The sequence below is a fragment of the Bacillus rossius genome, chromosome 6, assembly GCF_032445375.1.
Source record: "Bacillus rossius redtenbacheri isolate Brsri chromosome 6, Brsri_v3, whole genome shotgun sequence".
NCBI lineage: Eukaryota > Metazoa > Arthropoda > Insecta > Phasmatodea > Bacillidae > Bacillus > Bacillus rossius.
The window spans coordinates 47,181,066-47,303,091 of NC_086334.1; the positions used below are offsets into that span (position 1 = coordinate 47,181,066).

Consider the following 122,026-nt stretch of genomic DNA (forward strand, 5'->3'; position numbering starts at 1 on the left):
TCAATTATTTCCTGCTATGTTGAAGTTAGTGCATTCCTCAGTTCGTCTGTGCTCATACAAAATAGCAAGACTGAACCGTAGAAAGAAAGAGGAACTTTGTCTGTGTAATGTATTCTGCAGCAGAAAATGTGAAGTGTCATTGTGATGTTACTTTCCATTCTATCGGTTGATTTAATAAAGCAAAAAGTGATTTGTAAATTTTAGGAATAATTACGAGTTCACTAGCTGTTATGTTAGTTTACGAGCTCATTAATTAATTAAAGCTGGGAAGAGAAGCATACTTTAAAGAAGTGTTTGGTCTTTAAAACTCCAGACCTTGTTAAAATGAAGTTGGTAGTCTTGCGAGGAAATGGTTATAGAAAGAAACTGATAAGAAATAAATGCATTTTAATCCTCACAACGTTGGTACAGGTTTTACATATAAAGTGATAGACAATAGAAATACCTACAGCTCAAACTAAGCACACTTACATACTGACGTCACTGTCAGCCTCACAGGATTGCAACGATGAATACGAACACGTAACTAATCAGTGTTAAAAATCAGTTGCCTGTTTACACAAACACACCCACACATATCTTAACAAAATATATCATATGAGCTTTTAATTCTAATCATTGACACCATTCATTTTATCGTGTATTTTCTACCATTCACTTGGAAAACAATTACATACACATTTTAAACAGAGATATGTTTATTTCAAGCAACCAAAATGCAACAATTACAACAATTATCTTAGCTTTGTTTACTTTACCGGAAAAAAATTATCATGTGGAACTTTAGGTTAATATTTTCAACTTCATGCTTGTCTCAAATGACTCGTAAAAATTTATTTAAAAATTGTTCGTGATATGAATATAAAGTTAACCTTTTATTTTTCAGTATGCTTTCACCTTCTACAATTTATGTGGAGCACAAAACTATTTACAACTCTGTTCATGATTACTTACGTTTCCGTAACCGAAGCACTGGGTAATTATATAGAACTTTTTCATAACCGAAACAGTAGGTAGTTTCTTACAAGAAGGAGAGCACAGCTTTAATGTGTCATTTACAGGCATTTTGTAAAACCATTTGTGATGATGGTTGAAAATTTAACCATTTAACCTCTGCTACATTAAAATAATATTGATTTATTATAAACCAAAGACTTAATAACCCGACAGCTAAAATAGGCTGCTGGAGAAACATACTAAATCCAAATAAGAACAAACTTCTTTCTCTTGCTCATCTACTTTTTTTTTTGTGACAGAACCGTAACCGAAAAGTTTCGTGGTAATTTTCACTATATAAACAAAAAAAAAGTATTTTGAACTAATGGATTAATGAAAGAATGCATAAAATTGTTGTTATTAATTTTATTTTTACGTAAAAGTTTATTAAAAATATTTATATATTTTCAAGGACGTACGCCAGCAGTGCCGTATGTCCATCATAAATATTTAAAATCAAGCTTCACCATTGCAGGAATCATTAAAAAAAAAACGCACCTGATAAGTTGATTAACTGTTGATGTTACGCGGAACAGAGATAAAAGAAAGTAAAAACCATCATCATAACAAATTCTGTATTAAAGATTGTCATAAAACCGGTAAATATAGGGTTTTTATTTGACTGCCTTATATAAAGTGTGATATATAGCTCACGGTGAAGGAGACGTGCAAGATAGAGTGGGTGGAGGAGGAAATAAATAAATTTTTTGGATAGTTTATAAAGCGGTAAATATATCGAAGAAACTTCAATGTAGTCAAATTAAATTTTTTAAAATTATATTATGTATTATGCTGCCCTAGGTATAATTTAAATGGGCATTTTGGGGAAAACTGCACTCAACACACGAAAAACATCAAATAATTTTGTGTGCTTTGTTATGAGTTACATCTCATTAAACTGCCTGTCACTATGTTTCAGTTCCTCGACAGCGAGCGGTTGAACTTGCCTCTGCGCACGCGTATGGCGCAGTGCCGAGTTCATCGACTCTATTGGGCCAATGTCACGCGTAAGAAGAAAATCCACTGATTTAAAACGTATATCGTAATTCAGTACGACAAAAAAAATTTAAATCTCTCATATTTTATAACACTCCCTCCACACACATTGTCTTTCGGGCTCGTGTGACATTGGCTTCAGTGCATGGCAGGTCCGAGTTTCCATACTGCAAGCGCCTGATGCTTCGAGACAATGTTCAATAATATAGGTAACTAACAGCGAAAAAACATCGAAAACTCATAAACATTTTTGGGAACTAAATTTCTGCACCCGAAACCAATAAATACCACTAAGTTATCAGGTTTTCAGCTCTGTATATTAGTTCTTCTCCTCCATGAAAATCTTATAAACTGTGGTTTGAAATTTTCTGTACAACTATACAGATACTGTTGCTGGTACAGGAGTTCGGTAAATGCTACCTTGTTTTTCTCAGCGCTCTTATCCGACGACGGGCCTCACTGTGCAGAAGTCGAGGACCAGTCCACGTCGCCGTAGCCCGTAGGCCTATGACTGTGACAGGAACGTCTACGGCTATGATAGATAAGTTTATATTCATGAAGGGTAGATCTGCTGCTACGACAGGTAGGACTATGGTTATGATATGCAGGTCTGGGGTTATGATACGTATGTCCACTGTTACGAGAGGTAGGGCCACGATTAACAGTTAGGTCTACGATCAATAGGGAGGTCCCCAGATGACAGGTAGGTCCGCGATTGACAGATAGGTATACAGTTGACAGATTAGTCTCCAGTTGACAGGAAGGTCCACGGCTACAACAGGTAGTTCTGCGGTTATAAAGGTGATAGGACCATGGTTGTGAAATGTGGGTCTGGGGATATGACAGGCAGGTCCACGGTTACGGCAGGCGGTTCCGCAGCTACGCCAGGCGGGTCTACGGTTGGCATGGTGCAGACATGACCGCGGCTATGACAGGTAGAAAGACCAGTAGATGACGTTGAACACGATGAACGTGAGCGGGAAGAAGAGGCGCGACAGCTCGTCGATGCGTCTCGCCATCACCTTGTTGCTCGCCGCTGCCGGGTCGGCCTCCTCGCGCTGGCCGCAGCTCGCGCAGGGCGACTCCTCCGAGGGGCACTTCCTCTGCACAGACCGCACCCGGTCACACAGACTGGTGTTCCCTTACCACCTCCCGTGCGCGCCGTGCACACGGGGTCATCTTTGTCACTGTCGGCTTTGAATATATATACTGTATAGAAGTCACCAGCCCAGGTTAAAATTTCTAATACGGTTTGAGGTAGTTGGTTAATTCACCGCCGCAATCGCCACCATCTCTAGGGCATCGACTTGTGGTGGTCCCTAGCGGACAAGTGTCGAACTCTTCAAACACCCCTTCCCCCTCCCGTTGAACGAACTTGAGATGCAGTGAATGATAGGTTGGGGGTGCGCTCTAACGTGTAAATAACAACTAAGACGATACAGGGCGTTACGGCAGCGCACTGCAGCGGTGAAGTTCCCAAGCTACTCATCATACGCTTCTGAAAAACGTAGAGTAAATCCTATCCACTCGCGACTTCTATACAGTATATATATTCAAAGCTGTCGGTGGTTGCTTACAGGCTAAATGAAATACAATCTTACGATTCAAAAAGTCGTGCACAACCACGTATCAGCTGGGATTCTAACCTGGGAAACCCACGCACTGAATTCAGTCTTTTAGCGAAAGCTCCACGGAAAGTGGTTTATGACGTCCCAACAACGTCGACAAAAAGACACTCCCATCCCCCCCTTCATCCACACACACACACACACACACACACACACACACACACACACACACACAGTAAACACGAACCGAGAGTTGCGAGAAAGGATTATCGTCCAAAAATTTTCTCGGGGTGATTTTTCGTAAAGTACGGAAAAACCGAAAACTGTCGTACTTTTTAGAAACAAGAATTCAATGTCTTACCACTTGACTACATTACTAAATGTTTTTTTTTGATACGTTATACATAGAGACCCGGAAATTCCGTGGATTCGTCTGGACTCAGGGTAGAATTCAAAGTCATAGTTGTGCTTAACACACGTTTGCTTTCCAATTGGTTGATTTCTTAGCGAGAACAATTTTGTCCTTGTCGATTGGCACCGTCTGATCCGCTTACTTCTCTCCTGCTGCTGGGCATCGTCGGCTCACGTTGTTAGAGGGGCGTGTCCAAATAACTGCGGTCCAATCATGAACAAAGTGCGAGAGTGTGAAGGTTTGCATTATAGATTGCGACTAAACGAATGCGCGAAATTTCCGTACCTCTAGTTAGATACACGTAGAAATCTAGTAGGATCTGCTGGCTCAGCAGTTAAGAGATTCCGGCCAGCGAGATGTTGGTCCAGGGTTAAATTCCCGCAGGTGAAGTGTTTGGGCCGGGGAGACCCACCATGTTGAGGGAGATGGCGGCGTCCTGTTCGTCATCCGAGCTCCTTGCGGCAGTCCTGCCGTTTAGCGGCTTGGAGGCCTTCCTCCGGCGCCTCTTCCTGCCCATGTCCGCCGCCGGCGCCGGCTTCCTCCACATGTAGTTCACGAACGTGAACTCCAGCAGGGCGCAGAACACGAAGGCTGCGGGACAGTCATCCAGCGCAGTTTTGCAACCACCATTCAAACTTTCTGTCGAATATAATTACTATTATTTTTGACGTGAATACGTCTTTTAAAATTGCTGTGACGCATCGCGCGTGGTGGAGGGGGGGAAAGAGCCGCCATTTTGAGGTCATTTTTGCTGCGTTTCGAGATTTCCATTTAGTGTAACTTTTGACGTGGAGAAGCTACGACGTTCGAGTTTCAATCGTCAGCTCTGATCAAAATATATCGATTGCATATAAAACATTAGCGTAAAATAGTTACTGTGAATATATATATGGTGTTAAAATAAAATATTATATTTAGTATAGAAAATATTACCTGTTACGTACACGTATTCACGTACAACACACGGCCGTGTCCGCGACACGGCCACATCCCATTTTTTGTTTCACGTCTCGTTGACACGGCTACCAAAGACAGTTAAACTAGTCATAATTTTTTTTCTGTACTTTCAGAAAATATTACTTTTGAAACCAGTTGCCAAGATGTAGTTTGTAATGCTAAAACAAAGGTATTGTAAAATGTTTTACGTTTATTCGAGATAAAACTGAGCAATTATTACGAATATTTTGACTGATGTTTCATTCAAGCATAAACATTTTTTAAACCATGGAAAAGATGATAAAATATTCAAAAAAATTTATTATGCTTATTATGCGCGCAGTTAATAATGGAAAGCCATCCACGGAACTGTTTACGCGTAACTTTAACTTTTGGAGGCAACGGGACGACACAAAGTATAAATTCCCGGTTAAGAATCGGAACCCAGTATCATGCTAGTTGAGCTAGTTGTAAGGCCGGAAGAGGAGACGGCAGGGGAGAGGTAGGAAAGACGCAGCAGTGATGCTACGGAATTCCAGTAATGTTGCTTGTGTTTTTCTTATCCTCAGTTTTCGAAACGGCTAAGGATCGACGCTAACATATTTCTTTTACGTTATTTATTAAAGTATCCGCCATTTTTTATTCGTGTGGAAAACAGTTTTTGATCCGTGCAATTAATTTTACATGTACCATTATTTTTTTAATGTTGAATAGAGTGATTGAACTTGATGTAAGCTTTTGGACATACGCCATTGCTAAGCACATGTATGTCTGTAGAAGAAAACTACAAAAAACCAAAATACAAAAAAACACAAATTAAGCAAAAATTGCCGTTGTTATGGAATATTATGTGGTGTATATATCCTGTTGAAAACAGCAAATTTTTGCTTGATTTGTGTTTTTTTTGTCTTTTGGTTTTTTTTGTAGTTTTATTCTACTGACATACATGTGCTTAGCAATGGCGTATGTCCAAAAGCTTACATCAAGTTATGCACTCACATTGCACAAATCTTTCAAAGATAATAGAGTGATTGAAAACGCACGTTATTCATCTATATTTTTACCTAATGTGTGTGTGACTCCCCCTGTTCGCGACAGTGGCGTAGCCAGGATTTGTGTATGGAGGGTGTTAAGAAGGATGCGCCCCCCCCCCAAAGTATTACAGCGGGGGGTCCGGGGGTCCTCCCCCGGGAAAATTTGGATTTTAAGGTGTAAAATAGTGCTATTTTAGCAGTTTTCGGTACTTAAATTTAAATATTGTAATGGTAAAATTTTTATTAATTTTAATATGAAATTTGTTTGAGTGATGAATAAGAAATTAATTAAAGATTTGGTGCTAAAAAGGGGGGGGGGGAGGGTTTGAACCCCTAACCCCCCCCCCTGGCTACGCCTTTGGTTCGCGACAAGGAGGCTGCCACGGGCCGCTTACCTGAGCAAGTGCCCATCCACACGTCAATGGCCTTCACGTAGCTGACCTGGGGCAAGCCGCTCTGGATACCTGCGTAGGGCAGATACGGCATGACTTGAGCGCGGCCCACGTAGCGCGTGCTACGGGCTCATAGACACAACATCCAGCAGTGCTCTCTCGCTCGCCAGCGGTGCGACACCAAACCGTGCAGACACACTCGGAAAAATAAATAAATCCGCCCTGGTGAATCATAATTTCAAAGTTATTCATGCCACACAAGCAATACAGGTTCGGAATACGCCTGAAAATAAAAGTGTTTCGACTGAATATTGAAATTTAATAATGTTAAAATATTTATGTATGTAAATTTAAAGATAAATTAACCGCAATAATAAATTCCGTTGTTTATGTAGCTAACGAACTAATCAAAATTAAAATCCTTAATAGGAATGTTAATTAAAATGATTATTTATACGTCCTACATGGGTCTTTTATCATTAGGAAGATAAATAAAATATGCATTTTTTGTACATTATTGCTACAGAGATACAATTAAATGCAATTATCTTCTTGATAATACAGGAACTAGAGTACCTACATTGAACAGTCGTCAGAAACGTTTATATGCATACTAACCAAAACTAATGTCTTATTATACAGAATCATTTAACTTTTCAACAAGTATGGACGTGACTTTTCTTTATCAGATAATAAAATTAATCTAAAAAAATCTTACCTTCCCATATTTAATATTCAATAATTTCAGGTGTCAAATAAAAATGATATATTGTATTTTCTATGTTGTCTAGCGGCTTAGTGTCATAAAGTTTTCATGTAGTTATCTTTGTTTCAGTAGTTGTATGTTTTCCCGTTGTTTTTTAAAGTTTTTATTTTGTTTTGTCTTTGTCTTTATGAGTTAGTGTTATTTTTAATATTCTGTCAACAATCTAAGGCTATAAGCGGTAGGTAGGTATATAAAAATATCATACATTAATGAATAAAAAATAAAATAAAATTGAATACAAAAATAAAATCTCTTTTTGTTACGTTTTGCAGCTCAATGTTTTGAGTTTCTGTTAGCAACGACATTTTAGCACTTAAAATTTCAAGTTACAAAAGTTTAAGGTTATTATTTCACTTAGAATTGTCATGCACCAAAAATTTTAAATGAACTCTACTATTAACATACCAACTATTAAATTGACACTTTAAGAAACTATATGATTACATTCCTATTTTTTCCCTACCTGTTTTGTTTGTTGTGATTTTCCTGATGAATGATACATTTCCTTTGTATCTCGCGTTGTGGTCTTACTTATATTTCAGAAAAGTAATAATGATATTGTATTTTGTATCACCCATAAAGTATTTCCCAACACGGAGTTTACACCTAGCTGAGCAGTACCTTAAAATAACCTTATTTATACTTTCAGATAAATGATTTCAATATAAAATAAAACACATATTTGAAACATTTTTATTCTCTCACACAAATTAAAAAAATACTTTTTTTGAAAGTTCCGTCAGTCGTTAGAGTGAATTTTAAACGTTTTATATTTTTTTTATTTCGCCAGTTGCAGACATAAAAAAATTCTTTCTACTCCACCTCAAAAGCAACAGCTATGTCCTACACCTTATACGCTGGAGATATATTGGTTATAAAAATTGGCAAAAGAATAACGGTTGAAAAGCAGTAATTTTCAGTACAGTTTTACAGCTGATCAATTACGAAGTTGTTTGAAATGAAAGAAGATACCTCAGCCTGGAATAGGTGGGAAAGAATGTCATGGACTACTGGGAGAAGTCGCCTCTCCTTTCAGCACTTTCTTTGAATAATTTAGGGAAACTACGTAAAATGTAAATCAAGAAGGCTGACTGGGGTTCGAACCCGAGGACTCCGGAACGCGATGGGGGAGCAAGTCTGGAAGGGTAGAGAGGAATGCAAGAGGACGCACAAGACGCATCGAAGATGAACTAAGAAGAAGTGTAATGAAAAGATAAAGACCTACTGGATGACTCTCAATGGAAGGAGAAAAAGATGGAACAAGGTACAGAATTCTGAAAATCTGACTGGATGAGGAATTGAGAAGCATGAGTTAGTAATGCCGCATAAGCATCAACAAAATAAAAATAAATGTCACACACCCAAAAGATAAATAAAATGGAAGAGAGTAAAGATTTATGAAGGAGCGGACCGAAAGAGAGAAGTAAATGATTGGCCAGTCAAGCCACAGAAAACAAAATCAAGGGAAAAAGACGAGAATATACAGTGAGTTGGTAAAATAACATTGAAGAGGACGAAAAGTTTCAAAGAAGCCGTTAGGAAGAGGAATTGAGGAGAAAATGAACCAACCATGTCGTAGAAGATATCAAAGGAAAAGGAAAAAGTTCTGCTAGGAGATGAAAAACTGTAAGAGGGTGGGAGTTGTGAAGGAGTTGGCAGGAAGAGGAACGTAGCAGGATGGCCAAAGTGACGTCATAGAAGAAAATATCAAAGGGAACATTCTGCCAGGAGATAAGAAGATAGAAGAGGGCGGGAGTTCTGAAGAAGTTGGCAGGCGAACGAATATAACAGTTTGGTCTAGGCGATGCCATAGAAGATGATATGAAAGGGAAAAGGACGAAGTCCTTCTAGTAGATGAGAAGATGGAAGAGGGTGGGAGTTCTGAAGGAATGTAGCAGAATTCCGCAGAAGAAGATATCAAGTGGGAAAAGGACGGAGTCCTGCTAGGAGAAGAGAAGATGGAAGAGGGTGGGAGTTCTGATGGAATGTAACAGGAAGGGACAGTCTTGCCACAGAAGAACATATAAAGGAGAAAAGTACGAAGTTCTGCTAGAAGATGAGAAGATGGAAGAGGTTGGGAGTTCTGAAGGAATGTAACAGGAAGAACCAGTCTTGCCGCAGAAGATATCAAGGAGAAAAGTACGAAGTCCTGTCAGGAGAAAAGAAGATGGAAGAGGGTGAGAGTTCTGAAGGAATGTAGCAGGAAGGATCAGTCTTGCCGCAGAAGAAGGTATCAAGGGGGAAAGGACAGAGTCCCGCTAGGTGATGAGAAAAGGTAAAGGGAACTAGTTCTGAAGGAATGTAGCAGGAAGGGCCAGTCTTGCCGCAGAAGAAGGTATCAAGGGGGAAAGGACAGAGTCCTGCTAGGTGATGGGAAAAGGTAAAGGGAACTAGTTCTGAAGGAATGTAGCAGGATGGGCCAGTCTTGCCGCAGAAGAAGGTATCAAGGGGGAAAGGACAGAGTCCCGCTAGGTGATGGGAAAAGGTAAAGGGAACTAGTTCTGAAGGAATGTAGCAGGATGGGCCAGTCTTGCCGCAGAAGAAGGTATCAAGGGGGAAAGGACAGAGTCCCGCTAGGTGATGGGAAAAGGTAAAGGGAACTAGTTCTGAAGGAATGTAGCAGGAAGGGCCAGTCTTGCCGCAGAAGAAGGTATCAAGGGGGAAAGGACAGAGTCCCGCTAGGTGATGGGAAAAGGTAAAGGGAACTAGTTCTGAAGGAATGTAGCAGGAAGGCCCAGTCTTGCCGCAGAAGAAGGTATCAAGGGGGAAAGGACGGAGTCCCGCTAGGAGATGGGAATCGGGAAAGGGAACTAGTTATGAAGGAATGTAGCAGGATGGGCCAGTCCTCACCTGAGGACTGCGACGACACGGCGAGCAGGGTGGTGACGCCGAGCGTGGTGCGGCCCGGCACCGAGTCCACGTCCATCCAGAAGGACACCCACGAGATCACCACGATGAGGATGGTGGGCAGGTAGCTCTGCACCAGGTGGAACCCCACCGAGCGGCTCAGGTGGAACTCCGCCACGAGGCAGCTGTAGTTCCCTGCGCAGGCACCTCGCATCACACCGCGAAGCAGACTGGAGCAGTGCAATCACTTTGCGCTTTGTGGTAGCCATATACATGATGTACCACTAATAAATACCCCAACTCCGGTCATTAAAGTAGCAAAATATATCCCTGCAGAAATGTCTCGATAAAAACTTAGTTCAGGTGCGTTGCATTTAGTGGTAAAATGTGAAGATTATACCTGTCAGATAGTTCGGTTTAAGTTGGTGTTGAAATCTCCCGTTATGATTATGTCATCGTATTCGGTAACAAGAGGCGCTAATAGCCCTTCGATGTCTCTTAAGTGGCCCATATTAGGCGGCCTATATACAACGCCAAGTAGAAGTTTCTTATTATTAATATTAATATTCAAAAACTCAAATTCTGGATGAGCAGTGAACCCGCTAGCAGACGAAAATTCGATACATGCTTTTAAATAGTTTCTTTTGTTAGTACGATCTATTCTGAATAAAGTGTAGCCGGACGGCTGAATTAACGTGTCTGAGAGTGAAAGTACTAGCCATGATTCAGAAATAAGGTCAGCATGTACTTTCATATATTCTAAGATACACCGTAACTCATCTAAATGTCTTAATAGAGGTTGAACATTCGCATGCGCAATATATATATTTTTATATCGCCCTGGGATGGAAAAGACACTTGCTAAAGTGTGGAATTTCGTGGGGTGGTAGCACTGCTTGGTGTTTCCGTGTTTCCGGGGGTGAGGGTGGGTCCGGGCTTGAGGTATTAAGAGGGAATAGGCTAACACGACTAGACATCGCAAAAGTGGGTTGAGCGAAAAAAAAAAAACAAACTCGAACACTCGCCAACTCGGCTGTTGCTGAGGACACCAGCAGTCTACCAGGCTAGAGGGAAGAAAATGGAAGCATGCGTACTTCGGATGTAAACAAGGAATACACTCTTGCACACACATGAAAATGATTTGTATGTTACACTCGCACGCACAATAATTTATTGTAAACAACAAAACAAAAAAAAACTAGAACAACTTATGGGAAAGATTACATATAAATAATTAAAATTAAAGAAAGTATATGTACGTAATAAAGTGCATCGCAGTAAACAGTTACACACGTCGAGATTCTTGCAAGTCTTTCAAGCACGTGACAAAAATGCTTCTTGCCTCCAATGTGACAACGATCCTTCCATCCACGGTCCACACATTTCTGAGTTCATACTTCGAGATAGCAGTTTGAAGAAGTAGAATTCTTTATGCTGTTAGGTCTTAAAAAATCGTAATACCAGTCTATGCTAATGCACACTTGGTCCTGAAGACCGTTGTCAATACGACACAAATTTGACAATAATGGGTCGAGGCTTATCACCCTTTACCATTCCTACCCGGTGACAACGGCTGGTGTCCTTCACTGTGATGTAAGGAAGGATAAACACCCCACGAATTGACATTAATAACATGCAATACAGAAAACATCAGAATATCAGTTGTAAAATTTAATGCTTAAATACACAGAGAAAGTACTTCAGTCAATAATATGGAATGATTGACTTTGGCATTGAAATAATAAATGCTCTGATATTTTGTCAAACTTGCATGTCCAACGCTCATAATTATGTTTCAACACACACCCTTTTAATTTTATTCCAGATTGAACATTTAGTGACTGACGCCCTATCAGCATTAACCGTTAAAAATAATATAAATATTATTTCGCACAATTTCACCAGTACAAAGATCCCTCAAGTCCACAAGCACAAACAAACAACAGTTTATGGAAAGCACACACGAGTCACTCATGCAAGTTTTATGGTCACTTTTTTTTCTGCGACCTCAAAGAGTAAAAGGTTGTACATATTATGGTTCTGCGTTTGGTAGCGCTGCTACTAGGGATAAACTCAGACTGAATTTGTACTTCAATAACTGGAAATAAAACCTGAAAACATTTATATATTGTTTAATAACCACTTATTTATTTCCTGAATACATTAATTCTTCACCTTCTATTATGCTTATTTTGTCTTAACTTTAAATATAACCTTTTTAATCAGGATAAATATTTTACCCTTAACTCTATCCCGCAATTGTAGTGCTTTATACCGAATTAAATAGGAAGAATCAACGAACACTTAATTTACATTGAAAAAGATACAAATAAATAATAATAATACTACTCATAACGATTTCTTTTTTTGACATGTTTCACTGCAAAACAAATATTTTGCTGTAAAACTGAAGATGGTCAGTATTTAGCTAAACGTTTAATTTCTCCCATCCTTCGAAAATTACTTGAAACGAATGACGAAATAAATAACAACAGAACGAATTTTCAACTGCGTTAGCTTACAGAACATCAGATACAACCGACAAAAACGAAGGCAATACACACTTCTGTCGCATCGCACGGTAGATGAGCGAAAATACTTGGGCGATGTGACCTCCAAGATCATAGTGTACTTCGGAACAATTTACTGCTAACTCGGTAAAAGTACATTAATGAGCAAGGGCAGGCATAAACCACGAAAACAATCTGAACGCTCATTAGACAGCATTAAGGTTTGCCAGCGCCATTAGTTTCAACCTTGTAATTAGCGGTCGACTACCTTATTTGGTCGGGCCTTTCAGGATGCATTTGGTTCAGCTATCTATATATATATATATATATATACACACACACACACACATATACATATATATGTATATATATATGTGTATATATATATATATATACACATATATATGTATATCTGCCGTTCGTGTGCCGACATAAAACGTCTACCTGAAAAATAAACTCGACCAATCAGAAAACACGGACCAAGCAGCAGTGTTTTTAAAGCTACTTACGTAACGAGCATAAGACCACTTACTTTCAGACCACTGAGTGAGTAATAAAGGTCCTTATTGATGTTGTCTGGGACACCAAATTTATAACAAATTATATTTTTTATAAAATAATCATCACAATTTCAAATGAACACACACTTTTTATTTTCTTCTGTTTATCCTCCTCTCTATTTCATGTAATAACAACCGTTTTATTTTTTCTTACCCAAGATATATCATGTGCCATAGAGCAAAATTTTTTTCTACATATCACAGTACTAATTTTAAACAATAAACATAATTACAATTTTGATGCTCACTAACCAAAACAATTAACGTAAAATACTCTGAATGAGTGTAACAGTACAGTATTGTTTTGGTATACGAACTCCTCCTACCCTTTCATGCCTGCGAGAAGTATTATATAATATACTAAATAATAATAAACTTACTTGAAAAAAACCTAGACACATCCATTCGCCTGTGTTCTTTGTTGTGTCATCCTGAACTGTGTGTGTATAAATCAAATTTTCGCTACTGTGTTATTCTGTGCTGTGTTTGATTTGCAGTCTAGAATTGTAATGCTTTTAATTGAATTCTCGTTATTTCTTCGTTAAACCTTTCACTTTAGTGGAACTCTGTTTGCAATTTTTTTACAATAGCTAATCTCGGCTATTATTTGTTCTTTATTTACTTTTACGGGACTGTCACGAACAAATTTTACTCAATGACTTTTGTTCACAAATATTTCTAGAGCTGAGGAAAAAAATCAACAAAATTTCCAGACATGATAAAATTTCATTCTGAACAAATGTCGCCACTTATGCATGAACGTTTAATTGTCAACGATTATTTCAGCAACGTACCAATATCTGAATGAATACTCGTGCCTTTATTATCGTGTTGTGAAAAATGAATGCACTCGACCTTTAAGAACACACCTTTGCTCAAAACTCACCTATCTGGAATGTCTCCTGGCAGTCTGATGCGGCTATTTTGACTATTTCAAACTGTGGCATGCGCAGATCTTTCCCCATGATCACAGGGTTCATCGTCTTCCAATCCAAGCTTAGCTCTTCGATCGTCTTCGAAACTATGGGCAGAGAAAAACTGCATCTGTACACTAGCATAAGAAAAAAAATAATGCGTGTAGTCTACGCGCGATAGAAGTGTAACTTCTTGCTTATTATGTATAAATAGAGATAAATTATTAGAGAATTTTATGAACAATATATTATAATTGAGAGTAGTAAGGATTTGGGTATGATCTGAAAAGAAAAAGTCCCTTTCGGCATAGTCTATACGCAGAAGGTAGATTTCGAAGTACCTATTTCTTCTGGAAATGTTAGGAATCTTCTATAAACTCCTGGATAATTTTAAGAATTTAATGTAGCCTACATGACATCCTATATGTTCATCAACATTAAAAAAAAATCTATTAAACATTTTCTAATAGTCCAAGCAGTAAAAAATATTTTGAATGTTTTTAACACAATGCATCGAGCATTTAATGTCCTAACGAACTTCATATTATGCCTACTAAGGTAAGTTAATGAATTTTGTTCTTCAAACACTATTTTCCATCACTTGCACTAATAAGTACTAGATTAAAATTTTGCATTGGGTCAAGGTTTAAGATAATTTTAAGATGGTTTAAAGTAAATTAAAACGAATTTGATATTAAGGATGTTTTGATTTTTTTATTTCAACACTTTTTTGTTTCAGCCAAAGGTTTTTGATAATATTTAGATTTTTAATAATATGTTATAATTAATTTGATAGTATATCTATTAAATAAGTTACCTTCTTTGTCCTTCAACCCTTTTTATTTCCAACCCTTGCAGTAATGGTTGTATAAAAATTATTTCACACGAAAGTTGTAGATAACAAATTCTACCATTTTTTTTAAGGATTCGTCTTATCAAAAATTGTTTCAGACCAAAATTTTAGATAATTTTCAGAAGATTTACAATTAATTATTATCGATTTTACGGGTTACCTAATAAGGGAGTTAGGAATTATTTTGTCCTTTAACACCTGTTCATTTCTACCTATAGCAGAAATGGTTGGTTACAAAATTATTTCAGACAAACTTTTAGATAATATTTATATGGTTTACAAACAGTTTGAACGGATTTGATAGTGTATTTAATAAGATAATTATTAAGTTTTTCTTTAAACACCCATTATTTTCCACCCCTTGCAGTAATGGTTAGTGGTATACCAATTATTTCGGACGAGAGTTATAAAAATAATTGTAAAGTTTGAAAATGAATAAAACTGATTTAATAGCGTATATGGAACGGAAATTATGATTATTTTTTATTCATACCACTTTTTTCAACCCCTTGCAGAAATTGTTTGTCTTATCAAAAATAGTTTCAGACAAAAGTGTTAGATAAAAATTATAAGATTTTCAAACAATTTTAACGGATTCAATAGTTGCATATTATGTTTCGGACAAAAGTTTTAGATAATATTTATACGGTTTACAAACAATCCAAACGAATTTCATGGTGTTCATATTAAAGAAGTTATGAATTTTTTTGTACTTTGTCCCTGTATTTTCACACTCCTTGCAGTAATGGTTGGTTGTATAAAAATTATTTCACAATAAAGTTGTAGATAATATTTTAAAGTTTAACAATAAATAAGAATGGTTTTAATAGTGTAAATGGAACGAATATTATTAATATTTTTTTTAATTCTACCCCTGTATTTTCAACCCCTTGCAGCAATGGTTCATCTTATCAAACTTGTTTTAAATAAATGTTTTAGATAAAAAAATCATACGATTTACAAAATAATTTAATTTAATATATTGCGTGCCTACTAAGGGTGATATGAATTCTTTTGTCCTCCAACCCATGTTAATTTTCCTCCTTGAAGTTATAGTTGGTGGTATCAAAAATATTTTTAGACAAATGTGTTTGGTATTACTTCTACGAGTTAAAATACGTTCAAACGGATGTGTTAGTTTTCATATTATGGGAGTTAAAGTGAATTTTACGTTTTTCAAAAAAACTTCCCCATTTATGCCCCTTTGGTAGGATTTTGCTCATTAAAGAAATCGACCGAGATTTTCCATTACTATATTTTATATATTAGTTTGGAAATGATTTGTGCAAAATTACGGCAGTTATCGTGTCCATAAAAATGTGATAGATATGCATATAAAGATATACAAATATAATTATATGAACTTTTGATTTGACGATGGTTTTGTGGTCTATGGACCACGAAACGAATAATTATATAAACATTTTCCGGATGTCGCATCATGGTAACTGCTAAAAATAGGTAAAATTTCTTCGAAATCTACCTAATTACGGGAAGCTATTTTTTTTAAAAAAATTTCTGTTATGGATTGTTAATTCCAGCGGTTTAAAATTAACTATTTTTAGCCAATAAATTTTATATGGATTGATACGCATGTTGAAAAAGTTATTTGTCGTCTCAATTAAAGTGATATTCTTAACTCATATAAAAAAATAGTTGAAAACAAAATTTCCTTAACAAATTGCTTTGATTATTCCTTTTCAACATGTAACAAATATTTGAGCTAGTATTGCTTTTTATATTTTGTGAGGAAACAACGCACATTATATTCAATTGTCTCTGTTGTCAGCATGATAGTATAGGTACTGCACTATAAACTGTAAAACCAATTTATTTTTAACTTTTTAAACTATATGTAATTAATTTTACAATCCACGCCCAGTCATGGATTAAACATTCCCTATAGAAGGTAGGCATCATGACCAAGGTCCACAACCCCCATTTAAACATGCGACGTTATTAATCAAAGACTTAGCTTTTTTTAAACCAATTTTCCAGTGTTATTGCATTTTAAGACTCCTATTAAAAAAAAACTGTATTAAACCTAAATATACCGTCATTATTTATTTAACAAATTTCAAAGAAAACTTTTTGTTTATTAGTCACAAATGAGTTTGGATGTTGTGAACTTTGTCATTTATTTCCTCATAAACTATAGCATGGGTTGTACAGTTTCACATCATGCAAACAACACCCAGATGTCGTATCTTCAGGGATGAAATTATGATTGCACTATCGTAGTATTAATCAGCTTGTTGCTTACAGCTGGCCACCTCCATGGTGCACACTTGACTGTCCAGAGGGAACTTGGACAGGTCCATCATGCAGGAGAACGTCAGCTTCAGCCTGGAAGGCCAATGCAACGTGTGACGACCGACGAATTAACACCTCAGAAACATTATAAAAATTCACATGTCTTAACAAGGAAAAATTATAGTGCTTATAACACATTTATACACAGAAACTAAAGTTTAAATACAAATATTTCATAAATTTCAAGACTTGCATTGTTTAAAAAAAATTACACCTCTACTATTATTCAACGAATTTTGATGTATTAAAAATAGTCTTAAAGGATGATACTGAAAACAAAACATTTTTCAAACTGCTAAAAATGTTCACCTTACATATACGAAGAAAAATAGTTACAAATAATCCAGATACACAGAAACAATTTTATTCTGTTCTTTTACAAAATATTTATTTGGATAACACTGCAAGAAAAATATCGTAACTTTGTGCAACACATAAATACTGAGTAATTCTTACGAGAATCTGCCCATATTTTAATATTTTAATTGATGTTTCCTTCAAGCATAATATTTCTAAACCATGGAAGATATAATCGAATAGTCAAAATTTTAACTTTATTTGTGTTTATCCTGCATATTATGTGCGCAGTTAATACTGGATAGCTAATCAGGAAAAGGTTAACTATTAAAAGTACTGACAACACAAATCATATATGCCCGGGTAATAATCCAAACCCAGTATTACCGTAAACGCTATTTTGTAATAATACAGTTGTTTTCGTGTAAATATATAAATGTACACATGTCAGTAATTTTTAATGAATATTTCTGTTCCATTTACAAAAAAATACAGTGTATCATTGTAACTTCACGGGTATCATCCATAATTCATGAGTACGGATATAATTTAATTTCGAAATTGAACTACGGTCTATCTATGTAACTTTACAGGTATCTTAGATATTATTCTTGAGAAGCGAAATTATTAGTTACATAATTGAACTTACAATAAACTTCTTGGAGTTTTATGAAAAATGCAAAAACTTATAAAATCTACAGCAAAACACGTTAGAACTAAAAAATAAAAGTCGTAATTCAGTTAAAATGTCTGGAACTACAAATACTACTTTGTTCATATAAGGCGCAGTCTTTGTTTAAAATAATTTAATTTACTGTAGTTCCTAACAGTGAATTGCGTTTGCCACTTACTAGGATATGTGGGCTCCAACGTACCCACAAAGGAAAATGGAATGAAGCACTACTCCATTGAAAATTTTTTTCTCTACTTTAAAAAAAGATTCTTTTGGAAACTGAAGTTGCTTGGCTTCTGTGTTGTAGCCGCGTCCAGGCGAATATATTGGTTGTATATTTAAAAAATGGCTATGGTTATTTTGCACATGTGAAATACGTTATTTGAGATAATACTGAGGATTTCTTACGAAAATAAGCGCATAATTTTATATTTTAGTTGATGTTTCATTCAAGAATATATTTTTTTAAACCATAGAAAAGAAAAGAGAACTTTCAACCATTTTACTTTATTTTGTTGTATCATGCTTATTATATGCGCTATTAATACTGGAAAGCTATTCAGGGAATGGTTTACAAAAAAAACTTTAACTTGGTGGTACTGGGTGGGGCAACACAGAGCATAAATGTCTGGGTAAGAATTCGAACCGGTATTACTGCGAACACTATTTTGTAGCGATACAGTTGTTTTCGTGTAAATGAACAAAATTTCTAATATCTGTAATTTCACGTGAATATTTCTGTTCCATTTTCAAAACAAAAATAAATTACAGAGCGTGGCCCAATGATGCAATACATATCTGGGAGAAATGGAAGTACCCCGAGAAAACATACGGACCACGGACATGTCCGGCATGTTACTTCCTTGCAAAAAGCTTGAGAGAATTCACCTGGTATAGAGCCCGGAGCATAGTTGTTGGAGGTCTGCATATACTAGCCTCACGTACAGCGACGGTCACACTTTTAACATTCCAGGTACCACCCAACCAACCAACCACCCACCCAACCAACCACCCAACCAACCAACCAACCGACCTACCAACCAACCGACCGACCGACCGACCAATCAACCAACCGACCTACCGACCAATCAACTTAATAATAATCAAAATAATAACGACTAAATAACTGAATATGTTACAACATTTTAAAATTTTACATTAAAAAGAAGGGCTGCTAACTACTTCGTGACATAGTTATTTTTCTTTCAGATAAATTAGTTTTTATTTATTTACATGCTAAAAAAATAGAGTGGAAGCTTAGTGAAATAATCACAAAATATTTATTAAATAATTGCAGTAACATTTAAAACGGTTTTTTGTTTTTACTTTTCTAATATTTATAAGTGAAAGTGCGGTATTGTTTCAGTTATTTATTTAATACTTTGAAAAATCAAATATTAGCAAATACTAGTACGAATCTACTTATCTTAATACTCAATATGCAAAACAAATAATATATTTCTGAAATTTATTAATTAATAATAGCCGATGAGTATAAATTGCATACTTCCTGGAATTTCGGAGGGTCGTGACGTACAACTTTTAAAATTACTTCAAAATAATTAAGCATTAAAAATAATATCAATCTATTCTTAACTTACGAAAAATATAAAAGTGTATGAATTAGAAGAGAAAATGTTAGTAGACGGATTTTCTTTGGTGATTAAGAAATACTGTATTATTATTTAAGAAATATTATCCAGTGTAAATTAATACCACCAGAAAATTAAAATCAATACAAATTATTAAATGGCTTAAAACTTTCCAGTAAAATTTTAGATTGGACATTGATTTGCGTAGTTATACACAAAACCAACAAAATTAGACAGGTAGCCTACTACTATATTTTAGCAGTTTCCGAACAACTTTGGTACTGACTCATATCTTGGCCTATAATGATAACGCATAGCTGATTTTTTTCTTAATTAAAACCCCTTTTAGTTCTACGTGATATTGATGCTTTGAAAATCAGAGGAAAAAAGAAGACTCAATTTAAAAAAAATCTTTCGAGGCCAAAAAAAGACTAATGATTAGTGCCTGTCATCTTCTTACAGTCTAAAAGTGCCGGCAGAAAAAAGAGAAGCCACTGATTCAATAGCAATTTAAAAACAAAACAAAAAATAACGCGTATGACGTTAACAAATTAAAGAAAAGTCAAAAGGAATTAATGAGTCATGTAACTAAATATCGTCCACTATAAAGGCCTCTACAGAGACAGAATTAATTTGCTTCATGAAAGCTTTGAGAAAACTTAGCGTCTCTCGAAGGAAAAAAAAAAATTGAAATACTGGATCTAATCAAGGACATGAGAAACACCTTCTGAATGGATCCAGGGGAGGAAAATAAATTGTAAATGGCCACTTCTCGCAGAAGTTGGGGAAATTCTGAGCAATTTATGGCTCCCAGGCGCTTGGCATGTATGTGATACGTGCAACCAGATGTTAAGTGGCTTCCGAATGCTAACGAGGAAACTACCGTCTCCCCGGGAAATGGGGCGGGCGCTTGGCTGACGCGGAGTGCGAAGCAGCACAATAACCAGCTGACTGCGGAGTCGAGGAAGCCGTGTGAGTTCGCGCGAGGCGGCACCGTTGTCGCAAGAGCAATCTCTCACGTCTGGACGGCTTCTGCGACCAGCGATCTGACGTCGCGAATGGGGCAACAGACGAAAATTTCAATCACGGACGAGACGGGAACATGTGAACGCACCGCTGACAGAAATTCGAGCCAAACATACAACAATACTGGTTGGATACTGGGAAGTGAATTAAAGATAGATTGAATCCCAGTTTTCCCATTCATCTTCGTATGATTCAGTTATCAGCATACATTTTTCAAAAATAAATCAACGGGTACGAAACTCTTTCACGACGAATATTGTTAGAAATAAAACCATCAGTTCTGAGAACCCAATGACAGATATAAAAAATTCACAAAAAACGTCTTTGATTATGTAATAGAAATTCAAATATAATTTATTTTCGAATACAAGGAATACACAAAAGAAGGCGACTCGAGTGTATTAAAACACTTCAAATTCTGTTAAGACCCAGGTTAGATTTCCTGTTAATCCATCACGATGGAGGGGTTCTACAATTTTCCAAGATTATTGCAGACAAATTCATATATGCATTGGCCGATTAATTTTACAATTAAATTGACTTTTGCTGTGTTTTGGTCTCCAATGATTTCACCGCTTACTATATGTAAGGTAACAAAATAGTTTAACATTGAATAAAAAGTCTAGAAGGAAATTAAAAAAAAAAAGCTTACCTGACTTAGAACGTGATTCACAATAAATGCAGGAACAAATGGCGAAGCAAATATTTTAATGTGAGCCAGTGCGTTGGAATTTGTTTGGCTACAATTAATAGCGCAAAAATGTGAAGAATTTTCAATATCAAAGGTTGTAATGCAATAAAGTCATAACTAAAACTTACATCAATGTCAGTAATGAATGAAACATTAAATAAAATGTAAAAAATTATCTTTACAAACGAAGACAGACGCCGTAACAAACAACTCAACAAAAATGATTTGTATTCATAACTATGACCTTAAGAATGAGTTAGATTTCCACTGACGCTACCTTTTAACTTTTAAAAACGCTGTTCTGTGGTTTATACCATCTCATTCCACTCCTAGTTGAGTTTTCATCCCAACTATGATACTATGGAGCTCAGATTATTCTCCATATTTATAGTCTTTATCAAGTATAAATTAAAAGAAAGACGTGCAGGATATTAGTGAATAGAGAATGCATATTATCTCGGTATTAAAAGTATCAAAGATTTCAGCTATGAATGGGCCAATAAAATTCCTCAAATCCTCAACTTCCATAAAATGTTAAGCATTTTAAATATATAATATTTGAGGGAAAATATAAACATATAAATGTGGAAGGAGAATTTTAGAAATTCAAAAACTTACCCCCGTGCAGTTTACATGGACATGACATGATATTTATCACTACAGAATTTGTCTGTTTAATGTTTGTAACTGCTACCAGCTGGGGATTTTTTTGTAGAGATTCAAAAAACTTTTGACTTCAAAAAATGTATACCTATTCTTATACGTAAATACGATTTTATTTTTTAAAAAATAAACATTTAATAATTTGAATATTTCTTCAAAAGTTATAAATCGGTGTTTTGGCTTATATATTTATTTATTTCCTGGCATTTAAGATATAGATTCGGATTCTAGAAAATATTTCTAAAATCAAACATAGATTTGAATTTGAGAAAAAGAGGATTCGACCTATTACTTATTCCAGCAAATGACAAAGGTGAAGAAGGCCACAGCCAGCGAGAAGAATAAAATTGCAAAGAGTAAATTCTTCTTGGATTGGTTAAAGTAAATTTGAAGTGGTAGCGAATAAGGGTTTTTCCACCCTAATCATTAAAATAAAACATTTTTTTTTAAATAATCCAGTAGGGTTCTCATTTTGTGAGTTATCAAAATAGTATTAGTACCAAATATTTACAAAAAAAATGTCACACTACTATGTAGAATTTTAATTTTGTATAAGATGGAATGAATATAAAAATTTGAGTTTCAAGTTAATTAACTTTTGCCACTGGTTGACTCTAAGGGTTTTATTTTTATTGAGAATGAGCCCATCTGCTCACTTATATAAATACCAGTCAATTTACGGACTTTTAAATGAAAAATACTCCTCAAATATACGAATGGCATTTCGTAATCCAGTTATAGCGTCCTTTGTCAACACGGTCCTAATTAAGTGCTAATGTTTGACGAATAATTTTTACCAAACACGAAAGTAAAATCCAGAAGCTGAGAAGCGCAGGGATATGAAATTCTGTTGGAACAGGTTCAGCGGGAGGAACGTCAATAAGGTCTTCGGAAAGCTCTGTGCTGTGTTGAAAACTAGGTAAACAGGTCCGTGGAAGGAAGGATAGCTTGTTTCATTTAGACTTTACAAATTTTTGGAGGTCTTAAATTCTCCAAAATGATTCTTTTTGGTTCATGTTCGATAAAAGTAACCTCATTACTTGTCAACGTATATCCGTTAAATTTACAATTATTTGTTACCAATATTCTTCGTGGAATAAAAAAATTTAAAATTTTTAACAGCGCATGGAGAGAATGTAAGTGATCTTGAAGTTGATGGGGGAGTTAAGAACTAATGTAAAGCGCATAAAATTATTTTAATGAATTAATGAAATAATTTTCAAACATATTTTAAACCTTTGAAATACAGAGCACCAGCGTAATTTCTTTGCTAAGGAATAGATATTTTCTTGATTGTATTAATGTGGGAAGAATTGTTTTTCTCAATAACAAGAATATGTAATATTATTGTAAATACTTTTAATTATATTCAAGACAATAGTGTATTAAAAAAGTTATGCATGTTTGTTGTTGAGTATATTTGTTTTTATGTTATTCAAGAAAATAGATATAGTACATGTATCGATAGTTACTTACTGCAATAACATCCATAGTGGATAGTAAATAACACAACTACAATAAATAACACTGCATATACACTAAATAATAAATTCTTCTGACTATATAACTAGAAAGAATGGATGTGTGGTTGGCCGGAATGTCAGTACGTATACCGGCTGCACACGATTCTCTTAAATATAATTTTTTTCCGGTTCTGAATAAAAATAGTAAAACTAAAATGTATCGTAGCTTTTGAGTTTTTTTTATATTCTAAAATACCCATCTTGCGCCTAATTATTAGATACTGCGAATACAAATTTTTTTACAAATGATCATGCAAATACCCTACTATTGATAAGAATTCAAAATACAACCAAACACACTATAATTTCGGGTAAAAAAATTTTTGCACGACTTATGTGGCGAAAATTATTAGGTAACTGGTAGTGGAAGGCATATTTCGCGAATACATCTGAACGCACATTAGACTGCAATACGACCTGCTTGTGCCAGCGGTTTATTCCTTGTGATTGGTGGCCACCTGCAAGAGAAACCATTTGTCTTATTTTACCGGGCCTTTCAAGGACACGTTTTCTTCCGCAATGAATTACTGTGATTGGTTTTTTAAAAGTAGACATGTATCTGAAAGAAATTCATCCAACTACGTAACACAGACGATGCTAAAGTGTTTTGACTCGCAGCTAGTCAAGTAATTTTTTCGCGAAAATTAGTTGTCCCTAGTAATTGTGTAATTGTGCCTATTCGTAGTGTAAAAAACCCATAGTAAGTTATTTGCTTAAATGAGCCATAATTTTAAATGAACTACTAAGTTTACACAGTAAATGTTTTGCGGTATGAATAGTTAAATTTCCTCGATTAAATTTTTTTGTAGCATAAGTCGTACAAAGAATTCCCCCCCCCCCCCAAAATCATCAAAAAATTGGAGTAACCTATGTTTGATTTTATTTTGAAATATTAAAAATTGTAGGGTTATTATGGCATGCGTGGTAAAAAAAATGTAGTCTCCGTATGTAATAATTTGGTGCAAGATGAGGATTTTAAGACATTTGAAAAAAAGGCTATAAACCAAAAACTACATGTTTATAATTTTAGTTTTTGATTCAAAAATCAAATTAATCAGCATATCTACTTTGCTCGGTTTAGCGCTGAGTCCTATAATATCCCGTTTATAAGAAAAAAAATCAGTGTAAATGGAAATTTTAAGTGTTTAATCATAGTTTATTTAAAAAGCGATTGATATTAAATAAATATACTGGAGATAATTCGTTACATATGATACATAAAATACTTAAAGAAGATATTCCTCAATATTTATCCCTTCGATTTATGTTTTTAAGCTCGCGTCACAGTCTTGGGACCCGATCAAAATAAAATCTTGATCTTTCAATACCCATGCATCAAACCAAAACAATGTCGAAATCCTCCACAGTCACTGCATCTCGGCCCTGGGAAAGTCTCCACTAGGATGATGGACACCAGCTGTCTGCCAAGATATTAAAAAAAAACGCTTATTAAAAAGATTGGCTCTCTAAATTGACATACTCGTAACCAAGGGAATACTGAATGAAAGTGTGTGTCAGGGAATTACATTATCATAATAAGAATTATTTATTTAATATTTGATTTTTATTTTAAACCAATTATTTATTTAGGTTAGTATTAAAATATATTTTAATATTTTGTATTTAAAACAATATTTTATGTGTTTTACGTTTGTATTTCATTATATTCTAATTTTGTGCATTTAATATAAATTATTTTGTATGGTTTGTGTTAGTACTAAACTTGGATGTTAAGTTGGTAGATGACCCACCAGTAATTGCTGTAATTTTGTAATTTTGTGAGTATGCAATTTTATGTTTGATTCCTTGATGATATAATTTATTATACGTCTCATGGTTCAGTGTGAGAGAAAAAGCGTACACGCCTTAACTGCGCCAAACTCAAATTTGAAATAAATAAATAAATAAAGTATAGTGCAGTAGAGCTATATTTTCGCATAGAAAGTGAAGTTAACGACAACGCTCTCGCGATTACTTCTAACCACTGCCGAGTTCATTAGCCGCGACACTCGCAGGAAACAAGGGTCCCAGAGGCCTCATTAGCCGGGGACACTTGAACACAGCGACACTCGACACACGCGTGTATTGCCATTCTTGGAATAGCTTCATATCTCAGACTAACCTCTGTGGTTGCAAGGCATCGCCAAAATAAAAACAAACTCTTCGAGGTCATTGTGTTTGAAGAGTTCTTTAAAGTGTTTGCAAGTTATAATGCCCTCAAATACATAGCTACATGCAGTAAACATTATTTTATTTTTTTACTCTTTATCTGTGGCGCAAGTTTTTTTCTCCTATGACTCTTAATAAGTTGAAGTGATTTAATGCACTTTTAGGTGTAAATTATGACAATTTTTTAATCAGTTTCACCAGCCGTGCTTTTTTATTTAATAATTATTGAACTAAAAAATTGAACGTATAAGTTATCTGAATGCGTTATCCAGCTGTGGAAAAACAGACAATTAACTTATAGAGAGTAATCATAACTTCAACAGTCAGAGGAAAATCGTAATTATCAATATTTGTCAGGCTTAAAATAAAAATAGCAGATAACATGTGAAATATGTCTGGCACATATATTTACAACATAAAGTAATATGGAACGCTTATGTAGTGAAATGAAGAAATAAGAATAAAATGAAAACAATCAAGTGAAAATTCAAAACCCAGCATGGAAGGTTAAAAAAAGAACATAAACTTGTTTGAACATTAATTTTATTTATCTTTGTAACATCCTCCAGAGACTTGAATATTATACCTATATTTTTTGATAGTATTGCATGTATGTCTTCTGTCACACGATTCAGCTGTCAAGTGATATACAAAGTGGCTTGGGAAATGTACTTCATACGCAGAAAAATTAAATTACTTGTTCATATGTATGCACATTGGAAGTTATACTTAATTTGCGAAATAAAAACTAACTTTGATTTTGCACGCAAATAATTGATATAAATAAAATAATAAAACAACTAGACTGATATTATAAACACGGTTGATAAATAATAAATTTAATAAAAAAAAAATACTCAGTATTCAATATTAATATAAACACGTATAAAATTAATTACTTAATTTAGTACAATAACATATTTTAACTAATAATGAAAAATCAATAAAAATGCTGAAAGATTATTAAATGAAATAATTTAAATAATTCATTAAATTACAATTTAATAATTTTTAATGAAAATAAATTATACATACGGGAACATAACCTCATAAACACTCCCATTAAAACGGCCAGGATATTACCAAACCTTCCACAGACACTCCCTGCCAGCGACAATGGAAGCTTAGATACAGGCAACCTGACGGGAACATGACCTCCCTTACCGTATATTGATACACTTGAAAACGTTTTAACAGCATTCTATAACTAAATTTATTAATACATATCTTTTAAAAATTATTCTAATTATATGGACCAGTATCAAATTTTAATCACTAAAGTATATGATTTTGAAGCCATTTATAATTTTTATTTTTATGTAGCATTTTTCCATGCTCTCAATTTTTGTAGCATGGTGCACGCGCATTGTAAAAATTCGTTCTCATAATTATTTAATAACGCGCCTATACAAATAAACTTTCAAATACACTACGAAAAGTTTATAAACACAATTTTTTATCACAAATACTCCCGACGAATAAATGTTTTCTTTTAATGATATGGACCAGTAATCAGTAGCAACCACCAAAGTATAAGATTTAAAAGCATATATTTATATATATATTTTTATTTTGTATGTAACTTTTTTTTTCCTCTGTGAAAATTTTTGTTGCATGCGTAGATACCTGTAAAATTCGCGATTTCAAATCCCTAAAGGATAGACTCCATGATCCTCTATGCACTCGTGCAAATTACATCTGCTGATTGGTTACCGACTCGAAACACCTGTTGACTGGAATGATCGTGATTCGCTAATTCTTATGTTAAAGTTTTTTCATTGGCCCAGAGACCTTCAGATAAACTGTGGCTCAATCACTGAAGACAAATAATGTCAAAAGTATTTGGACTCTATCCTATCGCGAAAAGAATCTGCGAATTTTACAGGTCTCTATGCGTGGGGCGTGCGTTATAGTACAAATTATCTCTCATAATTTTTTTTTTCCGTCGTAACGCGCCTAAAGAAGTATATCTTCAAGAGGGATTCCACTGCGTTATTTTTAACTGCTTCGTATTTAGAGTGTCCTCGCAAGTACTTCGCAGGGATACTCGAGGGATAGAACCCAGGACACCGGTCGCGGACCGGGGGCGCAGCCCTGGGACGAGACTCGGTGCTGCGGTGACGTCCCTTCCGGGACCCCTGCCGCGACGCGACGTGCTCCGAGGAACTGAAGGCGAGGGACCCAAGAGGCGCTACAGGCTGGCGGTCAGGGTGCCGAGTCCTACTTGTATACTTGTATACTTTTGAGTTGACTTTGATTTTGGGGTCTATATGCATGAAACAAAAAAAAAACTATGTAAAAATTGTCTGGAAAACCACCATGATAACAGTAACAAAGGGTATTATTTCTTCGAAATCACCAAAAAAAAAAAACTGAAACTTCCTAAATGACACAGACCTAATTCCACTTACACATGGATAATATTCAAGCCCTACCTGTATGTGGATATGACTGAGCGACAACTGATCACAATTTTCGTTCACCGGAGGTAGATAATTGCCTGCACATTTGTACTAGTACCTGGCCTCTGACACGCTCCCAAGAGCTCTGGGAGTTGGAGAGTCATTTAGCGACTATCCGACCGGGAGTGAGCCAGCTGATGAACAAAGGAAATTATTACAAGTTGAAGAATGCCACGCAGGTTGAAATTAATAAAATGAACAGGTACCAAAAATAGATGCAGTGGAGTAGGATGGGTATGTGGGGTTTAGTTAATGATTGCTCAAGAAGAAATGAGGAAGAAAATGGACGAAAATCGAAACAAGCTAGAAGGGAATGTACAGGGTTTGGAACAGCTTCTGTCTCAGCTCAATCAATCAGCAGAACAGGGTGCATCTCAACAGGATGAACTAATAGTTGAACATAAATAAATCTTAGCACAGCAGCTATTTCAGCTTGAACATACAACTGAACGGCGTGTAGAAATTGTAACCGAGGGAAGCAACATCTGCTGAAAACCGTAAGAGGGTCACTGGGGAAAATAAGATGGATGGCTCTGCTAGTGACCACCTGAAGTTCAAGCCTCCCACATTGATGACCAATATTTCTGGGCAGTATATAGGGGACAGTTCAAGGCAGTTGCGCAAGTAAATGGCTGGAGTGACGAAGTCTTGGCCCGGTAAGGAACTCCACTTGAAATGCTTCAGACTATTCCAATTCCGACCCAGAACAACTATGCAGTATTAGTGGAATCTCTTGAACTTGTGTAGGCCGACCCATACATGACATCTTCGAAGACGTTCCAACAGAGATAATCCAAAACATTGCAGGACATTTAAGTTGACATTGACAGTTTGATATTAAAAGATTATGTCACATCGGTAAAGCTCACAGTATGCTGTTTATAGTCTGGAACATTCCAGCCTGTGTTTTTTTGGGAAACCATCACGCATATATTTAGTCTTATTGTACTTCTCATCGGTTAAAACATTTAGAGTTATCATGTGATTGGTGATTGTTAGACTATTTCACAAGCTTGGCATATCTGGATTCCTCTGGCCAACATGAGCATTTCGCCTTGTGTCTAAGCAGTATTGCCAAATGAAAAACACTTGTCACCCACGTGATAACGTCCAGTTACTATAAACACAAGTTTTTAATCTTACACCCGCACTTCTTGCAGAAAAAAATATACCAATTTAATTGACTACCAGTAAAAAATGTTTTATTGACTTAAATAAGCGTAAAGAGTTTTCAAAAGTAGCTGTAAAAATGATCGAGTGTATACCAGTATTATCTTTGAAAAATTTGTGCAATGGGAGTGCATGACTTGATGTAGGCTTTTGGACATACGCCATTGCTTAGCACATGTATGTCTGCAGAAGAAAACTACAAAAAAACACAAATGACAAAAACACAAACTAAGAAAAAATTGCTGTTGTCAGGATTTAACGCCACACAATATTCCACAACAAGGAATATGGTCAACAAACAAGGAAAAAACAAAGAAAAATGGACTAACAGAACGAAAAAACCCCCACAAATGATGACAGCACAAAAATTCCGAACCCAAAAAAATTCAACACAACAGTTGAAAAGAGACAAAAAACACAGCAAAACGAAAAGACGAAACAAACACAATAGTTTTCCAAAAAACCAAAAAACAAAAATAGAAACGAAAAAACCCCCACAAATGATGACAGCACAAAAAATATTGAACCCAAAAAATTCAGCACAACATTCAACACGAGACAAAAACACGACCAAACGAAAAGACGAAACAAACACAACAGTTTTCTAAAACAGAAACAAGCGACGTTTCGGGAACTGCTATCTGCTCCCGTCCTCAGGCAGAGACGCACATGGTGCGGAAACACAGGTGCGACTTTTGTAGTTTTCTTCTGCAGACATACATGTGCTAAGCAATGGCGTATGTCCAAAAGCCTACATCAAGTGTATACCAGTAAATGTGAATGTTACATTTAATTTGAGTTACTGACAGTGTTTATTTTTTTTCCTGGGATTGAACCTAAACACTGAAAAGAGTAAATGGAATAGGTATAGGTATAGTTTAAATGACTGAATTTCTAATTGAATAATATATACTGTCGAAAATAGAAATCTTACTTTTGTGGTACCTGGTCATCTTAAGGTCACTGCTCAGCGCATAATTTATTTTCAATTTTATTGGTTGACTTCAAAGGTTGTTCGAGGTTAAGCGATCTCTTTTAGAGCATTGTTATTTAAAGGGTGGTTTTCAATACAACAAGAAAGTACGATAACACACTGTGTCATGAAACTTGTATTAGATTGACTAACTACTGTCATTTGCAAAGAAAATACATGATTTTTGTATACGAACACTGAAAACCAAATGAAGTACCTTGTTGACAAAATTAAAATTGTAGAAGTATACCAAGACCATTTGTACTACTTCCGGGAACTTTAGAACGTGAGACAAGTAACACGATACAGACTATACTTGCATTTGCATGTTTTGTGTGTTGAATAGGTGGTATGCGAGGATAAACTAGGGTTTAACTTTTGGGGCGGGTTTTCGGCAGGGACGAGTTTCAAAGGTAGACTTAAAGTGTTGATATTAGCAGGAACGCACTATAGCTCTAGGAAGAAATTCGAGTAGAGCAGAAGCTGAGGCACCAGTTTTAATTAACGCAGGCACCGCACACCCCCACCTCCCCCACCACGGCACTCAAGTGAGTCACAGAAGTTTCTTTCAAACGCCCTCAGCACAGCACTCTCTCTGACATCGGCTTCATCTCCCTTCTCCATCCTTCTCCTTCAGGCAGACGACCGACCGTCCCAGATCGCACAAAGGAGATAGAACATAATTATCACCACATGCATACGCCAAGATAATGCAGGACCTCATTAGTAAATAATTATGCGGCTAGTCACAACCTGCCTCAAAAAGGTTCAGACAAGAATTTTGCTCCAAACATAAAGTATTTTTTTCTTTTCTGATTTTGGAATTATGTTCTCAGAAGCTCATTTAATGATAAGGCGTATCTCTTGTCATTAGGATGAATCTGATTGTACCAAACGCGTTATGTTATTTGTAAATTAGCAATTACCACATAGTGGCGAAAAAAAACAATATTTTTTTCCTTTTGATAAGAGTTGCAGAAATCATGGGCCTATTGTTTTGTAATATATGAAATTATGTAGGCCTAGTGTGAAAGGCACTAAAATAATCATCTGGCATAATATTAATTTTTCCTTAACATTTATTGTACTACAAAAATTATATAATAATATCTACCACTAATTACAAATAACAGTATAAGTTATATACGTTTACTTTTGAATAACATAAAAAAATAAAAATTTCTGTCAACATGTTATTCATGAACTTTTTTTCGATAACATTTTATTATAAATTTTATCTTTTAATGATTTTATATACCACTAACACGTATTTCCAACTTCATTTGGGTAAATAGGGTTATCTGCCCCTGTGCTACTCCCTTGAATACGCATTTGCGCTGACTCCTATTTAGTAAATTAATTAGCGTTCTGTTCTGTCGTCGTTTCGCCGCTTCTTTTACTCAGTGTGTACATTTTCTAACTCAGTAGTTGGCGGCCCTTTGCCAGCGAGGGGTCAAGAAGCAGCACTGCCTTCATAAAAATTCTTCCCCACTTTGTACGCGTTGTAATAAACCACTATAGTGATTTATTTTACTTGTGTAAATAAACAAACGATCCGTTTAGAGCAAAGGTTATGAAAATTAGGAACTAATTTGTGTTGAGAATACATATCTTTCTGAAAGTTTAATAATTTTAGTAGGAATGGGCTAATCAAATCCTGAAATCTTCAAATACCATCAAATACTTAGTATTCAAAGGATTCAATATTCTAGAGAAAAAGATTCGAAGAAAAATATTAGAAGAAACTAATTAAATTAAAAATTGCAACACTGGTAACCTCTGAATATATTAGGTAAATTAAATCCTCACACATATCCAGTTAAAATTCTCTAATATATTGTACTTGTAACATGTACTTTTATATAAATAATTTACAATATGTATTGATTCTGGAAAATTAGTTCAAAATTTAAAAAGTTAAAACTTTCAATACACTATTGTAAATAATTTTCATTTCATGTACATTATTTTATTTTGGACCCTTTGAGACGTAGATCCAGATTCGAGGGGTATTCTCGAAGTATCCTACGGGATTAGAATTCGAGATTCGGATTAGAGAAAAGCGGGATTCGACTCATAACTAATTTTGAGTGATTTTTGCTCGTGTCATTTTCCGTGCCGAGAGTTTCTCCCCACGTATTCATTTACTCACAACCCCCTCACCTATTTCGATCCTTGTTGAGCTGGTCACCACCCTGGCAAAGTGGCTCAGCGGAAGGAAGAAAAGGACTGTGGGATATAGGACCACCATGACGTGGCCATGCATGGATAATGCATGACAAATCTTTATGCCCAGCTGATGGCCTGCGTTCGCGACACCAGAACAATGGGTGAAGTGTAGTTTATGCAACGTTGGACAGAATTTAAAAACTGTGTTTAAGTGGGGAAAAAATACTAAATTAGTTTACTTTTAATATTTCGTGAATTTGCACATGATTTAAATAAATTCATAATATAACCATATTTAATTGTTTAGAACATGAATTTCAATGAAACAAATGTTTATTTGATGGTTTCTATGAACTTTAAGGAATTTTTTTTGTCAGTATTAGCACGTACTGAAAATATGATATGTGGCATACCTATGGGAATAACTGCTCATATGAAGTCTTAGTCTTGAAACTCTTTATTTTTTATCAATCATTCAAAAATCTATAAAAATTTAGGTTTTCCCAAAACAATGAAAACCCAGTTTTCCATGGGTTTGGAAAAACCTAATTTTATTTTGATTTTACGAATGATATACTAAAAAATAAAGTTTTTTTTTAAGAAAAAGACTTCACACGAACGATTGATTCAAAACTGTATGCCACATAAGTTCATGCTTACAGTACATGCTAGAACTGACATAATTTGGTCTTAAAAATTAATTTAAAAAAACGTGAATTAAGGACTTGTTTGATACAATTTTTTAATAAACATATAATATGGTTATAATGTGAAATTTATTACAAAAAAAAACATGTTAAAGAACAAAGAATATCAGAAGAAAAATAGTTTTGGAATACTTCTCATTTAAGAACAAATATTGTGCTGATGACCAACATGTGGCGTTGTTCTAGAAACATATCCATGGTGTTTGGGCTGTGGTGAGGCATGGCACACCTATCTCCGTAGTGTTTGGGTTGTGGTAAAGCATGGCACACCTATCTCCGTAGTGTTTGGGCTGTGGAAGGCATGGCACACATATCTCCGTAGTGTTTTGGCTGTGGTGAGGCATGGCACACCTATCTCCGTAGTGTTTGGGCTGTGGTGAGGCATGGCACACCTATCTCCGTAGTGTTTTGGCTGTGGTAAAGCATGGCACTCCTATCTCCGTAGTGTTTGGGCTGTGGAAGGCATGGCACACATATCTCCGTAGTGTTTGGGCTGTGGTGAGGCATGGCACACCTATCTCCGTAGTGTTTTGGCTGTGGTGAGGCATGGCACACCTATCTCCGTAGCGGTGAGGCATGGCTGTGGTCCCCCGACGACCCCGCGCACCTGAGCATGTAGAGGATCTCGCCGTCCGGGTTGATGCGCACCAGCACGTTGGGCACCGTCACGTACTGGAACTCGGCGTGCTTGGCGTTGGGGAAGTACACCTCCGGCTTCCAGATGGCCTTCACCAGGTTGGGGTCGTTGAGGTCGAGCGCCTCGGTGATCTCGGCGTGCTTCAGCCGCTCATCCTGCCACTTCTGGCGCAGGTACAGGTCCACCTCGTAGTCCTGCGGGCAACCACCGCCACCCTCGCAGTCCTCTCCACCGTGCTGCTTGCCCACCTTGTAGTCCTCCATGCAGTGCACAGAACTTCACTACACTGTTTGCCCACCTCTAAGTCCTCCATGACACGACAACAGCACTCACCACACTGTTTACCCACCTCTAAGTCCTCCATGGAACGACAACAGCAGTCACCACAATGTTTACCCACATCTAAGTCCTCCATGGTACGACAACAGCACTCACCACACTGTTTACCCACCTATAAGTCCTCCATGGAACGACAACAGCACTCACCACACTGTTTACCCACCTCTAAGTCCTCCATGGAACGACAACAGCACTCACCACACTGTTTACCCACCTATAAGTCCTCCATGGAACGACAACAGCACTCACCACACTGTTTACCCACCTCTAAGTCCTCCATGGAACGACAACAGCACTCACCACACTGTTTACCCACCTATAAGTCCTCCATGGAACGACAACAGCACTCACCACACTGTTTACCCACCTCTAAGTCCTCCATGGAACGACAACAGCAGTCACCACACTGTTTACCCACATCTTAAGTCCTCCATGGAACGACAACAGCACTCACCACACTGTTTACCCACCTCTAAGTCCTCCATGGAACGACAACAGCAATCACCACACTGTTTACCCACCTTTAAGTCCTCCATGGAATGACAACAATACTCACCACACTGTTTATCCACATCTTAAGTCCTCCATGGAACGACAACATCACTACGCTACAATGTTTGCCCACTTCATAGTCCTCCATGCAATAAACAGAACTAAATCGCACTGTTTTCCCACCTCTTAGTCCTACACTCAATGACAAAAACACTTCGCAGCAAACGTTTACTCACTTCGTAGTCCTGCGCTAAACAACACTTAGCGTAGTTTTTATCCACTTTGTGTACCTGCGCGCAACTTAAATAACACGTCGCCGCTAAATTTTAAGCTCAAAATTTTGCAAACCAAAGTTTTATCGTAATGTTAACATTTGGCATTCAAGTGGGTTGAGACCAGTTTAGACAAACAAAAAATTTCGCTTCTTCTTTGCTTAGGGCTGAGGAGCGTACGCAAAATTTCATTTGGGGGGGGGGGGGGGGGAGGGTTTGGGTGTTCATGGAACTAATTTTCTCTCTTTTTGGTTTTTAATTCCTCCCATTTTTTGGTTGACATTATAATTTTTTTCTAAGGTTTGTTGGAATGACGCAGGATGGGGGGGTGTATATCCCTGCTTCTCCCTTTGCGTACGCCCTTGATGGAGCCTGTCATTAGCGATTTGAGCATTTAATTGAACCGTACAATTAGCATTTGATTTTCCTAATGGTACTTAAAAGAACAGAGATTTCGTAAAATTTTTCAAACTGTAACAGGTTGTGATAGGTACAAAAACAGAAAAAAACACTAACTGCAGACAAACTTAAACATTAAAAGCTATATGATACTTCATAACTTCAAAAAAGTACCAGAAGAGGACACAATGGTATTTCGGAAGGCAAATAAGCAGTTAAACTTCGCGTCCTTGAGTTTGGTACTGTGCAAATTACTTGCGCAACCTAACTAACGATGAGTTTATTGTTGATATACCTTGCGAAATGTGCTTCCAAACTGATTTAGTTAGTTTCAGTGTTTGAGTAAGGGTGTGTAAGTGGGTGATCACGAATTGACCTGTGTCAGGTCTACATAATTTCCGAAACTAAATTATTGACATTCCTCTTTTCTCAAAAACATCAGAAATATAAGCATGACACTAGATTTTTGGGATTTATTTTTGCAAATATAGTTTTCACTACATTATTTGAACATATTAAAAAAAATGTATTTACATTTCCAAAATTACATGCTTAGAAACATAAGCACTAACTATATGAACTAAACAATAAAAACCACCCTTCTATTTTATTTCGCAATGTAAATGCCCTCGTTGTTACATATCTATTTCAAGACTTGTTGCGCAAGAGCAAAAGGTCTTCGCATGTCATTTATAAGGAACAATATTCTTGTGGCCCTGCGTTCATTATCGCTGATATAAAGTCACACTCGATTTCCACTAACACTTAAATGTCGGGAAAAATGTGTTAAAGGGGCTTTATAAAAAATTATATTACAAAAAGTAACATTACAAACAATTTTAACTGGAAACATTTGACCTTTTAATCTACATAAATACATATGCAATTAAAATAAAATATTTCATGGTAAAAAGTGTAGAAATTAAAATTAAAAACTAAAGAAAATTAATTAATTATTTACACCTCAAATACAAAAATTTTAAAACTTTTGCCTGCATATCTGTCTGCTAAAAACTTAATTTCCTCATACTTTTTATTTGTTTTGTTTTGATTAATTAACAAGAGTGCATACTCAAGAACAACGCAAGAAATACTTAAAAAGGATGAATCTGACTAAGTAATTATAGTTCCAAGTAGTATTTATTACATTGCGATCCTATTTGCAGGATTTGCACAATATATTTCATTATCAATACGAATGTGCCGAAGGTACCAAAAGTATAAGTTTATTGTCTGACGTCATGTACAGCAACAATGAACATTATAATACTCAAAAAATTAGGCCAGGTTTATAATCATCCCTAGAAACGAAAGAGTGCAAGAACGAAACACGCAGCAAACACAAGAAAACTACAGTAGTTTATTAAAAAAAAACACGCATATTGCGAGACGTCTCTAACCCCACAAACTGAAACAGTAAAACTGTGGAAAAAATTTCTTCATCATGATTCTTTCCAAAAATAATTTTATTGTCCCTAAAACGCGTATAATACTGAATAATTTGATTTAAAAGCATGATCTCTTTGACTGTGTGATAGTGAAATATTGATACATATGATGCAAACTGAAACGTAAAAAGTGGAAAGTTTGAGGCGTGTGCCCCGCCTCGCGTGAGTTCACCTTTGTTTTGCTATAATTATGTTACTGTCATTTAGGACGTATTTCTCTCTTTAGCTCTAGTTGCCCTTTAGTTGTATTGCCTACTGAGCAGTAGTTTGTGTTTAGTCTGTTTTTATTATACTGTGTTCATATTCATTTGGGTAATATAATTTGCACAGACACTTGGGCAAATATTTATTACACTCGTACCACATGTACCTAAGAGACTTTGGCAGGGTTGCAGGACCTGAGAGAGCAAAAGTGACAGTTGGTAAAGGTCAGTAGTTTTTTTGGAAGAGTTGGTAGAAAGTGTCGTGTGACGCGTAGCGCGAGTGCGCTGCTGGCGGCTGTGACGTCAATGACTGAGATCGGGACGAGTGTGTGGGCCGGCGCGCACCAGTGAAGACTTGCGCGCGATCCGCGACGGGAGTGAATGCCCGGGAGCACGGGAGCGAGTTACCGGGACAGCGTGTGTGGTCGCTGAAGAAGTCGTGTGCGAGGCGCACGCGACCCAGACGGCTGCAAGCACACCCAACGGGGCCTGAGCTGGGGCCTTTCGCGACAACTGCAAACTAACAGACATTCAAGTAAGGTCGTCGCCATTTGCCCACCCCTCGACTCGTCTTTAACGCACTCCCATGCAATATTACGAGTCGCCGAGATTTTTGAAAAAAATTTTTTTTATATACTTGTCTGTGCTGATTGAGCGCCGCCTCTGAAAGATTCGGTCCCCGAACTTTGATCGTTTAAACGATTTAGTGATATTTATACATCGACTTTAACGTTTGCGGAGTTGATTAGCTGCAAGATTAGCTTTCACGAACAACGTAATTAAGAGAACTCATAATGCTAAAGACTGGAAGTTTTGTTTAAATCATTTAATTTCTCCACTTCAGCCTTTTTTGTTAATAACGAGTTCAACCCATTTAACACCGGTTGCTGTGCACGCTTCGTGACGTCATTACGTGTAACCTGCGCAACTTTCCAACTGCGAAACGCTGTGGAGAAATCCCTACGCTATGTCACCCAACAAGTAAACTTGCAATAGACAATCAAAGGCCTTTCAGACTTTGCATTTCCGTAAAAAATCTTGGTACGAGTGCAACCCACGGACTTGGACTCTATCTTTGAACGTTATATTTTTATTTCTGTTACTGTTGTAAATTATTTTGTTTTCAGACGTGTAAGATCAGGCGTGTAAAACCGCTGCTTTATTATGAAGTCAAGCTTTTTGTTTGAAAAAAAAATGTATCGCAGTCGGAATCCAAGAACAAGTCATTGTAAGTTGTTTGTACACTATGTATGGCCTAACGTTGCGCGAATTATTCTCATAATATTCTCCGCTAATGTTTGTTTTACTCTGTTTGCGTGGGTGTAGACAGCGCGTTTAATTGGTCGATTTTTTGTGAGATTACAGCTGGTCTACACCCATATTTAAGTTGAGGCCCAGCCTGTGGGGTGGTTTAAAGCCTCAAGTTGGCCAATGGTTCCGTCACGTTTTCCCACCTTGCGCAATTTATAAACGTGCATTGTAAACGTAATTTGCGTCATGCATTTCTTGCATTCTTGCATTTTTGCGTGATTTACATCCCCTAGTAACGTTCGACGGTTCCTATCAACCCCCCCCCCCTCTAAAAAAAATATACTGAGCGAGCAAATTCATGTGCTCTCGTGTTAAAAAAAACTTCTGTTATACGAAACTCGGACACCAAATCTAACGTAGAATTATTTAAAATAATGCCGACCGTAATAAATATACGCCAATTATATATATCATCTACATTTCTGGACGCGATTCACACGTAGTTTCCGCACCCGCCGCAAGAATTCGCTGCCGGAGCAGCTACATAGACTATCGCATCATTCGCTTTGCAGAGCGAAATTTTAAACTAAGTAATTAAAATGACCCGTTAAAAATAAAGACTTGAATGAATACTAAACCCTGATTTTCGAGAAGATTTTTTTTTATTAAAATACTGCCCATTTTGTTAAAAATTAATTAACGAGTTGATACTAAAAAAGCTTCCTTTTGGCTTGAGATAAGTTTGGTTCGCACCAACCGCCGTAGATAGCAGCACCGTCGTCACACATTTCCCTTCCTTGACTTCCGTCGCATTCCCGGCAGTGACTCCCACCGAATGCCTTGTGCCGAGAGGTGAGGTGTCGCGCACGAACATCGCGGTGGTCTCCGAACCACGCGGCTCGTGAGCCAGGTGGGCTGGCGTGCAGTCGCGGAGGTCAGGGCCAGACACGCGACACGCTGCCTGAAACAACATTGTTGCCCCCCGGGTAGGGAGCGGTAGTCGATAGTTACTCCAAGTAAGTGAAGTATATGGATTACTGGGAGCCGGTAGCGGGTGTCTGTTCTGATGTTGAAGTCACTCTGGCTAGCATTTGGGACGGGCAAAAAAAAAATATATATATATATATCAGCTGCATAAAGGCTAACATCATTAAGTTAGGAATCGACAGGAGACTGCACGCTGGGACAAAGTTGTCACATTTTTTACCTCACCATCGCCATGTTTTCTGGCCCGGAACATCGCGGAAATTGTGATTGACCATGTCTGGTGATGGTTAGTAAACATGAATCAGAATCTTCGTCGTTAAAAAAACAGCCACTTACATAAAATACAGTCGTTTAAAACTGTTTTGCAATTCGCAAACACTAATCTTGAGCAAATGTTTTGGGCGTCCAACCAATATGGCGCTGACAATAAGCTTTTAAAAAAAAAGGCTTCACCCGGTTACCACACAGTCGTGAAGACGTGGCAACCCCCCTTGTTAATATTCTGCAATTTGTGTTAATAGCTTGATAGGAACTCTCTAGGAAGAATCGTAAAAATTGCAATCATGTAGTTGGTATTGCGCCACAAACATGATAACACATCTGAAAGGAATTAGAGTTAAACTTCATTAAAAACAAAAAAAAGTTTTTTATATTCAGAATGTGGTGGAGGATGGGTGGTCGTTTTCATTTTTAATTAAATTATTAATTAACATTGCAAGGATTGCTTACACCAACTGCCTTACTTCTTTGCTACCGTGCTAGGAAACCCCCAAATTGCTCACTGTAATGTTTACAAATTTTTTTAATCGTAGTTTATTACCAAATATTATCTTCTATTAAAAAAAAATAAAAGAGGAAAAGCATAATCACGTTTGCAGACTTTTGCACGTGTGCCTGCTGTACGTCGATATAAACAATCTTCATGGTTGAGCGATGTGTCTAACTTTACCATATTGCAACTTTACATACATGGGCAGACGCCGATATCGATGTGGCTGCTGGCAGAATTACCCACTTCACTAATACCAAGGAGATATATGAACTTATATTCCCTCCCCAACCCAAATACACACTCCACTAACCAGTCATAAAAAAATATATATATTCGTCTCCAAAAATGATTTTCTTCCCAAAAAATTATTTTCTTCTCACAATTATCTTGGCTATAGTGTAATGTCAAGATCATCCAATACGGCCGCCGTGATGTCACAATACAAGATTTTGGTCGTCACCTCACCACTTCATCCTTAATCCTGTGCTCCATTTTACTAAATTATACTACTATCATCATTTATTTGGACGGGGTATCAACGCAAAAGCCCATAAGTCAGTTAAAACTCTGGCCACGAATGTTTACGATCAGTACTCAGTCAAATTTTAGTAATTACGATGATTATGGAAGGGGGAAATAGACATAGTAGGAATGTTGATCCAGAAGCAAAACATGATTAAGTAAATTAACTTTTTTACATGTTCTTCAACAGCTAAGATCCAATTACTGGCCAGTGTAAGTGGACTGTAAATGTGAAGGAACTGATTACACCAGCATTTACCTAGAGCGAAGATGCAAAATGACGCGGGGAGAAAAATACTTTGCCTCCCTTCTCTTATTCCTACCGGGCAGATGGATGTTGCTCATGATAGCTCAATGAGGGACAGGCACGCCGCTAGTTAAACTTCTTTTCGATTTATTAAATTTTGGTTAAACGTCTTTTCGACACAGAGGCCACTAGATTCGCTATAAAAAAAAACAACTTCACGGAACAGGAATATATGGAAAGGATTCGGCCTAATGCTGCGATGGAAACATCACACCATTTGGCCTCAGCCACTTCGGGAAACCGCGGAAGACCGAAACTCAAGACTCAAACCAGTGTCTTATTGATTGAGAGGTCCAAACTCTTATTTCTGTACCGTCTTGCTTCATTTATTTTCAATTATATTCATGTTATATTTAATAAAAGCCACTGACAATGACTATCCATGTTCAGTACCAAAGAGCCTTTTTTCTACAAATGATTTGGAACAGATGCTCGGAACAGAAATTTAATAAAATACTTCTAATGATGTTTCTTGTACATACATTTTATTTTTAGTCACATTTAGTAGACATGAGCTGACACATAGCAGGGATATCAACATTGCAACAAAATATCTCAATTCTAAAACGTTTAAAATATTCCATGATTTAGTAACATTGAGCCAGAAGTTAATTTTAACACAAGAAGTGATATGTGTACGATGAGACTAGAAGCTCGATTAAAACACTATATTCCAGCTCAAAGTTAATCTGGAGAGACTTCATAAAAAAGAAAGGGTGCGGGGAAATGATGATGATTGGCCGGATGTTGTTGATCTCCGATTGTAGGCTGCCGACAGCCGTCGAGAACGGAACGCTGTTGAAAGGAGTCTGCCAAGGAGATTATGGGTTCGTGGGATTAAAGGGATTCCCGCCGGAAAGCCCTCCTTATTGTTCTGGGCTTCATCGGCGCAGGGTTGCCGACTCGCGTGTCTGCGGGCGAAGATCTGAGCCCCGCGGGCGTAACGAGACCTTTCAACACCCCTGTCACGCTTGCGAACAGGAGACGAGTTCGTTTCTCCCCCTCCCACCCCCTCCCACCTCAAGAGAGATCGGGCATGCGCTCCAAGACGCGTTCTGCACAACCCAGCGAAGGAGCGCTGAGGGAATTGAAGGCAATGTTTTCGAATGCTCAGAGTCCACTGGGAAATACTAACGAGGGGTCAACGGGAATACCACACTGTTAAAAAATTACAGTCAATTTAGAGATAACTATTAAAACTGCTCCGTACAGTTTGAACACTTTTTTTTAGAGTTGGATTCCACTGTTGCGGGGTAGTTTTAACGGTTTAATATTAAGACTGTACATCAAGACCTATTATGTGATTTAAAAAGAAGAAAAAAACTTATATCCTTACAAGGGAGATCAAAATAATATTCTACAATAGAAAAATTTGAAAATTTCTTAATTTGCACGTTTTTTTAAATCTTAGTAAAAAAAAACTGGCGGCTACTAAAGAGGTCGGCGGAGACTTCAAAAACTAATTATATTTTTTTATTTATTTTCAGAAAACGTTATTTAACCCAGTATACGTTGCCATTAGAAGAAAAAAACGGGGAAGGGTTTTTCAGTTCCTTCTGCTTGCTTCCTACTTCCCCTTGCAGCATTTGAAAAAATACTATTAGGTACACCGACTTTGATATTAACTCAAAAGTTTTTTTTTCAAAATTCTCTGAAAAATTTAACTAAAACAATTACCACAGATTTAACTTTTATTTCAGTTAATGTAGTTTGATAGTGGCTTCAAGCGCATATCACGATACATGACGCGCTAAATGGAACGTGATAAGAAAAATAAATAAAAGTGTACCTATTAATTTATACAAAATTTGCCACTAATTGCCAATTTATTTGGGTTCCAACTTTATAACATTTTTGCAAGTAATGATTGTATATATATATATAATATATATATATTGTGTATTACAGTTTGATAATTCTTATTTCTCTGCGAACTCTGAAAAAACATGCCAGAATAATGAAGTTTGTTTTCCAACGTACTTCAACAGCGTTTTAAATGGAAAAAAAATTTTTTTTATTAAATGTGCAAGATGCCAAAATATTTATTTCTCTCGCGATGTTTTTTATGATAATTAACATCCAGGTTATTGTTTGTAAAACAAAATACATAATAATTTATTAATAAAATATCCAACTTCTTAATTATTAATATAGGCACTATTTATAACTATCATTATACCTATTATTATTTTATACTTGATAGATTTTAATTATTATTGTAATTCGAATATCAATTAAAATCTAATAAAAGAAAATTTATTTTGTATAAATAAAAATGTATATATTTTAAATTAATTATATTTATAGACACAAGGTTATTAAAAATTATTATTGATTGACCGTCAGCGAATATCGAAACCCGATCGTTTGGGGCGGAAAGCAAGTGTATTGTTACCGCCTAGGCCACTGTATCATTTACCGAAGTGAAACTTAACCAGTATATTTATAAACTGTGCTTGAATTTATCGGATTTCGTTGGCTAGTGTGGTTTAATGTTTTAAGGGGTAAACACCTTAAAGGTATACTACTAATACACTGAGTCTCATCACGAAATTAATTTCCCAAGTCGTGCCCTCCAAATAATTTTTTTTGTCATTATTTAACTTTGTTTACCTGCACCCACTTTGTCTTTATTGAAGTGCCATCTACAGTAATATTTCTACTCGATCAGACATTGTCACTACGTAGGAAGATTTAATAAGCATAACTTACCTCCGAGGTTCAAAGAGCGAAACCCGTTGATGCAATTTGCATTTTCATGAATTTCCACGAAATCGAGGGAACGTCGTGAGTTGAGAACGACTGTTTGAACCTTCGGTGATTAAAATAAAAGTGCAAAAAAAAATGTGTTTCTTCTGCGAACATTAATCAACCATATTTAGGACTAGATTGATAATTATTTTCTGGCAGGTTTTTGTTTAAGGATCGCTTACAAACATTTTCTTTTGAACCTTCGTGATGCTCGACCTCTCGATCCATTTTGCTTTATTTGATTCCCGTTATTTATGGGAAGCCTTTATTTCACAGACGAGAGAGCCACACCCGAAGTTCCCCGAAGTTCATGCTCGCTTTTTCTTTCCGTTCTAGCTCATTGTATAAACCGGTGTGGCATTAAATTTTGCGGTAGATTAGGATAGGTTAGCTACATTATAAATACTTTAAAACATTGTGGATGGTTGGTTATATTAGGTAAGTATATCTACATTAAAAATACTGTAAAATCATTTTATGGTTGCTTATCAAATAAATTTTTAATATGTAGCTATCCAGGGTTAGGAAACCGTTCACATGATATCACAGTATCTTTAATGTAGCTATCCTAACCAAATCAACCGTCCACAATGTTTTAAAGTATTAGAATGTAGCTAACCTAACCTTTTACAACGAATTTAAAAAAAAACCGAAGATGCACGATCGGGCGTTTGGCTCTCTTGTCTATGAAAGGAAGGCTTCCCGTTATTTATGACCCAGGTCAGGGTGGCCAACCCTTGGACTTTTTATGTATGTCATATATTTTGAAAAAATTAACGTTTCTGAAATCATACAGACAACTTAGTTGCGGGGGTAGTATCCTCAATTACTTAGTTTTTCCAAAGATTTTAAAAGTGTATGAACAGCTTTACCGTTTTACTAAGTGTTCATTTAACGGCTCCTTAGTATCTTAAAACGAAATTATATTTCATCTCTACCGTGAACTGTGAGCCAGAAATCAGTTAGAACATAGTTTTCAATTTACAATTTTCAAGCAGCTTTAGTCGTTTAGTCGCAAAGCTGTTTATTTTGATCAATTTTATTTTTCCAAATCACTGTAAAAACTCGGCGAGACAATTAAAAAAAATCTAACTGTAATTACAGCCATTCCGTTTTTCACTATACTCTTCCCATTGCACTATCTGTACTGTCTAAGCATGAATCATTTGACATGAGCTTATATTAGCTTGTTCGTCATGTGTTTTATGTAACCATTTCATTATCCATAATTGAAGATTTTTTTCCTGTGACAACCAGCGTAAACCAGCATTGTCACATGTCCCAGATATTACGTTGAATCAGTTTTCCCCGTTGCAAGAATCGTTCGAAGAATTGCTATTGTTGCTCGCTAGGGTCTCTGGAAACCGTGTTTGTCACTCGTGACGTTCCTGTAAATCCGTTACGAAACCCCTCTTGCTTTTAATGTTTCGTTACAATAAAACAAAAATATTCACTAGCAAATTAAATTAAACTGGTTTTAAAATTTAAATGTTTTATAAATGTGTTTGACATTTAAGCTTTTCCAAACTCAAATATCACGCAAATATTTTTTTTTGACGTGACAACTGAGGTATTACGATCAAATGTTGCACCGTATAAAGTGTAAAAATACTGCTTTTCCTTCTTCTGAGAGTTTAATCCGTAGAGCTGATTATTAGCTTTAAAAGGATAGTAGACTGGAAGTTTTAATAAAAAATTAAACACATAGGTTATAGCAGGTTTGATCCAAAGTTAATAAAATAATTAAGAATATGCATAATTATTTGAATAAATTATTCAAATTAATTGTTTAGGTTGTTTGTAGGGGCCACGGCGGCTGAATTACCTCTTCCACCAAGGCCGCCCGGGTTCGATTCCCGGGTGGGATCTCGTCCGCGAAGAGGTTGGTTTTCTCTGGGTGTTCCCATTTCCTTCACCTATTCATTCCGTCGATGCTCCACTCTCACCTTTTCGTCCCTCACCGTCTCTAACGATACATCCTGCATTTATTCATTGCTAGTTCTTGTGAGTCTACTGTGAGTGGCGGTCACCGAGGTGTTTGGTTCGGGGAATTATTAGTCCCGCGGTTGGCGACACTGCCCGCACACCTGCCGGAGGCGCGCAGGAAAAGGGGAAGCCTACAACTCACATGGTTTCGGTTCCCTGCAAGAATTTCCGAAGATTTCCGAAGTTTTGCGTTTTGGTATTAACGCCACTTCAGCCCCTAGATCAGAAGTTTACAATGAGAACAAGCATGTTGTGACTGACCTAACCTAACCTAACCCTTCGATTTTTTAAATTTAAATTTTTGAGAGAAATCCGAAGTTGCACGAACGTGGTAGGGAACCGAAACTACGTGAGTTGTAGGCTTCCCCAGGAAAAGGACACATCTTCTTGCGCGGAGGAACCAGTCAAATGGGGCCGTCTGAAGTGGCCACTTCGCGCCCGCCACACGGCGCCGCGCGCGCGGGGAAAATATCGATTATCGGATATCGATACCTGCCTCCCCCCCCCCCCTCGCGGTCCTCGGGCTGTCGTAAGGAAACCGCCTCAAGGCCCGCGACGTTCCTTACGTGGGTAAAAAAAAAAAAAACTCGTGACAATTTCCGGCCCATTTAGCAGGACGTTCCGCACTACCTGGTCTTCACCGCATTTTGTTCGAGCCAAATCCATAACATCACATCTAAAAAAAAAAAAAAAAAAAAAAAAAAAAAAAAAAAATACAAAAGTCGTAAGAGTGGTCGGTGTGACTACAATTTATGAGCCTTGACTGAGTCGTTATCGAAGTGTTTTGCGGTTCACTCTGATCTTGGGGGGGGGGGGGGGGGGGTCCCGTCGTCTTATTCCTCTAATCATACCAAAGTGACGTTAAGCCCTTTGAAACAAAACAAAACTTAAGAGTGTTTTATATACTCTCCATCTCTAGCGCGGTAAACAATTTGTAAATATGATCACGAATGGTTTCCCACAGAAGTAAAAACTTGAAAATTAATATGCCATTTTTATTTAATTTATGTTATTTTTAAATGACCGACAATCAAAAAATTTGCACATGATATTCAGTTAATAATTGAAAACCTATTTAAAAATCACACTATAGTAGATTATTCATTGAAAAAAAAGGGCAAAAACGGTCTTGGTTACAGCATTTATTTTCGTTTATTTTACATAAATGTGTTCGTAAGTTTCACGTTAAATTTTACCCATCTTAGGCATTAATTTGTAAGTTTTACACTCAAATAAATGACCTTGAACCCTCATAACCCAATCTGAAAAATATAATTAAAGTATAAATGTCTGATTTTCAGCGCAGTTGAAAAAAAAAAAAATGGTGGAAAAAAAAACACATGACAATTTTAAAACGGAAAATTATTACTTAATTGAAATGATACCGTAAAAATATTTCTACATAAATATAATTTTTAATCGCCTTGAAATTAACTTATAGTAAATATGCAAATAATAGTATTTTAACGTTCTTTTAATGATTCTTGCAACGAGGAAAATATTTTCAAACAATTATATGTACATATGCAAATGCTGGTTCACACACAGTCCCAACAAAACAACCAATAATTCGCAATGATTTTACTGTCACTAATATAAACTTCTTTGTGGATAGTAAAAACCCATTTTGGTGGTGTGTAGTTATTGTGTTCACAAAATGGATTTTTTTCAATGTAAGTAATATACAAATTAAAAATAACTGTAAAGTCATCACGCGTAAGGTATCTGAATCTTTACTTTTAACTTTTAAGCTCTTTCAGTAAATATTACTACCTAACTTACTAATGATTTACTTCTTACTTAAAATAAAGTAATTTTGTTTTTCGTGATGTGAGAATATATTGTTTCAATGACATTATAGTTTCAGAAATTATAATGTTTGAAATGTTGACATTATTATTTTATCAGAATAAATGACTTAATGACTAAAATTTAACCTTATACAGAATGTTACATTTCTGTCGTACCCATGTTTGACAGACAGGTTGGTTTCAATTTTGATCCAAATAATTATATCGCGCTTAACCACGTGAAGAGATAATTTGATATTTCTATGTTTAATCTTCTAGTTTCTTCCTAAGTTGAAAGCCGTCACTCCATTTATCAGAAGCGGCTTCACGAACGTTTAAGTGAATTATAATTAAATTAAATGTTTCCTACAGCTTAAAATTAAAAATAACAATTTTATGGCAAAGTTTTTTTTTGAATGTAGAATTCTAACTATAATTTGAATTGCAATGTCTTTAGGTACCGAAGCTCGTTTCTTGATCTTGTTTCAATGCTAGTTCCACTCTGACACGTAGACCAATCACGACTCCCTTGCTCATTGGCGAGAGAACAGACTTGTAATTAAGTTTCCTTCAAAGGAAGCGTTGAACGCTTGAAAAGAGAAAAAAAAAATTTGAAAGGAGATTTAAACCTTAGGAAGATTTAAAGGTCATGTATATTCAATTGCTTGAACGAATTTCTTAGCAAAGAAACCTTTCTTGGTAATTTTTTTGAAAAACTGACGATTTACTTTGATGGTTAATTTACTAGTATAAAGTTTTTGGTATATTACCGAAATTATTTAAATTTAATTTTGAGATATTTTAAAAGTTTTTTTAAGAGTTTCATCATCACTTTTATCATTTACTTGCAGGTCGAATTTTTCCATCCTGTTTCCTTTTTGATTAAATCTTTTTGTAAGAGGTACTCCTTTTCCCCCCACAATTTTTATTCAAACGTTCGTTCAATATTCACGGGAAAGAGATTTTCTGTTATTGCTTCTAAAGGGCCTAATCTGTCAACATGCATTCCTTTGATTTATTTTTGAGGGGGTTTTTGCGTAGGAATCAAATAAAGACATAAGTGTCTGGATCTGTTATGAAGAAGGAAAATGACTTTCTTATGCTTAGAATATTTTTAAATATATGCTATGATAGTTATTATTTATCTAACGGTAATTGACTATGCATATCCTCCAAATAAAATTAAATAATATAATATTTTTGTAAAAAAAATTTACGTTATTTTCTTACTACACGTCATGAATATTTATCAACCGCAATCATAAACGTTCTAATATAGGATATCTGCCTCAGTTGGCGTTGGCTGACAGAAGTTGTGTATTTTACGCATCAAATGTCACGATTCTTAAAAATTATGTCTTAAGGTTTTTGAATCTGCCTGCAATTAAAATAATGAATCTAAAAATATAATTGGTTAATTTTTGCATGAATAAATCAAGAAAATTATATAATTTTCTTAACACGTGATTGCAAACGAAATAATTAATTATGAGCAATATGGTTTTAAGGCGTCATTTAATATTATAAACTGTAAAGAAAGACCAGAGTAAAATCTTGATAGCAAAACTTCACGAAAGTATTCATTTTTAACATATTATATTATAAAACTAGCCGAACCCGCCCGCTTCGCTGGACGTAAAATAAGGTAACTGCATTGAAGGCAAATAATTAAGTAATGACTGTTATATGCAAGACCCCATTAAAATTCGTATAGTAGTTGTGTAGAACACCGCGTACAAACAGACAGACGGACAAAAAACGAACTACTGTTTTATTATAGTAAGATAGATAGATTATTCTTACATGTTCGCATCCATGCAGTATATGAAAAATCAGCATGCATAGCCCTATAACTATAGCTATACGTAGCTGCTGCCCACGACTTTTTCCGCATGGAATTTTGTATTATCTTCCACCATTTAGAAATTTAAACATTATTACATAACAGTTGATACAGTTGTAGTAGTTTTCTTATGTTCACAAATGATAATTTTTCTCACCTCTATTTCAGTCTTTGCAATAAAAATATGTTACTACCTAAATTTTGGGTAAATATGTTTCTACTTTCAAATGTAATGTCGGGAAGACACTTCATAAAATTTCTTTGTAAACCACATTTACTGTTTTCCCGTCTTGAGCTAGAATGTAAAGATTGTCTGCATTACTGACCCGCGAGCAAGCTACATACATCTGGCCATGGGAAAAACAATCAGACCTTAGTCTACACCAGCTGCCTTAAGGCTCTGACCCTGAGACTTATTTATTGTCATCGCGAAACAAACTGCTATTGGAAACTGTGTGCGCTTGAACCCGAACGGGAAGTTATTGGGGATGATCGGTATGCGTGGTATGAAAATAGTTTCACCTGAGCCACATCCAGTAAGAATCTCAGCTTCGATTATATTTCGTTGTAGAGCAGTTGCTTTAAGTCGGGTTCCATTGCACAATTTTGGGGGAGTAAGGTTCCTCAGAAGCATTAATGGAACACCGACTTTGAGAACAATTTTGTGAACAGGAAGACCACTTGCAGTGAGAGAACTCAAAAACTCAACTGGATAATTAGTGGCGTCGTCCTGATTAAGGACGCTGTTAAACGATGTGTAAACCACTTCAGCCCCATTCAATTCGTTTAAAAAATTTTCATTGATTGAAGCAACTTGGTCATTTCTTGGAGTGAGTATGGCACGTTCACATAACCACGTATGTTCCTGATGTTGTATGTTTGACAGATCCCCGAATACCGAACGTATGAGTTCGTCTTCCGAAGATACGACTCTGCCAAGTATTTCTGGAAGCGTCACCTGACCGTGTTGCTCAGGGAGGGCACCTTCTCCAACTTTTAATAGAACACCGGAAAATTCTTCCGCATGAGAATTACCACCCAGCTGTGCTCTCATGTTAGGTAATGTTTTTGTTGTATCGAATAGGAAAATATATAATGTGTAACATTATTTGTGAATATTAAACAATGAAACCTACTTTACGTACTCGTTCCTTTCAGCTATAATTTCTTATCTTTGCTGGCAGCTTAAAGAGATGGAAACCAACCCGAAAACTCACACAATAATAAAACACAAACTTGCATCTAAACACAACCTTACATATTGTAACAATTCCCAGAAAAACACGCAACCTCAACAAACAAAGATCCTGATATGAATAAAGGAAATAAATTTGTAACGATTCATAGATTGATTTTCAGAGAGAGAGCGAGAGAGACACTGAATGTCTATAAAACTAACTTTTTTTATGAGAGCAGATTTTCATGAAATAAATCATGAAATCATTCAACGATAAAAGCTGTTTATTTAATTAAGCGGACGGGTTCGCCCCAAGGAGAAAATTGACGCGGCGAGACCTCGTGGACATAGAGAAATGACACACACTCACTATTTATGTGTCTATGAAACATGATTTTTTCTGCAATTTAAATTGTAATATGCAAAAAGGGTATTGAAAATTGAAACAAATATGGCGACACTACAAACTGTCAGGATCTTTATTTTTTCTTTCTCTCTACTTAGTTCCTTACAATAGCAAAACTTAATGGCTTCTTATAATGATTATATTGTATGTGATAAAATTAAGATTTCTTTACTTTCCTTGAGCCGATTTTGATGAAATAAAGCTTATATTTCTTTCTCTGCTACGCTCAAGTTAACTTAAAAACCCCATTGAAATTCGTATAGTAGTTTTGTAGAACACTGCGTACAAACATACAGACAGAAAAAAACAACTGTTTTATTATAGTAGAGATGAATTGAAACTTTTTTTACCGGACTATCAATTGTTTAAAACAGTTTGAGTATTTAAAATTAATATTATATATAAATAAGCTTATAATATTATTTTTATATTAAATGATGGTTAAAATATTATAAACTTACTATACGTATATCTCTATCTTTGGCTGGCTTCGCACGGATAAATTATTTAAATGTGGGATATTTATATTTAACTAGCGGACCCAACATACGTTGTTTTGTTCAAACGTTTTAAATTTGAAAATTTACAGGAAATTTCCCTGAATATAATCGCAGCACCATCTGCCGGGTCGAACTGAAATAAAAATAAAATATTTTTGAATATTCGATAACGCGACCACAGCGCTTCCGACCGGATCCTATGTAAAACATCGAACGTTCAACAACAACATTAATTAAATTAATTAATTACAAATATTATTTATCGGCTTGAATTGTGAATGTAAACAACTTTAAATCCACCTGAACTTACACTTTAAAGTGGACCCGACAGACGGTGTCCTGTTCAAACGTTGTAAATCCAAAAATCATAATTAAAAAAAAACTATAAATTAAAAAATACAAAACTTCAATTTTAAATAAACTTTAAACTATAATTACTATAAGTAATTTAAATTATATAAATGTTATAATTTATTTTACAAACTTATATTTTTATTTTCAAAGATACATCAATACGTCATAAGTTGCATATAATAAAATGAGAACAAACAATTTAAAATTAAGTTGATTGTTATTGAATGCACGTCTATACATAATTAAAAGTAATGAAAAATCGTGTTAAATACTCACTTTGATACTGCACCTTACATATTTTGCACAATGTATATTTTTTATTACATTTTAATATGTAGAATAAAATGAGAACTGACAATTTAAATATGGAGGTTAAGTTGATTAATATTGAATTCACGTGTATACATAATTAAAATCACGAAAAATCATGTAAAATACTCACTTCAATACTGCACCTCACAAATTTGCACCTATATTTTTAATTACACTTTAAAGTGTTATTTCAATAAATAATAATATAATAATCTCAATAACCAATTCTATTTTAATTTTAACGTAATAACAAAAATTCATAAAATCCATCCAAAGATTAACAACAACACATAAATAAATACACAACACACACATATATATACTGTAAACCTAAACCATTCAAAGATCAACAACAATTTATAAATAAAAAAATTAATTAAATAAACATTTTCCAGTGGACCAAATTGTGAATCTAAACCATCCTCGAATCCCCGGGAACCCACACAAAAAATTTCATCAAAATCGGTCCAGCCGTCTAGGAGGAGTTCAGTGACATACACACGCACACAAGAAATATATATATATACTAGATAATGCCCGGCATGCGTTGCAATGCCTCAATCAATTTTTTTTTGTAATTTTTTAAACGTATACTAAGCATCTCTCTTTATCTCTCTAATTCTCTATCTCTCTATGTATATCTCTATAACTCTCTCTATCTTTCTATTTATATCTCTATCTCTCTATATATCTTTCTAGCGGACCCGACAGACATTGTCCTGCCCAAATGTACTTTTTGTGAGATATGGATATGGCGGTAAGTATTTCTACGCTGGACATTTTGTATCTTCTCATTATACATACCCCTCCTCTTGGGCACGCCACTGCCGTTACCAAAAACCTTTCCCATGGTTACGCAGAAGGCAACAACAATGCAAAAGCCCGTTGCCATGGAGGCTAATTATCAACAATGTTTAGTTGTTTTGCTTTTAAAGCGTGTATTTTTAGTTTTTCTTAACTCAGAATCGAGATAAAATATCCGATTGTGAATCTAAACCATCCTCGAATCCCCGTGAACTCACACACAAAATTTCATCAAAATCGCGTACAAACAGACAGACAGAAAAAGTACTGTTTTATTATAGTAAGATAGATAGATTATTCTTACATGTTCGCATCCATGCAGTATATGAAAAATCATCTTGCATAGCCCCACACCTATAACTATACGTATCTGCTGGCAACGACTTTTTCCGCATGGAATTTTGTATTATCTTGCACCATTTAGAAATTTAAATACTATAACATAACAGTTGATACAGTTGTAGTAGTTTTCTTATGTTCACAAATGATAATTTTTTTCACCTCTATTTCAGTCTTTGCAATAAAAATATGTTACTACCTAAATTTTGAGTAAATATGTTTCTACTTTCAAATTTAATGACGGGAAGACACTTCATAAAATGTCTTTGTAAACCACATTTACTGTTTTTTCCGTCTCGAGCTAGAATGTAAAGATTGTCTGCATTACTGACCCGCGAGCAAGCTACATACATTTCAGAGAGAAAGAGAGTGAGAGAAAGACACCTATTGAATGTCTATCTAACTAATTTTTTTATGAGAGCATATTTTCATTAAATAACTCATGAAATCATTCAACGATAAAAGCTGTTTATTTAATTAAGCGGACGGGTTCGCTCCAAGGAGAAAATTGACGCGGCGAGACCTCGTGGACATAGAGAAATGACACAAACTATTTGTGGGGCTATGAAACATGATTTTTTTCTGCAATTTAAATTGTAATATACAAAAAGGGTATTGAAAATTGAAACAAATATGGCGATACTATAAACTGTCAGGATCTTTATTTTTTTCTTACTCTCTACTTAGTTCCTTACAATAGCAAAACTTAATGGCTTCTAATAATGCGTTGCAATTTTTGCTTTTAAAGCGTGTGTTTTTAGTTTTTATTAACTCAGAATCGAGATAAAATATCCAAATGTGAATCTAAACCATCCTCACTATTTGTGTGGCTATGAAACATGATTTTTTTTCTGCAATTTAAATTGTAATATACAAAAAGGGTATTGAAAATTGAAACAAATATGGCGACGCTATAAACTGTCAGGATCTTTATTTTTTTCTTACTCTCTACTTAGTTCCTTACAATAGCAAAACTTAATGGCTTCTAATAATGTGTTGCAATTTTTGCTTTTAAAGCGTGTTTTTTTTTTTAGTTTTTCTTAACTCAGAATCGAGATAAAATAACCAATTGTGAATCTAAACCATCCTCGAATCCCCGTGAACTCACACACAAAATTTCATCAAAATCAGTCCAGTCGTCTAGGAGGAGTTCAGTGACATACACACGCACACAAGAAATATATATATAAAGAGATATATATATGTATATATATAAAGATAAGTGAGTTTCAGAAAATAATTTAGATAAATATTATAAGATTTACAAACATTTCGAACGGATTTGATTTTGTGCCTACTAAGGGAGTTATGAAATTTTCGGTCCTCCAACCCTTGTCTATTCTGCCCCTTGCAGTTATGGTTGGACATATCAAAAATATATTTAGACAAAAGATTTTGGTACTCCTACGAGCTACATATGTTCAAACGAATGCAATATTCGTCATATTATGAGAGTTAAAGCGATTTTTCTTTAAAAAAAAACCCTCCATTTCTTCTCCTTTGGTAGGATTTGTCCCAATAAAGAACTCGAACGAAGTTTTCCGTTACTTTATGTTATGTATTAGTTTGGAAGTTATTTGTTAAAAAATATGGCAGTTATTGTGTACATTTATATGCATATGCAGTGTGGCGCTCGTAGGAGAAGGATGTGTATGCACCCGCTCCCGGCTGCCACTCTAAATCGGTCATAATTTGTTGTTTTTTTATTGTGTAAATTTTTCAGCTTTTTCGTGGAGTAATTCATGCCCTCTAGTGGTGACATTTGCTTGGTATGTGAGAAATCTTTTTATGGCAGATAAGAAGTTATAAAATGCGCGGTTTGTGGAACTCGTCTTCATATGAAGTGTGCGACCCGACTCGGTGTAAAAAAAAGAGAGTCTTATACGTGTGAAACTTGTAATCAAGAAACGAATATGTTCAACTTCGCTTCTCCAAAACGTGATAAAAAATCATCCGAAAAGTCCAACTCGAAGCCATCTCAAGAGATTCCAACGTGGCAAATTTCCTTCATGGAGCCGTCAACTGACACCGCGTTATCTCCAAAGGATAAAACAACACATCAGTCATCAAACAGGTTAGATAACAGCTTTGAGTCCCTGCTTAATGTACTGTGTGAAAAAATTGATATCTTAACTAACCAAGTCAAAGACCTAAAAGAGGAAAATACGGTTTTGCGGGCAATGTTTGAAAGTGTGTTATCTGCAGGGCATGAGGCACACATCTGTGACCATCGTTCTTTAAATGGGTCCATTAATACGCTCAAGAAAAAAACATATAGTCAGATTGCAGGAAACGAGGAGCCACCCGGCAATAACAAAAATAGATATATAGCTAATAAAAATACCAGTAACCAGCAAGTGGCAAATGCCGTCAGTACAGCGCCTCGTGGTAGCGCTACGAAGCAGCCTTCCTCTGCAGACATAGCACAAGTTCAGCACATAGCGCCACAGTCAGCTGCTGACGCTGATGGCTTCGTTGAAGTGCGCGGCCGCGCGAGGAAGCCACCTGGAGAATCTGGGTCAGCAACTTCCAAGCATGGTGTCGCCAAGAAACAAGTACAACTCGGCGTCAGAAACAACGTGCACCTTAAAACAGTATCCAAACCTGTCAGGCCCCGCACTAAATCAATTTTTGTTTCACGTTTTGCGCCAGATGTCCAAGAGAATGACATTGTTTCATATATCAACACAGAACTTAAAGTGACGAGTTTAAAGGTAGTCAAACTAAAAACCCGTTATGATAGTTACTCTTCATTTTATATTGCAGTTGCTGAAACAGACTATGATCGTATTTTCAATACAGTTTTTTGGCCTTCTGGATGTTTAATAGCCCCTTTCTATGGACGTCTAAAAAATGAACAACTCTTCATGTCAAGTAATAACCCTGACAAGCAAAGTGATAATGTGACTCCCTTCAGCTCTTCTCAAAGTGACAACCCTGAGCCATCTAGAAGACAAAATACTCCTGAAGAATCTTCTACTGGATTAATTAGTGCGGCGGCCGGAGGCGCAGAAAAAAGTCTAGGTAATAAATAAGTTGAAAAGTGATACCTGGCATTTGTACTATCAGAATGTTAGAGGGTTAAGAACTAAATCTACTGAATTTTATGAAAATGTCTTAGCTTCCAATTTCTCAATTATCTGTTTAACGGAAACTTGGTTAAATGAAAATTCAATTAACTCTCATTATTTCAATGATAACTTTCAAATTTTCCGCAAGGATCGTAATTATGATACAACTACAATGAAACGTGGGGGAGGATCATTAATAGCAGTTGACAAATGTAGTTTCTCAAATGTTTTGTATAAAACGGAGTTTAATATACCTGAAGTTGATGCAGTTTGGGTAGAAATTGATAATGGACATAACACAAAGTTCTTAGTAGGCAATATTTATATTACCCCCTATTTCTCTGTTAATGACTTTAAAAATTATTTTTCTTTTTTGGAAGCCAATCTTAGTAGATATCCTTACCCTATTATTCTCACTGGTGACTTTAACGTGCCAGGGACTGACTGGAAGTACAGCCATACACAAAATGTACGTCATTACTACAACAAAATTAAAGGACAGTTTCTACTTGAAATAATCAACACGCTTGGCTTAGAACAACATAATAATACTTTATCATTTTATAGTATGCTTGATCTTGTATTCTCTAACATGAATGTTATTAGTATTGATAAACATCCCGACCCGTTTGTCAATGAAGATAACTCTCATCCTGCTCTAGACATTGTCATTAAAACTTATTCCAATAAAGATAATTCTAATAACCCTAATTATCAATCAAGCTTCAGGAACTACAGTAAAGGTGATTACCTTTCTCTCTATGAGATTTTACTAAAATTAAATTGGGATTGTATTTATCATATGGAAAATGTAAATGATATGGTTGAATATTTAACAAATAGTATGGTAAATGCATTGGAACATTGTATTCCTCTCTCAACAAAATTTCAATCTAAATACCCACATTGGTTTTCGAAACAACTTATTTATCTTTTGAAACGCAAAGAACACTCATTTAGGCAGTACAAAAAAACAAATAATGAAATTCAGTACCATAAATTTTCAGACTTAAGACGACTAGTGAAAATAAAAATAAAATCAGATAAAAACAAATGGATTGAAAATATAAATAACAAAATAAAATCATCCCCATCTAAATTTTGGAACTATGTTAAAATTATGAAGGAAGGTTACAAACAGTCTCTTGAAGTTATCGAAAATAACGTAGGGGAGGACGGGGCAAGTTGGCGATGTTAAGAGTTCGTCATTTTTTCTAATTTTAATTTTGGAAATACGATTTCCTTCTTTCCACACACGATTAGAATAGTCTTTTGTCGTGGTGTAACTACATGGAAAAATCTATATTTCTATATTATCTCCAAAATTCTGCCCTTTTAAAAATATAATGCAAATGTGCCATCTTGCCCCGTTACCGGGGCAAGATGACTTTGACTACGGGGTAAGATGACATTTCTGCACAAGTTTAAACATATTTATTCTTAGAATGCAAACTAATGTAAATTAACTAATTTAACATTGTTACATGCTTTTTTTACATATATGGCATATTATTAAAGGCTTGGTTTGTTGAAAATTACAATTAATAGTTAACTTACATAACTAATTCAGAGTTGGTGTTTTTATAAACAATAATCGCAAATAAATTTTCCTCCTTCAAAGTTCGAGCAGTCCTCATGCCACCATATGTGGCATTTGCAACACTCGATCCAATCTTCTGATGGAGGGTCGACATAAATCTCATCACACACAAGACACTGCACTTCGGATATTTGAGCTGAAGTCATGCCTGGCGAAAGTTGGAGCTTCTTGGATTTTTCTCGAGAATCGAACTTCAGTTTCTTAGTAACAGTTCCTTTTTTTGCATCTCGAGACTCATTTCTTTATTGCTTCAAACGTTCTTGTTCTATCCTCTGAGCTTTTCTCTGAACCAGCATCGCTTTCATGGGTGAGCTTGTGATGACACTTGCACATTGCTTATGACTTATCCTTTTTCTCACATATGATCTTTCTTTAGGCAATGGTTTGAAATCGAAAACACTTCGGCACATTTTTGGCTCAACAGGAGTAGCATTTATTATAGGCCCTATCTTAATGAGAGTAGCATTTCTTGAAAGTCCTGGCTCAACGGGAGTAGCATTTCTTGAAGGTCCTGGCTCAATGGAAGCTGCGGGAGAAGTATTTATTGAAGGTCCTGGCTCAATCGGAGAAATATTTCTTGAAGATCCTGGTTTAATGGAAATGTCGTTTCTTGAAGGTCCTGGCTCAATGGGAGTAGCATTTCTTAATGGTCCTGGCTCAATGGAAGTAGCATTTCTTTAAGGTCCTGGTTCTTCAGTTTTCTCTGCCTGATGTTCATTAACTGCTTTTTCCATAGCAAGATCATGATCGGTGGGGTTCGCTGCTGCTAAATCATGCTCAGTAAACACAAGGGGATCATAAGGCTCAATTCCACATTCTCGGAACCCATTGACTGCATTACCGACTGTAGCTGCTTTTAAATAAGCAGTGATCAGTAGCTCACCAATTTTTTTTTGTCAGTTATGGCTTGCCCTGGATTAGTGACCATTGAGTTGTCACAAGCTTGACTGTAATAGGTTTTTAATGGCCCAAAAAAGGAAACATCCAGCATTTGAAGACGATGGGTAGTGTGGGGTGGAAATCCGACCATAACGATGTGATTTTCCCGGCAAAAGTTTATAGCCTCCAGTGTTACGTGTGTTTTATGGTTGTCAACAAGCAACAGCACGTGAAATTCACTGATTGGTTTCACATGTAGTTCGAAATGTTTCAAAAACAACACAAATATTTCTCCATTGCTCCAACCATTATCACTGCAATGTCCAACGGTTCCCGGAGGGGCTCTTTCCACAAGTTCAGGCCGCATCCGTTTTCTTGCGAAAACCAAAAAAGGGGGCAGGTAATATCCGCAAGCATTAATGCAACAAATAATAGTAACATTTCTTCCTCTCTCTGCCGAAACGATCTTGGAAACACTCTTACTTCCTGTGGGTGAAATAACCTTTGGTAGCCTATAAGATACAGTGGAAAGTGCAGATTCATCTGCATTGTAAATGGCAGAAGCTGGAAATCTATGTTTTTCCCGCACTTATTTCAAAATTAAGAAAAACTTGTCAACATTTGGCTTGTTAAAGCCCATTGCTCTGGCAATGGATGTTTCCTCTGGTCTCCGAAGACTGAACTTTCATTTTTTCATAAAACTAGCCAACCAATCCTCACCTGCCATCCTGGTCTCCACATTGAACGGATGCGAAATTCCACTATATTCTGCAAAGTAAAACACAAGTTTTCTACATTCCTGCTTTGTCATCCCAAAAAACATGTTATCCATTGCTGTCGAGTAGTTCCTTAAATATTCTAGCTGCTCTTCAGTGAAAACTTCTCGAAATCTTCCACCATGAATAGGCATTTCCTAGGAAGAAAATACAATTAGGTAGGCTAAATACTTTTTAATTAGAATTTTTGTTTAATGAAAGCCTGTAGGGCATGAACAATTAAAAAACAACTGTTAAAAAGCACTTGGGGCAAGATGACGAGTCGTCATCTTGCCCCAGTCAACTTGCCCCGATCAGCAATGTTATTAGTATTGGATTTTTTCGCTAGGAAAAAATGTAAAAGGTTAACAATATATAGTGGTACGAAAAGTATATTGTCTAAGGTAATAATGTGTGGCATTGAATAACCAAATATCTTACCTGTTTGTCCATGAGATATTACTTCGAAGTTCTTGAAAATTACAATACGTCAGACCAAATGTACGAACATCATCTAACAAACAACTAAATGGTGGCAGTGGCTTCACTGTGCGATTCTTTAGTGCCCACCAGTGTGGAGCGCTATTAGTGTCTGTTAGGTGGTGCTATCTAATAACATGACGTGGAACTAAGTCATTCGTCGTCTTGCCCCGCTCGTCAACTTGCCCCGTCCTCCCCTACTATTAAGTGATCCAGCTGCTGTTGCCAATTCCTTTGGTAAACATTTTGCTGAAGTTTATGATCAGCCACGTGATGTGCAGTTCCAACCACAAACACATAAGTATGAAACTAACTTAATGAGTAGTATAGGAATGACGGTCCGAGATCAGGCCTCAGGCGGTGGTGCTTGGTGCCGACTCCGCCATCTTGGATTTGTGACGTCACGACGGCAAAAATTCCTCAAAATTCCTCAAAATTGACTCAAAATGACTCAAAATTTCCCGTTTTAAGAAAAAAATTTCCCGTTTTCGAGGGAAAAATTCCCGTTTCGAGGGAAAATTTCCCGTTTTAGTCCTTAAAAATCCCAGCGGCTAGAAATGTCCTGATAGAGGCTTAAGCATCCTTAACTCAAGCCTCAGTTAAGCCTCTATCAGGATGTGACCTTGACCTTTGACCTTGACCCCGACGGTCATCTTAGATCCACCATCTTGGATGACGTCATTTCGTTTTCTCGAACATTCCGGCATTGTGTTATCCGCCATTTTGAATTATGACGTCACAGTTTGCAATTTCCGTTACGGCCGCCATCTTTAAATTTATTATCCTATTTTAATGAAAAAAATATAAAATTTATAAAAAAATTAAATAATAAAATTTTTAATAAAATATTTAAAAAACAAACATTTACGACACGGAGCTCGGAGTCCTCGGTTCAAACCCGACGAGTGCAAAAAAAATAAAAACGGCGGCCGATCCTTCCCCCGCGGTGGCTGCGGGCATACTGACTCCCTCCACTTTTTTTTCAAAGCATATATATATCGTCAGGTAGTATGACGTCATGTCCGCCATCTTGTCCTCGTCTGCTGGAAGCCATCATCAGTGTATCGTCGGCGAGAGTGCGCTGACGCCATGTTAGTTTAATTCTTATCCGCTAGAGTGCAGTAATCATTTATTATTGCTGTGACACCCGACATCTTGTCATTTGGCCGCCATCTTGAAAATCCATAATTATTTAGCTAGAAATTCGGGAAAAATTCCAAAATTCATTAAATAAATTTGTAATCTATATACTGATCGATTAGGTCGACTAAGGTCCTTGGTACGATCTAGGACGATGCAAAAAAAATTAAATATAACATCAATTTAACATAATAGTAACAGGTTCGAGGAATTAAACACCACAAGTTCTTTTACAAACATAATATTTATTACATAATTTCTATTCTACTACAGGATCATTTGCGGAAGCCAGCAATCCTATAATCATTTAGTTCCGCAGCGGTGTGAAATGACTAATTCTTAGCTCCAATCGGTTTATACTAGACAGAGTCCAGCCAGAACCTTTACAGACATAGTCCACCTCTTCTTGACAGAGTTTCTGAATACCGTTTTTAACAGTTTGCTTCACATCGTTAGAACTGTAAATTACTGCAGCCGATGTCTTGAATGCACACTTCTTCACTTTGTCATCGAACGGATATGGCTTTCCATATATAGAGTCCAACCACAAGTTATATTTCAAAGGTCCGTTTGTTGCTACATCATCAGTAAGCTGATTGATTATGTACTCTCTGATATCATCAAGAAAATTACAAATGTCTTTCGACTCACCTAACGTATTTAAATAATAGTAGTCCTTCAATGTTCCACGAAATGCAGACTGTGCCAAGTAGAAGCCATTATCGTTCACTAGTAATGCGCCGAACACAGTCTTAGGTTTATTTTCCTGTTCAGACGTCATACCAATCGGTTGCTGCACATCGGTTTTCTTGCTTGTACGCTCACGAGCCTTCAACCTAAACCGAGGAGTCGAAATTTCTGCAGGTAGTTCAGCAGTAGGCACACGGACTTCACCTTTACAGTTTTTCGCATGTCGTCGCAAATTATAATTTCGAGTAAACCATTCATGACACTCATCACATCGAAACTTCATGCGAGATGGATTCTTCGTGCATTTGCTCCGCGCATGTCTTCGTGCATCATGAGCAAATGCGAACGACGCATAAATTTCTGGCTTGTACAAGAACTCTATCTTTGCTCAACAATGATAAGTTTACAAGCTAGCAAAAACTGTTTATGCATTTTTTTTATTTTTTTTATTTTTTATTAATTTATTTTTATTTTTAGATATTTTTTCTTGTAATTTTATGATATCAAAGAAAACATGTGGTGGTTTTCTCTGTGTGCTTCCGATTATTATTGTTAATATTATGGTGGTTTTCTCAGTGTGCTCCTGATTATTCTTGACAATATTTTGATGGTTTTTCCCGTGTTCTTGCAATCATTCCTGTGGTTTCTTCAAGTGTTTCTGACTATTCTGAGAAACCGCTCTCTGCATGGATTTTTTTTTGTTCTAATGAGACATGTCATTTTATTTGGCGTTACATTTAATTCGATAATTTCTGCTACTAAATTAAAACTTGCAATATTTTTATCAGGTGGAATTAACAAATATCATTACTCAGTCAAATTAATATTACGCCATGAGACATCTGTGGAGCACCAACATGCAAGACGAACTTCCTTTTCCTTGGAGTCTAACGAAGCCATCCTTCTTTTGCGATCGTTAGTGAGCATCCCGCATCCCGCATAAAATGACTAAATATTATTTACCTGCAAGCAACATGTGGCGACATCTGTTGTTGAAAAGCAGAACTACATGCATAAAGTACTTTTGCATGAGATATATTAATTCTCGCTGATGAAATATGAAAAAATTTCTATTTAAGTATTGAATCTAATTTAAAACACTCAATTGGTATCTGGCATTAGTCTCAGTAACTAATATGAATTCCGATTTGGGATCTGACGCTGTATCGAAAGAACATAGGTGTAAGTTTTGCAGTAAAGAGTTTATCTTGAGAAAGAATAAAAGACAACACGAGAAGAATGACTGTGTTAAAAATCCACTGCGCAATATGATAAGTTGTGTTCGATGTAGCAAGTCGTTTACACGGAGAGAGAGCCTAAAAAGACATGGCAGAACTTGTAGCGCCAAGCCTGCGTACAAGCTAGAGGACAACGATGAATCTACTAGCCTAAGGAAGAGTGATCTGCATTACGACAATAATTTTCTTGGCTCTTCCGATCTCGACAAAGAACTTAAATTGAAGAAGGTTGATGATTTACGGAAGAATGAAGACAATGGAAGAATCCTTAACGTGAAAAGTGAGAATATATTCCAGCCGAATTCAAGTAGATCTTTCCTACTTTGTAAAAATGATGGACTCCTAAAAAGGAAGCATGAAGACGATGAAGACACTTCAACATCATCAACATCGAATTATTACGGTAAATTGGGTGAAGACGATTCCTTCTACGGTGATTGTTACAGTGACTCTGAGGCTGTTGACAAAGACATAGACTATGATGAAGCACCTAAAGCTGCCAAGATCGAAGAATGTGGCGGTGTCCTGAGACCGAAACGATGGAAACGATGTGATATATTAAAAAAATCTGATCAAGCTTGTGATGATCACCGTCTCAAACATGAAAGTTACCCTGAGGTTGGTGGTAAAACGGAAGACACCAGAGATCATAATATTTATTATAAAGGTGCAAGGAAGATGGTGGTAGAAGAGAATGATTACACATCATGGAAAGATCCAAACATATTGGTTGACCGGCTAAGACTTCTACATGGTTCGCTTTGTGCAGGAAACTATTCGTGCATCAAAGAAATATCCTTCATACTCAAGGAACTGAGGAATGCTGGCTACATACAATATTGACTTGTTTTACTTGCATTTGTATAATGTAAAGCAATAAAATAAATAATTTAAATTATAAGAATGTAATGTTTTTATTTCTTGTATTATGATTTCTTACTAAGACTTAGATCTCGTAACTTGTGCTTCCTTTTTGCCTTTTTTAGTTGATGGAGCTTCCAAATGTGCTTCCTTATTCGATGATGCATCCAAAATGTGCTGCCTTATTCGATGATGCATCCAAAATGTGCTGCCTTTTCGTTGGCGGTGCTTTCAAATGTGCTGCCTTTTAGTTGTCGGTGCTTCCAAATGTGCTGCCTTTACGTTGTCGGTGCTTCCAAATGTGCTGCCTTTTGGTTGTCGGTGCTTCCAAATGTGCTGCCTTTTCGTAGTCGGTGCTTCCAAATGTGCTGCCTTTTCGTAGTCGGTGCTTCCAAATGTGCTGCCTTTTCGTTGTCGGTGCTTCCAAATGTGCTGCCTTTTCGTTGTCGGTGCTTCCAAATGTGCTGCCTTTTCGTTGTCGGTGCTTCCAAATGTGCTGCCTTTTCGTTGTCGGTGCTTCCAAATGTGCTGCCTTTTCGTTGTCGGTGCTTCCAAATGTGCTGCCTTTTCGTTGTCGGTGCTTCCAAATGTGCTGCCTTTACGTTGTCGGTGCTTCCAAATGTGCTGCCTTTACGTTGTCGGTGCTTCCAAATGTGCTGCCTTTTCGATGACGGTGCTTCCAAATCTGCTGCCTTTTCGTAGTCGGTGCTTCCAAATGTGCTGCCTTTACGTTGTCGGTGCTTCCAAATGTGCTGCCTTTACGTTGTCGGTGCTTCCAAATGTGCTGCCTTTTCGATGACGGTGCTTCCAAATGTGCTGCCTTTTCGTAGTCGGTGCTTCCAAATGTGCTGCCTTTTCGTAGTCGGTGCTTCCAAATGTGCTGCCTTTTTGTAGTCGGTGCTTCCAAATGTGCTGCCATTTCGTTGTCGGTGCTTCCAAATGTGCTGCCATTTCGTTGTCGGTGCTTCCAAATGTGCTGCCTTTTCGTTGTTGGTGCTTCCAAATGTGCTGCCTTTACGTTGTCGGTGCTTCCAAATGTGCTGCCTTTTCGATGACGGTGCTTCCAAATGTGCTGCCTTTTCGTAGTCGGTGCTTCCAAATGTGCTGCCTTTACGTTGTCGGTGCTTCCAAATGTGCTGCCTTTACGTTGTCGGTGCTTCCAAATGTGCTGCCTTTTCGTAGTCGGTGCTTCCAAATGTGCTGCCATTTCGTTGTCGGTGCTTCCAAATGTGCTGCCATTTCGTTGTCGGTGCTTCCAAATGTGCTGCCTTTTCGTTGTCGGTGCTTCCAAATGTGCTGCCTTTTCGTTGTCGGTGCTTCCAAATGTGCTGCCTTTTCGTTGATGGTCCTTCTATTTTTAATGTTGTTTTGACTCTAGTATTATTGTAAATGGTTCTTGATTTGACTAGCGTATTGTTCCATACGGTGCATGTATATATAAGCGAGCTCTAGACAACAGGATGCTTAGTTTGTTACTGACGTCGTCGGTGTAAGGATCACCCAGTTTGTTTCTTCTGGTGCATTAATCACGTAATTACCTGTTCTTGCGAACTCGATGGCATCTTTACCGACTTTAACGACGAACTCGATGGAGGTTGTACCATCGACTGCGGGAACCATGACGTCAGCGTCGACGATGGTGGAGCAGATCCCGTTGGCAACGTCGATGTCAACACTGGAGGAGACTTCAACAGACGTGGTACCGTCAGCAGAAGAGACTTTAATGCCGCTAGTGCTGGCTGCACAGGGAAACTCGGCGAACGCTGGTTCGCCATCAATGGAGACTTCAATGGATGCCGAATCGACAACAACTAACGAACATCGGTGCTGTTACTGCGACAAGATTTTCTCAAACAACAGCAATGCTCGACGACATGAGAATAGAGAATGTGCCAAGAACCTATATCGTAAAATGTTTGTTTGTGAGAAATGTCATAAGCAGTTTGCCAGAAAAGATAATATGAAAACGCACATGAAGGCATGCAAAGGTCCTGCTGTTCGGCAGAAAGTAAAGGTTTCGACGCAACAACGATGCATTGATGTTCATAAGAGTATGCCTGGAGATGGTGCAACTGCGGCAACGTCAGTATCTGGATCGGATCTGAAAGGTTCGTCTTCATTACCACGGTATCCTTGCAGCTACTGTGATACGTCGTTCGCATTTGCTCATGATGCACGAAGACATGAGCGGAGCAAATGCACGAAGAATCCATCTCGCATGAAGTTTCGATGTGATGAGTGTCATGAATGGTTTACTCGAATTTATAATTTGCGACGACATGCGAAAAACTGTAAAGGTGAAGTCCGTGTGCCTACTGCTGAACTACCTGCAGAAATTTCGACTCCTCGGTTTAGGTTGAAGGCTCGTGAGCGTACAAGCAAGAAAACCGATGTGCAGCAACCGATTGGTATGACGTCTGAACAGGAAAATAAACCTAAGACTGTGTTCGGCGCATTACAAGTGAACGATAATGGCTTCTACTTGGCACAGTCTGCATTTCGTGGAACATTGAAGGACTACTATTATTTAAATACGTTAGGTGAGTCGAAAGACATTTGTAATTTTCTTGATGATATCAGAGAGTACATAATCAATCAGCTTACTGATGATGTAGCAACAAACGGACCTTTGAAATATAACTTGTGGTTGGACTCTATATATGGAAAGCCATATCCGTTCGATGACAAAGTGAAGAAGTGTGCATTTAAGACATCGGCTGCAGTAATTTACAGTTCTAACGATGTGAAGCAAACTGTTAAAAACGGTATTCAGAAACTCTGTCAAGAAGAGGTGGACTATGTCTGTAAAGGTTCTGGCTGGACTCTGTCTAGTATAAACCGATTGGAGCTAAGAATTAGTCATTTCACACCGCTGCGGAACTAAATGATTATAAGATTGCTGGCTTCCGCAAATGATCCTGTAGTAGAATAGAAATTATGTAATAAATATTATGTTTGTAAAAGAACTTGTGGTGTTTAATTCCTCGAACCTGTTACTATTATGTTAAATTGATGTTATATTTAATTTTTTTTGCATCGTCCTAGATCGTACCAAGGACCTTAGTCGACCTAATCGATCAGTATATAGATTACAAATTTATTTAATGAATTTTGGAATTTTTCCCGAATTTCTAGCTAAATAATTATGGATTTTCAAGATGGCGGCCAAATGACAAGATGTCGGGTGTCACAGCAATAATAAATGATTACTGCACTCTAGCGGATAAGAATTAAACTAACATGGCGTCAGCGCACTCTCGCCGACGATACACTGATGATGGCTTCCAGCAGACGAGGACAAGATGGCGGACATGACGTCATACTACCTGACGATATATATATGCTTTGAAAAAAAAGTGGAGGGAGTCAGTATGCCCGCAGCCACCGCGGGGGAAGGATCGGCCGCCGTTTTTATTTTTTTTGCACTCGTCGGGTTTGAACCGAGGACTCCGAGCTCCGTGTCGTAAATGTTTGTTTTTTAAATATTTTATTAAAAATTTTATTATTTAATTTTTTTATAATTTTTATATTTTTTTCATTAAAATCGGATAATAAATTTAAAGATGGCGGCCGTAACGGAAATTGCAACGGTGACGTCATAATTCAAAATGGCGGATAACACAATGCCGGAATGTTCGAGAAAACGAAATGACGTCATCCAAGATGGTGGATCCAAGATGACCGTCGGGGTCAAGGTCAATGGTCAAGGTCACATCCTGATAGAGGCTTAACTGAGGCTTGAGTTAAGGATGCTTAAGCCTCTATCAGGACATTTCTAGCCGCTGGGATTTTTAAGGACTAAAACGGGAAATTTTCCCTCGAAACGGGAATTTTTCCCTCGAAAACGGGAAATTTTTTCTTAAAACGGGAAATTTTGAGTCATTTTGAGTCAATTTTGAGGAATTTTGAGGAATTTTTGCCGTCGTGACATCACAAATCCAAGATGGCGGAGTCGGCACCAAGCACCACCGCCTGAGGCCTGATCTCGGACCGTCATTCCTATACTACTTTAATGCCACCTATCATTACAATCAGCCGCGTTCTTTGGGCTATTAAATGTCTAAAATCAACCAAATCAGCAGGAGTAGATGGTATTCCCAACTTTATTATTAAAGGCTGCAAGGAGATATTAGTACCTATATTAGCTCACATTTTCAATAAAAGTCTGACTTCTGGAATCTATCCAAAATTATGGAAACAAGCTATTGTTGTCCCAGTATTAAAAAAAGGCGATAGACAATTAGTTACTAATTATAGACCGATATCACTTTTATGTGGCTTTTCTAAAGTTTTTGAAAAAATTATACATAAACATATTTCTTTTCATACATCCCATTTAATAGCGGATAGTCAACACGGTTTTGTACCTGGTAAAACTACGATCACAAATTTATTTGCGTTTGTTAATTATACGTACGGCGAAATTTTATCCCGCAAACAAGTGGATGCTATATATTTCGATTTAAGTAAAGCATTTGATACATGCAAGCACTCTCTAATTGTAGATAAATTAACTAGTTTTGGTTTGAATGCCTCCTACACTAATTGATTCTGTAACTATCTAAATGAAAGATCCTTTGCTGTTTGTATTTGTAGCACTTTATCTTCATCTTTTAATGCACCGTCTGGTGTTACTCAGGGTGGAACCTTATCACCTTACTTATTTGTAATTTTTATAAACGACATAGTTAATGTTATTCAGCATTCGAGAGCTTTGCTCTATGCGGATGATCTAAAAATATATAGTACCATTAGAACACCAAGTGATTGTTTATTGTTGCAAGAAGATATAAATAATGTAACTAAGTGGTGTCAAACTAACGGAATGAAATTAAATCTTAAGAAGATTAAAATAATATCAGTTTCTAGGAAAACATATACAGAAAATTTTAACTATGTAATAAACAACAACATGATACAGAGAACTTATTGTATGCGTGATCTAGGTATTCTGTTAGATTCAAAATTTTACTTTCATCACCATGTGGATAATTTAATTGCAAGTGCAAACAAAATAATTGGGCTTATAAAATATTTAACTTATTTGGCTAGCTCTCTTGATTCTGTAATTAGTCTTTATTTTACCTTAGTAAGATCGAGATTAGAGTATGGCTCTGTCATCTGGAACTCTATAACTACCACTGACTCAAATAGACTTGAAAATATACAAAAGAAATTGTTCAGATACATTTATAACAAACATTTAATAGATGATAATTCAGAGAATTTTAACTACGATCTAATCCTTGAAACCCTGAACACGCATACACTGCAGTTTAGAAGGAAAGTTTCTGATACTGTTTTTGTAATAAATTGTTTTATAAATGTTTACCACAGCACTGAAATATTAAACAAAATTGGTCTTCGAGTTCCTTCATTCAATCATAGAACAATGCGACCCTTTCGAACGTATCATATAAAAAATGAGCTATCAAAACGGTGTACTGATAATTGTAATGATATTTTGAAAGATTTAGACCCTTTCCAAAGGGCACAATTCTCTATGAAAGATATTTTGAATTCTTAATTTTCTTGCAGTTAAGATAACTTCTGATGTAAATAATGTTTTATTGTTATTTCATTGATAAGAATTAATTTAAATTTGACAAATTTAGCTACTTAATCTTATAAGGGTCCTTTGTCATGTGTTTATGTTTGTGTTGTCCCATTTTTATTGTTGTGTTTATCATTGTGTTTTGTGTATGTTATTGTTGTTTCTTTATGTAATATTTGTTTAGTGCCTACCTGTTAAAGGCTTTGACTGTTGGTAGGCACTCAAATAATAATAATAAATAAATAAATAAATAAATATAAACTATTGATTTGACGATGGTTTTAGAGTCTATGATCTATGAAAAGAAAAACCATATAAAAATTCATTAACGGTTAAAATAGGTTTTCTTCAAAACGTACATAAATTCACAATTTTCGTATTATAAACACCATCAAAACCGGCATATTTATTGTAACATTTATAGATATTATCTACAACTTTTGCCTGAAATAATTACTGCAACGGGTGGAAAATAAGGGATTGTACGACAAAAAAAATCTTAACTACTTTAGTAGGTATGCTATCAAATCCGTTAAAATTGTTGGTAATCCTTATAAATATTATATTAAAAAAATTTATATACGAAAAAACATTATTACGAAGGGTGGAAATAACATGGTTTCAAGGAAAATTAAATTATAACGCTTTTAGTGAGGATGATATCAAATCCATTATGATTTATTAGAAAAAACCTATAATTTTTTAGCGTACATTTTGGAATTTTCGTGAACATGTAGGATGTTATTTACCTAAATTAATATAAAAATGTTCCAGAAGTATCTAAAAGTATCCAGAACATTCCCGAAGAAATACGTACTTCGAAATCTACCTGCACCTGTGCCAACGGAATGATTTTAATATTATGTTCAAATAATTCTTGTTTTATTTCATTAGGTATTTTGCATTGATAATAACAGTTTCACTCCTACTTTTGGTACACATCGTTGCTAACTATTGCCTCGCAGAGTTTGCTCTATCGTAGAGTCAATTTAGCTCTCTCTGCCGTTTTTTTGCTTTGAATACAGCTACGAGTTCTTCCAGATGTGATGAAATATGAGTGATCTTGGTAAGTTACATGAAATCACTTAACGTTTTCGGCTTGCCTCAGATTCTGTTCTCACTGCGTGGCAAGCTTCACCACACTCTACCTCCGCGGACTACCATCGTGCGTAAAACATTTTCTTCATCCCACCTTTCAAAACTTTTACAAACAAATGGATAATGATCGGAGCAAAAAACTGCGCAGTCTTTCCGCAATTTCAACACTTGTACATATTTGACAGGCATTCTATTGACCCAGTGTCAATGTGGAAATCTCTGTGCTAATAATAAACCTGCCACTGAAGAAGGCCGTCTGATAAGTTCATAAATTAAGCAGCCAATGAACGTACGACATCTGCCCGAACTGTACAGAGAAGTTTGCAGTTCACTGATACGGCGATTTTTTTTCCCTTAAATTCAAAAAGTATTTCGTTACTATCTAAATTACGTATTGACAGTACTATTTGACTGATTGCAGTGCAAGTCCGTCTCTAGGAAAGTACTTTCTGTGTTTCCACGACTGGAAAATGCTTATATTTGAACTTTTATAGACAAAATTTTAAATTGAAATCAAAACCAACTGAGAAATCCACTCCGTTGGGTAGAGCTGAACTCAAAGCCCGAGTAAAAAAGGAATTCTTTAATATAATAAAAAAGAATTTCGCAGTTAGTTCATTGAAGGGATAAATTACGCGCGAGCTCTCAGGCATGCCAACTGTTGCTGGTCTCAGTCAGTGGTCTACATTACGGTTTTTATCCTTCATTTTTAAAGATTTCCACCTTAAATTTACGAAGAACTTGGTTATAAAATCAAATTATTCAGCTGATTCACAGATTTGTCCGTAACTTCACAGACACCAAGTTCACATACATCCAACATTAGTTCGCAAGACTAATCATGGAGTTAAAAAAAAAGTTTAAAACCTTGCTAAGTCTACGCGAGGGTAATATTTTACCAGTGCATGATTTTCCCCTATTTTTAAAACGGGAGACAGTAATCGGTAGGGACACCTGTATTTCACAAAACACTGTAGCTTTTTCTAAGAGTCATAGCAAATTGTGAGGGTGCAGCAGTACGGTGACCAACTTTCTCATTGGCCCCGTCAAGACCGGGACGACACCTCTCACCGACCTCAGCCAATAACCACAGGAGAAAAGCTACAGTATTTTGTGAAATACCTTGACACGAAAGGTATTCGCGAAATACAGGTGTCCCTAGTAATCGGAAACCGAATTCCGGCTTCCAGTCTACGGAGACCCAGTCGACTGGAACTACGACGAACACGTAGTCTCTTTGAGGCGCAGTATTCGTCGAGTAGGTCCGTGAATGGATCGTAATTCCCAGCCGCGTCGCTTCGGGTGCTGCGGGTCCGTAGATGAACGGACGTGGCGCCGCGCTGCGGCGGGAACGTCAACTTGCACGACCCCGCGCCGAGGTCACGTGCCGAGGAGGAAGATCTCCGAGCCGCTGACGTCACTCTGGCCTGCTCTGACTCTGGGGTACCTTCCTCGTCCAACAGTCCTAGCTGAACTATAGTCCATGCCACGCAACTTGCATCAGACATGACGGTCACTTAGTAAAGCTTATTCACGAACACTGGCGACCACGAGTAATTGTCAACAACTACTGTTGACAGAACTACTGTTGACCACTACTTGTGGCAGAAGGAGACTCGAACTACGTTCGATGACTGTCAAATATTAGACGAACAACACCACACAGACTGTCAGAGTTTCTCAAAGTTGGCTCAGGGTGGAAACGAATCGCTAATGTTGGTGCCATTGATGAAAGCTGCACTCCACTTGTGTGGTATTCTTTCTTTTGGTCTGTCCTTCAGCAGACACTAATCTATCCTTGGACTATAAAAAACAAGCATTCAAATACGAATTAATTTAAATAATATGTGTATGTGTATGTATTTTTTGGCCCTATGTAAGACTAATATGTACTCATGTTTCTAGGGCTTTAGTAGAAAAAATGTTTATTGACTTATAAGTAATGATTTATTGCATCAAGAAACTGAACGGCTGTTTCGCGGCCCACCACAACCGAAAGTTTCATCACTCATTGACATGTCTCTGTCGTAAAGTCTGTGCCATGTCACGTGGCTCGACTTCGACAGTTCTAGAGAGTAGTAGTACCGGCGGGTACCAAGTTACCAAACTGTTCACCAGCAGGGCAACACATGATGTTTTGTTCACGAACAACGAAAACCACACGCAGTTGTCCGCAAACACTGTTGCAGAAACAACAGCTGTAGAACGACACGTGGACAATCGATACTACTTTAGAGGAGGGTTACTGTTATAACTTAAAAACATACAATTTAGAAACAAACAACTTAGAAACATAAAGATAGAATTTTTAAGTTATGCCGGTTCTAAGTTGTGAGTTTCTAAGTTGTTGGTTCGGCGTTGTGTGTTTATGCGTTATGTGTTTAAAAGTTATGACAGTTATAAATTATGTGTATCTACGTTGTTATAGTTATATATATTTTATACGTTACGACGTTTCTAAATTGTGTGGTGGTTTGGAGTTGTGTGTCACAATGTTATGTGTTTCTAAGTAATGAATGTTCTAAATTGTGTGTTTATTAGTTGTTTGTGAATACAAGTTATGGTTTTTATTTAAGTTATGTGGTTCAGCGTTGTGTGTTTCTAAGTTATTTTTTCTAAGTTACGCAGTCTCTAAGTACTGTGTTTCTGCATTATGTGTTTCCAAGATATGTATTTCTAATTTATGATCGTTCTAACTTATGACAGTTCTAAACTATGTGGCTGTTTTCGAGAATTCTAAGTTGTGACTGTTCTGAGCTGTGCGTTTCGAAGTTATGTGTGTATCCCCTTCAGAAGACTGACAGATGTGATGCAAGCTAGGTGGCACGGACTGTATTGCAGCAACCAGGGCCGCAACTAGAGTCTCTGGCACCCGGGGCATGAATGGATTTATGCGGCCCCCCCCCCCCTCTTTTTTTTACACGGGGGGGTCCGGGGGCCCTCCCACGGAAAAATGGTGCTATTTAAGCATTTTCCATACCTACATGTAACAGTTTCTGTGCTACTGTACTTTCCATGCATGAACCCACTATGTCCATAAAGTAGTCCGTATAATCACTAGACTTGTTCATTAAATATGTTGAGACGTTATATTGTAAATCAGATTAGACATTCCTGGCATGCAAGTTAAAAAACTTTTTACCAGTTACCAGTTGTAGTAGGAATTACAATGCAAGCGATTTCGGCGCCCCCACAGCTTTGCGCCCGGGGCGTATGCTCCCCCCTAGTTGCGGCCCTGGCAGCAACAGGCCCTCACGTTAGGCCCCGCGACAGGCGGCGAGCGACGCGACGTAAGCCTGGCGGCGACTCACAGCGCCGACTGTTCACCCGACCTCGTCGGACGCGAGGACTCTGTTCAACGATGCTCTCGGCGACCCAAACACGTCATTTTGGTTTCCACAGATTTCATTACATAACATATATTTTTCATCGTATAGAATTAAAAAAAAGAATGAAGCAGAGATCACACAGTCATAGATTATCACGTTCCATAACATACTGTCTGTTTACAGTATTATCACAGTTGTGGTCTTTCCCAAAACAGAATTTAATACTGAATACTGTACGGCTTTCAGAATGCCATAACAGCTAAAGTAAAATGAATTGAAACCAACCCAATAACCTTACGTGTTGGAAACACACAATACTTTGAATACTGATGGTGAAGGTTTGTATTGCTAACCAATGACTTCAACTTTAGAAAAGACACCCATTCCATGAGTCAATACCTCCATGGCAAAACAAGTGTAGATTTTACCCCACTCTTGGCCAGTATCATTATTCTGCTCTTTGATTCGCGATTCATTGATCTTAGCCCAAGAATGATCTAACGATCATTCTTATAAAAGTTGCGCTAACACGTAATGGGACTACACGTTAACGACTATATTTCACGCTAGAAGAGGCTATAACGATAGAAAGAGTATAATTTTTTTGATACGTATCTGAAATTTTATGATTAACACTCTTAATATTTACGTCTGATTAAATTACGCCGGCATTGACTGCTCGCGCAGACAAAGCTATAAACAACCCCGAGAAGTGGACTCACATCGAAGTTACAAAAATGGTCTCCGTTCAGCGCTCGAAACACAACGGCGCAACAGAAAATGTGGTCGAACGAGGATGAAAAACCAGCTTCATGTCTCGGGACCACGCCTGCAACTGGCATTCAGAACTACACCGTGTGCCGAGTGCATGTTCGCGAGGGAAGTGCGGCCCGAGACAGAAAGACGAGGAATGGAAGTGTCTGCGCACCACTCACCATAGTCACAGGGCTGATTGACCCGAAGCTCCTGATGTACAGCTCACACGTCACGGATGTCGGCTTGTCTGCAACAACATACGAGCGCCCGCTTGACAATCCACACAAGCTTCTCTCGTGTCACACCAACTATTCCACAGATATAGAATGTTAAAAATTCTCATTTTAAATTTATTTTAATCACTGGTTACAAATTACCATGGATAGAGACCTGTAAAATTGGCGGATTCATTTCGCGATAGGATAGAGTCCAAATACTTTTGACATTATTTTGCTTCAGTGACTGGGCCACTGTTTATCTGAAGGACTCTAGGCCAATGAAAAATCTTTAACAGAAGAATTAGCGAATCACGATCATTCCAGTCAACAGGTGTTACGAGTCGGTAACCAATCAGCAGATGTAATTTGCACGAGGGCATAGAGGATCATGGAGTCTATCCTTTAGGGATTTGAAATCGCGAAATTTACAGGTCTCTAACCATGGATTTTTTATAGTAAATTTACGGATATGTTTAAAGTCATGTACTTAACCCGAAAAGATTTCCAGGCCATCTGTGAGTTATAACATTGTAAGGTTGTCTGGGTTTATTTCAGGCACATGTCTACAGCCAGCACACCAACCATATAGCCTATAAGTGCGGAAGCAAACGCGTCCAGAATGGCCCGGCCAAACAGGGCAATGACTTCTCTAGCAGACGGCTGCCAGTTACAAAGGAAAAATCACTAGCACGGGCATACCTTATTGCAGTCTAACGAGTGATCACATTATTTCGCGAAAAATACATTCCCTGAAGTTATACCTCCCATCTGATTCTAATTAATTTTGCTATTATGAGATTGTAAGATGCTGGTAGTTGGCACTGTAGTGAATTATTTGTTAATAAACTTTATCGTCTACCTTCTCCTAATAGTTTAATGCATGACTTGCTCAAAATGTTGTTTTTTACAGGTATTTTTAACAAGCACTGCGATTATTAATAAATCATCATCGATCTTCTGCAATAACAGAACAATTAAATGTAAACTACCGTATCCGATACAACAGACGTTTCGGAAAGCTTGTGTTTTTTAAAATATCGGAATTAGCTTGTTTTGTATGGTCGAATATTGCTGTTTGTGACAGTGTGATATTAGGAAATTATAAAACTCGGAGAGGTGGCATTATTTTAGTCTAAATATGCGTTGCAACCTTCTAATCCAAACAAATAATTTACATGTACAGGATAATATGTATATTACTTGAAAAATAACATTGCAGTGAATGACTATTTACATTATTAGGAAAACCAATATTAGGTTTTACATTTATTTTCGGTTTGACTCCTTGTTCTGGCATTACATGAAAACTTCTGAACTATTTTTTATGAAAATCCAATTGTTGTAAAGGTCTTTCTCAAACGTAAACTCTTGGGTATAGGGTAAGTACTTTATTTCACCCATAAAGGAATAAAAAGAGGGTATATAAGGTTTTACAATAATTAATCGAAATTGCAAAGCTAGAAAGAAATAGTTAAAATATTGGATACCAATATTAAATATAAAAAATTACAACATTATCTGAATTTTCATCCATAATGGGTGTGAATAAGGTAAATTAAGTTATAAGAATTAAAAATTATTAACTATGAATCTACCAAAGCGGGAGGTAAGATACTGATCTTGAACAACATTAATACAATGTTACATACTGTGTTTGACCAAGTTTTCTAAAATTGATCGCTAAGGGGGTGAAAAGAGGTCAAGTTTAGATTTATAATAAAGTTATGTTTTCAAAGTTAATAAATTAGGAGTCAGGATATGAAAATATTATTGCATACAACCTACACTACACAATTTTTTATCAATGTTAAATTTATACTTCTAAGAGGCTGAAATTGGGGTAAATATGATTTTAAAAAATGTCTTAAAAATTAAGCACGCATAAGGAAATATATTAGATATAAATTGCATCATACAAATAAATACTATCAAAAATATTTAAAATAATTTTTTAAAATTACGCTTGTATGGATATAAAAATGGTTTGGTTTTATACTTTGAAATTATCTCCAAAGCTAATCAACCACAGCTTAAGACAAACAGTATGAATAATATAGCCTACATTAAAATTGAGACTTCTTATTTTTACCATTTCGTGAGAATGTGAAAGAATTAAGTTTGGTACGCAGAAAAAAAATTGTCTAGAGTGGTAGTTAATGAAATATGCACTAATAACGTGCATACAAAATAACCTATGGCTTTATTTTTTAAACTTGATCGTCAAGGGGATGGAAAGAGGGAATTAGGTATTATAAAAATCATATCTCCGAAGCTAACCAAGCAAGATTTGAGATATTAGGTATTTGTAGTAAGCACAGATACAAAAGGACATAAATTAAAAAAAAATGTTTTAAAAAGGAAGATTGAGTAATTTTAATACAGTTTACTTAAGTGTAAGTATTAAATTTGGACATGAATAACACACGAATTCGGCCCATCCTAAACTATGTTTGCAATTTTTTAAATTTACATTTTCTAGCAAGTTGGCGTAAGTGATAGTTTGATTTTATAAAAGCTAAAAATAAATCGAAACATACTTATAAGCTCGGTGTCATATGAAAGTTAATATTTTCACCTTTGTGGAATTACTTTGCTCAAAGAGTTACGATACCTTTCTAGCATTTGATTTTCTGTGACAAATATTTTCAGCAGATATTCACTAAGTGCAATATAATGGTTGTAAACTGCACGAAAGTTTTCGTAATTACTATCCCTTGCGCGAAGTTTTACACCCATTATAATTATTACCCTAAGTAAATATCCTTTGAAAATTTACGTGACAAAACCACAAATCCAAGAGAGGTAACATGTTAAATTACTGAAAAATTCCTTAACTAATACTAAAGACTATAAAATAATAAAACATGGCGTGTGGGCCTTAAGGAAGATATTTTATATTTTTCATTGTTAATCAAAATTTTAAAATTAGTTATTATCAATTATAAAGTTGTATTATAAATTTGTCAGTATAACCTTTTTTAAGTGTCTTACATAGAACTTTTCAAATAGTTAGTTGGCATGTAACAGTGTAAAACAAATAAATAAAATAATACGAGAACAGTTCATCTTATTACGGCAACCAATATCTCCCATTTCACTACTTTTAATATATATTTTTTTATGTTCATAATATAGACATTCATTATTAACATTCATAATAAACGCTTCTATTTTGATTTTTATTTAGTTTATTTTAATTTAGATTTATATTTTCTTAAATAAAGGATCAGTGAAAAGGACCAAATTCGCTTCAATAAATCCTAAAAAAATTTACGAAAACAACTTACAGTACTCAATTTCTTTTTGTTTCTCGTCAAGCCAAACTCTTGACGTCTTGGAGATACGACGTTGTTTCTCCAAAGACAAGCCATGCGAGATGTAAAAATAAATCTTCCTTATCCGTTTAGAGGAGAAGAACCATTGATTTTTGATTTGATTTAGTTTGTTGTCGCTTTTGTTTTTTTTGCCGACGGCCTACTTCCCTGCGAGAGAACAGAGGGTGGTTTTGGAACCCGCCCTCTTGGGCACGCGCGTGCTCTGCTGCTCCGGGACGTGGCTACGAGCCGCTGTGTCGGTCACGGGTGGGAGACCCCTGCGAGGTTAGACTCGGGGTCGCTGTGCTCGCTCGTGGTGCGGGGAAAAATAAAACAGTGGCTAATTAACCTCCACGTACGGCGTAGGGAGCCACCCCACAACCGTATCTGCTTTGGGTGGCAGGAGAATTGGAAAAAAGGGGGGATGGGGGACGAAAGCGAAAAGGCGGAAAGGGAAGGTATCCTATATTGGTAGAGACCGGAAAAATTCGCAGATTCATTTCGCGATAGTCTGAAATTCATACACATATGTATACATTTAAGCTGCTTTTGCTATTGGCTCACTGTTCGTCTGGGCGACTCTGGGCCAATGAGAAACCCTCAACCAAAGAAGTAACGAATCACGGGCAAACCAGTTGAGACGACTCACAAGTCAGCAGCCAACTAACTGGCGTTATTTGCCCGAGTATACAGAGGACTGTGTAGACTATCCTGAAGGTCATCGAAACCGCGAAATTTTCACGTCCCTATATATTGGTGGCAACGGCACTCGAAAAAAAAAAATGCGTTATTACCATCAGTGAAACACTTAACAGCAAAACTTCAGTCTTCGCCGTTTTTTTTATGACCACCCTATCGATGGACCTCACTGTTAATGAAATCCATCGCGGAATCGGCGGGAATTACTAATAAATAGGCAAAAATTCTGAAACTGAAATTGTCGATTGTATTTTACTGGTTTCGTTTCACTAAAGCTTTTTATGATTATTTTCTGTCATATTTTGAGGAGTCTCAAATATTTCAAATCTAGTGTTGAGTTTTTTTTCTCTCCTAGTTCTTCTTAGAAATGGGGCGATGTTCCTATTGTGATAGAACATAAAAAATAACTTAAGAATAAGTAGACTTACGGCGATAAAACTTTTAACCACTCGATGTACCTATTGGGTACTCACAAATTTGAATCATGCTCGCTGGCTCGATTTCATCGACAACATCTATGACGCGTTATTTGTCATTCAAGTTTTGTCAACTTTGGTGCTGGAAAATTACCAGTCACCTGTGTATAGGTTTCATGTAACCTTTTGGGAACGAAAATGCAATGGTCGTAACATGAATGAAACACTTTTAAAATAATACGACATACTGAATACAGCAATTCCAACGGGGAAGAGAAAATGCGTACTGGCAAAATCATATTAACTTTACCTTGTTGAGTCAGGGTCAGTATTGTTAAAATCTGAGTACGCCGTAATTTAGTTGAATTTTTTAAATCACACTTTACACAGAATTTTTTTTTACATTTACAAATTATTCCTTTGGAAACCAGTTGCCAAGAAATAGTTTGTAGTACTACAGGAAATAAATTGTAACTTTGTACAAAACATGGCTATGGTTATGTTTGAGTATATGAAATACGTTTTACGAGATAATACTGAGGAATTTGCACGAAAATTGGCACATAATAATTATTATCTTTTTTAATCGATGTTTCATTCAAACTACATTTTTTTTAAAAACATTGCAAAGATAATAAGATATATCTTAATTTGACTTTATTCTGTTTTATTATGCTTATTAATGTGCGCAGTTTTTAACTATTGGCGGTACTATGACAACTCTAATTAAATTCCCGGGTAAGGGGAATCCTAATCCAGTATTACTGGGAAAACTCTTTTGTAGTGATACACTTGTCTTCATGTTAATGTAGAAATGCACAAATATCTGAAATTTTACATTTACCAAAAAATTACAGTGTAGCTTGAGCCGGCGGAGCGGCAATGTAAATGCATTCGCATTCCACGGCGCTCCACACGCATTCCACGGCGCTCCACACGCATTCCACGGCGCTCCACACGCATTCCACGTGATTGGCACTCATTGGTTTCTTGAATACACTCAGTACACGTGCTGGAACAGTAATTTTCTACAGGCCGTGGCAAGTTCTCCTAACATCCTTGCTCCATATACGATACTATATTTTGTTAAATTATAGAGTATTCCAAGTTGTTTATGTAAATCTGAAACTGATAACACAATATCAATAATTTTCTTGCATATTAATTATTCCAACTTAAATAATTTTTGAATATTTGAGTATTTTGTTCTAATATTTTTAACGAACTTTATTCTTTATCATCTACAGTCTGTTAATCCAGGTTACAGAGTCCACATAAACCGTCTTCTCGCGACTTAGAGATTACCAGTGAATAATTTTATAAAGATTTAAAACTTTTATGTGAAGTGAATCGCTTTTAAGTTCGCACTTTTTTTACTGATGTAAAAGGGCTTTATATCCACCCAAGGGACAAATTAAAAGTTCTTGGATGTAAACTTCGACGCTGCTTTTTCTTACTTTTTACATTTACTGAGGATTTGATTCAATAGTGATCTTCTAAGATGCGGAACTTGTTGTGGATATAAAAACTTGATTTTATCGCTTCTCGATGTTATATTCCAGTTTCATTCGCGATAGTAGAAAAAAATTACAGAGAGATTCGAATAAAGGAAATCGTTGTTTTGATGTTCATATTTTTAAGTTGTCTCCAGTGGGTTTCTTTTAATCCGCACTCTATTTAAATTCTTTTAACATTAAAACTTTTTTCTTTGTTTTATATTTTATCTTTGTACCGTGTTACATTTTAAAATGTTATTTTGAGTTAGTTTAAAATATAAAATTAATTTCATTTCCCTTTTGAAAATTTAATATTAATTTATAGGATAAAGTCACGTATAACTTCAGTGCAACCTGTTTAAGAAATTACTGCTGTCATCATACAGTTTCCTGAAAATGCAGTTAATCTATAACGTACCTAAAAATCACGAAACAAATATATTAAAAAATAAAAGAGCCTTTATTTTGTGGATAGAATAATAAAATATAATACAAATACTCCTTGACAAAATAATATTTTTTATAGCAACAATATTTAAAATATCTGCATTCTAAAAGCATGTTTATACATTGCAAACCTGGTACTTTCATTATGGTATTTACTTAAAGACATTGGGTAGAAATAAGAAACCAATTTGCTTCTGCATATAGAGATAAGTAAGTTACATAATAAAGAAAAAACGAAAGATTAAAAGAAATAAAATTGATTAGTTTAGCCAAGAAAAAATCAACCTATGCACAGAGAGTTCTTACTATACATGAATGTTTCCTCTATATTGAAAACTATTTTGATTGAATTATTATTAGTATTTGTTTAAACACCGACTATGTATTATAACGAAAAAGTTTTTAAAACGTCGTACTTTTAACCGTATGCAGTTATATGCATATCAAATAGGGTCTAAAATAGCCAGTTTAGGTAACTTCAACGTACATTATATATGTGTGTGTGTAATAAAATACAGTCATGCTCTACTGAACTAATTATTTACAAGGAAAGCCCACATAGCTATGCTGGTTTTTTCTTGTTTACGTGTTCTGGTATTGGGGTACAGCACTTTGTATTCTAGGAAAATGAACAAATATATATCGTATTCGGATAACAAGTTAAAATCCAGTAGCATTCAGACAGACATAAAGACAAAAAACAATTGTTCATAGCAATAACGTTCCTGAAGTGCCATTATATACGTAGTCTGAAGAGAGAAAAACCAAACTTGTTAATCTAATAATTCAAAGGTAGAATAGTAACAAAATTCGCGTTATCGTTGGTAACAATTTAGAATGAAAATGTTTGTACACTTAAATGACACTTTTCATTACATCATGTGTTATTTAACATGTTTTAAAGGGTTATCAAACCAAATATTTGGCAAGCAGAAAACATGACAGACGTTTCCACCACGTTTACCGCGCACCAGAAACCATTACAAGGTCGACTTTAGGAATAGTCGGAGGATGGCTGGCTCTGACATAGTTGAAGTTACTTGCTACTTCACCATCATCATATTGCAACACCAAATACATTGCGTAAATGTTGTTTGAGAATGCCTGATAATGAATAATAATAATCAGTTAGAATTTTCGTTGTTAAACTTCGTCCCCCATAAAATACAGTCCTCAATGCAAACACAACACTTGATTGTTTTGGATGACACAGAAACATGGCGCCCACTATCAGCTCGACAAAACGCTGCCTCTCTCAGTAACCATGTACTAATGCAATATGGCCACACATTGTAAACAACCCACCCACATAAACTCACAACACCAGGAAAATGCCGAAATGTGATTTTTTTTTCTGTTGGCAATGATTGACTCTTTTCCCAGCAGCGTTGATTTGAATTGTTGTAGTTCACCATCTTCTACGACCTCGTTGTCAACGAGACGTAAAATTGGACAAAAAATAAATAAACTCAAAAGTTGACTTTTTGCGGCCCAGAGATAGCCAGTTCGTCTTTCATCTAGAGAGCAGCCATCTCTCTTCGTAAAAAACAGCCTCAGCAATAGAACCATAGAACAATGACTGAGGTAGAAAGCTCGCGTGATCTACGCAGCAACACATTCTTGTTCCCAACATTACACTGCAGTAAAAACATGTATATTGCCGCTCGCAGCTGGTAAATTGTTGAGGTTATAAAATTAAATTTTACCTTTTACGTGTTAGATATTTAATGACAAACTACTCCAGTAAAATATGAAGATTTCCGAAACATAGAGGTGCAAGTCAATAATTTTGTAGTATAGAGTTTGCTATTAATAATTTTAACGTTTCAGAGGTGAACTATATAGCCAACTTTAAGATGCAAAATCTATGTACTGGCGAACCTCCAATTTACCGCGTCTAAACACAGTACAACATTTTAAAACATCATAACAAAATAATGCATTTGTTGGAGTTTAATTTGTAAAATAAATACGCTGCTCGCATTGTTTGCATCAACCGGATTGAACTGTTTATGACTGGGTCATAACTGCGTGCCAAGGCTCGAGTGTTCGCGAGAGGTAATATTCGAGCACGAGCGCCGCCTGTGGCTGACAGGGTACGCTACGCGGCAAACAATTATGGTATGCGGGTAGCCTGCCTCTTTTGTTGGCAGGGGCGAAGGCGCATCCCCCACTTCCTCAACTCTAGCGGACCTCCCCTCCAAATGACGTCACTTGCGGGCGGGGTGATTGGCTGTGACAGCCCAGTGATGTCACTGTTGCCGCACTTCGCTCGAGAAGGGGAGATCAAGAGGCGGCATCTCCCGCACTGCTTGTAGGCCGCTTGGGAAAAAGAGTGAATGTCGAAGAATAAAGCTAATGAACGAACTACAGTGTTTTCGGATAATGTAACGGAATCACCAGGAGCGGTGTTGTCACGATAGTCGATGACAGTTTATGGAAATCATGTCTTAGAGGAGAAAGTAAGATCGTAGTATACCTGATGAGCCATGGTGGCTCACATATACTGCCTGATCTATTAATCATACAATTTAATGAAACTTCTTTAAATACGATAGGGTAAGTTGAGCGATAACGACTTTAGAGGGTAATGGAAAGGAAGTATGAAAAGGAAGTTGGACATAAAACAAGTTGAGGTTAACGGATATTGCTCGATTGTGCGTGGTTTGAAAGATGGGAATAAAAAAAAATTAAAGAGGAAGACAATTACTCACTTTCGCATACTTTCACAAACTTTTGTACCCTTTTAGATACTTTCGAATAGTTGTAAATAATTTAAAAACAATTTTATAAAATTCTACATATGCTTCGCATACGTTACTAATCTTTGCATACTGTCCATACTTTTCAATTATTTTTCATACGTACGCATACTTTGGCATTATTTCTTATTCTTTTGCACATTTTTATATACTCTCTCACTCTTTCGCACATTTTCGCATAAATTTGCAAACTTTCGCATACTTGTCCATATTTTCGCATAGGTACTTTGAACACTTTTGCACACTTTTGGACACTATCGCATACATTAGCGCACTTTAAGATACTTTTGGATACCTTTGCATACTTTTACATAGTTTGGTATACATTTGCATACTTAAGCATTCCTTACTTTGCCATACTTATGTATACTTTTCCATACTTTCGTTTACTTTTGCTTACTTTTGCACATTTCCGCATACTTTCGCCTCCTTTCCTATATTTTCCGTACTTTGAAAAAAATCGCATCTTTTTGCATACTTTCGCTAAATTTCGTATACTTTCGCATACAGTTTCATACTTTGGTATACTTTCGCATGATTAGTAATTAAATTTTTTAAGGTAGAACTTATAAATATATCTGGGATATATGATAGAAATATAGCAAACATTTATTTATGTTATTTTGAACTTAAATATATTTATAGATTTTGATTTTTTTTTGTCATTTCTCTGTTTGTTCTGGCATCAAAAAAAGAATTCAGTTCTGAATTAGGGTATGCTGGAATGTCGAACTATAATGTTTGTAATTTCTTAGATAAAAATTATTTATGTATATCTATCTAGAAAAACCACAGATAGTTGCAGTACAGATCCAAATGGTTAATGTGTTCAAAAGTGTTAAAATAAAGACAAAACAAGATTTTATTTTAGCTTGTTAAAACTTTCTTTTTGTGTAGACCATAAGATATTCTACGCTTTTAAATACTGGCGTCTCACTGAAAGAAAGATGATTATAGACGATTAAATAAACACAGATGAAGGAAATTGTTGAAAGCAGTCAAAATTGGCTAATGACAAGAAAACATCTAGCCCCTTGACTGAATTAAAAGTAACTAAAAAAAAAACAGTAAAATATGTTTAGATATTGAGTCACTATGTCATTTAGTCCTGTAGCATAAATGGTATAAAAGTAGTTTATTTGTTGGTCATGTAAAATACATCCATTTAAATGTTTTTTTTTTCTCGGTATTATGGCTTTATTTTGTTATTTAAATGGACATAATGAAAAAATTATACTACAGTAACATATTGTAAATGTAACATAATTGGTGAGGTCGAGAAACTGGTGCTGAAACGGATCAAAATTTCATTTCAAAAATATGAAAGATAGTAATAAATGTTTTTAAATTAGTTATTAAGACCAAATGCTTATATTCTAATTTTTTAAATATTGGGTTGGACCCATGTCTACAGGATTTTAATGTACAAAAGTTGGTAATCTTCATTTTAATATTTAAAGCTTTCATTTTAGTATTGTATAATTTGATTTAATTAAATTGTAGAGAATATTAAAATGTATTTTTTTGAAACCACCCGTACTATTACGTTGAAATAAGTCATGATACTGATTGCAAAGTCGCAAAACATTCAGAGAGTTCATATTAACCTTCAAACAGTTTAAAACGTTAATGTTATATATAAATGAATGTTCGCTTAAAATGCATCTTTACTTTGTCTTGTTAGATGTAATTTACGAGTTAAACTTTAAAATCTAAGCATGAATGTTCTAGAACTACTGCAAATTATTAAATTCCTATTGTTTAATGAATTTTTATAAGTTCATATTTTTAATATCTAAATCGCAAGATCACATTTTTTTATGCTTGTGTACCTGCCATTCCCATTCACACAGGTTTACAAAGCTACGCTCCCTTCATTTTACCTCTAAAATCGACCTACAGAATCACTGAATTTCCAGGTTCTCTAATACGGAACATTATTGTTGCAGACTTGCCATTGCCACAGTATTTTTCTGATACCAATATGAACTCCCACACTGGCACATGAACAAGTGTCTCTATTTCATTGGCTGCTGCCTCCTGTCATCCGGATTGCATGTGGTTGGTTCGTATAACTCTTGTCAAGAGCGCAAATCTGTTTGATCCTCGGGTGGTTGGGGGAGGGGGGGGGGAAGAATATTCTCAAGGGGAGAAGGGGAAGGAGGAATCGAGAGTTGTGCGCGTTGGCTTTAACCGATACAAGTCATCGCCGGATAGGGTGCTTGTGTGTTGTATACTGCCCATATTTTTGCCTATATGCATGCAGTAAGCAGACAACTTTGCACTGTTAGAACTTTTTACGTACTTTTCAACGAAAACTTCAATTCAAATAAACGAAGAGTGCTTCGTAATTTCAAATAACTTAATATTCGTAGGAACTACGCCGTATTTTGACCTTCCGAGTTGTCTGTTTCGTTATAATCAAAGTTGAGCACACATTTGGACAAAATAAGATTGTTCTTACTGTAGACTTAACCAGTTTTTAAATGTTTTGATAATGCTTAAATAATTTTCACGTTCAAAGTAAGTGAACTCAGAGTCCGTAAATTCACGAAGATAGCCGTAAATTGACGAAGAGCTCTGGATAATTTGTAACCAGCGTTCTTCGTAAGATCAAGGTGCAGATTTTTAGCAGTGTATATAATATACATTTACATTTAATAATTACGTTTCACAGTCACGGTTTGAAAAGAGCAAGCGGACTGATTCAGTGAAGGTCTTCTTAATCCCAGGCGCACCCTCCCCTTCTTTTTGAATCAACGCCCACGACTCTTGTAATATTTTCATTGCTTTGTTGTCCTTCAGGACGTGTCAACCTACTTAATGATTCAACAAGAATCTTATCAAAATGTAAATTGGTATGCATTCTAGAATGAATTCGAGTAACAACGTCAATTCCTCAGGTCTCTGTTGTCAGAAATATTTGTTCGTTCAGGCATAGCTTTATACTTAGCAGCTTAGTGTTAAATACATCCTCACCCCAACATAGAAAACCTTTTAAAACTTAATAAGTAGAGACCGGAAAAATTTGCGAATTCATTTCGCGATAGGCTAAAATACAAATAGTTATACCTCAGTGCTGCCTCTGCTATTGGCTCACAACTCACCTGGATGACTCTGGGCCAATGAGAAACACCCAACCAAAGCTTTATCGAATCACAGGCTGCTACGATGGGACGTCTCATAAGACAGCAGCCAATGAGTGGGTGACATTTGACCGAGTGTACATATAACTATTGAGTTCATCCTAGAGGTCATTGAACCCGCGAATTTTTCCGGTCCCTATTAATAAGTGGTGCGAAGCAGCGCAGTGACAGCCCAACTCGCAATACATAAGAGCCGGGTTGGAGTCCCGATTCGGCCACCGTGATTTTATAAAGTCACTCCAGGTAAGTGCTCGAGGGGGGTTAGGCCTCACCATCTTGCAATTTCAAATATTTTGATGCTGCTTAGAAAAAAGCTTCCGAGCTAATTTTTTTTTTTGGTTTGTTATGGCATAGGACTTTGCTTTGGCTACTTGTTAAGCCAACACTTGTGTACTGGTGTGATCATCATGTCCTTTGTAGTCACCGGCGTGAAATGATGTATACATATATTTTTCCTCGCAGCGCTTACCAACTAGAGCCTGTTAGTAAATATTTGGTTGCAACAAGGTATAGAAGGTCTGGGATACATGATTTATGCGTTGACATGCCAAAATTTGGGATAATTTGTTCAATATTAGAATTATAGCAAAAAGTTGGAAAAATCCAAGATGGCAGGGCCTAATACCCTTTTAACTATAGCGTGTGTCACGCTTAGACTCCAGTACAGATCAAATGGCGCTCACTGTTACCAGATTGGTACTACCCTACATTTTACCATTAAAAATCTTATTTTGTATACTATTTTAACTATTACAAGTTTTAATATATTAAAAACTTTACTCTTTGTTGATTTTTCCAAGACCATTAAATAGTGTCAATTGACAGTATTATAATATTTGTAAAATAATTAAATGCTAAACAATTATTATTTCACAAGAGAAACTACTTGTAACAATCGGTCAGATATTAATACCAAGGCATTCCATTAAATTATGAGCTTTGCTCAAACAGGGATAAAATTTAAAATAAAAAACGACATAAATATTTTTAGACAGAAATTGTTGAAACCATGATGGTGCCTTTCAGTTACGACTCCTAAGAAGTAAAAATGGTATATTATGAGATTATGCTCGTGTTGAAACACAGCAATAAAATGTAATTCCAATACTTCTCATGCCTAATTTTCCTTTACAAAATGCGATGTTTCAGATACAATTATAACAATTTTCTTTACATTGTAAAGCTGTGTCTGAAACTTTTGTTCTCTATGGCATGTATCTGGCAACAGAGAGCACACGGAAACAGGGCCATCGCTAATGGCAGAAATCATGCATTGGGAATAGAGAGTAAATGTAAGTTAAAAGGCACACTGCAAATTGAGGATGATTAAAGTTACAGCAAATACTATAGAACACAACACCGACACTCCCTGGAAATCGTGGAAATCACTGCGTCCAGCGCTCCCAGAGAGATTAGTTTGGTACTTAAGATTGAGGAAGATTTCTCACAGTAATGAATTTCGGCAAATAAAAAAACACTTAGAGTATATTTGGGTAAACGGATTTTACGAACTTTGTTTAGACTCCGATTTGTCTTGTTAATATACTAATAATTGCAGAATGAAATATAATTCGTCATAATTTGACCTGTTTTTGAAAGTGTGTGTGTTCTTGCAGCTTGTGATGTTTAATCAACGTTGAAATCAGTTGGGCAAAACACATGGCAAAACTGCACAATATATGCTATTTATAGGTGTAATAATTACCAGGTGCAAAATAGAGCGAAATCATTCTATTAATTCCCGAAACTGACATGAAAGCATATGCTTTTCAACCTATTTCACTGTGCTATATTTTCCCTGTAAAAGTATAAAATAATTTATAAAACGCTTATTTATTATATAAAAATTAAATAATTAAAATGGACTGTACACAACGATCTGCAAAATAAATATGGGTTTAGTTTTCAAGTATCATGACTTCCATTATGCATTATGTCAAAGAGGTAATGCATAGTTTGTTCAAAACAAATAATATAAGGATAAGTTTGATTAGAATTCTTATACATGCTTTTAACAATAATATTTAGCCCAGCCATGATTTGCCCTCTACTTTCCTAAAAATATTACTAAACATATTTCTATTTCTCGCAAGGCAGTTCTAGTTTCCATGGTTTCCATGTTTCTCCATGCTAAAAAGGAAAGCCTACAGTTCACATCAGGGATGTGAGCCACACCCTAACAGTTCTGAAATTCTGCAAAGTTTTCCAATCGCTTGTGAAATAAACCGCATATTGAAAAGATTTATATTTTTTTACGGCCAAAGAGTATGTTAAATAACGCCACCCTAACCTAACCAACGTTTGATTTTATTTAAGATAACATAGCCTAACCTAACCTCACGGAAAAAATAAAGAACTGTTATTTGTTACAATGACCTAACCTAACCTAAACTTTAACTTCGGTAACCTTCGGAACTGTTCGAGTTGTGATAGAGGATTTCATCCCTGTCCACTTTAGGCTATCCTGATAAGCAAACCGAGTGTTCGGTATTGAGTTCTATAGTATGTGGCTATAGGCAATTTGTACTGGCACACACTAAAGATAAGCGTGGGTTATGATCGCAGTCTACTCACTCAGGTGGTTGGTGGGCGTGGCTCTTCGGTCGTAATCGTTTTTGAGCAGACTGTCGAGTATCTGCAGGTGGTCAATCTTGGCGCCATCCCTGGAACACATAGTTCAGCCTGAGAGCGACAAATAAAGTCAACAAAACAAGATCTCTGCGTCCAGCTCTGAAACATCCTGAATGCACCAGGGCTTAACGTATCATTGTCATAGAAATCATTATAGACGATAAGAAGGTGAGGGCATTAAAACACGGAAACATCCGTCAAGTTTCACACTTGCCTTGTTTTGTGGGAAGGGGGAGGGAGGGGAATCAGCCTAACCACTCAATCACCGTGCCCAACGTGGAACATAGTAGCTCCTAAAACTATTCAGTCTTCTTGGATAGAAAATTTTGCTGTGATAATAAATTAAATTATTAGCACTGTTTTACATTTTTTAATCATAGGCAAGCGGAAAAAACCTAATAATATTTAATTTTAAATTTCTTTGGCCAGCATCGACCATGATTATCGCTATCCCGATATTAACAGTTTGATGAGAGTTGTTACTACACAACATAGTAGTATAGGAATGACGGGTCTGGAGTCGGAGTGTGGTGTGTGGTGGCGACCGCCATTGTGTACATTGTGACGTCACGGCAACCAACTTGGATTGTCACGTCACGGCGGCCATCAGCGTAACGGGACAAACGTAACAGGACAAGTTGTACCGTGACCTTTGACCTTGACCCCGGCGGCCATTTTATATCCGCCATTTTGGATGACGTAATTTTGTTTTCTCGAACATTCCGGCATTTTGTTTTCCGCCACTTTGAATTATGACGTCACCGTTGCAATTTCCGTTACGGCCGCCATATTTAACTTTTTTACTATCAGATTTTAATAAAAAAAATTTAAAATTTATTTAAAAAAATCAATTAATAAAATTTTAATAAAAAATAATAAAAAACATACATTTACGGCACGGAGCTCAGAGTCCTCGGTTCGAACCCGGTGAGGGCAAAAAAATAAAAATGGCGACCGATCCTTCCCCCGTGGTGGGTGCAGGAAGACTGGCCCCCACCACTTTGTTAATAGCATATATATCGCCAGTTAGCATGATGTCCACCATCTTGTCTTCGTTTCCTGGAAGCCATCATCATTGTATCGACGGCTAGAGTGCGCTGACACCATGTTAGTTTAATTCGTACCCGCTAGAGTGCGGTAATCATTTATTATTACTGTGACACCCGCCATCTTGTCATTTGGTCGCCATCTTGAAATCGTGTAATTATTTAGCTAGAAATTCGGGAATAATTACAAAATTCATTAAATAAATAAATCATTAATTAACATATTGATTCGATTGATTCCTGTTCTTGGTTCGATACCTGATAGATGCAATAATGTTAAATTTTATGTAAAAATAATAATAATTTCTATAAACCATTTCAAAATTAATTAAATAAATTTGTAATCTATATACTGATTGATTAGATCGACTAAGGTCCTTGGTTCGATCCCTGGCCGATACAAAACAACTTTAATTTTTAAAAAAAGTACCACTAAAGTGAAAGGTTTGAGAAAATAAAAACATTGCAAGTTCTTTTAAAAAATTTATTATATAAATTCTACACTACTACAAGTACAAAATACACAGACAAATTACTAAAGTTTTGTGGATTTCTCGATTTCTGCATCTGCCACCCACGAATTAAAGCGAGGTGGAAAGCCCCACCACTTGATGTAGGACCGTCCATTTCTTCGTTTTATAATCATCTCCACCAAGTACGTATCGGGATACAACGTAGGCTGAATCTCTTCGGCATTCCACGAACTACGACTTTACGACGAAGGTATTTTCGTCTAGCAGGAGCATGAAGTTCGCGAGCGATTCCGGTTCGACTCATTGTATGTAGCCGGCTTCCCTCAGTTCTTCAAGTATGGAGACTATTTCGTTGATGTGCGAATAATTTCCTACATTAAGCGAAGCATGTAGAATTCTAAGACGATCAACTAATTCATTGGGGTCGTCCCAATATACATAGTCAAATATCTGACCACTTTCTAGCTTTTTTAAACCTTCTCCATGTATTATTAGTTCACTGAAGAGACTATAGCGAGAATATAGATTTTTTCATGATATTCGTCTTTATATACACCACTATCTGGATCGTTATCGCGAAAATGTGCATTGGTAAGCTCTAGCAGTTTTTTGTACTCTTGTAAGTCTTTGTGAGAATATCCTTTAGGCTCCCTGCGAAACAGCAATTCGTACAGACCCGGAGTCCCGCGCGTTTTGAACTCTGCTACGCGCACGATATTTCCTGGTAGAAAGTCTATTTCTTTAGCACCGAGGAACCACTTATTATGTTTTCTGTACACTCCGTAGGTCATGTCATTATTCCGACTCGTAAACGATATCAGGTATGGCCGGACCATTGCATTAACTTGGTGCCCCTTTTTCGGTATTTTTTTCTTGTGCATGGACTCTGTACTCGTTAAGTCCTCTTCTTCTCGATCTGGTTCATACTTTCTCTTCTTTACAGTTGGCATTTCATCTTCAACTTCTGTCTTCACAATGATGGCTGGTTCTTCCTTGTTGTTAAGTTCGTCGAGGCGACTAGTGATTGGTTTAAATATCTCCTCATTTTCCATCTCACGTGCAAGTCTGGTTCGTCTATCAAGTAGATATTTTTCACGAACAGACTGTATAGCTCGATGAAGGTCACTGGCCAGGTCCGACATTGTACTGGCTGAAAACATATTGCAAGCCCTCCTTTTATACGGTTTTATTTGTTCGCAGAAACTTCTTTCTTGTGTTTGGCTAAATCTGAATTTGTTGACAAGTGAGATAGTGATGCTTTCAGACTACTTTGAAAAGTCCTCAAATCGTCACGTCTTTGTGCATTCGATACTTCGATTATGTCGCGAATGCGAGAATCCGAGGCTTCCACACGCTAGTCGATGGCAACGAGATACTCTAGTAATTAGTTTTCACACTTTCTACTTTTTGAGCCAGTAGCGAAATGTATTTGCGGATATTTTCGTCATGAGACCTAGAGCAGTACGTAAGTCTCGACTGCTACGTCCAAATTTGGAAATGCTGTGACTCATGTTTTGATGATAAACTGATCGAAACCTCGTCTGTACCTGCTGTTATATAGAGGCCAGTCTTTGACTATAACTAGGAATCCGTGTTCTTCTTTCCAACACAAGGAGCACATGTCTTTGAATTCCTGGAATGTCATGTCGGTGTTTACGTGATCATCATATGCGTGACGTAAATTAAGTTCGTCCATGCGAAAAAGCACTATGACATTTGCGTTGTCTCGTAGGAGATGTTTTGGAATGCGACTGTACGTCTGACACAGGTAAACACAGTCTACCTTGGCGTGTCTGCCCATGGAAAAGTACTCTTGTATTATGTCTTGCTTCTCGCACATTACATCGTCGAAAATAAACACGGAATTGGCTTTTGTTTCGTTTGGAGGTACCACATCCGCATTATCATTAAATGGGAAATACTCCAGACCATCCACCGATTGTAGAACCGTAGCTAGGCGCTGGTACTTTGACTGTTGCAATGATTTGGAATAAAGGTACACGTTTTCGAACCTAAGTCCGTTTGGTTCCTCTAAAAAACTCAGCAGAACGCACGTTTTACCGCAATTGGACGGACCAGCCATTATGCATCGTACGGCCGAAGGCAACAGTAAGCCATGTCGTGATTCACGCGCACTAAATACATCATCTTGCGTAATGCGTACGGGTAAACACACTTATTGCTTGACGACTTGCATTGTACTGACGAAATTGTATAAAATCAATTTCATTTATACTTTCTTGTCAGTTGTGCGCAATGACTCGAAGAGGTAAGAACAAAAAACACATCGGTGCAGGACTCGTAAACTCGCTGATAAACAATCTGCCATTCGAGCTACACATTCCCGGCTACAGATTCTGCGGCCCCGGCACTAAACTAGCGAAATGGTTAGCTCGCCGTGACGTGGGCATTAATTGTCTAGACGAAAAGTGCAAGCAGCACGATATCGCATTTTAATTAAGCAAGGATCTGGAATCTAGGCACAGAGCAGATCAGATATTGGCACAGGAAGCCGAAGATATAAGTAAATCGTCGGACGCGGGACTTGGAGAAAAAATCGCACGTGGGGTGTATCTAAAATCATGAAGGCAAAGACGAAATTAGGACTGGGTGCTCGTCGAGCCAGCTCCATCAAGTCAAAGACTAACTCACGCAAGACCAAACGCAAGACTGGTGCAGGCGTGCAAAAAGCCAAGCAAAAATTACAGACTCTCGACAAGATGATTATAGAAGGATTTCTTCCTTTGCTTTTGCCTGCATTGGGTTCTCTCGGCGGCCTCATCGGTGCAACGAGCGGTATAGTGCGGGCAGTCAACACTTCGAAGAATGAGCGCAAGCAGTTAAAAGAAGCACAGCGACATAATGCAAGCATGGAAGCCATTGCCATCGGTAAAAATAAACGGCGCAGGACTGTACTTACGACCTCACAAGGCAGGTCGAGGCATGAGAAAGAAGCGAATGAAAAAATCCTATGTTCTTTGCCGAAACGTCCGCTCACCAATATAGATTTAATCGAGTACGCACGCAAACTTAAATTACCAAATTTCCGCGGCGTGTTTATGCGAGACACTTTGCCCAGCAAACCAAAAACCAACGAACGCGCCATCATTAATTTAGACACGTCGTTGGGTCGTGGCACGCACTGGGTGGCGTACATAAAGTCTGGAAAAATGGCCGAGTACTACTATAGTTTTGGAAATTTACGGCCTCCGCCAGAACTTAGGCGGTACCTGGGCCGGTCCACTACGTTGTTTTACAATTACGAAACGGAACAGAAGCCTAATCAAACAAACTGCGGACACTTGTGTCTTCGCTTTTTAAGAAACAAATATTAGCTGACAAATAAAAATTACTACTTAAAGGATGTGCAGTGTTGATAATTTATTAGTCATGTCGATAACACTTACCTTGACAGGTCACGCATCTGAGCTGCGGGCGGTTCATTTCCCGCCTCTGGATTTAGACTGAGAATGGTGTATCGGACTCGTAGATTTTCAAACGTATAATGCCATACCTAATATCGACGAAGAAAATTGCAAGATCAGCTTCCTGAAAAGCGATGGGACCGCTCATGAAATACAGTTACCTGTTGGCTCTTACGAAATTGATGACATTGCAAATTACATCAGGGATATGTTACCACAGGATGTAGACTTTCAACTGCGTGGAAATCCAAACACTCAAAAAAGCATTCTAACATGCAGTGAAAATGTCGACTTTACAAAACCTGGGACCATAGGTACGATGCTCCGATTCGAATCAAAGGTGTATGATACAGGAAGAACGTACGAATCTACGCGCGCAGTAAACATTTTGCCTGTGAATGTCATAAGAATAAACTGTAATTTGGCAAGTGGAACGTATCTCAACGGAAGACTAAGCAACATGCTGCACGAGTTTTCGCCGATGGTCCCGCCAGGATATAAACTGGTTGAAGTACCGCAAAGTATCATTTACGTTCCAGTCGTCGTGAAGTGCGCACACGAAGTCGTCGTCAGAATCGTTGACCAGCGAGGACGATTGGTGAATTTTCAAGACGAAGAAATTACATTACGTCTGCACTTGAAGCGATGGGTATAAAGTTCGTAACACCGAACAGTTATAAAAGAAATCGTATTGCCGTGAATAAGGACATTTCTCTGCCAGACATCTGTGCATTAACACCTGACAACATAAAGTATCTTCTTAGTATTGGACAAGTGCCGAATAAAAATGGAAGACGAAATCCTCAACGTGGAAGATCCGGTCATTTTTGAAGACAGCATTACGAAAATGGAATTGGACGAGTACCAGCCTTTTCTGCTCGGACCGTACGCACTACCATCGGAAGTACGCATTGCTGTACAGCACCAAGATATCTGTACTTAACCTTCGCAGTACTACGTATAAGAGGCACACTGACAAAAGCGGATGGTACGCATCCGACAACAACGTCAATATCCTGCAATGGTATTCTTCACCTAATCAAAAGCATTACATATGTACTCAATGGCGTCGAGGTAGACCAGACGAGAGATGTAGGCATAACATCTGCTATGAAAAATTACCTTTCGCTCACGCTAAATGAACTGTCTGCTGCAAAGATGGTCGGTTGGGCTCTCGAGGATGAATATAAGCTTCCGGTTTATGCCGAAGGAAAGTTCGAAGTTTGTGTTCCTCTGTCCATGCTTCTTGGATTCGCTGAGGACTACAAGCATATAATCATTAATTCGAAACAAGAGCTCGTACTGCTTCTAGCCAACACGCACATTAATGCAATTGTCGCCGCTGCAGAAACCCTCAAGATGTCTCGCTAACACTACAGTCTATTGAGTGGATGCTGCCCCACATCCAAGTGAGCACCGTTGAACGAGTCAAGATGTTGAAGAACATAGAAAATGGCAAGAACTTCGATGTGCCATTCCGATCCTGGAGCCTGGAAACTTATCCTAGCTTGCCGCATAGACAGCGTATCAATTGGATAGTAAAGTCCAGCTTCGCTACGGAAAAACCAAGATACATCATCGTCGGGCTTCAGACCGGAAGACAGCTCAATGCAGGAGTAAGTCACTCCGTATTCGATAACTGTCAAATACGTAATGTAAAAATATTTTTAAACAGCGAAAGCTATCCGTATGTTGACATGAACATGGACTTTGAAAGTGGAAGATATCTTCTAGCATATCAAATGTACGCCAAGTTTGAGCAAGCTTACTATGGGCGGAGACAGTCACCGATACTGAGTCCCGACAGTTTCAAGAACAAGGCTCCGTTAATGGTGTTTGACGTTTCCAAACAGGATGATCGAATAAATTCAAACATAATCGACTGTAGGATCGAGATAACGACTAGCGGAAATATTCCGTCAAACACCTATGCTTTTTGTCTGATACTTCACGATCGGCGAGATCAACTTGTGAAAATTCTGTCATAAATACAGTTTCGTTTTCGATGATAAATTAGTTACGACCGAGCATTGCTAGCGACAAGATGTACTGCAACCTGCAAGGTTTCCAGAGTCAAAATGGATTCGTGCTCAAGGAAATTAGCGTCACCTCCGGAGACAAGATTCGAACTCGCACGTTCCGACCTCCGTATCCTTGGAAACTACTAGACGAAAAAAGTAAACGGTCGAATGAATGGCTATGTAAATATTATCACGGACTAGAGTGGGACGAAGGAAAAATTCCGTACCACCAAGTGAAAAACACTATTGAAGATTTACTAGTTCAAAACGAAATAATCTACGTTGCCGGACCTAAACAGAAGAAATGGCTGAGCAAGTTGTGTGATGCGTTGGTTGTAATTGTAGACCTACAGACCGACTACGGCTGTCCTTCATTGCGCAAGCTTTGTACAATATACGAAGCTAAGCAGCCAAACTACAAGTTTGAACGTGTCTGTGCCTGTACAAATTCGCAGTTAATGCAGAAATGGCACACACAGTGTTAGTAGGAGCCTGCATATGTATAAATGACGTACATCCGTATGTGCTTTCAGTTGTAGTTCGACCTGCAAGATGATGTTTACGTTTCATCCTGCTAACGTGTACGTGAGCGTAAGGCTCCTTTCACACGGGAGACTTGTCTGACGGCGACTTGTCGCCCGGCGACAGCAGTTACACACGCAGCATTGGCAGTGTTCACAAGGTAGACTGTCGCCACCGTGTCGCCGGGAGACAGGATATCAGTCGCCGGGTACCTGCTGTCGCCGAGAGACTGAAGACTCGCGAGCGACTGCAGGGGCATTCAGTAGCATCGTTGCTGTCACACGGTAGACTTGTCTGCGATGGCGTCCGGTGAAGTGCTTTTTGATACTGAGAAGTTTATTCAAGAAATTCGGCAACGCCCCACATTATGGGACATTTCATCAGCAGATTATTCAAATAAAACCAAGAAACAGGAAGCGTGGGCGGAAGTGTGCCGTCAGTTCCATCAAGGTTTTGATTCCTTAGAAAACAACAGAAAAAATGAAATAGGTTGTTCAAATGCTGTTTATTAACAAGATGTACATAGTATTTGCGTTTATTACGTGCATGGTATTTCAGCTGATTAGAGTATAGTACTACTGAAATTAGTCGGAGATTGGGACCTATATGAAATAGTATGACACATGAAACACATGATAGCTTGTAATTGAACATAAAAACAACAATATTAGCCTATCTATTCGACCAAGTTACCTAAGAATAGATAAGATTCCAGATAAGTAGTTTTACTTATTGCGTTATGCATGAACAATTTCGACCAATTTATTGATATAGTATAATATTTTGATTGACTGATTAGCAATAAAAACACACAAATAATGTCTATACAGCGATTATCCTTTAAGCTGTATCCTGCCTCTAATATTATACTAAATTCGCCTGTGATATATCTGGCGACTTGTCTGCCACTAGTTTTCCGTAGTTTCCAGTGACTACAGTCGTCGGGAGACAAGTCGCCGGCAGACAAGTCTCCCGTGTGGAAGGAGCCTTAGAGAAGCCAAAGCGTATAAAAGGGCATGCGCCAAGTCAATCGAGGAGCAGAACAACTGGGACATCCAGCCAGCAGGCTGCCACGCTGCTCCGACACCGCTTGCCGGCCTACTCCGTCATCAACCGCGGAGTTGCTGCCGCCCGAGGACCGAGAAGACATCGACTGGGTGAGACCTCTCCGAGTTGTAACCCAGGATATGGACAGTTCATGTGGAAGCGTCGCTGGATTAGGCATAAAATCTTTCCGAACTGACATTAACTAAAAACGAAGGTCCAGCCACAAGGGCAAGAGGGCGCGCGTTAGCAACTTCCGCGAGGGCCGAGCGAGCGGGTGTCTTGGCACAATCCCGACACTATCACGACACAATCACCACCAGAGTACAACACAGTACGGACTTTAACTCTACCGCCGGTAACGAAGAATTGTAGACACCAGAAACAGCGAGCGGGATAAGAACTTGTGCGTTACTGCGGCGATGTGTAGCGAGCTTCACTTGGTAGCGGCGGAAGAGTAACAGAAAAACAAACCGCATAAACAGAGACTAAGTTAAACTAATGGTTGTGTGTAAATAATTGTAACCACTTGTATGAATGATCTGTTGAGAGTAATATTGAGTAATATTAAGATTTTGAATGTTCAGTGTGACTTTGTATGTTTTCTAGTCTTAGTAGTTTGGCTTGACGGCGTATCGGTCGTAGGCGGTGACGAGCTCACGGCTCCCCAGAATTAAGGGTATTGTTTTTTTTAATTGTTCTGCAATCCATCACAGAAAGTTAATTCAAATGTCTTGTGTTATAGTGGGAACTTGCATCTGCAGTTCGACACCACAAGAACCCGACTTATTTACTTTTTATGTCAGTTTCAGAATCAATGAAGTACTTGTTTGTGTTATTGAGTTTGTCAATAAATTGTTATTGGAATGAACTTAACTTAGCAACTAATTTCAGAACCACCCGCAAACGTTCTTTTTCCTCCTTGTTAGGGTTTTCCTATGTCCTTAGTAAAACCCGTGACACCTATATGTAAAATTTTGAGTTCACGATGGTTTTGGGGTCTATGGACCATGAAACGAAAAAATTTATTACAATTTTCTGAAGTTGCACCATAGTACAATAGGTAATCTTTCTTCGAAATTTCCCTAAAAGTTAGACATCTTGCTTATTAGGTTTTACATAGAGATAAATTATTCTTTTTTTTTTTAACTGAAAAAAGTTAATAATTGAGAATTGGAAGGATGCGGGTATAATCTCAAATAAAAAAAAAACTGAGGAGTCGACAAACACAAGCAGAGTTACGAGAATTCCGTGCCATCACTGCTGCGTCATTCCTACCTCTCCCCTGCCGTCTCCCCTTCTGGCCGTTACAACTAGCATATAACATGCTCCGCTAAGTACCTATCCCCGCCCCCTTCGTTTTCCGTCTTTCCATTCGACCGCTAGTGCATGCGTTGGAGTGCCGTCACCGCTGATGCACTCTCCTCCTCTACCGGTTCCCCCACCACGTGCCTAACTATTCCCCCTAGTGCGATCGGAATTTTCATAACGCTCAAATTGTAGCGCACTCAGCAAATAAGTTTCAGTTGGAAAGAAAAAAAAATAGAACTTGAAAACGGCGGTTGAAACCAAGCCGTAACGCGGGAGACGGCGCGTCTGGTTCGGCCGGCGACCGCTCACGCGCGCGTCGCGTCGATCGCTCTCCGTGAGGCGCGGCCGGGTGACGGCGATTATCTGCCCGGCGCGACGGAAGAACAAACAGTGCTGGAAGGGAAACAAAAAATAAATAAAAAGGATAAAAGAAAATAATAATAAAAAAACGTGGATCGCGCGCGGCACGCCACTGTTTCCCCTCCTCCCCCTACTTCTGCTCCCCACCCCCTTCCTACCCGTGGCGATGGTTCCCATGACTCCCGGGCTGTCCACAGAGCGGCCGCGAGCCGGTTTAATGAACTGCGGCGTCGGGTTTCCGCCAGCGGGAGGGTGTTTCCGGGCAAGTCTAAGATTCATTCACCCCGATCATTCACCCGGAAATATCCGAGGTTCACCACTCGCTCGTGCAACTTCTCGTTCGAAATTTAAATTAAAAAAAATATATATATGTGCGTGGAGTCCACGCCCGAGAAAATGACACGTCTGGCTTACTAGGTGTAGATACAGATATAATTATTACTATCTTTTTTATTGAACAAGAGATAATAATTGAGAATAATATTTCGGATATGATCTCAAATGAAAAAAAAAATACCCCTTTTTTCCGCGTCCTGTATTCACATCGGTTCATTTGAAAGTTTTGGCAGTTTATCCACACGTTGCCTTTTATTATTTTTTATTAATGATGTTAAATCACTGTCTCCAGCTGAATAACAAGAAGTAAGTTAACAATAAAACATTCCAATAGAACATAAATTTCACTTAAAATGTCTATCTCACAAATCTTTAAGACATTTTGAAATTTAAAATCAGAGTTTTCACATACCAAAAATAAATTACGCTTTAAAGCTAACCTCTTTTAACTTATTACGTTTTTTTACATTTTCAATCACAGTATGAAAATAAAAATTAATGATAGTTTTAAATATAATTGCACAAATCAATAACTCTTTTCCACACGAATAAATAACTTGTAGATACTTTAAATAAAATAAAATAAATCGTTAGCCGTTACGAAAACTGAGGAGTAGACAAACACAAGCAGCGTTATGAGAATTCCGTAGCATGAATGCTGCGTCATTTCTACCTTCCCCCTGCCGCCTCCTCACCCATCCGTTACAACTAGCATATAGCATGCTACGCTACATGCCTATCCCCTCCCTTGCCGTCTTCCCATTCGACCGCTAGTGCATGCGTTGGAGTGGCGTCGCCGCTGACGCACTCTCCTCCTCTACCGGTTCCCCCACCACGTACTTAATTATTCCCCTCATGCGATTGTGATTTTCGTATCGCTAGAAAATTGTCTTCCCCTCAATAAATAAACACATTTCAACGACTTAAGATTATTTCTAATGATTTCTAACTAACGTATTTGTGCGTTTTTTAATCTGTAAATATCTTAACTCTCGGTATATGACAGTTGGTAGGAGAACGGAATTCGCATGGAACGGAAATGTTTACCCACGGTGCTGGGATAATTTATAGTGGTAAATGTTTAATGAATTTTAACAAGATATTCAGTATTTAAAAAAAAAAATTCTCTTCGAAAATCAGGCTCAAAGTCGGTGTTTAGTATTTTTGCAAGTATTTTTCACTTTTATCGGAGCCGTTTCATTATAAAGCTTAAACTTTCGCTCTGCAAATCGAATGATTCGTAAGTTACAGAGTTGCTGCTGCAGCGAATTATAGCGGCCGATGCGGAAACGACATGGGATTTGCGTCAAGAAATGTAGTTTAAACACACGATTTTCGTATATTTATCACACTCGTCATTTTTAGAAAGAATTCTACCTTAGATTTCGTGTCCGAGTTCAGTATTTTAAATTTATTTTCAACACGAGAACACACGAAATTGCTCGTTATTAGGTTAGATGTTACACATGTCTGGTGAGAAAAGAGACTAGGTCGATTTTGTTTTTGTTACAGACGTTAACTAACACACCTTTTACTTTTGCAACAGGAGAAACAAGAGTGGGGGTGTTCGAAGGTGGTTTTTTCGGGTGACTGACCAGGGGTAAATGAATAGTAGGTTTCTCTTCTTCCCCTACAGCCACGGCCTAGGACTGGCATACTAGCACAATCGGTGCGACGCAAAGCAGGAAAAAGAAGAGGGGGGAGGGATAAAAATTATGCGCTCTCTACAAAGTATTTCACCAACGCACGTATACTTGATGGATACGTTAAAACAATCGACCTTGAGGCAGTTATAAACAAGGCCAAGAAGTGGTCACCCAACCATGGGCGCCCTACCAAAATAAACTTTTAAACTGCTTGATTATGCACAGAGAAGTTAAGTCTAGCCAGGAATAAAATGAATCCTCGCTTTGATCATGGATCTATGTAATATAAGCGATCCCAAAATTTTTGCTGTCACAATTAACGTTGTTATTTGCAGACGTTCTACACTACACTGTTGAAACTCCTTCATCGTTCGGACAACAGCTTGTTTGAAACGCCTTTAAAAGCAATAAACCCAATAAAAATATTGCGAAATTCATACTACAAAATCATGTACCCTTTGGGACAGAAGGCAAAATTTGGGAACAGATAATGGATTGATTAAATGTGTCGACTTGATCGGCCTGGCCCTACAAAATAGCGCGTTTTCTGCAGGTCCATACCAACAAGAAGCCACTTCGTGTGGACACTAACTTTTTATTTTTGCAATGTAGGCGAGTTTTCCCTGGACGTCAGACCTGATTCACTATGTCATGCACGTATGGGATATAAACACATGGTTGTCTTTTATTTTATTTTATGAGCGGCTCGCAAAGCTTTAACCTCACGCCAACCTGATCGATAGCACGTCGCGCTCAGTAGCTGAGGTCGTGGGTTCGAACCCAACACCCCAGTTTACTTCAAGTGTATGAGCTACGTGGTTTGCGGCACACCATAATAATGTAGGTCTCGTCATCTTAATATTTTTTTTGAAATTTTGGTTTGCACTCTAAGATTATTCTCGTTACTGATTAAAATTTATTAACCTGCTACCCGCAAATTCACAAAGATGTCAGTCAATTTACGAATATACATGGATTATATATGTAACCAGTGTACGTGTACTTCGTAGAACGCAACTTAGACTTTTAAAAAGTGTAGGCTACTTATCTATGAAAAAAAATATCAAGTGAAAAAAGCCAAATCAGTAATATGTTTATAAGTGTAATAAGTAACATTTTAAAATTTTTTTAAAAAAATATATGGAACATATATATTCATTTAAAATTGCAGATATTTGTAAATGTGTACATTTACTTGAAAGCAAATGTATCACTACAAAATAGTGTTCGCAGTAATACTGGGTTCGGAATTTTATCCGCGCATTTATGTTTTGTGTTGTCCCAGGATCTCCGATAGTTAAATTATTTGTAAACCGTCCCCAGAATAGCTATCTAGTATTAAGTACGAACATTCATAATCATAGAAAGATAAATAAAATAAAGTCAAATTATTCAATATTCGATTATCTATTCTACGGGTTAAAAAATTATGCTTGAATAAAACATTAATTAAAATGCATATAAAGTTATGCGCCAATTTTTGTAAGAAATACTCAGTAATAGTTCTAAAAACGTATATCATATATGCAAAAATAATTGTACAAATTAACAACATCTTTCTTGCAGTATTACAAACTATTTCCTGGAAACTGGTTTCCATAGGAATCTTTTGTAAAAGTACTGAACAAGTTTGTTCTGTGTACTTGCGATAGTAGTGCGTAGCCCATTGAAGAGCTAAGGTATTTGATGTACGGACGAGTGTCATCCTAAGGCCTCCCGCAACTTTCAAGAACTTAGCGACACAACAAAAAACACCAACCGGGTGGCACCCTTAAAAAATTTAAATGCCTCATCACAGTGCATGAAGGTCGCTACCCTCCATCGTCGCGATTCGGGTGGGTGGTTGGCAAGAATTTACGTTCCACGCTTTAGCACAGAAATCGTAAAGAGGGAAAAGATATTCCCATTTATAGTGTTCTTTCAAATCTCATGGGTGTGTACATGGTGATTATCATTGCAACTTTTGTGAGCTCGACTGTAAGTTGAAAAGTATTATTTTTCTCACAAACATTGCCATTATAAGCACCATTAAATTAATATTTTATCACGGAACAAAGTGACGTAATTTACTCACCCAGTGATTAAAAACACATCACTGCCTCATTAACTAAATCTTAAAAAAGCTTTATTGCAAGGTAACGAGTTTTCGAACGCTAATGTTTTCCTCTAAGCCTATAGGTAATATCACAGGATGGAAAAACATATTTAATGGATCTTACTTGTTTTGTCTTGTTAAGGTTTTGCCATCTGCTAAAGTTTTAAGCATTTAGGTTATCTCATCTGATTTTTTTTTTAATTTTCAGGTTAGGCTTCATCTGGGCAAGCAGGTGTGTACCTTGTGATTTGGTAAACGGGTGGTGCTTGCAGTGAGTGCTTGGGACCAGACGGGACCTGCCTCAACACACAACTGAATAAGTTTGTTAACGGCTTCGGAGTTTCCCAAGTAAGGCTGTGTGACTCGATGCAAATTAGTAAAATTCATAAAATGAAATAACCAGCTCATTCGCATGCGTATGAGAGACCTAAAAGGGATGCTACTTCAACAACATAACTACTTACTATTTTAAGGATTTGTAAGCATAACTTATACAAGAAGCTTTTAAATATCTAACACTTAAAGAAGCACTGATGAATAATTTTAAAAAATTGTTCATATGGTTACCATTAACATATTTGAAGATTAGCTAGAATTTTTCTTTAATTTAATAGCCTATTAATATTTTATGTTTTTCCGACAACTGTGTCGTTATGGATGGACATGTCCAGTACAAGTAATGGCAATTGGGAAAGTACTCAGCCATTTGCCAAGAGTTTTTTCTGAAACGATAGAAACAGAAACCAGAATGGATCAAGATTGAAGGATCGGGATTTGAGCCAGGATCCACCCGAATGCGAGGCCAACATTTAACCGTCTTCCCCCCATCCTCAAGATTGTAGATCAATTTACATGCACTTGGTGAAACATTAACGTGGTTAAGTGGAAGGCAAGGCGGGTACGCCTTAATTTCCCACACTAAATAACTAAAATAAAAATACAAAATAGAATTTCTTTTTTACTTTTATGTTGTGAATGATTTTAAATTTTTTGCTACTTGAATATTATTACCCTTGTGTAAGCAAGTACCAGTTAAAAAAACCAGTTTCCTTATATTATTCTGAAGAAGCCTAGCTGGCTAATTTTTTGGAATCTTCAGTGAAATCTTTATTTTTGGATAACGTATTATTTGACACATCATATATGTCTAAAAGCCAATGAAATGTATTTTAATTGAGTCTGGCACAATCATGGGCCACCCGGAAGAAAAGTTAAACGGGTCAGCAGCAATCAGAAACATACAATTGAAAACGCACTCAAACTCGGCATCGTAGCTAACACCAACGAATAACACAATCACTTTAGGTCTGTAGTTATGAGCTATCTAAGATGCGAGGAACTAGCTAGTAAAGAAACTGTAAACCAACACACACGTAATATAATTGTTATGTAATTATTAACTGAAACTGAGTGGGGGCTAAAAGATGAACTTAAAATTGTCTAATAAAAGGAAAACATTTAATAAAAAAAACGTGATCGACATTTTCAGTATTCGCAAGTGATGTCTTAACATCTAACCTCGAGAAAATTCATGTTTCATCTCGTTGCAAATAAACTTACAACACGGAACGCGATCACAAATTTAACGTAGAAGTCGTTGAAATAATGCCGAGCGTGATAAATATACGCAAACAGTGTTTTAAACTTTATTTATGGACGTGAATGACACGTGTTTTCCACACCCACCGCAAAATTCGCTGCCAGAGCAGGTATGTCGACAGTTGAATCATTTTATTAGCAGACCAAAATCTGACAAGAGATTTGATAAATTACTAAACCCTTGCTTAATACCTGATTTTCGACACGGAATATTATTAAATTACTTTACATGTTGTTAAATTTCACCAAACAGTATCGTGTTAACATATCCCCGTTACATTCACGAAGTAACTCCCACTAAATACCGTTCACCAAGAGATAAGATGTTACACATCAGAAATTAACATTCCAAAACATTCCATATGTGATTTCCATATATTAAGTAAAATTTAAATTTTTGTATATGTCTGCAAAGTACAAATCGATAATTAGGACGTAAAAACTGTTTATTTGACAAAACTTTCGCGGGCGAGTGTGACAGTATTTTGTAGTTGTAGTTACTGCTTCGGCCGCGTGGGGAAGTTAAAACGGGTAGATATGATCGTCGATGGAAGCCACGGAAATACGTGGAATTAACGCGGGGCGGGCGAGTCAAACCTACCCCCCCTCCTTTCCCAAACCCTCGTGAGTCAGAGGGCTATCAACAACCCCCTGGCCCGCCTATCCGTCACACACACGTCCACACACCTCCACACGCCAGCGACCGGGCCGGTATAACAACCTGGCTGGAAAGGGCACAGGGGCATGCGTGTGTGTCTCATCGGACACGCAACACGACAAGGCGAGGGATCAATAGTTGACACAAATAGCATGTGGAAGTCGTTATGGGCACGAGCATTCGACCAATTGAAATATATATCGTTATCGTAAATAGGTTGTTTCGCGGATTCATTCGGTAAAAAAAAAAAAAAAGTTGATTTGAAGTGCACAAACATCCGCCCCCATTATAAGAGACCGGAAAAATTCGCGAATTCATTTCGCGATAAACTAAAATATAAATCGTTTTACCTCAGTGCTGCCTCTGTTATTGGTTTACAACTTACCTGGATGACTCTGGACCAATGAGATACACCCAACCAAAGCTTTATCGAATCACATGCTGCTACGCTGGAACGTCTCACAAGACAGCAGCTAATGAGTGGGTGGCATTTGACCGAGTGTACGTAGAACTATTGAGTTTATCCTACAGGTCATTGAACCCGCGAATTTTTCCGGTCCGTACCCATGATCGGACAGCAGAGCTCTTGACACGCCCTTGACGACGATGAGCCAATCACGAACAAGGAGAAGCAGTGGTTACCCAATAACGTGTAACCTACAAAAGCACGTGACCTTGCTACCAACCTATGTCACTGTCAGGAATTTTTGATGAGTAAGCATCTTAGCTCTCGGTATACGGCGTTTGGTAGCAGCAATTTCGTGAAAATCGGACGGAACGGAAATGTGATACAAGATGGCGGACCCACATGTAGCATCATAAACACGTTTGTAGACATTAAGGGACATATCAAACATATTGGTACGCCAAATGAAATTTTATGATAGTAAAATAACCACGGAATAGTAAAACATAATCTCAAGTTTCTAAAATACCTAATAATTTGGCATTAAAACAATTAAAACACAGCGGAACAGCGCATGCTTGTTAACCACAATGGACGTAATTCAAGTCTCGTCACTTCTTTTTTAATTCTTTTTAGTAACATTAAAATATAATAATATTATAATCTAATTTATTATAATGTTCAGTCAGCACAATAAGGTTAACTTTGTTTGTAGTTATTATTTACAGACTGATTTAAGTCATTGTGCATAAACAAATAAACATTTACTTATGGTGTAATATATGTTTTAAAAAATGAGGTTAATATTTTAGAAATTTGCCATTTAACTACAACTTCTAACGTATGCGGGAAGTGTATTTACTGTTTATCGAATTATAACAAGATGGACCGTATTTTAATAAAATGCATTGCAAAATCAGGTCTAAAGCTAGGGTTTATGATTTTTTCAAGTTTTTTTTTTTTCGCTTTTATCAGAGCAGTTTCCAATAGTTCAAAATTTATGTTTGTTTCGTGTTGCCATCTACAAGTTAAATAAAAATAATAATAATTTTCTTGCATCACATAGAATAATGATTTTGTAGGTATTGTGCACACCACTCAAAATAAAGCTCGAAGATATGTTTTCATGTGTGAAATATTTGTATACAGATTCTCTATTTATGTCTGCTTGTGTAAAATTGACTCGAAATACTTGGCGTTAACATTCCCGAGCGATCTTCTAAAGCTGAAGCATGTTAAAAAATCGTTTGTCCAGTCACTCAAAAAGAAAATTAAAGGAAAAATGTGTACGGATGTTTGAAGGACTGCCTGGTGTTAAAATACAGGTGAGATAGCATCTGACCGACAAACTTTAAAATAAGTTTAATCATGAAAAATAATTTGAAAAAACATAATGTCACTTAAGCTCCAAAGTGCTTCACAAGGATGGTATACATTTTTGAAGTTGGAGCTGAACATATGTTTTATTCAAAAAAGAAGAAATAAAGGCATTTAGGACTGAAAACTATAGAGTCTGAATAATGCTAATTAAACCAATATCTACAACTACGCCAAAATTGGTGTCCGTCCTAGGGGTCAGAAACGTGCATGGAAAATATAATGGCATGGTCTCTCCTAATATTCGTTAATTTTTAAAATGTGTGAAATATGACAAATAATATGGTTTCAAAAATGGTAACATGTCTTCGTTGAGCCAGGGCTTAAGACAGTAACTCCAAAGTTCATGATGCGTTACCTACACCGAAGATGGCGGCTGCGACAGTGGAAACACATTTGGAGATGATTATTTGACGTGGCGAAATCCACAAACGTCCCGGCCAGTGGCTGCGAAAACGCGTGATAAAAGTCTTCAAAGAAACACACTGTGTACACGATGCACCCACGAGATTTTACCAGAGAGTGGAAGCCCAGCGCTCAGGCTGACGGGACGGGATGACGTCATGGCGTCGCCTGGGCGGAGCAGAAGGTCACAGGGCAGGGGCGGGACACGTCTTGTCAGTCACACATCAACGCCACGGGTCACACATCCGTCACTGGCGCGGACAGCGGACAGCCCACTCTGCCTCACTAGTGGTCCGTAAATCTGTCCGCCCTGCCTTACCCGTCCGCCTTACACAGTGAAATTACGGACTTAACAGCGAGTAATTCACTTCGTCCAAAAGCGAAGAGTCCTTCGTAGTCCAGTTATTGCGTGATCTGCCATTCGGTTTCTAAACCAAAATGCTAATGTTTGCAACCTTATTTTGACCAAATATACAAAAGTAGAATCTAGAAGCTTAAAAATTTGTGTGGTATAAAATTTCTTCAAACACATTTGAGCGGGATAAATTTGATAATAACTTCTTATTCCTGTGTTGTGTTATAACTAGGCTAATAATCACGTGGATGGAAGAATTGCGTGCTTTATGTGGATTTAACAAGGGGTCGAAGGTTTTTTTTTGATAAACGAAAATACAAAAATAATACTTGTAATTTGAATATTCAAGTGAAGTACACTAAGTACGCATACTATTCGTCTATGAAGATTCCTGGATAAATTTTAGCTATTACTTTTCAAAAATTTAACGGTGTGAATTTTTAACAGTGCAGAAATTTAACACCAAAACCTTTTAGTATGAGTGTCTGTGTAACAACGTATAAGATGAAGACAAAGTTTCTAAGTTCATACGATTGTTCTCAGAGGCTTAAAAGGATGGAACATACACATTAATTTTTTTATAAAAGATTAAGTGAGAGCTATAAAAAGGGCCGTACATTTTTCGCGGAAAGATTTCCAGACCAACTGTATTTTTTAAAAAAAGCTTCGTCTGTGTTGCGTGGTTGGCTGGGTTTATTTCAGGTGCATGTCTACTGTCAGCACACCAATCACAGCCATCCAGTGCGGAAGCAAACGCGTCCTGAATGGCCCGGCCAAATAGGGCAATGACATATCTTGCAGACGGCCGCCAATCACAAGGAATCAATCGGTAGCGCGGGCATGCTTTACTGCAGTCTAATGAACGACGAGATTATTTCGCGAAAATACATATCACTAGTTATAAGGGTCTATGTTGAAGGCTTTCGTTGAGCCAGACGAGTGTCAGTTACAATGTTTTGTGTCCGTGGCTGTTTGAAAACTTTCCCTATTTGGAATAGTTTAACACCAATTTTCTTTTTACTGACCACAGACATATGGAGATTGATGAAAAAAGACACGCTGAAAAAACAGTTTTCGTTCTCTTCTGTAAAGCTGCCCATCAATTATGGCTTAGACTCTTTTGTTTCTTAGGTACTGAATATTTTGTTGGGCTATATGAAGAATGTTAAACATTTTCGGACACATAGATGTCGGGCATACAAAATGAGTGCTGTGGATCCATGTTTATAATTATTTCGGAGATCTCAGTATTTGGTTGTTCAGAAATACCATTGTTTATTTGTTTCCACATGAATTTGAGGTCAAATTTACAGGTGTATATTTGTAGATACGTAATACAATATTTGGGGCACCAGTTTCCAAATGGATTTCTTTGTTTTTGGTGAAGAGGAAGAAGTAGTTGGAGGAAACACTGTTGTGGATAGTCAATTCAGGGAGGTCCAATAGCAGGTCTCTCGGGAGGACCAGGGGAGGGGGGGGGGGAGAGAAGGGGGGGGGGGTAGCTATATCTCGTTTTGGGTTTGGCGAGGAAGGAGAAGGCCCGGAATCGAATCAGCGCAGACACGACATCACTCTCCCCAAAGGCGGCAAATCCAATTCTTCAGTTTTCCGTTCCGCTGAACACTCCCGTGCATCCTGGGAGGGAGTGCGTTTCGACGCACGCGCGAGGTCTCGCCCAGACTTGGCGAGTGGGCAGGGTGGCCAAAATGATGACCGGCACGAGCGCTCACCCACAGCACAGTCATTCCTTTCGGTCCTCACGCTGTCCTTGAGGAGGCGTTGTTTCTTGTTCTTCGACGCCGACGTCAGCGGCGGTGAGCACACATTGCTAGGTAAGGAAGCGACTTGGTCTTCCACCCATGAACAGCAGAGATACGTATGAATAATTTAACAATCGAGTGAAGGTTGGATCACAAGGAGAGTGCCCTGTTACAACACTGGATGAGACCTAACGGTGCCAATCAACAGTTCTTGGTTCGACACTAAGTACGAAGGCACACGTAGGACTGAGTTCGGGAATATAATTATTTGGTTCATAAGCAATGACGAACAACATCGCCCTATCATAAGGGATAAAATAAATTCTATTTTCTTTAAGCCGCTTACCAATCGGGCCGAGACATTTTACTCTGCATTTTCCCAAAACTGTAACATAAACGACTTGCTTCCTATCGTGGTAATTTTATGACAGTGCATTATTTGGGTTCAGAACATCCCAGTTAGATCATCTTTTCACTTAGAGATCAGGATGCATCAATGGCCTGCAGGCTAGAATTGACGGTACTATGTTTTCTCAATCTTTATTCATTTTCACAATGTACGGAGTTTCTACGATAAGACGTTCTTGTCTTGAATGACCTGAAAGTGAGTCAACCGTCCAGTTGCTTTTGTTTTGTTATTGGTATGGCCATGAATTTTTCGTGAAAAGATTTTTCAGACCAGCTGCCTGTGCGTTAAAACTTTGTACGAGTCTTGTGACTGGCCGAGGTTTCTTTCAGGTGCATGTCTACTGTCAGAACACCAATCACAATTATTCAGTGTGGAAGCAAACGCATACTGAAGGGCCTGGTCAAACAAGACAATGGCCTCTCTTGCAGATGGCCACCAATCACAAGTAAGAAACCTCTTGCGCGGGCATACCATAATGCAGTTTAATAGGCGTTAAGAATTGTTCACGGAAAATGACTGCCCCTAGTAATTATTATGAGTTATCGCAGTTTAACTTGCCAAATTAAGAACCATAACGTCTGGTATTCTTTTTAATTCATATTTTTTCTTATATTTAAGTTTCGGACGAAGGCGTTCCTTAAAAAAATTTTAAATAATGTTTTAACAAATAAATGACTCTTCATTTCAACTGGTCTGGGTTCAATCTCCGGTGTGTAGTTTCCAGGTTTTCGCAAGTTTGCAACACTCTGGATGTTATCGATATCGTGTGAGTTTTCCCGAAGGATTCTTTCCATTAATAACGACAGACTGAGGCACTTTAGTTTTATCATTGCTAACGGTTGTTTAGAATGATTTTTGTACCCTTATTACTCCAAAGATAATTCTCCAGCTAGATTATATGTTTCTGAAAAATATCTTCTCTATGTTATTTAACCAAAGACTTGTTTTAAGGATTAGTAAATTTATTTTTAATTCTTGTGTTGGAAATATATTCTTATGGTGATTATTACAATAAATTTTCTTGTTCAACCAGACATAGACTGCAGTAGATGTATGTACCCACATACACCAACGTTATACTACGGAAACAGAGTTTTCATGATAATGTTTGGATGGAGTTAAAACATATTGTAGGCCTAAGTGTTCCGTCAAAACAAAAAAGAGGCAAAATGATAAATGTCTTACTTTTCAGAATATAATTTTACAGTATGTTTTTATGTAGTTTGTCTACGTATGTATTTTGAATCTTCCCACAGATCACACAAAATAATTGTATTAAATAAATGATAAATGCTGATTATTATTGAATACTTATGATAAAAATGTTCAGGTTTAACTAGCCATCATTAGTCCAAATTAGAGATGTAAAAAAATGGAAAGACTAATGAGGATAAATATCATTCTCTCTGGTTTCCTCTAGTGGTTTTCCTTTGGGATATCGTAACTCAAAACACCTACCATTATATCACGCTAGCCTAATGATACTGTGAAGCCTGCCGACAAGAAACATTCCCCTTCTCGTTTGTAACGAGGCTCGTATTGCGACTTAACTGTTTTTGCTCTACACAAGATCATTTATCTTTCGCTAGGGCCGACAATTATCGTCATACCCGCTTGCTTTATTTATTAATATATTTTATTCCTTTATTTTTCTTTGTTTTTGCTTTTACAATGTTCAGCGTCCAAATCGAATACAAAAAAAAATTCTGTGTTGTAAAATGCGCCGTAGTAAACAAAGTTGTTTACGTAAAAAAAGAAGGTTTTTTTGTTTTTGTTTGATGGGGTTTGATGTGAAACACTGAAGATCACTCGAGATCACTGCTTTTCTCGCGAAACGTGGAAATTGACGCATCAGCTGGACGAAGTTTCGCGAGAAACTCGTCAATATAATAATGTAAACTGAACACATTTAAATTCTGAGATCATACCGATTTTCGACAATTTTTTTTCCAAAGAAATAATTACCTAAGTTGTAATGTGTATTTTTCTCTCTTTCAAATTGTGCTTTCTTTCTAGAATTGATTAGTTTGCACTAAATAATATTATTTCGTAATTGAAATTAAATATTTTCCATTTATTCTATTAACATTTGATTGATGGTTTGAATATTACTTGTTTAAACCGTACGAAAGACATTTGTCATCATTAGAGCCACGATTATTTTGCGAATTAATTACACTCCAGGATAGACTCAACTTATCTATACGTAATCAAGCCTTTATAGAGTGTTCATCGCTCGAGAGCAAGGTTATATACTTGGCTGGTTACAAGTGATTGTGTAATCAATACATCTCCTTGTTTACAACTGGCCCAGGGTCGTCTAGTCCGTGTCAAGAGCACTGCAGTCCAATCATCAACGAGAAGCAGATATATATGCGCTTCAAGTCTACTTTGATACCCATTGAATCCGGGAAAAAATATCGTGGCTCTAAGTCATCACTGTTTCTATAATAATATTAAAGAAATAGTATTATAAAAACAACAGTGTTTTTATTACTCGAAATGGAACCATACGTACCATAGGAACCATAGGCTACGGGAACTCCAGGATTATAGAGGCTGTGAACAACTTGTGAGCATACTTAGGGCTTATAACTTTGAGCTATGCCGTGTTTTGGGGTCGACATCATGACTATCGACACAGAGCGCTGCATATTCGTGAACACGACCACAGAAGATACTTTTAAACACGACTTCAAAATAGGAACTATTTTTACTTTTTTGTGTGTGAACCTAGCAGTGGTTAGTGGGAGTAGTGATAAACAAATCAAAAAAATTAATAAACGAAATAATTGAGTGTAATACCATTATTTTTCACATACTTTTGTGACTTTTAAATGAAATATTTTTGCGACAGGAACAAAATTTGCGGCGGTTGTAGGACGTCATTAAATTAAAAATAATCTTTAATACGTTCCCTAATATTTTTAATCTTCAACTTCAAAGACGTATACCAACCTCAGGAAGCACTTTAAACCATAAGTATTCTCATGATTTCAACTTATTTTGTTGTTATGCAACTTCAGCTGAAGTTTTTCGGTGAATTTTCAGACTCATCTTTAGTGAATTGGGAAAGTGATTTAGGTATTGTCAGCGGACGGCATACTGTGAAGTATTTGAAGTCACTTTTTTACATCGTCATCACGATATGTAACGCCCAAAACATTGCAGAAATACTACTTGGCCACTACTCATGATGGTTTGTAAGCATGTATTGTAATCTCCGTCGTTAAACACAGTACCTTACATAAATAACAGTTATTAAAAACTGTTTCCACAATGCAAACGCTACACATGAGCCAATATTTTGGGCGTCTTACCAGCATGGTGCAGACCATGAGCTAAAAAAGAAAACGGCTTCGCTCGGTTAACATTTAACCATGCAGTTGTAGCTACCCCTGGGTGATAAATGATTTTGTTGAGACAACAGAAATATTCGGTAGGACCTATATGAACAATATACATAGTGGAGAGAAAATAAAGTTTCTGTACGTTTACAAAAGATTCCTTTTGAAACCAGTTACCAAGAATTTTATATTTTAATTGATATTTCATTCAAAAATATTATTTTTGAAGCATGGGAAAGATAATCGATTATTCAATCATTTAACTTCATTTAATTTTAACATGCTTATAAACGTGCGCAGTTTAATACTGGAAAGCTATTCTTTAACTATTGGAGGTACTGGGACTACACAAGGCATAAATACTCGGGTAGGAATGTGACATAGTATTACTGCAAGCATTTTTGTATCGAAACAGTTTTATTTTCATGAATGTTCGAATTTACAAATATCTGTAATCATACACAAGTATTTCTGTACCATTTACAAAAAAAAATTTACTTTGTGGCACACAAAACACTAATTTTCTAGTGCTCTGTGATAACTGGGCGGTGTCAAAACACCGACTTTAAAATGTTAAGCCACACCACCACCGGTTAGTCTAAAAACAATGTAGATGATCTACTCACGTCGGCATCGCGGCACGCAGCGCCACCAACAGTTGGAGCACCGCCAGTTTCCGCATGGCTGCGGCCAGCGAGTCCACCCAGCGGCGACCTGTCCGACACACATTCCTCCCTCAACACACGGCCTTTCATCTGTTTGAATCCATTCTCTGTGCAGTCGTTCCACGGTCAAACCCCCCACTGCTGGGGACTGGGGAAACCCGCGGGCTCTACGACCTCCAGGACAGACTCCACCAGGGGCGCAGATCTGCAGGATTCCCGAGGAGGGCCCGCGCATCCCTAGAGTTCTGCACGCGGGCTTAACCGACACGGTGCTTGTACAATGCACACTGCCTTTATTTCGGCCTGCATGCCTGCGATACGCAGAACACTTTAACATGCACTCATAACGTTTTCCATAAGTAGAGACCTGGAAATTTCGCGGATTCGTCTGGCCTCAGAGTAGAATTCAAAGTCATAGGTGTGCGCAACCCCACGTTTGCTTTCCAATTGGTTGATTTCTTAGCGAGGACAATTTTGTCCTTGTCAATTGGCACTGTCTGATTCGCTTACTTCCCTCCTGGCTGGGCATCGTTGGCTCACGTTGTTAGAGGGGCGTGTCCAAATAACTGCGGTTCAATAATGAACATATTGCGAGAGTGTGAAGGTTTACATGATAACTTGCGACTAAACGAATGCGCGAAATTTCCGTATCTCTAACCATAAGACAGTTCTTAGATCAAAGCAGTTTCACAGTAACGTTTTTGCAAAAAGAAGGAAGTAAATCTCCCTCCCCTTCTCAGTGGTGGGTTTCTTAGTTCCAGGGGGTGGGCACTCCTATCCCCCCTCCCTTTCCAAGAATCTACGCCCTTGGACTCCACGACCCTCTGCACACTCGGGCAAACGTCGCCTGTTCATTGGCTTCTGCCCAGTGAGGCGTTTAAACTGGGTTACTCGTGATTCGATACTTCTTAGATTGACAGTATATATTATTGGTCAAGGTTCATTAATATTAAGGGGCCAACCTAGTCAGGCGTGTATATGTGTCGGTGAGTCTGAATGATAAGGGCGATTCTCGCTGTTGCTTCTAGCGCGGTATCGCCTCTAAGCGCAAGGCTTTGAACTGGCGCGCAGTCGTCTCGTCGTGCATAGGACAACTGTGAAATTTGAGCGGTGACCGTAACATTATATGGCGCAGATGTGAAGATAAAGGTGTTTTCAATTCCCTTAAGTGCTTTAAAGAATCTGTATTGGTTGTTTTACGCCTAAAAAGTACTCTGAAAACACGTCTATTAAACATTTTACCTCTTCTTAAAATACAGTTTAAAAATTAAATCCGGAAAAAAACTACTTTTCGGCCCTCAGCGAATTCCTAAATTCTTTTCGTAAACAGACCCCACTAGGCTATCTTGAGTATTTTTCAAATCGTATTGTTTTTGCTGAAGCTCTGCACACCTTATGCGTGTCCACGTAGGCAGACCCTTAACAGTAAACCAATAGCAGAATAAAGACAAAGGCTTAACAATTTGAATTTTGGCAAATCACGAAAAGAATTCGCTAATTGTTCCGGTCTTTATCTTGTTATCAAGGGCGAACACAAAAGGCGGGTGGGGAGGGGGTCAATGGGACTATATATATTACTCCACACGAAATCCTAAAATGCCTACAAAATTCCATCATAACCACCAACAAAAGGAAATAATTTGAAAGCAACAGCCGTCAAAGTGATTCTATCCTCTCCTCCCACCGAAATGAAATTATGCGTACGCTCTTGGTTGTCAAAAAAAAAGAAACATCAATAACGTACCACAAAGGTGAACACATAAATACACGGAGAACAAGTCAATACCTGCGCTCTCTAGATAGGGTTAAGTAACATGTCACACCAGTTTACGTGTTCCTATTTTTTGTCCATTCTTGAGGTTTCATCTACGACAAACAAGTGTATGTGTGCCAACAATGGCGCCTCAAGACATTCTTTAATCCGGTAAAAATCATGTCGCTCATACTGTCAGAAATAATAGTGAGTACATGAACTTTCCAGCGAAGGATTAACCTGAAATAAACAAAGAGATCTCAGTTAACTAGATATTCGTAGAAACTACACCTGGTTGAACTTCGGAATTGTCTTTCTTTGTAAAAAAAAAAAAAAAGGCAAACAGATACGCGGAAGAAAAAAAAGACATGGGGTTTTTACTGTAGACTCAACGCATTATTCAAGGTTTTTTTAAATATAATAATATTATTGTTGAACCAAGTTGAGAGTAAGTGAAATTAACACCCGTAAGCTTACAAAGATAATCGCTGATTTACGAAGACCCCTGGATAGGGACCGGAAAAATTCGCGAATTCAATGACCAACAGGATAGACCCCAAGATCCTCTGCACACTCGGACAAATTACATCTGCTCATTGGCTACTGACTCTTGACAACTATTAACTAGAATGCTTTTGATTCGATATTTCTTTCGTTGAGAATTATTCATTGGCTCTGACTCCATCAGACAACCCTTGGTCCAATCACTGCAGCAGCAAAATGTTAAACACATTTGGATTCTAGCATATAGCGAAATGAAACCGGGAATTTTTCCGGTCTCTACCCCTGGATAATTAGTAACCACAGTGCTTGGTATATTTAAGGTGAAAATTTTTAACAGTGCAAGATCAGATGTATATATTTTTTGTGTGTGGATTCCGGCTGTTGATCTTGTCAGCCAGGTCGCAATAATGCACTTCCGGGGGTCTTTAGTTTGTTCAGAGTAATTTGTTGCCTCCGGTTTTCATGTCAGTACGGTGTTCCTGTTTTCTGGAGGTTTACATTTCACATTCACACACATCGCGCGCTCAATAAAATAGCGTCGTAACTCAAAAAAGTGCAAAACATTGATTGCATAACTTAAACTATTTTTTTTAACACTTGGATTAGAGATACTAATATTTACAATAAATTTCAAGTATTTGAATTACTTTTTTTTTATCAAACAGACTTAAAACAATATTTTACTTTGGAAGAGGAACTTTTACTTAATTTTTTCATGTAGTAGGACATACAATGAAAAAATAAAACATTTTCTGTACTTTTACAAAAAGATTCCTTTGGAAACCAGTTCTCAAGAAATAGATTGTAATACTACAATAAATATATCGGAACTTTGTACAACACATCACTGTGGTAATATTTGCATATACGAAATACATTATCGAGATGATTGCTTACGAAAATTGGCACATAAATTTATATTCAAGCATAAATTTTTTTAACCGTCGAAAAGATAAACGAATATTCAATTTTTTAACTTTATTTTGTTTTAAAAAAACTTATTATGTGCGCTGTCAATACTAAATTCTCTTCAGGGAACGGTTTTACAGATAACTTTAAATATTGTAGTTAATGGGACAACACAAAGCCTGGGTAAGAATTCGAACACATGATATCTGCGAAAACTATTTTGTAAATGTACCAATTTACACTTATATGTAATTTTTACACGAATATTTCAGTAATCACTACTATACGACCCTAGTTTACTACTGTCAGAGACCGGAAAAATTCGCAGTTTCATTTCGCGATACGCTAGAATCCAAACGTGTTTAACCTTTTGCTTCTTCAGTGATTGGACCACAGGTTGTCTGAAGGAATCAGAGCCCATGAATAATCCTCAACGAAAGAAGTATCGAATCAAAAGCATTCTAGTTAATAATTGTCACGAGTCTGTAACCAACGAGCAGATGTAATTTGTCCGAGTGTGCAGAGGATCTTGGGGGTCTATCCTGTTGGTCATCGAATTCGCGAATTTTTTCCGGTCCCTAGTTATTGTGTTCCCGTATAAATAGAGACTGGAAAAATTCGCGAGTTCAATGACCTCCAGGATAGATTACACGATCCTCTGCCTACTTGGGCAAACGGCGCCCGTTCATTGGGTACTGAATTTTGAGACGTCTCAATTGGGTAACTTGTGATTGGATACTTTTTTTGATTGATTGTCTCTAATTGGCCAAGAGTCCTGCATATTAACAGTGAACCAATAGCAGAAACAGCACAACGGTATAATTTTTTTGAATTTCAGCATATCACGAAATGAACCCGCGAATTTTTCCGGTCTCAACGTATAAAGTTGTACCGCCGTTGGACAGTCCGGCATGACGGTGAAATACCTCCCGCTGTAAGTCAGTTTGAACAGTGCTGTGAGTGTGTCTTGGGTCGGGGCTACCTCTCATCGCCCCGGGGCTGAGGCACTCCCGCAGGCGGGCATGTCCGGCTGGGCTCGCGCGCGCTCTATCTCGACGCCAGAGATGCGGGCGTCGCGACGCCTCTGCTTCGTCCCGCGACGCGCGCCGGCAGACTGAGCGCACGCGGCGACTCGGGCGATCGTCGCGCCGCGCCGCGCGACCGTACCACAATACGGTACTGGACGTCCCAAATAAACGGCACGTGACGGCATGAAATAATGGCACATCGGATGGGGCCATGAAAATTTCGTGAAAAGATCCCGAGAGTAGCTGGGAGTTAAAACACTGTAGCATCGTCTGTGTTTCGTGATTCGGTGAGTTACTTTGAGGTGCATGTCGATTGTTACAACAACCAATCACACTAATTCAGTGTGGAAGCAAACTCGTCCTTAGTGACTCGTGCAAACAAGGCAACGAGTTCTCTCGCAGACGGTCGCCAATCACAAGGAATAAACCGCTGGTTTGGGTATACCTTGTTGCAGTCTAGTAGGCGTTCAGATTTTTTCGCGAAATTTTCCTGTCTCTACACATCGGTAGAGACCGGAAAAATTCGCGATTTCAATGGCCTATAGGATGGACTCCAATATCATCTACGCACTCAGACGAACTACTACACTTGCTCGTTGGCTACATACTCGTGACACATTTCAACTGGAATGATCGTATTCGATACTTCTTTGGTTAATGGTTTTTCGTTGGCCCAGAGTCCTTCAAATAAACTGTTACTCAGTCACTGAAGCAGCAAGAGGCAAACGTATTTGGATTCTAGCCTATGGCGAAATGTATCCGCGAATTTTTCAGGTCTCTACGCATCGGCTCTTTATTTTCATACCTCGTCATTCAAATTTTTTTTTCCCTTTTATTTTCATTACCGTTATTCAAGAGAGTTTCTCGTCAATATTATATCGGTAGCCGCTTGCAATTCTTGTTGGTTCATCAATTTTGTTTGTCACCATATGCTTACTAAACTTAATTTTCGACCTTTAGATGGTCACGAAAATTATATTACACTAATTCTAACACCGCTAATCCAGACGTCCGGTTAATTAAGATCACAAAGATGCCTTTTCTCGTGTACATACATCAGTTCGCACCTATGTTAAAAAAAACTGAGGGAAAAATGGTATTTATAAAAAAAATCCAGTTTTATAGCGTTTAACCATCTAAAACTTTTATTACGTGCATTTTAAGGAAAAGTACGGTGATTAGCTGATTGGAAAAGTATGGAGGAAACTTAAAATGCAAGCTGGTTATCGTGATAAATATACAGATATAGCATTTAAATAATTGTAATGACAATAAAAATGAATTACTAACATGGCATGTGAGATCATGCCTCAAACTTCGAAGTTTTTGGTTTTGCTGTCTGGGATTTACTGTCCGTAATTTCGCTCGTTCTTATTACTGAACGGGTGTTTCTTGCAAAAACGTGTCTCCTAAGGTTGACCACCTAAAGGCCTGAACTTGCTAAACCATTAACTTCAGGAAAACGAACTAAAGCGGCTGAGAAATAAGTCCTTTATCATATTCCGAAACGAAGTGGACTCTCACACAAACAAATGTTTCTTGAAATCACATTCACTTCAATAGAAATACTAACCCTTTGATGGCACGTGACTAGGGAATGGAAAAATTCGCGTGTTCATTGACCTCCAGGATAAACTTGATGATCCTCTGCATACTTGGGCAAACGTTGCCTGTTTACAGGCTGCTTGCTGACCTGTGAGACGTCTCAACTGGGTTACTCGTGATTCAATACTTCTTTTATTGAGAGTCTCTAATTGGCCAAGATTCCTCCAGATTAACAGTGAACCTATAAATAGCAGACAGAGCACCAAGGTAAAATTTCTTGAATTTTATTGTAACACGAAATGAATCCGCCAATTTTTCCGGTCTCTACACATGATGTCAATAAAACTACATAACCGCAGCACTCTTGTTTTGATTCCACTAATTTTTTTTGGGATTGAACTGAAATTTCTTGAATGCGATTTTTTAGTCTTAATTTTTAACGGCAAAAGTATCTTTCTAGTATATAACTTGTACCGAAAACAATTAAATAAATATATATTTTAAAATTCTTTATGGCGTCATTGGTAAAATAAAAGGGAATTACACTATAATAATAGTTACTTGAAATTATATATTTTTAATAGCTAAAAAGTAGTGTTAATGAAGATTTTATCAATAAGGTTAAATTGAAACATTAAAAAATTAAACTTGTGAAATAAAATGTTTAATAATAAAAGTTAACTTAATTTATTGAAGTACTAAAAAGTATATGAAGCGCCTTTCAATAAAGTCTCTTAGATTGAATTTTATTGTTGACATTAACATGTATCTCCACATTTAATAGATAAAATTCAATGGATCAAATTCAATCAAATTTGTTTGGTGTGAAAAGGGTTTAATATGTTAATATATTGTCCTAAAAAATTTCTGTTTGTAAAAAAAGGAAAAAAAAAAACAGCGTTTTCACCGATGTCCACAATAACAGCCGCTTTGACAGTCCTAGTTTCCAATCACTGGATTTTCTTACTTTATTTAATTTAAAATCGAATACTGCGGTCGATTGGCGTACCGCGACTATTGAATAATGGTACATGGCACGCAATGCTTGTTAATGGTATGGGTACCATGATAGTGGCACGTCTGACTAACCTGCGCCTCGCGTCGGCGCTGTTTCTGTTCGTCCAGAAAATGTGGGTTCTGTCCCTAGAGCGAATAGTTTCAAAATTTTAAGAAATATGGCTACAAACTTTAAAACTACATTATTTCCTTTTTTTATTTTTAAGAGCAAAATAATTGCATACTTAGAAATACGTACCTACTTAATATGTACTCATAAGTATTGGGACAGCACATTTATTTTGTATGGCTGTATGATTGTGATATTTTGTTTGCTAACCAGTGTGT

General features: G+C 37.1%; 1 protein-coding gene across 1 annotated transcript; it reads right to left on the minus strand.

Moving 5' to 3' along the window:
* Window positions 1–370: 370 nt before the first annotated feature.
* Window positions 371–119,219, minus strand: LOC134533147 (glycine receptor subunit alpha-2-like). The gene is made up of 11 exons (XM_063370457.1): window positions 119,092–119,219; window positions 114,905–114,992; window positions 89,627–89,715; window positions 74,734–74,801; window positions 33,820–34,043; window positions 17,048–17,130; window positions 13,904–14,038; window positions 9,951–10,142; window positions 6,338–6,406; window positions 4,385–4,563; window positions 371–3,095 (listed from the first exon to the last, which is right to left on the minus strand). The coding sequence occupies exons 1-11, from the start codon at window positions 119,096–119,098 to the stop codon at window positions 2,919–2,921; spliced, it is 1,311 nt and encodes a 436-aa protein (XP_063226527.1). The 5' UTR covers window positions 119,099–119,219; the 3' UTR covers window positions 371–2,918.
* Between the last annotated feature and the right edge of the window lie 2,807 nt (window positions 119,220–122,026).

Bases quoted from the DNA above. Each gene is read 5' to 3' on its own strand.
- LOC134533147 (XM_063370457.1), bottom strand. The intron at 34,044-74,733 runs GTGAGTGGTGCG...GGTTGCCCGCAG, and splicing joins CAATCAGCCCTGTGACTATG to GACTACGAGGTGGACCTGTA. The intron at 14,039-17,047 runs GTAAGCAACAAG...CTCTGCCCATAG, and splicing joins CACCATGGAGGTGGCCAGCT to TTTCGAAGACGATCGAAGAG.